The sequence below is a fragment of the Jaculus jaculus genome, unplaced genomic scaffold (genome assembly GCF_020740685.1).
Source record: "Jaculus jaculus isolate mJacJac1 unplaced genomic scaffold, mJacJac1.mat.Y.cur mat_scaffold_34_1_3701052_arrow_ctg1, whole genome shotgun sequence".
NCBI lineage: Eukaryota > Metazoa > Chordata > Mammalia > Rodentia > Dipodidae > Jaculus > Jaculus jaculus.
This window is the reverse complement of record NW_025423490.1, coordinates 2,251,921-2,396,099: the sequence shown is the minus strand read 5'-3', so window position 1 is coordinate 2,396,099 and position 144,179 is coordinate 2,251,921. Positions and strand designations below refer to the sequence as shown.

Genomic DNA, 144,179 nt, shown 5'->3' with positions numbered 1-144,179 from the left:
GCCATTTCCAAAACACAAGACTGCACAGCAACTCCATGACCCTCTCTTTCTTGCATTTCTTTTTTTTTCAGGTAATTATAAAATTTTATTTGTAACTGGGTTCTACTTTGACTGGAAGGTACCATTATGTGTGTAGAAACAGTTAAGAGAAAATGAGGACATCCAAAAGCAGTTATCCAGATTAAAGAAGTATCTCAACATCAAACAGACATCCACATTCCTTGAGTCTCTGTAGAACAGCCAGTGTTTTCTGTTGATATGGGTCAACTATGTTACTCAAGGGCAGGCAGTTTTTTAGTGTAAATATTCGGTGTTGATTTACATGTACTTGAAACTCCTTGTATGTAGACACCTAGTTACTCAGTGCCATTTATCCTGCCATCCAACAGACATTAACTGATAATACTATGTACCAGTAACTATTGTAAGATCTAAGAATAAGTGACTCAAATAGCCTGGAAACCTTTTAGAGAGACATTTGTGGGTTTTTTTTTTTTCTTTTTTAAATATTTTTAATTTTTTTAGATAAGAGTTTCACTCAAGCCCAGGCTGACCTGGAAATCAACTCTGTAGCTCCAGGCTGGCCTTGGACTCATGTTGACCATCCTCAATAACCTTTTTTATTTGCAAGCAGACAGAGAAGAGAGACACAGAATGGGCATGCCAGGGCTTCCAGCCCTGCAAATGAACTCTAAATACATGCGCCACTGTGCATCTGGCTTTATGTGGGTGTACTGGACAAACCCAGGTCGTTAGGAGGCATTGCAGGCAAGCTCCTTAACCAATGAGCCATCTCTCCAGCCCTGTTTTGACCTTCTTTTGTGGGGGGAGGAGGGTTCAAGGTAGGTCTCACTCTAGCCCAGGCTCACCTGGAATCCACTCAGGGTGGCCTTGAACTCACAGCAACCCTCCTCCCTCAGCTTGCCAAGTGCTGGGATTAGGTGTACACCACCAAGCCCAGCTTGTTTTGATTTTTTAAAGACATGGTCTGATTCTGTAGCCTAGGCTGGCCTCCACCTTCCAAGTATTATGATTATAGATGTGCAACACCATGCCCCTGAATCCTTCCTTGATTCTTTTACTGTCCTTTCCTTGCCTCTGGCTTGCTACCACCACCATTTTTCCCCCTTTTCATTTTTTTTTTCCTTTTCCTATAAAAATAGTATTTTGGGGTAGTGAGAATCCAGTTACAATTGGTCAGCTAAAAGTTTAAGGTTCCATAATATTAAGAAAGCCAGATCTCTGGAAAGCTAAAAGGGACTATCTAGACAACATAACTTCAGATAGGGCTTGAATCATCTCAGATATCATGTAGAAGGAATTTCATCAAAGGTATATAAATGTATTCTATGCCACTAAGTCACTTAGTGACTTAATGATAAAAGTTTCAGATTTCTATGGTCTGAAATTAAAGTCCAAGCTCTGCCAGTCTTCCCAGTTCACAAATTAGTAAAGAACAGCCCCAAAGAGAAAGAAAGTAGGAACTTTGTCAGATGCAGATGAAAAATGTGAAGAGTGGACACTTGAAGTAATGTATCTCATGTTGAAACTCCTGGTCTTTTAGAATCCTATGACATGTACCCCAAGGATGGTGGATTCATGTAGATCTTGGAATACTCAGGAGGGTTGCAAATGCATATGAAGAACTGAGTTTCTTCCCACTGCATCCTCCTAGGCTGTGCTTCTGTGTTTGCTGGATTTATTCCCTGTCCTGGAGAAAGGCCAGCATTGGAGCGGAGATGCAGCTCGAGCCAGTATGCACTGTCATGAGGTGTTCCAGCTGGTCCTCACCCACATGGAGCCAGAGCACCGCCTTCTGTTATGGAGGACATATGCCAGACACTTACCAGCTTTTGTAAAAAGGTGAGTTCATAGGCTGCTGCTCTTAGCATATACCCCAACTTCAACTTCTTGGCTTCAATTTCTTTTATTTTTAGGTTGGGAATCTTAGCCGTTTGGCACTTGAAGAGGCTGGAGCGAGTTATTGTTGATTATCAGGAGGTTTATGATGGACCAGAAGAGGAGGCTAGATTGAAAATACTGGAAACCCTAAAACTTCTCATACAGCATACATGGCCCAGGTATAGCATCTAAGACCATAGGATACACATTTGAGCCACACTTCATGAGCTTGTCTGGATTCTCTATCCAGCATCATTTCTGCATTGTTGCATGTTCTTTATCTTGTAAATGTGTTTCCTAAGTGGCTTAAACGGATGTTAGGAAGACTATCCACCCAGGTACTTTTTGATACCCGACGGGGGAAGGGATTTTGTATTTAGAGAACTGGGAAACCTTATGCATCTTTCCAGATTTATAATTAGAATTTTATTAGATTATTAAAGGCTGTTTAGGATTGGTGATGTAAATTAGTGTTAAGCCCTTTTAACTCTAGTTCTGCTAACTGCCTTTCTACCTACCCCCTCCCCCCAAAAAAAGCCAGGGTATTTAGGGTGCTGTAAAAATAGACATGCTTAACTGTCTTCATCCTAAAGATCCTAAAGAGTGCTTCATTTAACATATGCAGAGAAGTTACCAGACAAAGCATTCTATAAAGTAAATAATGTGTCAGGAATAAACTGGAACCCAAACTGTTTAGTCAGAAAAGGCTTTCTTGCATGAATTGAAAGTTGAGTTCAGTAGAAAATCCAGTGCTCCAGCATCTTTTATTTCTTCTGGAATTCATTCTCTTGCTCATGAATATATAGGGAATTAAGCAACTTCCTCCAGGACCATAAATTACATTTGTAACTAGATTTATTTATCATTTATTATCTTTGCTAGTAGTAAATTCCAGAATAGAAGACCACATCTTACATCTAAAGTACTCAGTACATGTTATTAGGTGTATATTTAGAGAATGGACTGAAATATAATGATTAGATGGGTAAATGAAAGTGAATTATATACACATATAATATATATAATACATGTATATATATATAATCCATGGGCTGGGGAGATGGCTTAGTGATTAAGCACTTGCCTGTGAAGCCTAAGGACCCTGGTTTGAGGCTCCATTCCCCAGGTCCCACGTTAGCCAGATGCACAAGGGGGTGCATGCATCTGGAGTTCCTTTGCAGTGGCTGGAGACCCTGGCACATCCATTCTCTCTCTCTCTCTGCTTCTTCCTCTGTCGCTCTCAAATAAAAATAAGTATTAAAAAAAGAATAAAATCTATGCTTCTAAGTAGAAGGGAGGTAAGGAAATGTGGGGATAGAAAACTATCTGAGGAGGCCAAGCCTGGGAGGTGGTAATAGAGCATGTACTGAATGTTAAGAGGCATAGACCAAAGAAGCATACTGGCTGAAGATTTCTATGGTGAAAACTTTTTTCTCCCAGCCACATTTCTGTCCAAAAACATGGTTTATTATATGTTTTCAGACTGTAAGTTAAATCATTTTCCACCTTTCATTTAAAAAAAAATACATAGAACTAGCCATATTAAAATATACAACTCAGTCATACTAATTACAATGTTAACTACCATTCCTGCCCATTTCTAGAGCTTTTTTCCAGTTATGAAGGTGATACTTAGAGTAAGTCGGGCTATAAATGCCTAAAAATTCAAAATTGACACAAGTACCAGAGATCAACTATATTTCCTTTTTACATATATGTAACATATTATGATCACATCTGCCTCCCATTACCTTCCCACTCGGCCCCGTCTTCTTAGGGCTTGTAAAGACTGGATCTTGCTATGTAGATCCTCCTGCCTCTGCATCCTGAGTTCTGAGACCTGTCCCACCACGTGCAGCTTCTGTGATTGTGGGACCAGAACAGAACCAAGTTTTTAGTTTTGAGCAGAATAGACTTGGTGTGCTTAAATGTGCATATAAGCAGTCCATTGTAGAAATAATAGGAAATCTAAGGTGGAGAAAACTTGTCTGGTCTTTTATATCCTTTGACTTGTTTCTTCATTTTTGAAATAAGGATTTCCAGACAGCCTTTAAAGTTCTAACTTTAATGTCCCAGATACAGTTTCTCTTCTTGGTTCCAGAATTTCATGCAGACTGGTACTCCTACTAAAGGCTCTCTTGAAACTACTGTGTGATATAGCAGGGGACACTAGCCTGACACCTGAGTCCACTAAGAAAGCCCTGCTGCAGGAGGCCACACATTGCCTGATTCTCCTGGACCACTGCTCACAAGGACAGGTAAAGGTAAGGCAGTTTCAGTCAGGCTTCATTGTCCTGAGATACTTTTTAATATAAAAATATATTATTTACTCCTGTTGTGCTTGGCCAAGCTTCGAAGTGGACACAGAGTTCCGAGTTTCCTTCTCTGCCTACTAGTCTTCCATAGCATGTATTATACTACTCATCTAACCCCTAACTCTCAAAGCTAGTTAGAACAGTAAAATAGAACCAGATTATATGTTATTGGAGGTAGGGACAAAAATGAGCAAAATCCCTATGATGAAGTTTGGTAAATTTCTGTTCTAGTCTTTTGGATTAAAAACAAAGTGCAGAGAATTAATGAGCTAGCTGTAAACTACCAAGGAATAACAATGTAATTGAAATTAAAAGAAATGTTCCCAAAGGGTTATCTCCATGTTTGCCCATATGGGAGTTCTTCCTTTGGTTTCATACTCCATGTTAAGGCAGCAGTTCTAAGAGCTGTGTGTACAATCACAAGTATAAAACGAGTCTCACTTTTTTTTTTTTGTTTTTCCCCAAGGTAGGGTTTCACTCTAGCCCAGGCTGACCTGGAATTGACTATGTAGTTTCAGAGTGGCCTCAAAAGTTGATCTGCCTCCCAAGTGCTGGGTTTAAAGGCATGTGCCACCATGCCCGGCCCAGTCTCACTTCTTACCCCACTTAGAAATCTTTAGCTGAAAGACTGAAGGAGCATGAGAAGAAATTCATATCCTAAAATATTTTAGTGTGTGGATTGTTGTTTTGAAGTTTATTCAAACAATTTAATTTTAGCCCTTTAAGCTCAGGGTTGCAGCCCTAAACTCAACGTGATTCATCTTGGCTAGAATTATGGTACTGCTTCTGAGCTACTAGGACTGACAAGCATTGCCAACAATTTTTAGGTAACATCTCTTCTGTCAGGATTCTCTCCTTTTAGTGTATGAAAAATTAAAGGGGGAAATATAACAGATTTTACAAAAAACAGTGTCTGTTTTCTTATTTTAGGGTCTTCTGGCCAAAATTGTTCTAACACGCGAAGACAGCACGGTAGTGAGCTGTACCAGACAAGTGCAGCAGGGTTCTACAGCTGCTCTGTGCCATGTCACATGAGATTAATTTTCCAAGAGCTAAATTTCATTCCTGTGCCAGATTGTATGGATAGTTATAAAAGGTATTTTCATATGAAACATTGTCATTTGGAGCTGCTTTTTCCTTGGCTCATTCATTTCTCCCAGAATACAGAAAAGAGAATAAGAAAAATGTGAGGTTCTGCCATTTCTAAAAGGAATTGGGGTAGGAGGTGTAGCTCTTAAAACTTAATTAGAGGGCTGGAGAGATGGCTTAGCGGTTAAGTGCTTGTTTGTGAAGCCTAAGGACCCTGGTTCAAGGCTTGATTCCCCAGGACCCACATTAGCCAGATGCACAAGGGGGCACACGCGTCCGGAGTTCCTTTGCAGTGGCTGGAGGCCCTGGCGCGCCCATTCTCTCTCTCTCTCTGCCTCTTTCTCTCCCTGTGTGTCACTCTCAAATAAATAAAAATGAACAAAAAAAATTTAAAAAAAAAACTTAATTAGAAATATTTTTGCCCATATTATTCCACCTTCAGAACTCACCTGTTAAATTTCTTGGGCTTGTATTAAATGTGCACAGTGAGACCTTGTCTCAAAAAACAAAACTAGATCTGGTCATGGTGGCACATGCCTTTAATCCCAGCACTCTGGAGGCCAAGGTAGTATTGCCATGGGTTTGAGAACAGCCTGAGACTACATAAGGAATTCCAAGTTGGCCTGGGTGAGAGCAAGACCCTACTTGGAAAACAAAACAAAAACCTAGAAAGTTATATGGTGCCAGGTGTGGTGATACAAGCCTGTAATCCTGTACTAGTAGATGGAAGCAAGAGGATCAAAAGTTCAGAGTTAGTGGGGCGTGGTGTCACATGCCTTTAACCCCAGCACTTGGGAAAGGTAGGAGGCTTGCTGTGAATTCAAGGCCATCCTGAGACTAGTGAATTCCAGGTCAGACTAGGCTAGAGAGAGACCCTACCTCACAAAAACAAGAGGGCTGGAGAGATGGCTTAGTGCCACTTGCCTGCAAAGCAAAAGGACCCAGATTCAATTCCCCAGGACCTACCTAAGAGATGCACAAGGGGGTGCATGCATCTGGGGTTTGTTTGCACCAGCTGGAGACACTGGCACACCCATTCTCTGACTTTTCTCTCTCTCAAATAAAAATGAAACAAAATCCAAAGTCATCTTTGACTATGTAGTAAGTTTGAGGCCAGTCTGGACTAAATGTCTCAGAAAACAACAAACAAACAATATACAAGTAAATTTCTTGGGCATAAACTGTTGCTTGAACATGTAAGCTACAAAAAATATTCCACAAATTAAGGCTTTCTTCCACTTACTTCAGATTTCTTGCTCTACTGAAATAACGAATATGAGCAAGACATAAGAGCAAAGATTGGAGGTGTGACTGTGTTTAAGGTAGAAATTCTCAATGTCCACTACTATGTCTGAAGGGTGATCACGTGGCTTTGGTTTTGCCTATGGGCTCTGTCTCCTGCTCGTACTCAATTTCTACATAGGCTCATTTTCTCTGCTGTGGTCCTTTCAAGGGTGCTTTGCCTTTGTGTTTTGTATTAAGAGCCTGTTCCTCTTCACTGGAGGACTTGTCTTCCTGGTCTTCATCACTGCTGGCATCCAAATTATCCATATCCTCAAAACCACTTAGGTCACTTTCATCTACCTCATCATCTTCCACAAATTCTCTTTTTCCCACATTCTCTTCATCCTCTGAAGAGTCACTTTCTGCCTCCTGTTGCTCCAGGGCCTTGTGGAAGGCATGGATAGGGAAGTTGTAGATGTCGCCATACGTATCCTGTTTCAGTCTCTCCAGTAACTCCTTCTCAATAGCATTGTCCAGCTGAGCAGCTATCAGTGCTTTTTCCTCTCTCCTTTTCTCCCTTCTTTCAACCTTCTTACTCAAAGGAACAAGTTTCCTCCGTCGTTTACTGTAAGCTTTCTAATTCGAATTAGATACTGTGTTATCTTGGTAAATCTCTGCTTACATTTGTGTTGAATAAAGCGGGGCCAATAAATTAAATTTTCATCTGTTTGTTCCAGTGCTTTCTCATAGGTTTTATTAAGTTGCACCCGTTCCCAGAGATGCCTAGGAAAAGCTGCTCGTTCTATGACCTTCATGTACAGGTAATATTGTCCTTTCTCTTCTTTGATTGTGGCATACTGACTGTTTGCCAGGGGACAGGATGACCGATTACACAGGCCAGTCAGGCTGTATTCATTCCTGCAAAAGCCCTGAGTCTTGGTTCTTATTTTGAAGGAACAGAATTGCTTGTTTCCTAGCGTATTCCAGATAACATCATCTGACTGCATGGTGCCCAGCTCTTTCTTGCATTTCTTATAGTTCACCATACCAGGTAGGGTGCCAATTTGTTAATCCCAGGGGGAATAAAGAAGAACAGGACAGTCTTTTTGCATTCAAGCCCCTTAAAAAGTTTCTACATTCCTCCGGTTTCCCCAATGCCAGTCAGCTGACCCAATCTCAAAGGTTGACATCTCATAATTTCAGGTGAGTGGGGAGAAGTTTCAGCTCAAACATTTCATTTCTGTGCTATATCCCTCTGATCATACCAGTTCATCGCTATTCAAAGCAACCCTGTGGAAATTCTCAGGACAGGGGCATAACAGCAAACCTCTCATACGAAGTGCTTCTACCCAGTCCAAGCAAAGCTAGTTCTCACCCACATAAACCAAACCTCACAGTCCATAGTTCTTCCTGCATTCAGGACTAAGTTTTACCTGACTAGTCCATCAAGGTGTATTTACAGCACTGCAAGGCATTGCTTAAGCCAAGGTTTTAAATTCTCCCACATTCCTCTTGATAATCAGCTTCAAAATGCCAAAGCTACACAGTGAGGTATCTAGTAGCAAATGACACCTGTCCTCAGTACCTACTTTACTGTTGTAGTCTGGTTCATGATGCTGGGAGAAATCACTCAACCAAGAAAAGCTTTTGGGAAAATCTGGCTTACTTTGACTTTTAGATTCGAGTAAAATCTCCATGCTGGCAGGGGAAAATGATGGCATGATCAGAAGGTTGACATCACTCCCAGGCCACATAAGGTGGACCATAGCAACAGGAGAATGTGCCAAACATTGGCAAGGGAAAACTGTCTATAACACCCATAAGCCTGGCCCTAACAATACACTGCCTCTAAGAGGCATTACTTTCCAAACCTCCACAAATTGAGAACGTTGCATTGCATTCCGAACACGTAAGTTTATGGGGTACACCCCAATCAAACAACCACTCATGCTCAACTCTCCCTGCCTCACCTAAATGACACACACCAAGTGAGATCAGCGTAAAAGATTGCACATGCATACAAAGTGGCACATGTGTCCAGAGTTTGATTATAGTGGCTAGAGCCCATGGTGTTCCAACTCTGTCTCTCTCTTTCTGTCTTATTAAAATAATCCATTACATTTATAGTATGTTATTATATAGCATTACAAATAGAAGGCTTTATAAAAGAAAGTTCCCAGTCTCAATTCTAACCCCAGTACCCAGTTTGCCCCTGACTTTCATAGGTAACTATTTTCATCAGTTTTTGATTAATCCTTTCTTCTTTTTATATTTTTATATTTATTTATTTATAGTTTATTGAGGTAGGGTCTTACTCTAGCCCAGGCTGACCTGAAATTGATGGAAATCATGGCAATACTCCTACTTTTGCCTCCAAAGTGCTGGAATTAAAGGTGTGTGACACCACACCTGGCTTCATTGTTTCTTATTTAAAAAAAAAAAAAGAAGATCATATGTATATAATGTATACATATACTTTATGTTACATAAAATAGTATTATTTATAAAATATTTTATACTTGAAAACATTTTACTTATTTGACAAAGAAAGTGAGAAAGAGAGAAAGTGGCAGACAGAAAGAGACAGAGACAGGCAGAAAGAGACAGTGACTTGAGAATGGGAACATCAGAACCTCCATCCAGGGGAAACATAACAGTCATGCATGCAACCATTGCACCAGTGGTACATCCTACCTGGCAAATAAATTTCATAGCATGCAGGGTCCACAGCTGAGTAAGTCTATTGATGCCTTCTCCCCACCTCCCCACCATCCTATGTATTACCTTTGAGCCAAGTGAAAGCTTGCCAGCAGGAAAGAAGCTTCCAGATCATTTCCAACTTGATATCTCTGTCCTACAACCAATGTATGCTGTGGGTTCCGCAATAGGGATACATGCCATATAATTTTTGTGGGAGACTAAGAAAAATGTCAATAGTCTGTATTGTGGAGGGGCTTTGGTGCTCCATTGGCCAACAACTCATCTAGAAGTATCCTAATTCTGAGATGGAGACATGACTTAGCAGTCATGTACTTGCCTATAAAGCCAAAGGACCCAGTTTTGATTCCACAGGATCCAGGTAAGCCAGATGAACAAAGTGGTACATACATCTGGAGTTCATTTGCAGTGGTTGATGGCCCTGGCATGGCATGCCCATTCTCTTTCTCTCCCTCTCTCTCTCATAAATAAATAAATAGATAAATAAAATTAATAAATATCCTACTTCTGGCACTGTAACTTTCATTTAATAAATGCTGCTTTCTGGGGCAGCTTTATCCACCCCTTCAGGGTACCTCCATTCAAACTTTTTCCTAGTTGTTCTAGTAGACCAGTGGGGCTGGTGATCCTCTGTTCTCTTCCCCCCCCAAAAAAAAATTGAATTTATAGGCATGTGTGGACATGCTGGGATTTTACATTAGCTCTATAGATTAAACACATTCATTTTCCAGCCCTTGTGCTTGCATGATGTGGTGGTTTGGACATAAATATTCCCCTAGTTTCATGTGCTTGTGATTAAGCATCCTAGTTAGTGTTCAGATGTTGGAGCATTTGGAAGATCGAGCTGTGGTAGAGTCATGTTTCTGGAGCCATACATTGGAGTTGAATAGTCTAGCCCTATTTTGTGCTCAGTTAGTTCAATGCTTGCTCTTCTCTCTTTTTCTGATGTATGATGAAGTGAGCTGGCTTCTTCTACCATGATGAATCTTCCCCTGGACAGTGTAAGACTGAAATAAACTTTTTCCTTCAATAATCTGCTTCCCAAGAATAAGAGAGCAACTGCCACACATGGCAAGCAGTCTTACACACTGAGCCCTTTCCCCAGCTCCTCAAACTATATATAATGACTTTTTAAGTTAAAATCTTGCTCTAGACTAGGCTGACCTGGATTTCACTATCTAGTCTTATGATGGCCTCAATCTCACAATAATTCTCCCATGTCTACCTCCCAAGCAGTGGAATTAAAGGTGTGCACTACTGTGTCTGAAAAATTATATCTTAATTCACTTACAAAGCAGTAGGCTTATGGCTTGTTATACAACTGTGGTTTTGGTTAGCTCTTCCCCATTCCCTCTTTCAGTTACATAATTTTCATTGAGTAGATACACTGTAGTTTTTTTCCCTGCATCACTATTGGTGGACATACGGATTAGTTTTGATTTTTTGTTCTTTTTTATGATGCAGTGAATAACACAGTCCATGCATTCTTTTATAGCTCTACAAGCTTAACGTTTTCCTTTTTAAAATGCTTTGTAGAAAGCTCAGGGCTTCATGTATGCATGGCAGTTTGAATGGATGTCACAAAACACACTCAATTTACTGAAGTCTGTAATTTGGATATATAGCCACCTGTTTTGTGTTAGTTCTGTGGTGTCTTTGTGCTGTGGTCTATAAATAACATAACTTGAAATCAAGTATAAAATACCTCCAGCATCATTACTTTTGCTCACTATTAATTTTAGCTACTTGAGGGTTTCTTTTTTATATCTTCATGTGGTCTCTAGAATTTGTTTTCTATTTCTATGAAGAGTATAATTGGAATTTTGATTTGGATTGGAATGAATATGTAATTTGATTTTGGCAGATTTTATTTTCATGATAGTCATTCTAATCCATATGCATTAGAGGTCTTTTCATATTGTGTCTTCAATTTCTTACCTCAGTATTTTAAAGTTATCATTGTAGAAATCTTTGACTTCATTGGTTAAGATCAGTCAAAAAGTGTTTTCTATCTGTCTGTCTGTCTATTTATCTATCTATCTAACTCCCTACCTATAATCTACCTATCATTAATCTGTCTATCTATCTTTCATTATCTATCGAAGGCAATTATATTTATTTATTTATTTGCAACAAGAGAGTGTGAGAGAAAGACAGAATGGGCACACTTGGGCCTCTCATCACTACCCAAGTACTGTATATGCATGTTCTACTTTGTGCATTAGGCTTTATGTGGGTACTAGGAATTGAACCCAGATTTTTAGGCTTTGCAGGCAAGTGTGTTAACTGCTTAGCCATTACTCCACCCCACTGATTTTGTTACCACCTTATTTGTTATGGGAATATAAGCACTTTTGTTTTATACTGCTTTCTTTTCTTTTGTGACAGTGTCTCATTGTAGCCCAGGCTGTTGAAGAAGTCACTCTGTAGCTCTGGATGGCCTCTAACTCTATGCAGTCTTCCTACCTAGCCTTCAGAGTGCTGGGATTAAACACCCATGCCACCATGTTTTTGGATGTTAATTTTGTATCCTGCCACTTTTCTGAAAGTACTTATCAGATCTAATTGTTTTTTTGAGGGAGAGTTTCTTGTCTCTCATCTATGAAACAATATTATTTGCTAATTGTACTTTAACTTCTTCATATCCTGATTGTATCACTTTATTTTCTAATCTTCTCTTATTAGTATATCTTATTACCTTCAAGTACTACATTGAATATATGTGAAGAAATTGGACACTGTTGTCTTCTTCCTAATTTATTAGAAATATTTCTGGTGTTTCCCAATTTAGCATAATATTTGGTAAGGTTTCATACATACATACAACATTCATAGCCTTTGTTATGTTTCACTTTGTTTCTCCTATTCCTGATATCTTTAAGGCTTTTATCATGAACAGATATTGGGTTTCTATCAAAAAAAAATTTGCATCTATGGAGATGTTACTTATGTTATTGAGTCCATTCATGTGGTGTATAAGAAATTATTTTGCATATGTTGAGTCTTCTGTATGTGTCTAAAATTAAGCCACCTTGATCATATTGAGTGGTCTTTTTTTTTTTAAATTTTTATTAACATTTTCCATGATTATAAAATATATCCCATGGTAATTCCCTCCCTCCCCACCCCCACACTTTCCCGTTTGAAATTCCATTCTCAATCATATTACCTCCCCATTACAATCATTTTAATTACATATATACAATATCAACCTATTAAGTATCCTCCTCCCTTCCTTTCTCCACCCTTTATGTCTCCTTTTCAACTTACTGGCCTCTGCTACTAAGTATTTTCATTCTCACACAGAAGCCCAGTCATCTGTAGCTAGGATCCCCATATGAGGGAGAACATGTGGCGCTTGGCTTTCTGGGCCTGGGTTACCTGACTTAGTATAATACTTTCCAGGTCCATCCATTTTTCTGCAAATTTCATAACTTCATTTTTCTTTACCGCTGAGTAGAACTCCATTGTATAAATGTACCACATCTTCATTATCCACTCATCTGTTGAGGGACATCTAGGCTGGTTCCATTTCCCAGCTATTATAAATTGAGCAGCAATAAACATGGTTGAGCATGTACTTCTAAGGAAATGAGATGAGTCCTTTGGATATATGCCTAGGAGTGCTATAGCTGGGTCATATGGTAGATCAATCTCTAGCTGCTTTAGGAACCTCCACACTGTTTTCCACAATGGCTGGACCAGATTGCATTCCCACCAGCAGTGTAGAAGGGTTCCTTTTTTTCCACATCCCCGCCAACATTTATGATCATTTGTTTTCATGATGGTGGCCAATCTGACAGGAGTGAGATGGAATCTCAATGTAGTTTTAATCTGCATTTCCCTGATGACTAGTGACGTAGAACATTTTTTTAGGTGCTTATATGCCATTCGTATTTCTTCCTTTGAGAACTCTCTATTTAGCTCCTTAGCCCATTTTTTGATTGGCTTGTTTGATTCCTTATTAGTTAACTTTTTGAGTTCTTTGTATATCCTAGATATTAATCTTCTATCAGATATATAGCTGGCGAAGATTTTTTCCCATTCTGTAGGTTGCCTCTTTGCTTTTTTCACTGTGTCCTTTGCGGTGCAAAATCTTTGTAATTTCATTAGGTCCCAGTGGTTAATCTGTGGTTTTATTGCCTGAGCAATTGGGGTTGTATTCAGAAAGTCTTTGCCAAGACCAATATGTTGAAGGGTTTCCCCTACTTTTTCCTCTAGCAGTTTCAAAGTTTCCGGTCTGATGTTAAGGTCTTTAATCCATTTGGACTTAATTCTTGTGCATGGCGAGAGAGAAGAATCTATTTTCATCCTTCTGCAGATATTTATGCAGTTTTCAAAACAACATTTGCTGAAGAGGCTGTCTCTTCTCCAATGAGTATTTTTGGCATTTTTATCGAATATCAGGTGGCTATAGCTACTTGAGCTTACATCTGGGTCCTCTATTCTGTTCCACTGATCTACATGTCTGTTTTTGTGCCAGTACCATGCTGTTTTTGTTACTATGGCTCTGTAGTATAGGTTAAAATCAGGTATGGTGATACCACCAGCCTCTTTTTTGTTGCTCAGTATTATTTTAGATATTCGAGGTTTTTTATGATTCCAAATGAATTTTTGGATTGTTTTTTCTATTTCCATGAAGAAAGCCTTTGGAATTTTGATAGGGATTGCATTAAATGTGTAGATTGCTTTAGGTAAGATTGCCATTTTCAATATATTGATTCTTCCAAGCCAGGAACAAGGGATGTTTCTCCACTTTGTAGTATCTTCTGCAATTTCTCGCTTGAGAGTCTTAAAGTTCTCATTGTATAGATTCTTTACTTCCTTAGTTAGGTTTATTCCAAGGTATTTTATTTTTTTTGATGCAATTGTGAATGGGAGTGATTCTCTGATTTCATCCTCTGTGTGTTTGTTGTTAGCATATATGAAGGCTACTGATTTCTGTGTATTTATTTTGTATCCTGCTACATTGCTGTAGGTTTTGATCAGCTCTAACAGCTTGCTAGTAGAGTCTTTAGGGTCCTTTATGTATAGAATCATGTCATCTGCAAATAATGATAACTTGATTTCGTCCTTTCCAATTTGTATCCCTTTTATGTGTGTCTCTTGCCTTATTGCTATGGCTAAGACTTCCAAAACTATATTAAATAGAAGTGGAGACAGTGGACACCCTTGTCTTGTTCCTGATTTTAGTGGAAAAGCTTCCAGTTTTTCCCCATTTAGTAATATGTTGGCTGTAGGCTTGTCATAAATAGCCTTTATTATATTGAGATATGTTCCTTCTATTCCCAGTCTCTGTAGGACTTTTATCATGAAGGGATGTTGGATTTTGTCAAATGCTTTCTCTGCATCTAATGAGATGATCATGTGATTTTTGTCCTTCAACCCATTTATGTAATGTATTACATTTATAGATTTGCGTATGTTGAACCATCCCTGCATCTCTGGGATAAAGCCTACTTGGTCAGGGTGAATGATCTTTTTGATATACTCTTGTATTCTGTTTGCCAATATTTTGTTGAGAATTTTTGCATCTATGTTCATGAGGGAGATTGGTCTGTAATTTTCTTTTTTTGTTCTATCTTTGCCTGGTTTTGGTATCAGGGTGATGCTGGCCTCATAGAAGGAGTTTGGTATGATTCCTTCTTTTTCTATTTCCTGGAAAAGCGTAAGAAGCAATGGTGTTAGCTCTTCCTTAAAAGTCTGGTAAAATTCAGCAGTGAATCCATCCGGGCCTGGGCTTTTTTTAGTTGGGAGATTATTGATAACTGCTCGGATCTCCATGTTTGTTATAGGTCTATTTAAGTGATTAATCTCATTTTGATTTAATTTAGGTAGGTCATATAGATCAAGGAAATCATCCATTTCTTTCAGATTTTCATACTTTGTGGAGTATATGCTTTTATAGTATGTCCCTATAATTTTTTGAATTTCTCTGGAATCTGTTGTGATGCTACCTTGTTCATCTCTGATTTTATTAATTTGTGTCTCTTCTCTCTTTCTTTTGGTCAGATTTGCTAAGGGTTTATCAATCTTGTTTATCCTTTCAAAGAACCAACTCTTTGTTTCATTAATTCTTTGGATTGTTCTTTTTGTTTCTATTTCATTAATTTCTGCCCTAATCTTTATTATTTCTTCCCGTCTACTACTTTTTGGTTTGCCTTGTTCTTCTTTTTCCAAGGCTTTAAGGCGAAGCATTAGGTCGTTTACTTGCGACCTTTCTAATTTCTTAATATAGGCACTTAAGGCTATAAATTTACCTCTTAGAACTGCCTTCATTGTGTCCCAGAGATTTTGGTATGTTGTGTTCTCATTATCATTTGTCTCTATAAATTTTTTGATTTCCTTTTTGATTTCTTCATTGACCCACTCATCATTTAGTAGTGTATTGTTTAGTTTCCATGATTTTGTGTATGCTCTATAGCCTTTCTTGCTACTGATTTGTAGTTTAATTCCATTGTGGTCAGATAGAATGCAAGGAATTATTTCAATTTTCCTGAATTTGTTAAGATTTGCTTTGTGTCCTAATATATGGTCTATTTTAGAGAATGTTCCATGTGCTGCTGAAAAGAATGTATATTCTGCAGCCTTTGGATGAAATGTCCTGTATATATCTGTTAGGTCCATTCCTTCTATGACCTCATTTAGTCCAGATGCCTCTCTGTTTATTCTTTCCCGGGATGACCTGTCAATTGATGAGAGTGGGGTGTTAAAGTCACCCACCACCACCGTGTTTGGTGTTATCTGTGACCTTAGTTCTAATAGTGTTTGTTTGACGAATTTGGGAGCCCCCATGTTAGGTGCATATATGTTTAGGATTGTAATGTCCTCCTGTTGTAGTGTGCCCTTAATCAATATAAAGTGACCGTCCTTATCTTTTTTGACTAACTTCGGACTAAAGTCCACCCTGTCTGATATTAGGATAGCAACCCCTGCTTGTTTTCTAGGCCCATTTGCTTGAAACACCGTCTTCCAACCTTTCACCCTAAGTTAATGTCTATCCTTTGTAGAAAGGTGAGTTTCTTGGAGACAACAAATTGTAGGATCCTGCTTTTTAACCCAGTCTGCAAATCTATGTCTTTTCTTTGGGGCATTGAGACCATTGATATTAAGAGATATTATTGAAAGGTGTGTATGTATGTTTGCCATTTGTGTGTGTGTGTGTGTGTTACTTGTTCTACCTGTGCTCTCTCTGTTAACTGGTATTTGAGTATGGCTGGTTTTTTCTAGGTTCCTTATATGTGTGCTTTTCCTTTTGTTCAGCATGGAGGATTCTATCAAGTATTTTCTGTAGAGCTGGTTTTGTCTTCAGATATTCCTTTAACCTGCTTTTGTCATGGAATGTCTTTATTTCTCCATCTATTTGGATGGATAACTTTGCAGGATAAAGTAACCTTGGTTGACAGTTGTTATCTTTCAGAACTTGGAATATATCACTCCAGGCCCTTCTGGCTTTAAAAGTTTGTGTTGAATAATCTGCTGTAATCCTGATGGGCTTGCTTTTGTAGGTAACTTGATTTTTCTCTCTAACTGCTTTCAATATTTTTTCTTTGGTTTGTGTGTTTGGAAGTTTGAGTATACTGTAGCGAGGAGAGTTTCTTTCTGGGTTTTGTCTGGCTGGGGTTCTAAAGGCTTCCTGTATCTGTATTGGCACCTCTTTCCCAATTTGGGGAAAATTTTCCTCTATGATTTTGTTGAAGATGCCTACTATGCCTCTGGAGTGGAGTTCTTCTCCTTCTACTATGCCCTGAATTCTTATATTGGATCTTTTCATAGTGTCCCGAATATCTTGAAATTCCCACTCATACTTTTCTATAAGTTTGTCTTTCTCTTTGTTGGACTGCATTAGGTCTGCCACCTGATCTTCTAGCTTAGATATTCTGTCCTCTCCCTCATCCATCCTACTGGTGAGATTTTCTACAGAGTTTTTTATTTCATTAACTGTGTTCTTCATTGCTAGTAATTCTGACTGGTTTTTCTTTATTATTTCTATTTCTCTATTTATGTCTTGTATTGCCTTCTTTATTTCATTAAATTGGTGTCCTGCCTCTTCTTTGATTCCTTTGATTTCCTCTTTGATTTCCTCTTTGATTTCTTCTTTGATTGTTTTCATGTGTTCTTTGACCTCTTTGAACATATTTATAATTATTCTTTTGAACTCTTTCTCAGGCATTTCCTCTAACTCTTTCTCACTGGAGGACATTTCTGATGCATTAATACTTTTAGGTGGATTTATATCGTCTTGCTTTTTAGTGTTTCTTCTGTTATAATGTATATATTTTTGCATCTTGGTTTAAGTTAATGCTTGGATTTTCTAGCTAGCTGTGTATTCTTAGCTGTATCAATTGATTTGATGTAATATATTTTCAGGGTAGGACCTTAAGGTATTAGGTGTGGCTCTTAAGACTCTCAGAGTATCTACAAAGATGTTCTTAGGGGTTGAGTTTCCCTGCTATAGGAGTATTCAAGCAGGCTGAGTGGAATAATATACTGGTAGATTCTAAAATTTAACTAAACACTGTACCCATTCCATCAAAAACAGCCCCGAGTATGTATGCAAGAGTAGTTATTATAATGACCAGATCCTCTATCAACAAAGAGGTTTAGATTTCTGGTCTGTTGAGGTATCCAAGTCAGCTTGTGACCAAGTGAGACCCTTCCCTGGTGCAATCCCAGTTACCTTGGGTGATTGTGGTCTCAGTCAAGTTGCTGCCTGGGTCGTCGGGCTGCTGTTCTGATTTCTGGAGCTGGGCACTTGCTTTTCCTACGGGGCAAACTGAGCCGCTGCTGCCGCCTCTACAGCTGTTGTAGCTGCCACCCCCGGAGCCACCACCGCTGCTGAAGCTGCCGTTGCCGTGTCCACCGCTGCTGCTCACCCCGAAGCCGCTGCTGCGGGATCTGCCACCGCTGCCGCTCCTGGGTCCACTGCTGCTGGGGCCCCTGGTACCGATGCTGGAGCCGCTGAAGTTGCTGCCGAATTCTGCTCCTGCTTGGGTCCCGCCGTCAGCCCAAGTTGGCGTGGCCGGGTCCCGGGCCGCTGCTGTGTTCGCTGGAGCTGGGTTCAGGCGGCGGGGGAGGGGAGGGAGCCGCGGCTGCTCTGGTTGTATCGCTTCTCCACGTGTGCTTTTACCTCGCGGTCTGCTCCTCCCTCCGTTGCTCGCTGCCGTTCTCCCCTCATGTTTCCCGAGTTGCGGAGAGCGCGGTGTGAGGGGAAAATCCCGCACCTGGCTTGTCCTGCGGCTCGAGCCGAGAGTCCGGCGGTTTTCTGCCGCTCCGCGGCTGCGGCGGGTAGCCGAGCCGCCCCGGAGCCGCTGTTCCCGCCTGTGCAGGCTCTGGATACTCTATAACTCTTCCACTTCTCCGCTGCCACCTCAACTTCCTATACACCTCACTTTTTAGTAAAAGTGTGTATTTTGCTGAGTTTATTTTTGGTCTTTCCCCCCCCCAGGCTGCTTTGGCGTGGTACCTACGCCGCCATCTTAACCGGAAGTCTCTTGAGTGGTCTTTTGATGTGTTTTTGAAGTTGGTTTGCAAGTAATTTAATGAGAATCTGTATCTATATTCAAAGGAAGATCGGTCTAGATTTTAAAAGGTATCTTTAAAAAATTTAATTTTTTAGAGAGAGTTAAACAGGGGGAGAGGTAGAGAGGAGAGAAACAATGGGAGGTCCAGGGCCTCTAGCCAATGTGAACAAACTACAGACACACACCACAATGAATGCATGACCTGGTGCATCTGGCTTACAAGACACTGGGGAATCAAACTTGGATCCTTAGGCTTTGCAGGCAAATGCCCTGTTAAGCCAACCCTCCAGTCTAAAATGCATCTTTATCTTTCTTTGGTATTGGAAATTTTTGGTTTCATAAAGTGTGTGGTAGTGTTTCTTCCTTTCCTACTTTAGGAGTCCATGATACCTTGAGCAGCATCCCTGTCTTTGAAAGTTTAAGAAATTAGCTGTTAATCTGCAAGGAATTTCTTGGTGTTTCTCTCTTGTAGCTTTCAAGATATATTCTGTTGTATTTAATGCTTTAACTATAGTGTGGTTGCAGGATATTCTTCTCTGGTCCAGTCTATGGGTTTTTGAAATATTTCTTGTTCCTGGTTGACAATTCTTTCTGTATATTTGGGAAACTTTTGCTATGATTTTATTGAAAATGTTTTGTACCTTTAATGTAAAGGTTTCTTTTGGCTTGTGATTCGCAGATTTGTACTTTTTATAGTGTATCATACATCTCGAATGTTATTTACATTTTCTTAACATTTTTGTCCTTTTCATTGTCTGAATGTTCCAATTCCTCTTCTTTCTCTTTAAATTCTGTTATATTTTCCTCTCCTTGTTCCATTTTACTGTGGAGGCTTTATTTTCCATTGAACTTTTATATTGGAGTTAATTAACTTTGCTTTTCTGTTACTTTAGTTTTGTTTTCCTTTAGTATTTCCATTTCTTTACTGAATTGTGTTTTTATTTATCCTATATTGGATTTTCTGTTTCATTTGGTTGGTTGTTTGCATTCTCTTAGCATACATTCAGTTTATTTGAGTTCTCTTTGGTGTTTTAAAAACTACTTATAGAGCCAGGTGTGATGGCAAACACCTTTAATCCCACTACTTGGGAGGCAGAGGTAGGAGGATCGCCATGATTTTGAGGCCACCCTGAGACTACAATGTGAATTCCAGTCAGCCTGAGCTAGAGCGAGACCCTGCATCAAGAAAAACAAACAAACTACTTATAAACTGTGCCTGTGTGACATCTACCATCTTCTGAAAGCTTCAGGTCTTCCTGTTTATCTTGTAGTAGACTTTGTTACTGTGAGAATGTGTAAGTAGTGATTTCTAAATTTTAAATCACGTACTAGAGTTATTGTAGCCTATTTTTCACATGTTCAATATATTTTGAATTATATTAGAATGATTTGTAAACAAACCATATGCATATATAATTATCTATGCTTATTTACTTCCATTGTTTAAATTCTAGAATTACTTCCTTTTAAATTTTAGCCAATTATTATCTAAATAAAATACATAAATTTGTTTTTTTATTGGTTTGGAAATATTTTTAAAGGACATGGATAGAGGAAACTATTTTGGCCAGTATCAAAACAGAAAAGTGGTTGCTTTTTGTGTCAGTTGCCTTTTGACTTGACACACCTTCCTGCTCCCTTTTCTTTTTTTTTTGTGGGGGGGGGAGTTCGAGGTAGGGTCTCACTCTAGCCCAGGCTGACCTGCAATTCACTATGGAGTCTCAGGGTGGCCTCAAACTCATGGCAATCCTCCTACCTCTGCCTCCCGAGTGCTGGGATTAAAGGCATGCGCCACCACACCCGGCTCATGCTCCCTTTTCTTAAGGTAAGGTCTTACCCTAGCCATGGCTGACCCTGGATCCCATTCCATAGTCCCAGGCTGGCCAAAAAACCCACAGCAATCTTTTTTACCTCTCCCACCCAAGTACTGAAATTAAAGGCATGTGCCAACAGACCCTGCTTTTGACCTGATTGTGTTAAGGAAATTGAAACAAACAGGGACAAATGTATAACATATAACATCAGTATGAATGAGAAAATTAATTATAAATCTAGGAGAAAATTATTAAGCATATAGCTGCTATAGTGTTAAGTTTGCCATGTCTTGTTTCAGGATTTACATAGACAGTTTTCATTCCTGAATGATGGCAGTGCTTGCCGAGTACTAACCTGGTAGAAGTACATGTCACTCACTGATGATAGCCAGATTCCAGCTGCTCTTCCATTAATAGAATATACACTCCAGCATGATAACTAAGTAAATTCTTTTGGTGTAGAAGTTCATATTATATATTTCAGTTTCTTTCTTAAGAATCAATGGTGTTAACTGTTCCTTAAAGGTCTGGTAAAATTCAGCAGTGAATCCATCTGGGCCTGGGCTTTTTTTAGTTGGGAGATTATTGATAACTGTTCGTATCTCCATGTTTGTTATAGGTCTATTTAGGTGATTAATCTCATTTTGATTTAATTTAGGTAGGTCATATAAATCAAGGAAATCATCCATTTCTTTCAGATTTTCATACTTTGTGGAGTATATGCTTTTATAGTATGTCCCTATGATTTTTTGAATTTCTCTGGCATCTGTTGTGATGTTACCTTGTTCATCTCTGATTTTATTAATTTGTGTCTCTTCTCTCTTTCTTTTGGTCAGATTTGCTAACGGTTTATCAATCTTGTTTATCCTTTCAAAGAACCAACTCTTTGTTTCATTAATTCTTTGGATGGTTTATTTTGTTTCTATTTCATTAATTTCTGCCCTAATCTTTATTATTTCTTCCCGTCTACTGATTTTTGGTTTGCCTTGTTCTTCTTTTTCCAAGGCATTAAGGGGAAGCATTAGGTCGTTTACCTGTGACATTTCTAATTTCTTAATATAGGCACTTCAGGCTATAAATTTACCTCTTAGAACTGCCATCATTGTGTCCCAGAGATTTTGATATGTTGTGTTCTCAATATCATTTGACTCTATGAATTTTTTGATTTCCTTCTTGATTTCTTCATTGACCCATTCATCATTTAGTAGTGTATTGTTTATTTTCCATGATTTTGTGTATGCTCTATAGCCTTTCTTGCTATTGATTTGTAGTTTAATTCCATTGTGGTCTGATAGAATGCAAGGAATTATTTCAATTTTCCTGAATTTGTTAAGATTTGCTTTGTGTCCTAATATATGGTCTATTTTAGAGAATGTTCCATGTGCTGCTGAAAAGAATGTATATTCTGCAGCCTTTGGATGAAATGTCCTGTATATATCTGTTAAGTTCATTCCTTCTATGACCTCATTTAGTCCAGATGCCACTCTGTTTATCTTTTTCCCGGATGATCTGTCAATTGATGAGAGTGGGATGTTAAAGTCACCCACTACCACTGTGTTTGGTGTTATCTGTGACCTTAGTTCTAATAGTGTTTGTTTGATGAATTTGGGAGCCCCCATGTTAGGTGCATATATGTTTAGGATTGTAATGTCCTCCTATTGGAGTGTGCCCTTAATCAATATAAAGTGACCTCCCTGATCTTTCTTGACTAACGTTGGACTGAAGTCTACCTTGTCAGATATTAGGATAGCAACCCCTGCTTGTTTTCTAGGCCCATTTGCTTGAAACACCATCTTCCAACCTTTCACCCTAAGATAATGTCTATCCTTTGTAGAAAGGTGAGTTTCTTGGAGACAACAAATTGTAGGATCCTGCTTTTTAACCCAGTCTGCAAACCTATGTCTTTTTGTTGGGGCATTGAGGCCGTTGATATTAAGAGATATTTTTGAAAGGTGTGTATTTTTGTTTGCCATTTGTGTGTGTGTGTGTGTGTGTGTGTTTCTGGTTCTACCTGCGCTCTCTTCTGTTAACTAGTATTTGAGTATTGCTTGTTTTTTCTAGGTTCCTTATATGTGTGCTTTTCCTTTTCTTCAGCATGGAGGATTCTGTCAAGTATGTTCTGTAGAGCTGGTTTTGTCTTCAAATACTCCTTTAACCTGCTTTTGTCATGGAATGTCCTTATTTCTCTATTTGAATGGATAACTTTGCAGGATAAAGTAACCTTGGTTGACAGTTGTTATCTTTCAGAACTTGGAATATATCACTCCAAGCCCTTCTGGCTTTAAAAGTTTGTGTTGAATAATCTGCTGTAATCCTGATGGGCTTACTTTTGTAGGTAACTTGATTTTTCTAACTGCTTTCAATATTTTTTCTTTGGTGTGTGTATTTGGAAGTTTGATTATAATATGGCGAGGGGAGGTTCTTTCCAGGTTTTGTCTGGTTGCAGTTCTAAAGGCTTCCTGTATCTGTATTGGCATCCCTTTCCCAATTTGGGGAAAATTTTCTTCTATGATTTTGTTGAAGACACCTACTATGCCTTTGGAGTGGAATTCTTCTCCTTCTACTATGCCCTGAATTCTAATATTTGATCTTTTCATAGTATCCCGAATATCTTGAAATTCCCACTCATACTTTTCTATAAGTTTGTCTTTCTCTTTGTTGGCCTGTATTAGATCTGCCACCTGGACTTCTAGCTTAGATATTCTATCCTCTCCTTCATCCATTCTACTGGTGAGATTTTTCTACAGAGTTTTTTATTTCATTAACTGTGTTCTTCATTGCTAGTACTTCTGACTGGTTTTTCTTTATTATTTCTATTTCCTTATTTATGTCTTGTATTGCCTTCTTTATTTCATGACATTGGTGTCTTGCATCTTCTTTGATTCCTTTGATTTCCTCTTTAAGTTCCTCTTTGACCCCTTTGATTTGTTCTCTGACTTCTTTGAACATATTTACAATCATTCTTTTAAAATCTTTCTCAGGCATTTCCTCTACCTCGTTCTTAATGGATGTCATTTCTGATGCATTAATACTTTTGGGTGGATTTATATCGTCTTGCTTTTTAGTGTTTCTTGTGTTATAATGTATATATTTTTGCATCTTGGATTAAGTTAATGCTTGGATTTTCTAGCTAGTTAGGTATTCTTAGCTGTATCAATTGATTTGATGTTATATATTTTCAGGGTATGAGCTTAAGGTGTTTGGTATGGCTCTTAAGACCCTCAGAGTATCTACAAAGGTGTTCCTAGGGGTTGAATTTCCCTGCTATGGGAGTATTCAAGCAGGCTGAGTGGAATAAAATACAGGTAGATTCTAAAAGTTAACTAAACACTGTACACATTCAATCAAAAACAGCCCCAGGTATGTATGCAAGAGTAGTTATTCTAACGACCAGATCCTCTGTCAACAAAGAGGTTAAGATTTCTGGTCTGTTGAGGCATCCAAGTCAGCTTGTGACCAAGTGAGACCCTTCCCTGGTGTAATCCCTGTTATCTTGTTTGATTTTGGTATCAGTCCAGTTGCTGCCTGTGTTGTCTGGCTACTGTTCTGATTCGTGGATCTGGGCAGTGGCTTTTCCTGTGGGGCAAGCCAAGCCTGGCAACTGTGGCCCTGCAGATCATCTCCCCCACTGGGTCTGTCAGCAGCTGAAGCTTCTGCTGCTGGGTCAGCTGTTGTTGCCGCTCCTGGGCTGCTGCTTGGGCCGCTGTTACTGGTGCTGGAGCCACTGATGTTGCTTCAGAACTCTGCTCCTGCTTGGGTCCCGCTGTCAGCTCAGGTTGGTGTGGCCGGGTCCCGGGACGCTGCTCTGTTCGCTGGAGCTGGGCTCAGGCGGTGGGGGAGGGGAGGGAGCCACAGCTGCTCCTGTTCTCTCACTGCTCCATGTGTTCTTCTACCTCACGGTCTGCTCCTCCGTTGCTCACTGCTGCTCTCCCTTCACGTTTCCTGAGTTGTGGAGAGCGCAGTGTGAGTGGAAAATCCCGCACCTGGCTTTTCTTGTGGCTGGAGCCAAACTTGGCGGCTTTCTCTTGTGCCGCCGCTGCCGCTGTGGTTGGCCGAGCTGCCGGAGCTGCTTTTGCCAGCCCCTGCGGACTCTGGATGCTCTGGATTTCTCCTACTTCTCCGCTGCTGCTTCAATTTCGTATACACCTCACTTTTTAGTGAAAGTGTTTATTTAGCTGAGTTTTTTTGGTCTTTTTTCCCCCCTGGCTGCTTTGGCTTGGTAACTACGCCGCCATCTTAACCGGAAGTCTCAGTTTCTTTTGTTATTGGGCCATGGTCTTATGTAGTCTAGACTGCCCTGAAACTCATTATGTAACTGAAGATGTTCAAGAACCCCTGATCCTTCTGTCTCTAACACCTGAGTGTTGAACTTAAAGTTGTTTGTCAACACAATCTCATTTTATGTGGTGCTTAGTATTAAACTCAGGGTTTTGTCATGGTAGGCAGTCACTTTGCTCATAGAACCATATCCCAAGACTATATCATACATTTCAAAAAATAATTTTATACTAGAAAATTTTTATAGCTTTAAGTTACTGCTATTTGGTCAGAGTTCCTGTTATAACTGTCATGTATAATATGAAAATCCTTAAAGAATTGTCCTTGTGTTTATGTGGGTCTAGAAAAACTTTAGGCAGCTGTCTAAAGCTGAAGTGAGAGAGTGGTGGTTTGATCCAATGCATATGGGCATGCTTGGTCTTACTCCCAGTTGTCCACTAACAGGTATTGCTCCTGTTTTTGCTCTGTGTGATAGGCAGAAGATCCTTAGTTCTCACAGATCATTTGATAATAAAGACATAGACAGTAGATAAAGGCAGTTCAGGTGTGATGAGTGCATCATTTCAGTGCCTCGGCAGATGCTTCCTTCATATCACAATTACAGTGTTCAACATCTCAATTGTAACAGAATGTATCCAAACACACATTCATTTGAGGTGTTTTCTAACCTTTTAAGATGACTTAACTGTCAGCTGATGGACTTACTCACTTTACACCACTTTCATAGTTTCTTTTGACAACCTCTTAACTTCATATTCTTAAAACTTAGCAAAAATTAATTATTTTCATACTTAATTTGTTATATTTTTAAAAAGAAGTTGATATCTTTTTTGTTGTGTTAATTAAGTTTTGATTTTGTCTATTTTTTATGTATTTGTTTGTGAGTGACAGACAAAGAGGGGGAAGGGAGGGAATGAGTGAGGGAGGAAGAGAGGGAGAGAATGGGCACATCAGGGCATTCAGCCACTGAAAACATACTCCAGATGTGTGTGCACCTTGTGCTTCTGTCTTACATGGGTTCTGGGTTATGAAGCCTTGAACTTGGGCCCTTAGGCTTCACAGACCAGCCCTTAACCACTCCAACCATGTTGTGTTAGTTATTAAATACATCCCCAGTACTATACCTTATTTTTTGGAAAAAAAATTATTTTTGCATGTGTGTACTTGTGTATATATGTGTTTGTGCATACATGCACTGCAAATTAAAGACAGACACAGATGCCACTTTTTGGGTTCAGCTTTATATAGGTGCTGAGAAATCAAAGATTTTGCAATAAACTTTACAAGCAAGCACTTTTAATCACTTTATTTTTTAATTAGTTTTGTACTCAGTGAATACAGTCCAGTTGGTACCATTGTTAGGCTCATCATGTCCTACCCCTCCCCCCTGACTCCTCCTTTTTGAGGTATGTGAGTCATGCATTTTGGAGTTTGCCCACAGTTATGGGTAGGAGAAATGTCTCTGCATATTATGACCCAACATGGGACTCTGACATTGTTTCCAACCCCTCTTCCACAAAATTTCCCTGAGCCACGTTGGTTTCATTTTTGGTCTGCTTCAGTGATGAGTCTAATATATGGTCTATTATAGACAATGTTCCATGTACTGCTGAAAAGAATGTGTATTCTGTAGCATTTTAGTGAAATGTTCTGTAGATACCTATTAGGTCTATTTGTTAATCAAGATGTATCTCTGCTTTTTTTTTTTTTTTTTGTCAGGATGAACTGTCAATTGAGTGGGGTATTGAAGTCACCCACTATAACTGTGTTTGGTGTTATCTATGAACTTAGTTCTAGGAGTGTTTGATGAAATTGGGAGCCCCCATGTTAGGTGCATATATGTTTAGGATTATAATATACTCCTGTTGAAGTGTTCCTTTAATCAATATAAAGTGACTTTCCTTACGAATATTGAAGGTCTGAAGTCTACCCTATCAGATATTAGGATAGGGACACCTGGTTGTTTTCTAATCCCATTTTCTTGAAATTCTGTTTTCCAACCTTTCACCCTAAGATAGTGACCATCTTTTATGGAAATGTGAGTCTCTTTGAGTCAACAGAAGCATCCTACTTGTTTACCAAGTCTGCAAACCTGTCTTTTGTTTGGGGTATTGAGGCTGTTGATTTAATATTTATCATTGAAAGGTGTGTATTTATTCTTGCCATTTTTCTTATTTTGTTGTTCTTCTACTTACACCTTTGCTCTCTTGTTAACTAGTACTTGAGTATTTTTTAATTCCAAGTTCCTTATGTGTGTGCTTTTTTTCTCTTCAGAGTGGAGGATCCTTTCAAATATTTTGTGTAGAACTGGTTTAGTCTTCTTTAGCCTGCGTTTGCTGTGAAATGCCTTATTTTCTCATCTATTTGAATGGACAGCTTAGCAGGATAAATAATCTTGGTTGATGGTTTTTATCTTTCAGAATATGGAATACATCATTCCAAGCCCTTCTGTCTATTACAGTTAGTGTTGCGAGACCTGTTGTTACCATGCCTTTGTTTGTGACTTGATTTTTCTAAGTGCTTTCAATATATTTTCTTTGGTTTGTGTGATCTGTAATATGATGGTGGGAGGTTCTTTCCTGATTTTGCCATTTGGCATTCTATAGGCTTCAGGTGTCTGTATTGGTATCACCCTAGGTGGGGGAAGTTTTCTTCTATGATTTTGTTGAAAATACATGTCATATCACTGGAGTAAAATTCTTCTCCATCTACTATGCCCTGAATTCTTATCTTTAATCTTGTCATAGTGTCCTAATTGTTTTGAAATTCTTATTAATGCCTCCCCATTAGTTTGTCTTTCTCTTTGTTGGAGTATATTAGATCTGCCACCTGGTCTTCTAGCTTAGATATTCTGTCCTCCCTGAACCATCCATCTGGTGAGATTTTGTATGGATTTTTTAAAACTTACTCTGTTTTACATTTCTAGTATTTGTGATTGGTATTTTTTAAATGATTTTTATTTCATTACTCATGTCTTGTAATGATCTCCTTATTTTACAAAGTTGGTTTACTGTGCTGTTTCAGGAGTTTGTTTCCTTCTTTGCTTTCTTTGCCTATAGATCTGTTTTTTTTTTTTTTTTAAGTTTTTGTCAGGGATTTCATGAAAAGAGTATCACTGGGGGTCATTTCTTATAGATTTATACCTCTGCCTCCTGAGTGCTGGGGTTAAAGCCCATGCCACTATGCCCAGTACAAAATATAATTATTAGAGGGCTAAATAGCCATAAGGTTGAAATCTGCTTACCCAATATTTTTTATTAGTCAGGTAAGGCTATAATTAGTGCAGATACCAACTTTATATAGTCACCAATTTTGTTTGCCTTCATAACAGCATTCATTTAAGTAGTCTTAAATTTTTATTGACAACTTTCATAATTATGGACAATAACCCAGGGTAATTCCCTACTCCACCATCACTTTCCCCTTTTACACTTTTGTGTCTGTAAGTTTTATTTGATGGGGAGCTCTCTAGCTCATACAGAAGAGAGGGACAAGAAGAAACAAAGGACTCTGGTTACTTCAGGATGGTAGGGACTATTTGGAGGTTGGGATGAGTGGGAAGAAGGTAAGGGTGGAATAAGGAAATGAATGGAGTGATTAATTGGCTCAAAACTAAATACAACCTATGCAATATCTTAAGAACCACCAAATTACTTTCACACCATTTGCAGATTATTGTATAGACATTAATTTATTTGCAGGAGATAATTAATTAATTCAGCAAAGACCATTGTTTCTTTATCCATTATTCATTGAGAAGGAAATTAAGGAGGATCATGGGTACAGATTAGAGTTGCCCAGCTATACTGAGAGATACTAAAGTGGTGTGATTTTATAAGGCTGGGAGAGACACAGGAAGATCAGGAGTTGTGTTTGGTTCTTGGACCTCTGGAAGTGAAGTTATTATATGTTTATGTTCCAGCTCCTGCTATACCATGGCATGAAGTTGGGTATTTATGCTCCTTTGATTTTTTTTAAATAGGCAAATAAATAAATACAGGCATGTAAATAGATCTGAATGTGATTACATCTAGCATCTGAAGCTGAAATCTGTCAAAATGTGACCTTTGAAAATGAACTGTCTTTTCAATCGACCTTGGCAGAGATTAAGGGAAGCTCTTCCACTCATTGAAGAAATGCCACATCATGTACATTCTTGTACTGCAACTGCTTTAATGGCTGTTGGCCATGGAAGGAAAGAATCTATCTGGTAACATAAATTCACAGGACAATTTTTGTTCGAGGCATGGATTCGTAGAATGATAAGCTCCAAGAACCTGTTAAGAATGATGCACATTTTCTATAATTGTTAGAGATATGATGAGCTCTAGTCTTCCACCATCTGCCTATCTCTAACATAGACCTGTCTTCCTTGGAGTGTCATGGCACCATAGCAACCAATTTTATTAGAGTCATGTGGATGTACTGATCCACTTCCTACTTAACCTAGACCCCTGGTTTAGTTGACTTCAAAAGATTCTGATGAGATAAGAAGACATGGATGTGGGTTTAGTGGTTCCTGAAACTAAGGAGTCTGAAGCAAAATGATGAGTTTGAAGACCCCCTTAGGCTACATGAAACACTGTCTCTAAAAAGCTAAAACCAAACAAGATGGGGATTAGATAAAAGATAGAGCAGAGGGGAAGGAAAGGGAGGAGAAAGAAAGAAATTCAATTTCATAAAAAATTTCTACTCAGGAAAAGATCTATTTTTATCCCAAGTCCTAAAATTGGGTTTTCATGAGGCAGTAAAGAATTTTTTTTCTTTGGCTAAAATGATATTATAAGATGTATGTATGTATGGATGGATGGATGGATGGATGGCTTGATTGATGCCTCTTTCTTCTGTTGTGTTCATAAGGAAGAATCTTGTAATAGGGAACTAATTAGAAGTAAGAATGGAGTGGCCTATGGTCAATGTTAGTGAAAAATGCCTTTGATATACCTGCAGTTTCCACAATCTGTGCATCTGTGTTTGTAACCCAATCATACACCAGTATACCAATCTGATTCATATTTAAGTAGAATACCATTACCCTATCCCTACAAGGACAAATACTTGCTTCCTCCTTTTTAGAATAAAGTGTCTCCCCAGCATGGGTAGACAACAAAGGAAACAAGCCAAAGAAAGTCAGAAAAAAAGAGATCTGCACCGTGGATGCCTAGTTCCATAATGGAAAGCTGCAACAAAATCAAAGAGAAATCCACAGAAATTCAATCCCAAAAGGGAAACACAACAACCAATGAGACCCTGATCAAAAGAATTACTGAACAGGAAGCAAACCATCAAAAAACCAACAATTGTATCAATGAAATTGAACAGCATCATCTCTTAGAGTGTTCATCTTTTGACAGCAGGTTTAACTTGATTGAAGGAAACATTAGAAACCTCAAAATGAATTGAAGGTGACTCAAGAAATGGAAGATATCTGATTGATTAAGCTGAATGAAGACTTGATAATGTAAGGATGAATTCCAGAATCCTGTAGTTTTGGTTCATGCCTTTAATCCCAGCACTCAGGAGGCAGAGGTAGGAGGATCACGATGTGTGCCACTCTGAGACTACATCATGAATCCCAGGTCAGCCTGAGATACAGTGATATTCTACCTCAAAAAAAAAAAGTATGAATTTCAGGAAGCATAGAGAAAATTAGAACTTGAACTGAAATCATACCTCAAAAAAAAAAAAAAAGATTTATACCATGCAAAATAACACAAGAGGAAAAAAAATCATATAGAACATATAAAATCCTCTCTTGAACCCCTCACTAAGAGTTACTCATACAGAAAACAGAAGCTCTGACCAGTGAATAAGTCAGAAGAAATCAATTGGTAGGCCATGAACTTTGCTAAGTTAAAAAAATGAAGAGAACAGAATATGATGGAACTGTGGGATACCCTGAAACAACCAAATATCTGGATCATGGGTATACCACAGGAAAGGAAATCCCTACCAGAGGCATAAAGAACATAGTCAACAAAATTATTGAAGAAAACTTTTCTAATCCTTCCAAGGGAGGCTGATTCAGATACAAGAAGTTCACAGAATAGCAAACAGGGCAAAAGAAGAAACTAGCCAAGGTACATTTTAGTTAAAACTCTTAACAGTGAAAAGAAAGAAAGAATTCTAAAAGCAGCAAGAGAGAAACAACTCACTACATACAAAGGCAATGCCATCAAAATTACCTCAGATTTCAAAATGGAAATCCTGAAAGCCAGAGCCTGGAATGGAACACTTCAAGGTCTAAATAACTATGAATTCCAACACAAATTACTCTATCTGGCAAAAGTATCCCTCACAATAGATGGTGAAAGAAAAAACATCATGAAAAAGTCAACTCTATGATTAGATAAACACAAGGCCAAACCTACAGAGAAAACTTCAGGGAATACTCAACACAGAAGAGTAAAACAACGAATCTCAAGCAGCAACAAGAAGATGATCACAATAAACAAATTAGGCTCAAAACAGTACAAAACACAAGGAAGCACCACACCCCATAAAGCACTTCATCAAGGCAGGGATAATATAATAATGGACATAACTCACTCAACAAAAGACACAGGTTATCAGGGTCAATCAAAAAATTGGACCCTTTTGTGTGATGCCTTCAAGAAACCCACCTCACCAATGAAGATAGGCACCACCTCATGGTGAAAGGATGGAAAGGGAAATAAAAAACAATCAGGTGTTACTAAGTTAATATCTGATAAAACAGACTTTAAACAAAAAGTTATCCAAAGGGACAAAGAAGGCCCCTTCTTATTCATCAAGGGAGGGATCCAACATGAAAATATTATAATCATAAACTCTATGTACCAAACTCAGGTCCACCACAGTATATAAGTCAAACCTACTTGACAACAAACAGAAATAAAAATTAACATCATCATAGTTGGAGACTTCAGTATTACACTATCTTCCATAACAAATCATCCAAGCACACTATCAACAGGGATATAATAGAGCTCAACAATACCATAGATTAACGAGATCTACTGAATATCTACAGAACTTTGCACTGCAACTCTACAGAATACAAATTCTTCTCAGCAGCCCACAGAGCTTTTTCCAAATTAGCCCATATATTAGGCCATAAGTATGCCTCCAAAAGTTCAGGAAAGTTGAATTAACTTCCTGTACCATATTAGATCACAATGCGTTAAACTAGAAATTAACAAGAAACTCATCAAGAAATATGCCAGCTACTGGATACTAAACAACACATTTTAAACATTGAGTGGGTTGTGGAAGAAATTTAAAAAAGAAATTTAAAAATTCCTACAACTGAATGATAATTAAAATAAACCTACCAAATCTTGTAGGACACAATGAAGGCATTCTTAAGGAGAAAATTTATAGGGGTAAATACCATCATATCAAAGACACAGAGATCCCAAACTAATAACCTGTCCCCCTAAATACACTGGAAAAATAAGAAGGATCCACCTGTAAGAGCTCCAGATTGAAAAAAAAACAACAACAAAAACAAAATCTAGATCAAAGTAGAAAGTAATGAAGTGTTAACCAAGAAAAAAATTTAAATATCAATGAAACACAGCTGGTTCTTTGAAAAAAAAATAAGACTTCTGGTTAAGATGGCAGCGTAGGTACCAGCCAAAGCAGCCTAGGGGGGAAAAAAGACCAAAAAAACTCAGCAAAATACACACTTTTACTAAAAAGTGAGGTGTATAGGAAATTGAAGCGGCAGCAGAGAAGTAGAAGAGTTCCAGAGCATCCAGGGTCTGCACAGGCGGGAAAAGCGGATCCGGCAGCTCAGCCACCACCGCGACCGCGGTGCACCAAAAAGCTGCCAGACTCGGCTCGAGCCACAGGAAAAGCCAGGTGCCAGAGCTTTCCCTCACACCGGCGCTCTCCGCAACTTGGGAAACGTGAGGGGAGAGCGGCAGCGAGCAACAGAGGAGCAGACTGCGAGGTAGAAGAACGCTTGGAGCAGCGAGAGAACCAAGGCAGCTGCGGCTCCCTCCCCTCCCCCACCGCCTGAGCCCAGCTCTGGCGAACAGAGAAGCGGCCCGGGACCCAGCCACTCCAACTTGGGCCAACAGCGGGACCCAAGCAGGAGCAGAGTTCGGCAGCAACATCAGCGGCTCCAGCACCGGTAAGAGGGGCGCCAGTAGCAGCAGACCCAGCAGGGGCAGCAGCGGCAGACTCGGCAGCAGGAGCTTCAGGGGGAGCAGCTTCAGCAGCAGTGGTGGCTCCAGCAGTGGCAGCTACAGCAGCAGCAGAGGCAGCAGCAGCGGTGGGTCCAGCAGCAACACCTTCAGCAGCAGTGGCTACAGTCCCAGCAGGGGCAGCTTGGGCAGCAGCAGTTACAGCAGCAGGGGTGCTGACCTGCAGGGCCACACTTGCCAGGCTCGGTTTGCCCCGCAGGAATACCAAGTGCCCAGCTCCAGAAATCAGAACAGCAGCCCAACGGCCCAGGCAGCAACTTGACTGAGACCAAAATCATCCAAGGTAACTGGGATTGCACCAGGGAAGGGTCTCACTTGGTCACAAGCTGACTTGGATCCCTCAACAGACCAGAAATCTTAACCTCTTTATTGATAGAGGATCTGGTCGTTAGAATAACTACTCTTGCATACATACTTGGGGCTGTTTTTGATTGAATGTGTACAGTGTTTAGTTAAATTTTAGAATCTACCTGTATTTTACTCCACTCAGCCTGCTTGAATACTCCTACAACAGAGAAACTCAACCCCTAAGAACATCTTTGTAGATACTCTGAGAGTCTTAAGAGCAACATCTAACACCTTAAGGTCCTACCCTGAAAATATATTACATCAAATCAATTGATACAGCTAAGAATACACAGCTAGCTAGAAAATCCAAGCATTAACTTAATCCAAGATTCAAAAATATATATATCATAACACAAGAAACACTAAAAAGCAAGACAATATAAACCCACCTAAAAGTATTAATGCATCAGAAATGTCCTCCAGTGAAAAAGAGTTAGAGGAAATGCCTGAGAAAGAGTTCAAAAGAATGATTGTAAATATGTTCAAAGAAGCCAGAGAACAAATCAAAGGAGTCAAAGAGGAACTTAAAGAGGAAATCAAAGGAATCAAAGAAGATGCAGGACACCAATTTCATGAAATAAAGAAGGCAATACAAGACATAAATAAGGAAATAGAAATAATAAAGAAAAACCGGGCTGGAGAGATGGCTTAGCGGTTAAGCGCTTGCCTGTGAAGCCTAAGGACCCCGTTCGAGGCTCAGTTCCCCAGGTCTCACGTTAGCCAGATGCACAAGGGGGCACACGCGTCTGGAGTTCGTCTGCAGAGGCTGGAAGCCCTGGCGCGCCCATTCTCTCTCTCCCTCTATCTGTCTTTCTCTCTCTGTCTGTCGCTCTCAAATAAAAAAAAAAAGAAAAAGAAAAACCAGTCAGAATTACTAGCAATGAAGAACACAGTTAATGAACTAAAAAACTCTGTAGGATGGAAGAGGGAGAGGACAGAATATCTAAGCTAGAAGACCAGGTGGCAGACCAAATGCAGTCCAACAAAGAGAAAAACAAACTTATAGAAAAGTATGAGTGGGAATTTCAAGATATTCGGGACACTATGAAAAGATCCAATATAAGAATTCAGGGTATAGTAGAAGGAGAAGACTCCACTCCAGAGGCATAGTAGGCATCTTCAACAAAATCATAGAAGAAAATTTCCCTCAAATTGGGAAAGAGGTGCCAATGCAGATACAGGAAGCCTTTAGAACCCCAGCCAGACAAAACCTGGAAAGAACCTCTCCTCGCCATATTATACTCAAACTTCCAAACACACACACCAAAGGAAAAATATTTAAAGCAGTTAGAGAGAAAAATCAAGTTACCTACAAAAGCAAGCCCATCAGGATTATAGCAGATTATTCAACACAAACTTTTAAAGCCAGAAGGGCTTGGAGTGATATATTCCAAGTTCTGAAAGATAACAACTGTCAACCAAGGTTACTTTATCCTGCAAAGTTATCCATTCAAATAGATGGAGAAATAAAGACATTCTATGACAAAAGCAGGTTAAAGGAGTATTTGAAGACAAAACCAGCTCTATAGAAAATACTTGACAGAATCCTCCATGCTGAAGAAAAGGAAAAGTACACATATAAGGAACCTAGAAAAAACAAGCAATACTCAAATACTAGTTAACAGAAGAGATCGCAGGTAGAACCAGAAACACACACACACACAAATGGCAAACAAAAATACACACCTTTCAAAAATATCTCTTAATATCAACGGCCTCAATGCCCCAACGAAAAGACATAGATTTGCAGACTGGGTTAACAAGCAGGATCCTACAATTTGCTGTCTCCAAGAAATTCACCTTTCTACAAAGGATAGACATTATCTTAGGGTGAAAGGTTGGAAGATGGTGTTTCAAGCAAATGGGCCTAGAAAACAAGCAGGGGTTGCTATCCTAATATCAGACAGGGTAGACTTTAGTCCGACGTTAGTCAAGAAAGATAAGGAAGGTCACTTTATATTGATTAAGGGCACACTCCAACAAGAGGACATTACAATCCTAAACATATATGCACCTAACATGGGGGCTCCCAAATTTGTCAAACAAACACTATTAGAACTAAGGTCACAGATAACACCAAACACAGTGCTGGTAGGTGACTTTAACAACCCACTCTCATCAATTGACAGGTCATCCCGGGAAAGAATAAACAGAGAGGCATCTGGACTAACTGAGGTCATAGAAGGAATGGACTTAACAGATATATATAGGACATTTCATCCAAAGGCTGCAGAATATACATTCTTTTCAGCAGCACATGGAACATTCTCTAAAATAGACCATATATTAGGACACAAATCAAATCTTAACAAATTCAGGAAAACTGAAATAATTCCTTGCATTTTATCTGACCACAATGGAATTAAACTACAAATCAATAGCAAGAAAGGCTATAGAGCATACACAAAATCATGGAAAATAAACAATACACTACTAAATGATGAATGGGTCAATGAAGAAATCAAAAAGGAAATCAAAAAACTTATAGAGTCAAATGATAATGACAACACACCATACCAAAATCTCTGGGACACAATGAAGGCAGTTCTAAGAGGTAAATTTATAGCCTTGAGTGCCTATATTAAGAAATTAGAAAGAGCCGGGCGTGGTGGCACACACCTTTAATCCCAGCAATTGGAAAGCAGAGGTAGGAGGATCGCCATGAGTTCAAGGCCACCCTGAGACTACAGACTTAATTTCAGGTCAGCCTGGACCAGAGTGAGACCCTACCTTGAAAAATCAAAAAAAAAAAGAAATTAGAAAGGTCGCAAGTAACCGACCTAATGCTTCGCCTTAAAGCCTTGGAAAAAGAAGAACAAGCAAAGCAAAAATCAGTAGACGGGAAGAAATAATAAAGATTAGGGCAGAAATTAATGAAATAGAAACAATAAGAACAATCCAAAGAATTAATGAAACAAAGAGTTGGTTCTTTGAAAGGATAAACAAGATTGATAAACCCTTAGCAAATCCGACCAAAAAAAAGAGAGAAGAAACACAAATTAATAAAATCAGACATGAACAAGTTAACATCACAACAGATTCCAGAGAAATTGAAAAAATCATAGGAACATACTATAAAAGCATATACTCCACAAAGTATGAAAATCTGAAAGAAATGGATGCTTTCCTTGATCTATATGACCTACCTAAATTAAATCAAAATGAGATTAATCACTTAAATTGACCTAAAACAAACATGGAGATCCGAACAGTTATCAATAATCTCCCAACTAAAAAAAGCCCAGGCCTGGACGTATTCACTGCTGAATTTTACCAGACTTTTAAGGAACAGCTAACACCATTGCTTCTTAAGCTTTTCTAGGATATAGAAAAAGAAGGAATTCTACCAAACTCCTTCTATGAGGCCAGCATCACCCTGACACCAAAACCAGGCAAAGATAGAACAAAAAAAGAAAATTACAGACCAATCTCCCTCATGAACATAGATGCAAAAATTCTCAACAAAATATTGGCAAACAGAATACAAGAGTATATCAAAAAGATCATTCACCCTGACCAAGTAGGCTTTATCCCAGAGATGCAGGGATGGTTCAACATACGCAGATCTATAAATGTAATACATTACATAAACGGGTTGAAGGACAAAAATCACATGATCATCTCATTAGATGCAGAGAAAGCATTTTACAAAATCCAACATCCCTTCATGATAAAAGTCCTACAGAGACTGGGAATAGAAGGAACATATCTCAATATAATAAAGGCTATTTATGATAAGCCTACAGCCAACATATTACTAAATGGGGAAAAACTGGAAGCTTTTCCACTATAATCAGGAACAGGACAGGGTGTCCACTGTCCCCACCTTTATTTAATATAGTTTTGGAAGTCTTAGCCATAGCAATAAGGCAAGAGACACACATAAAAGGGATACAAATTGGAAAGGAAGAAATCAAGTTATCATTATTTGCAGATGACATGATTCTATACATAAAGGACCCTAAAGACTCTACTAGCAAGCCGTTAGAGCTGATCAAAACCTACAGCCATGTAGCAGGATACAAAATAAATACACAGAAATCAGTAGCCTTCATATATGCTAAAAACAAACACACAGAGGATGAAATCAGAAAATCACTCCCATTCACAATTGCATCATCAAAAAAAAAAAGTACCTTGGAATAAACCTAACGAAGGAAGTAAAGAATCTCTACAATGAGAACTTTAAAACACTCAAGCGAGAAATTGCAGAAGACACTAGAAAGTGGAGAAACTTCCCTTGTTACTGGATTGGAAGAATCAATATTGTGAAAATGGCAAACTTACCTAAAGCAATCTACACATTTAATGCAATCCCTATCAAAATTCCAAAAGCATTCTTCATGGAAATAGAAAAAATGATCCAAAAATTCATTTGGAATCACAAAAAACCTCAAATATCTCAGATAATACTAAGCAACAAAAAAGAGTCTGGTGGTATCACCATACCTGATTTTAACCTATTCTACAGAGCCATAGTAACAAGAACAGCATGGTACTGGCACAAAAACAGACATGTAGATCAGTGGAACAGAATAGAGGACCCAGATGTAAGCCCAAGTAGCTATAGCCACCTGATATTCGATAAAAATGCCAAAAATACTCATTGGAGAAGAGACAGCCTCTTCAGCAAATGGTGTTTTGTAAACTGGATATATATCTGCAGAAGGATGAAAATAGATTCTTCTCTCTCGCCATGCACAAGAATTAAGTCCAAATGGATTAAAGACCTTAACATCAGACTGGAAACTCTGAAACTGCTAGAGGAAAAAGTAGGGGAATCCCTTCAACATATTGGTCTTGGCAAAGACTTTCTGAATACAACCCCAATTGCTCAGGCAATAAAACCACAGATTAACCACTGAGACCTCATGAAATTACAAAGATTTTGCACCACAAAGGACACAGTGAAAAAAGCAAAGAGGCAACCTACAGAATGGGAAAAAATCTTCGCCAGCTATATATCTGATAGAGGATTAATATCTAGGATATAGAAAGAACTCAAAAAGTTAAATAATAAGGAATCAAACAAGCCAATCAAAAAATGGGCTATGGAGCTAAACAGAGAGTTCTCAAAGGAAGAAATACGAATGGCATATAAGCATCTAAAAAAATGTTCTATGTCACTAGTCATCAGGGAAATGCAGATTAAAACTACATTGAGATTCCATCTCACTCCTGTCAGATTGGCCACCATCATGAAAACAAATGATCATAAATGTTGGCGGGGATGTGGAAAAAAAGGAACCCTTCTGCACTGCTGGTGGGAATGCAATCTGGTCCAGCCATTGTGGAAAACAGTGTGGAGGTTCCTAAAACAGCTAGAGATTGATCTACCATATGACCCAGCTATAGCACTCCTAGGCATATATCCAAAAGACTCATCACATTTCCTTAGAAGTACGTGCTCAACCATGTTTATTGCTACTCAGTTTATAATAGCTGGGAAATGGAACCAGCGTAGATGTCCATCAACAGATGAGTGGATAATGAAGATGAGGCACATTTATACAATGGAGTTCTACTCAGCGGTAAAGAAAAATGAAGTTATGAAATTTGCAGAAAAATGGATGGACCTGGAAAGTATTATACTAAGTCAGGTAACCCAGGCCCAGAAAGCCCAGCGCCACATGTTCTCTCTCATATGTGGATCCTAGGTACAGATGACTGGGCTTCTGTGTGAGAATGAAAATACTTAGTAGCAGAGGGCAGTAAGTTAAAAAGGAGACATAAAGGGTAGAGAAAGGAAGGGAGGAGGGTACTTAATAGGTTGATATTGTATATATGTGATTACAATGATTGTAATGGGGAGGTAATATGATGGAGAATGGAATTTCAAATGATTAAGTGTTGGTGTGGGGAGGGAGGGAATTACCATGGGATATATTTTATAATCATGGAAAATGTTAATAAAAATTTAAAAATTTTAAAAAAATAAAAATAAAAATAAAATAAACAAGGCTGGGAGAGGCTAGCAGAGCCTGCCCCAGGCCTGCAAAATAAAAAAGAAAAAAGAAAAATGAAAAAAGAAAAAAGAAAAAAAAATAACAAGATTGATAAAGCCCTAGCCAATTTAACGAAGCAAAAAAGAGAAGTCTCAAATTAGCAAATTCAGAAATGAAGAAGGAGAACTTACAACAGACCTCAATGAAATTGGAAAATCATCTGGGAATACTTCCATAATCTCTATGCCACAAAATTGGATAATCTGGAAGAAATATATGAATTCCTAGATACGTACCAACTACCAAACTACCCTCATAGCACCTTAGTCTCTTAATCAAACTTTTCACATCCATGGCGTTTGAATAAGTAATTAATGACATCCCCTAAAAGAACAGTCCAACACTGGATGGCTTTTCAGCCAAATACTATCAAACCTTTATTGAAGAATGGAAACAAAATTTTTTTCTCATGCTATTTTGAATATTCTAAGACCAGGAAATCTTCTCCACATCCTTTTATGAAGCCAGTATCATGCTAAAACAAAAACCAAACAGAAATGCACCAAGAAAAGAAAACTATGGGCCAATCTCCTTAATGAATTTAAATGCAATGACCTTGAACAAAATCCTCACAAATCCAATTCAACAACACATCAAAAGCATTATCTACCTTGATCAAGAAGGTTTCATATCAAGTATGCATGGCTGGTTCAATATATGGAAATTGGTCAATGTAAAACACCACATAAATAAGCTTAACTATAAGAGCCACATGATCATTTCATTTGATGCAGAGAAGGCATTTAATGAAATACAACACCACTTGAGGATCAAAACATTGGAAAAAGTAGGCATAGAGGGTGTATATCTCAACACAATCACAGCTATATGGAATGCCCCGAAAGCCCAAATAATACTTAATGGGGGAAAATGCAAGGAGTTACCACTGACATCTGGAAAAAGACAGGGGTGTTCTAAGCACTGCTCTTCAACATAGAACTAGAGGTACCAGCCTAAGAAATAAAACAGGATAAGGAAACAAAGGAGACTGAAATTAGAAATAAAGAAGTCAAGTTAGCCCTATTTACAGACGGACATGATCCTATATATAAGTGGCCCAAAAGTCTTCATCTCAAAACTTCTTTCAATAAACTGGTAGGACACAAAATCAACTCAGAAAAGTCAGTAGCCTTTCTATATGCAAAGAACAAATATACAGATACAGAAATAAATGAGGCTGTCCCATTTTCAACAGCAACAAAAAAATTAAATACCTTGGAACAACACTAACCAAGGATGTGAAAGACCTATATAATGAAACCATAAAAATATCTCCAGAAAGAAACTGAGGGGGACTTGAGAAGATGGAAAGACCTCCCATGTTCTGGGAACAGTGGAATTAAAATTGGGAAAATTACAATTCTACAAAATGCAATATACAGATTTAAGCAATACCAATAAAAGTACTAGCATCATTCTTCACAGAGATTGAAAAAAATGATCTTAAAATTCATATGGAAGGCTGGAGAGATGGCTTAGTAGTTAAGTGCTTGCCTGTGAAGCCTAAGGACCCCGGTTTGAGGCTTGATTCCCCAGAACCCACATTACCAGATTCACAAGGGGCCGCACACGTCTGGAATTCGTTTTCAGTGGCTGGAGGCCTTGGCACGCCCATTCTTCCTCTCTCTCTCTCTCTCCCTCTTTCTCTGTTTGTCTGTCGCTCTCAAATAAAGAAATAAAAATGAACAAAAAATTCATATGGAATGTCAGTAGGCTTCAGGTATCCAAACATGTCCTCGTGTGTGTGGGAGGACTTCTGGAAGTATCCCTGTACCCAATAAAGATATATTATCAAACCTTGGTAACAAAAACAGCATGTTATTGACATAACAACAGAAACAAGTAAACAACAAACATCTGCAGTGAAAATGTGATATAACCAGTAACTGACAGTCTCTGAAGTTCCCAATTCTGCACCTTTGAATGTGCTGAATAGACAGGGAAAAGTTCCATCCTGACCCAATAGTGCTCTATGACATCCCTTGCATAACCCTGGTATATCTGAAACATCTGGTCTCAATGTAAACCAAAGTCTATCTTCTAATGGATTCTCTAGCATCTTCATTAGGGTCATCACACACTGCCTTTATGCCACGTCTCAGCAGCAGCTCCTAGAGCAATATGCACATCAGGACTTGCCCCATTTTTTCTCATGCATTCTAAACCAATACCATGTGTGCTGGATACAGCATTCTTGATTCATGAATGAAATAAATCTTAACCTCTAAGTATAGGTTCCTTCATTTTAGATTTCTTTTCAAAAGATTTTGCATTTGCACTATTTACTATTTAGTCTTTCTGGGATGGCCTAGCCTCAGACCTTCTCTCCCATTGTTTTACTATACACCAGGTCAATCATCTTCCTTAAGTTTGCTAATGTGTTTAATAGCAAACACATTAGCAATCAGTTTCATTACCAGTAATTACCAATTTGCTTGAGATTTTACAACTTTAAAGTTTTTCACCTTCAGGTATTTTTAAAGCAGTTTACAAGCTGTTATAAAATTTTTAGTTTTTAGAGAGATGGAATAAGGAGAGTGAGAGAATTGACAAAACAAAGCTTCAGCAACTGCAATCAAACTCCAGCTGCTTATAACACCTAGTGGGCATGTGCAACCTTGAGTTTGCCTCACCTTTGTGAGACTGGCTACTTGTAATCTGGAGAGTCTAACATGGGAAATTAGGCTTCAAAGGCCTTCAGTACTAAGCCATCTCTGCAGCCCTCAGCATCATATCTTTAGTCATGCACATTACTCTCTTATAAATCTAACCTGGATCAAACTGTAGTCATGTTCTACAGAACACAACCAGCCCTTGTGCCCGTAGCCCAGCTCTAGCAAAATTTTCTGAAGTCTTTCCTTTCCCTTAGTTTATAAGCAAAGACTTCAAATACAATTCTCTCCACATTTTGTATATCCAAATTCTCCACAAATTAGTTCATTAACCTTGATTTACCATTCTTGAAGACATCTTCACTTGCAAGTACCAAATCCATGTCCATTATTCCAAAATAAAAGTTTCAAAACATCAAAATACCATTGTTACATTCACTCAGCAACTCTTCCTCACTCCTCATGACCCATTCTGTCAGTAAACGTAACACTACTGAAAGAAACTTCAAAAGCAAGCACAATTTATATACAGCTTATAGGTAGAGGACAATTTCCATAATGGGGAAAGAAGCTGGCCCTTTTCACAAGTCCTTGCAGAGAAAGAAGAAACCACCATCACCATAAGCAAGCACATTCCAGTAATACAGGCAGAGTTCCAGCACACTGCATATATTTTTTGGTTAGATCCATCACCAAAAACACTCTAGGGCTGGACCCTAGGAATCACAAACAGTAACATCAAGTTATCAGCTTAAATAATATTCTTGAATCTATTGAGGGATATTTGTACAAGCTACCACACTTTATGAATCATCCCTTTAACTCTGGAATATAGCCATCCTGCTAACATAAGTGATATTTTGGATGTATTCCTACATCTGTTTGCAAAGATTTTATTTAAAAATTTTCCTTCCATGTTTAATAAATTGGTTTTAAAATGCCAGGCTTATTTGGCAGGTACTGACCTGGTGCAATCTCAGTTACCTTTTGGGATGGCTTTGGTCTCAATTATGTTGTGTGCCCACATGGTTCCCTTTTTGCTGTGCTGTGGGCTCAGGTAGGCTGGGTGGGTCAGGGGGTCACTGCTCTGATCACCTGTTCTGGGTGCTGTATAGGTGAGCTCCTGTCCCCAGGTCTCTGGTGCTTGCTTGTGCTGACACTGGGGGAGGGGAGGCTGTGGATGGTGGCTAAAGTTCTCCCACTGGTCCTCGTGATCTTCTCCCTTATGAGCTGCTCCTCTGTTAGTCCCTGCCATACTCCATTCATACTTCTTGAGTTTGTGAGGAGGCTGGTGTGACTGGAAAATCCCCTCACCTGGACTTTCCTGCAACTCAGCCTGAGTCTGGCCAACACTGTTGGCACTGCTTCTGCCGGCTTCCTGCTTCTGTAGTCTCTGGATATGGTGGGTCTCTCCCACTATTCTGCTGTGGTTGATAATTTATTATATACCTTCCCTTTAAGTAGAAGAGTTTATTTTGCCTTTTTCTGCCTTAGGATGCTTTGTCATGGCTCCTATCCCACCATTTAACTGGAAGTCAAACTTAAATTATTACTGTTTGTTATTTATCTGTTTAAATTATTAACAAAATCCAAGGTTCATACATTTGGATGTTAGATGTATCTATACCAAGTGTTTTTCTGATGTCAGAGCTCATCAATTCAGCTAGACAAACTGAATTGTCAGATTTGGGATTCCTTGTGTCTTTCCTATGGCTGGAATTACACACATGACAACCACAACCAGTATTTCTAAATATTTATTTATTAATTTTTTGGAAGGGGAGAGAGAGAGCAAAAGTGAGCAAGCGAGTGAGAGAGAATACTAAGGCCTCTACCTGCTGCAAACAAACTCCAGATACATGTGAAACTCTGCATCTAGCTTTATATAGGTACTGGGGAATTAAACATAAGTCCCTGGCCTGTGCAGGCACTGAGAAATTTTCCCAATCCCAAAACAACATTCTTACATGGGAAATAGGGATCCAAAGTCATGTGCTCATGTTTGCATGGTCTGAAATTTACCCAAGTAGCCATCTCCAAAGTCATTTAAGAAATTTTTCATAGTCATTTTTCATATATTATTTTATATTCATTACATATTATATCAGTTACACACATTACTAATTAAATTACAGCTGGGCAAATGCCTTTAATTACAGAACTCAGAACGCAGAGGTAGATAGATCCCAGTGAGTCAGGGGGCAGCCTGAGATTACATAGTGAATTCCAGGCCATGCTGAGTTGAAGAAAAATATGAGGCGAGGGGGGAAACATGGCATTCAAACTTCCAAATTTTGCCCCTGACCCACATAAACTCAAGCCTATTTTATGACTACATATGTATTCAGTCTGATATACAAGTTTACATAGGATTTACAACTATAATACAACTCAGACTCAAACATCTGAACTGAGATGCCAGGAAGTCTATGAACTTATTATCTTTATTAACTCAAAGTACAGTTGCTTATTTCCAAAACATAATGACTTAGAATAAATATTTCCATTGCACAAAAGTGTAGAAAGGAAATACTGAAACAATATAATTGGGGAAATAAGGGAAATTTCAAATTTTGCAGCTTTACCTGGGGAACATGAGCAAATTTAATCCCTCTACCCCTGAATGCTAGATTTATGGGAAATCAAACTACCAGCAGCATTCATTGGTGACAATTCCAAGAAAATCCAAGCAATTACACTGAAATTTTTTTCCTCTTCACAGCTCCATTTTTGATCTGATAGGGTTTCCCTTCAAGAATCTTAAGTCTTCCTTTAGCTTCAAACTGTCAATCTTAAGGCTTTGGGTAAGTCCTGACCCCTCTGTCCTGCCTTTGTTCTATTTCTCAAAGCAATATAAGGTGAGTGACCAAAACAGAACAGTAGTATTCTTTAGTATTGTTATTACAGTCCTATCCTATTTTAAGACAAGCATTCTCATAGTGTTCTTTACATGTTCAAATATAGAAATCTTTTCATGAGTTGTAGTTGTAGCCAAAGATGCTTCTATGTCTTGAAATTCAAAACTACTCAAAATTCTTCTTCCAGACAAGAACAGATGATTCCTTTTAAATTCAACAGATGACCATTTACCAAGAACTGTACATAACACAGTAAGTTGTCAACACATAAAATACTGTCAAAATTTCAAACATCAGCCATTAAGCTTTGGTTACATCATTGTGTGGATCTTCAAATGAAAATTCTTAAATCAACTCATATATTTCCCACAAGCCAGTTAAAATAAAAAGATAATCTATAGATTTTCAAAAATTCATTAAGCTTTGACTTAATGAATTAAGTATATGTTTTTTTTTTCAGATTGATGGATATTATCTGCAGGTTTTTAACATTCATTATACTAATATGGTTTCTAAGTTACATAAATCCTCTCATACATAGTAGGCTGTGAGTGAAAGGGGGAAAGAAGTTTACACATTCATTACATTCATAAGGTCTCTGACCTGTATGAGTTTTCTGATGCACAGTGACCTGTGACTGGGAGATAAGGTATTTCCATATTTTCATTCCTATGGTTTTTCTCCTATGTGAATTTGCTAATGCAGAATTTGGTTTGACTTCTACAATAAACCATTCTCAAATTTATTTAACTGGCTTTTCAGCTTTGTGAGTTCTCTTATTTGTTGTGACTTACAACTTCACTAAAAAAGTTTTTCACTTAATCCACATTCATTAAATTCACATGGCTTCTCACTTGTATGAATTCTCTTATGATTATCAAGATCTGACATGGTAGGACAAGCTATCCTGCATTCAGTACACACATGGTTTTGCATTTATGTGAGTTTTTTGATGCAGAGTGAGATGTGTCTTGCAGATGAAGCTTTTAGCACATTTAGGGCATTCATATTGCTTCTTACCTGTATGAATTCTTTGATGCTTCCTACGATTTGACTTTGAAATGAATGCTTTCCCACATTCATTGCACTGATATGGTTTGTCACCTGTGTGAATTCTCTGATGAATAGTGAGATATGACTTGCATCTAAAGGCTTTCCCACATTCAGTACATTCATATAGCTTGTTGCCTGTGTGAATTCTCTGATGGGTAGTAAGAGTTGACTTGGACATGAAGGCTTTCTCACATTCAGTACATTTGTATGGCTTCTCACCTGTGTGAGTTCTCTGATGGGTAGTGAGAGTTGACTTGGACATGAAGGCTTTCCCACATTCAGTACATTCATATGGTTTCTCACCTGTGTGCGTTCTCTGATGCACACTGAGCTGTGCCTTGAAGGTAAAGGCTTTCCCACAAGCAGTACATTCATACAGCCTCTCACCTGTGTGAGTTCTCTTATGAATAGTGACATATGACTTGGAACTGAAGGATTTCCCACACTCAGTACATTCATATGGCTTTTCACCTGTATGAGTTCTCTGATGCACAGTGAGTTGTGGCTTGAAGGTAAAGGTTTTCCCACAGTCAATACACTCATACAGTCTCTCACCAGCGTGAATTCTCTGATGCAAAGTAACATATGACTTGGTCATGAAGGCTTTCCCACATTCACTACATTGATATGGCTTCTGTCCTGTGTGGGTTCTCCGATGGATAGTGAGATTTGACTTGGAGATGAAGGCTTTCCCACATTCACTACATTTATATGGCTTCTCCCCTGTATGAATTCTCTGATGTACTGTGAGGTGTGACTTTAAGGTAAAGGCTTTCCCACAATCAGTACAATCATACAGCTTCTCGCCTGTGTGTATTTTCTGATGCATAGTGAGATATGACTTGGACATGAAGGCTTTCCCACATTCACTACATTCACACAGCTTCTCACCTGTGTGAGTTCTCTGGTGGACAGTAAGCTGTGCCTTGGATATGAAAGCTTTTCTACATTTTCTACATTCATAAGGCTTATCACCTGTGTGAGTTCGATGATGCACAGTGAGATTTGACTGGGTGGTATAAGCTTTTCCACATTCATTGCATTCATAAAGTTTCTCACCTGTGTGAGTTCTCTGATGGATAGTGAGATGTGACTTGGAGATGAAAGCTTTTCCACATTTTCTACATTCGTAAGGTGTATCACCTGTGTAAGTTCGATGATGCACAGTGAGATTTGACTGGCTGGTGTATGCTTTTCCACATTCATTACATTCATAAGGTTTCTCACCTGTGTGAGTTCTCTGATGGATAGTGAGATGTGACTTGGAGATGAAAGCTTTTCCACATTTTCTACATACGTAAGGCATATCATCTGTGTGAGTTTGATGATGTGTAGTGAGAAGTGACTGTATGCTGCAAACTATTCCACATTCATAAGGTTTCTCACCTGTGTTTGTTCCTTGACAACAAGTGTGACGTAACCTGTGGTAAACTGCATTCTGGCATTGCTTAATATCATCACTCTTTGTGCACGGCATTTTCTGCTGATTTTTGAATTCTGAGAAATACCAAAAAAATTATTACATTCCAAATAGTAAACAATAATTTGGCTAACATTGGCTTCCTAGCATTTGGTCAGATATTAGATCACAAAAATTATATTAAAACTACTTTCAATTGACCTCTTTACTATTCTCTATGGTAGGTTACTTGACTGGAGGGATGTCTTACATAATAAAGGGTAAATTCAGGAAATACTTTCTAATATTCAGAGAATATATTAGAGACCTTTAAGTGAGACTACTTTTCACTGTTTGGTCTTCTTGTTGACTCAAAAGAACTTGCCTAATTTTTCTGAAAATAGCAATCCTCACTTAGATTAGATTTATTAAAGAATTTATGTTTCCTTAGTTTTCCACTTGTACTTCCTTGCTTAAGTAGCTACATATCATTTTACCACATGTTGACTGGAAATTCTGAAGTACACATGTTTGTTTAATTACAAAGACTAATGCAGATTTCTTCTACAATAACATAGGATGTATTTTGTTTTTGTTTCTAATCTCTCCACTACCTCCTTTATCCATATTATATAGGTGTTTTTTTTCTTATACATTTATATGTGCATATGTGTTTGTGAATTTAGAAATGTGTGTTACCAAATGCATGACTGCTAATAAAAGTCCAAGTTTGGGAACCAGACCTTGCCTTTAACCTGATTTAAAATTGCCTCCTGTTGTAAAGTACTGTGTATGCAATGATTCTGGCCTATGAAATTTGAGGGATTAGTGTTCTTTTTGTCTCTGGGGATTTTGACTCATGATGATGCAAAAAAATGCATATTAACCCATTGAGTGATCTAAACAACCAATGTTGGGTTTCATGACTGGACATGATGGTTTTATATTTCTCCATTGCTGATATCTTATGATAATAGTAGATGAACTTTGGTTTCAGTAATGGTTATTTTTTGTGAAGGAGAAAAGGAGAAGACAGATGATAAAGAAAAAAAAAGCTGCATGAGAAAGAACAAAAACAAATCACATTAGACTAAGAGAGCAACATAATAGCAATAAAAAATAAAGATGAGATTAAAGTAGGAAGAGGAAAAGTATCACAATATGCAATAAAGTGAAAAAAAAAGCTACCAATGCAAAAGAATAGTTGAAAAATAAAGACAAAAGAACAAATTGGAGATCTAAATTCTTTCTCCAAGTGGTTGTTGGCTGAAGTAACATTGTTTCCTCCATAAACAATGTAGTCCATCTTTGTTTACTGTTGGATTTGGTGGTGTATGTGCACTGATGGATGGACCCATAAGCAAGGTCAGTGGCATGTCTTCACCCAAATACAACTGTATTTTCATACAAAAGCCACTAGAAACTATTGAGATTGCTATAACAGGCAGAGTTGCACATTTATTGCACATACAGGCAAAAATAGAATATATCTCCATTGTGTATCAGACAGTGAAATACCACAAAAGAGGATCTTACCTCAATTCCAAGATTTAAGTACCCAAGCAAGAATCAACTAAATGTGGTAGGAAGTATCCACCCATATTATTGAACTGGGCTCATACTTCTCAGAACTATGTTACAATTAAATGTGTGATACTATAATGAATGCTTAAAGTCCAAATAAAATGACCAAGATAGGCTTCACATTCGCTATAATTTGAACATCAATAAGCAATATGGATGACTCATCACCATGAAGGGTGAGACCATGAAAACTTCCATCCTTGTGCTGCCTAATACAAAACTTGACCAGCAATTCTCCATTTGGCCCTGCCAGCTTGGGTATTTCTTCTTGTGTGCAACTCCCATGAATAAACATTTAATGTGTCTAGGCGCCCTGAATTATCCATGTTTTTAGGTTCCAAAAAAATTCAAATGTTTACTTCTAGCACTTCTCAAATGTGAGTCTATTGTTACAGACTGAGTGATAGCCGAACTGATGTCAATCTCTAGAATAAACCCTTGCAAGAGACATGCTTTAGTAACAGTACAGATACCACTGTTTTGGCACTAGAGCTCTTTCTACAGACTGGGTTTATGTTGTACCTGTGGCTGTACATTATAGTTTCATCTAGAACATGAGGCGGGACTATTTTTTACTAATTTCCTTTGCGCTATCATTCAGATTTTCTTTCCTTCAAAGTCCCAAATGTACTTGTTTTTTTTTTTTTTTTTGGTTTATTTTAATTTATTTATTTGAGAGCAACAGACAGAGAACGAGGCAGAGAGAGAGAGAGAGAATGGGCGTGCCAGGGCTACCAGCCACTGCGAACGAACTCCAGACACGTGCGCCCCCTTGTGCATCTGACTAACGTGGGACCTGGGGAACTGAGCCTCGAACCGGGGTCCCTAGGCTTCACAGGCAAGCGCTTAACAGCTAAGCCATCTCTCCAGCCCCCAAATGTTCTTTTTAAATCCATTTTACACTTCCTATATTTCACAAATCTAATATACTTTTGTCACCAACATTCTTCTCATGTACACTGTACAAAAGGGTTTCTAACCCCTTGTGGTGGTTTGATTCAAGTGTTCCTTATAAACCTAGGTTGCCAGCTGATGGAGATTTAGGAATTAACGCCTCCTAGAGGCAGTGTTACTATTGGGGGTAGGCTTATTGGTGTTATAGCCCATTTCCCCTTGACAGTGTTTGGCACACTCTCCTGTTGCTATTGTCCACCTGTTGTTGGCTAGGATGTGACGTCAACCTTCTGCTCATGCTGTCCTTTTCCATGCCATCATGGATCTTCCCTCTTGACTCTATAAGCCAAAATAAAACTTTTTCCCCCCTGGCAAGCTGCTCCTGGCTTGGTGAAATATAAAAGCAATGCAAACCTGACTGTAACACCCCTTATCATGGAATCTCTGATTCTCTTTTCTCAATTACTTCTAACTTTCATAGGTGATTGTAAATATAATTATGTTAAATAGTTTCATTGTGTCAGCATTGTAAGCAGAAACACAATTACAGAACTGTATACTTGAATAAATATTTTTGTTCAGTAAGGTGTTTCTTGTAAGCATTTTGTCACAGCAGTGAAAGTGGCTAAGGGCACTGTTACACTGAAACATACAAAAAATTATCAAGTGAGAATTTAATACAATATCTAATACATAATATTTTCTAAGATCACCTATACAGGAAATTAAATCTTGGAACACATAAGAAAATATTCAATGCAAGAAACAGAATAGAGCCCTTTCCATTTCAAAAGAGGTGTTAGATTCATGGTAATGCCATTTATTTTGACAATTGTGATGAGTTCTCATCTCACTGATATATGTTATAAAGTATGCATTTACTTGCCTGGAAGCCTCTGAATTGAGCCTTCTACTACACTCCATGGTGCAAATCCTTGCTCCAACTTGAAGATCAAATCTGGTTTGGTCATACAGTTGCCTGTAGTTGGGAAACAATGTTCAAATTGTGTCAATATGTTGTATCAGGTGGACTTCTGTGAGATAACAGCTGCATTTCTACAAATGATCTTTATTACATGAACCACAAAGTTAGCGTGGAGAAAGTTTATACTCCTGGTGTTCACTAACTGGAGTATTTCCCTGAAGTAAAACTGAAAGTACTTCCTTCAAATGACTTTGAACAGCATGATATATAATGTTTTTGTTTTTGTTGTTGTTTGTTTGTTTTGTCATTTTACAAGACATGGACTCACACCAGCCAAGGTAGAGCAAGAAAAGATGCTGTAGCCCAAGTACTTCTATGCCAAGCTTACATGTTCTGCGACAAAAAGTGTAAACAATGATACATTAAATGAATGGAGCATAATGGAAGGGGAAAATAATGAAACTAAAAAGACAATAACTCACATTACTGATAGGTCAAACAGAGAGTAGTCATAAGAAGAACAATAGAGAAAGATTGTGGGAAAAGAGTTCAACTAAAGAAATGAATAAAAAAGGTAAAAGGGGGCTGGAGAGATGGCTTAGTGGTTAAGGAACTTGTCTGAAAAGCCAAAAGAACTAGTTTGGATTACCCAGTAGCAACATAAACCAGATGTTTAAGGTGGTACATGCCTAATTGCACATATTTCCTCTCTCTATGTACATATGCCTCTCTCTCTTTCTCTCAAATAAATAAAAATCTTTAAAAAGCAAACCAGAAAAGAGGATTCACAACTAAATTACTAAATCAGACCCAAAAATTGCATTCCTATTTTTAAAAACCTAAGGCAAATTAAGAAAGGGCAAAAAATATAAGGAATGTCTTCTAGATTTATAAGAATTGCCCTTAAGCATATAATAGCAAGTTGTAGAGTAAAACAAATGAAATAAAATAATAATCCTATATAACAGATGGTCTCAATATTAATGACTGGGCAACACTTATGTAATTTTCTCTTAAAAAAAGAAACAATGACGTACTTATTCATCATTCTACAATACACCATTGACTTGTTAGTGAAGAAAAATACCTTGGTGTAGAACATTTTTCTAGAATGCATGGAATTCAATTCAAAACATAAAGAAAAAAGATACAGTCTTAACCTAGGATATATGGTAAGGGCAATAAATCCATACAAATCACAAGGGAAACTAGAAAAAAATGTCCTTCTTTGTATGTCAAATGGCTATGTAGAGAAAAAGGACTCTAAGGAGAAATGTAGCCAGGTGTAGTGGCACACTCCTTTAACACAAACAAGCGGGTACCTGAGTAGGAAAATCACTAAGACTTTGAGGACTGCCTTGGCTATACTGTGAACTCCAGGATAACCTAAGGTAGAGTGAGATCCAGTCTACAGATGAAAAGAAAACATTAAGAACTGTGTTATGAACATAAGTGTAAGGCATTATGTGAAGTAATACAGCTATTTCTGCTGGTTCCAAAAAAATTGTCATTATTTTAAAACAAGGCAGCTCTGCTGACTACCAGGTGACTTTTAATACAGTAATACCAATAAAATTAAAAAAAAAAATGCTGCAATGTTCACATAGGTCTGTGATAATGGAAATACACTATCAACACTCAACAACCTGAAGTAAATGCCATAAATTTCTCACTTGATATTCCATTTGGGAATGTGTAGATAAGAGATAAAAATAGTTTAGTGTTTTGATTTTTTTTTTTTTTAAATTTTGAGGTACAGTTTCACTCTAGCCCAAGCTGATGTGGAATTTACTATGTACTCACTGGCTGGCCTCAAACTCACTGTGATCCTCCTACCTCTCCCTTCTGAGTGCTGGGATTAAAGGTATGTGCCACCACACTGGCTTTAGGGTTTTGATTTTTTGGCAGTACAAATGTGTCTAACAGAAGCGTCTGATTCCTAAGATACCAAATAAATACATTCACCAAGGTGGAATTCATGTTTTTTCCCTTGCGCTATTAAATCCCTCTATAATTGATGTAAATATATTTTATTTAACTTCTTCTCAGAAAACTCATGGGTTGTAAATGAAATAGGACAAACCCAAAAACCAAAATTTTGCATGTTCTCATACTTACAGATCCAAGCTTACATAATAAAGGTAAAAAATAAAACAAGTAATTAGAATATGGAAAATGTGTAGAAGATAAGGGATAGAATAAGCATGGTTAGAATTAACTGCATACATTTGGAAGAATCACTTCTTTTGTTTGTTTCTTCAAGGTAGGGTCTCACTCTAGCTCAAGCTGACCTGGATATTCACTATGTAGTTTCAGGCTGGCCTCGAATTCATGGTGATCCTCCTACCTCTGCCTCCCGGGTGCTGAGATTAAAGTTGTGCTCCATCGCGCCTGGCCAGAAACCACTTCTTATGTAGTATAGCACAGTACTAAGTTAATATGCATCTCGCAACATTTACATTAGTATTTCAAAATAGCAACAAGAATTTTTAAGTGTTCCCCATACAAGTAATGCCTGATCTGACAGACTTTTGTCATTATATATGCATGTACTATAAAGCCATTTTGTTCTACATAATAGGCTCCTTTGAGAATGTCAGTTTAATAGTACAATATCAAAACAATACTAAAAATTAGTAATGATAACTATCTTTATCCACCAAAAAGAAAGGAATTGCTACTCAGACTCACGGGAGTTTAATTTGCCCAGGAACTTCAGGCTGCTGTAATTTTCCAGCATCACATCTCTGTAAAGGTTTTGCTGAACAGTATCCAGGTGCTGCCACTCTTGCCAGGTAAAGTCCACAGCTATGTCTTCAAAAGATACCAACTCCTATAATGAAATATTTCTGAGGGGCTTATTCAATAAGCACAAAGTTTTTATGCTGTATTCTGAAAGACAAGACTCAAGACAAATATAGTACCTGTATCTTGCTATCTTGATTCAAGAATATAAGATTCACCTTTTTTTTTTTTTTAATGAAAATACAAGAAAATGGAATAGGGTTTGTGGCATAACATTGTGGTGCACTGCCTAGCCAGAAGATACAAGGCCATGGCTTCAATTCCTACCACTAATACAGGAATATAGGCTCTGAATAAAGTTGTGGATTTTTACTCCATATGGAATCTGATCATCAATGTTGGGGTCATAAGAAGTATGGCAAACCTGAAAAGATTCCGAGCAAATAATAATAAAATATTAATTCAGAATCAAATATATTATAAACGATGAATTCAAGGAGTTTTAGCACCAATATATCATGTTGCAGCAGTCAACTTCACTGCAGCTTATGGTTGGGAACCCATACAAGGCACTGTGTGTGCCACTGTACCATGCAACTCCAAGGCAAGGAACACACACAATATGAAATATCTTGGCTGAAATGTATGTTACAAATATCAGTGCTAATAAAAGTAACTCCTTTTTCTCTTCTCTTGATTCATAAGAGTTTGAGCAGAAATACCTTATAGACATAGATATTGTTGTACCCAGAAGCAATACATAGTTATTAGAAAAAACTCAGTGCTAGGGTGGGTTGTCTTCCACTGAGTGTTAGCTATAAAGTCCACCAATGCCACAGAATACTTCAGGCATTGCCAAGACCCTTGGTTATCCATCAAGAACCAGATTGTAAGACCCTATCACTAAAGACTTCCTCCACATACATAAGATGCAGGATACTGAGAAACCAATCTGAAGCAAAGCTGGAAGCTTCCTCCCAGATAACTGGCAATCAATGTATTACAAAGAGCTATGTAACCTGTTGGGAGAGAAAAATAATTAATGGTGTTAACCTGTAGTGAACCATGCAAGTTTTACCAATGGTCAACCAGGTCAGATGTGTTACCTGGTATAATAGTGCTATGCCTATTATGGGGGAAACCAAATGCTCTCTTATTAGACTTGAAGCCTGCTCCATAAAAGGGAATTTCTGCCTGGAATTGAATATATACTCAAAAGTTGATAACTGGGGAGGTGCTGTTGTCTGTTTGGCATTGCTGGCAGAAAACAGCAGACGAAGAGCAACTTATGGGGGGGGAAAAGTGTTTATTTTAGCTTACAGACTCGAGAGAAAGCTCCAAGAAGGCAGGGGAAAATGATGTAATGAGCAGAGGATGGACATCACCTCCTGGCCAACATCAGATGAAAAATAACAATAGGAGAGTCCGCCAAAAACTAGCAAGGGGAAAGTGGCCACAGTGCCTTCAGGAAGGTTCCAAGTTGTCAAATTGCCACCAGCTGGGGACACAAGCATTCAGAGCCCATAAATTTATTGGAAACACTTGAAACAAACCACCACAGCAGGTCATAAGCGTTGGGGGAGAACTACTTCTCTTGTATTGTTAATTCAACATATTATTCCCACCAAACTGCCCTCTAAATATGTTCATGCCCACATATTACTGGTATGCTCACTTTTGGCTAGAGAAGCCTCCTTTTAGAATAGTGGTTATCACTGGGTAGATACAAAACACATCAAATTGTTAAGAATTCACATAGCCCAATGCTCAGGGATCATTGTGGAAGAGGTGAATAAATGATTCTGAGAGCTGGACATGGTTGTACATGCTTTTAATCCCAATACTCTAGAGGAGAAGGTAGGATGATTATCATGAGTTTGAGGGCACCTTGAGACTACATAGTGAATTCCAAGTCCTCCTGGGATAGAGTGAGATCCAATGTCTAAAATCTAAAACAAATAAAGAATTGGAAGTGACAAAATTCCAGACAAAAATCGCCCTTCACATTAATGATCACACAGTGGCAGATGCTATCTACACAAAAACTGCATGATAGGTGGGAAATAAACAACATCAAAATAGAAGAGAGACTAATGGGGAAGACAAAAGGACTCAAGGTAGATTGGACTTTGGAGGAAGAAAATAGAGCGTACAGGGAGAGGATTTTTATCATGATACAGTGGATATATCTGGGGGAGTTAAAAATAAAGAACTGGTTTTTAATCTTATGTATTTTATTTCTTTGAGAGAGTGAGAGGGAAAGGGGCAGACAGAGACAGAGACAGAGAATGGGCATGCCAGGGCATCCAGCTTCTGCAAACAAACTCTAGTTGTATGAGCCATATGGGTCTCGCGGAATCCAAAGGAGGCCTTTTGGCTTTGCAGGCAAATGCTTTAACTGCTAAGCCACCTTTCAAGCCCCAAAGAAGTTTTTTTCTTTTAATATTTAAAATTTTATTTGCATTTCCCATGATTATAAAAAAAAATCGCATGGTAATTCCCTCCCTCCCCAATCCCCACACTTTCCCCTTTGAAATTCCATTCTCCAGCATATTACCTCCCCATCACAATCATTGTACTTACATATATACAATATCAACCTATTAAGTACCCTCCTCCCTTCCTTTCTCTTCCCTTTATGTCTACTTTTTAACTTACTGGCCTCTGCTACTATTTTCCTTCTCACGCAGATGCCCAATCATCTGTAGCTAGTATCCACATATGAGAGAGAACATGTGGCACTTGGCTTTCTGGGCCGGGGTTACCTCACTTAGTATAATCATTTCCAGGTCCATCCATTTTTCTGCAAATTTCATAACTTCATTTTTCTTTACCGCTGAGTAGAACTCCATTGTATAAATATGCCACACCTTCATTATCCACTGATCAGTTGAGGGACATTTAGGCTGGCTCCATTTCCCACCTATTATAAATTGAGCAGCAATAAACATGGATGAGCATGTATTTCTAAGGAAATGAGATGAGTCCTTTGGATATAGGCCTAGGAGTGCTATAGCTGGATCATATGGTCGATCAATCTTTACCTGTTTTAGGAACCTCCACCCTGATTTCCACAATGGCTGGACCAGATTGCATTCCCACCAGCAGTGTATAAGGGTTCCTCTTTTTCTACATCACCGCCAACATTTATGATCATTTGTTTTCATGATGGTGGCCAATCTGACAGGAGTGAGATGGTATCTCAATGTAGTTTTAATCTGCATTTCCCTGATGTCTAGTGTCATAGAACATGTTATAGATGCTTATATGCCATTTGTATTTCTTTTTTTTTAATTTTTATTAACATTTTCCATGATTATAAAATATATCCCATGGTAATTCCCTCCCTCCCCACCCCCACACTTTCCCATTTGAAATTCCATTCTCCATCATATTACCTCCCCATTACAATCATTGTAATTACATATATACAATATCAACCTATTAAGTACCCTCCTCCCTTCCTTTCTCTACCCTTTAGGTCTCCTTTTCAACTTACTGGCCTCTGCTACTAAGTATTTTCATTCACACGCAGAAGCCCAGTCATCTGTAGCTAGGATCCACATATGAGAGAGAACATGGGGCGCTGGGCTTTCTGGGTATGGGATACCTAACTTAGTATAATCCTTTCCACGTCCATCCATTTTTCTGCAAATTTCATAACTCCATTTTTCTTTACTGCTGAGTAGAACTCCAGTGTATAAATGTGCCACATCTTCATTATCCACTCATCTATTGAGGGACATCTAGGCTGGTTCCATTTCCCAGCTATTATAAATTGAGCAGCAATAAACATGGTTGAGCACGTACTTCTAAGCAAATGAGATGAGTCCTTTGGATATATGCCTAGGAGTGCTATAGCTGGGTCATATGTAGATCTAGCGCTAGCTGTTTTAGGAACTTCCACACTGTTTTCCACAATGGCTGGACCAGATTGCATTCCCACCAGCAGTGCAGAAGGGTTCCTTTTTTTCCACATCCCCGCCAACATTTACGATCATTTGTTTTCATGATGGTGGCCAATCTGACAGGAGTGAGATGGAATGTCAATGTAGTTTTAATCTGCATTTCACTGATGACTAGTGACATAGAACATTTCTTTAGATGCTTATATGCCATTCGTATTTCTTCCTTTGAGAACTCTCTATTTAGCTCCATAGCGCATTTTTTGATTGGCTTGTTTGATTCCTTATTATTTAACTTTTTGAGTTCTTTGTATATCCTAGATATTAATCCTCTATCAGATATATGGCTGGTGACGACTTTTTCCCATTCTGTAGGTTGCCTCTTTGCTTTTTTCACTGTGTCCTTTGCAGAGCAAAATCTTTGTAATTTCATGAGGTCCCAGTGGTTAATCTGTGGTTTTATTGCCTGAGCAATTGGGGTTGTATTCAGAAAGTCTTTGCCAAGACAAATATGTTGAAGGGTTTGCCCTACTTTTTCCTCTAGCAGTTTCAGCGTTTCATTCAGATGTTAAGGTCTTTAATCCATATGGACTTTAATTCTTGTGCATGGCGAGAGAGAAGAATCTATTTTCATCCTTCTGCAGATATATATCCAGTTTTCAAAACACCATTTGCTGAAGAGGCTGTCTCTTCTCCAATGAGTATTTTTGGCATTTTTATCGAATATCAGGTGGATATAGCTACTTGGGCTTACATCTGGGTCCTCTATTCTGTTCCACTGATCTACATGTCTGTTTTTGTGCCAGTACCACACTGTTTTTGTTACTATGGCTCTGTAGTATAGGTTAAAGTCAGGTATGGTGATACCACCAGCCTTATTTTTGTTGCTCAGTATTATTTTAGATATTCGAGGTTTTTGTGATTCCAAATGAATTTTTGGATCATTTTTTCTATTTCCATGAAGAATGCTTTTGGAATTTTGATAGGGATTGCATTAAATGTGTAGATTGCTTTTGGTAAGATTGCCATTTTCACAATATTGATTCTTCCAATCCAGGAACAGGGGATGTTTTTCCACTTTCTAGTGTCTTCTGCAATTTCACGCTTGAGTGTTTTAAAGTTCTCATTGTAGAGATTCTTTACTTTTTTGGTTAGGTTTATTCCAAAGTACTTTATTTTTTGTTTTTTTTTTTTTAATGCAATTGTGACTGGGAGTGATTCTCTGATTTCATCCTCTGTGTGTTTGTTGTTAGCATATATGAAGGCTACTGATTTCTGTGTATTTATTTTGTATCCTGCTACATGGCTGTAGGTTTGGATCAGCTCTAACAGTTTGCTAGTAGAGTTTTTAGGGTCCTTTATGTATAGAATCATGTCATCTACAAATAGTGATAACTTGAGACAAGAGAAAGAAACACAAGTGACATAAATTGGTAAGGAAGAACTCAAATTAGCCCTATTTGCAGATGAAATGATTTTATACATAAGTTATCCAGAAACTCCACAGAAAAAACTTCAAGCAGTGATAAATCCTTTAAGAAAAGTGGCAGGACACAAAATCTATACAAAAATCATTAGTCTTTCTATATGCAAAAGATGAATATATGGAGAAAGAGATAAGCAATACTATCCCATTTTCAATAGTGACAAAAATTAATACCTTGGAATATTACTAACCAAGGATGCAAAAACCTATACAAAAATACTATAAAAACTCTGTAGAATGAAGTTGAAGAGGTAATGAAAAGATACAAAAATCTTCCATACTCATGGATGGGAAAAATTAGTATGGTGAAAATGGTTATCCTACCAAAAGTATTTTACAGATTCAATGCAATTTCAGTAAAATTTTCAGGATTCTTCTTCACAGAGAAAGAAAAATAGTATCAAAATTCATATGGAAGAACAGAAGGCCTTTGTATCCAAAAATATCATCAACAAAAGATGTATGGAGGTATCACTACAGCTAATTTCATGACACACAAAAAGCCATAGTAATGAAAAGAGCATGGCACTAGCAAAATAACAGACACACAGATCAATAGACTAAAGGACCTATCTCTAAGTTCAAACACCTACAGCTAACTAACAATGGTTAAAAGTGCACACTACAGAAAAGACAGCATCTTTAACAAACTGTGCTGGATAAATTGGAAAACCGCATGTAGAAAAATAAAGTAATTCCACTTCACACAAATTGCAAAATATCAACTCTAAATGGAGTGAAGACCTGAACAATTAAAACAACAGGCAGGAAAAGCAGGGAGAACACTCCATGATATAGGTGAGAGGAAGGACTTCCTGAGTAAGACTTCAGTACCACAGAAAGGTTAATCAAATCTTAATCACTGGGACCTCATGAAACTTAATAGCTATTGTGCAAACAAGCTATCAACAGAGCAACTGTACCACTAAAATGTGAGAAACTTTTCACCCAGCTACATATCTGACATCTAAGCAATAACGACAAAATAAAATCAAACAGTACAATCAAAAATGGGGTAGAAAACTGACAAGAGAATTCTCAAAGAAAGAAATACAAATGGTCATTACCACTTAATGAGATGTTCAACATCTTTAGTCACCAAAAATAAGAAAATCAAAATAACTCTAAGACTTAATTTCACTCCAGTTAGGATGGCATTCTTCAAAAAAAGAAAAAAAAAATCAATGGCATCAAATGCTGGTGAGGCTGCAACCTTATCCACTACTGGTGGCTTTGAAAATCTATGGAAAACACTATGAAAATTAGTATGGAAACTCCTGAAAAAAACAAAACTGTGTCTATCATATGATTGCACTACACAACTTCTGTGCATATACCGTATACACTCAACTACAGAAATACATGTTGATCAATATTTGTTTCTGTTCCTAGTAACTGGAATCAGGCCAAATTCCCATCAACACATGAAAATATGGCATATATACACAATGGGATTATACTAAGCAGTACAGAAAAATGAAATAATGAATCTGTAGAAAAATGAAAGAGGAAGGAAAAATTCCTCTATGTTAGTTCTTTCTTGCACAGAAAGACAAACACCACATGTACTTTCTCATCTGAAATTCTTAACTGGAATCTTTTGGAGATGAGTGCAAACACAAGCTCCAGGAATATGAAAAAGAAACTAGAATGTGGACTGGAAAGACAGCTCAGCATGGCAATGAGGCACTTGCCTGAAAAACTGAAAGACTGAAGTTCAATTCCCCAGTACCCATGTAAAGTCACAGGCACAGGGTAGAGCATACTTCATTTGTAGTGATCAGAGGCCCTGGCATGTCCATTCTTTGTCTCTGTGTATCTGACTCTTTCTCTCAATCTCTTGTAAATTAATTAATTAATAAACAAACAAACATCAACTAGAATGAGCCCAGGAGGGGGAAGAACTACGGAGAGGAAATAAGGAATTGTTGACTGGTTAAGGGAGGGAAAGATTACTGGGGATGGGAGAGGCTTGCAGGGTAGGAGCTAGAGAGGGTTGGGAAAATCCAATTTAAACCACCACATTATTTATATTCATGCTATGAGACAAAAGATCTCTCACTCAATCCCTTTACTCATATCATTGGCCATTGTCTCAAAGAAACCCAAACTCTTCACTGGTTAATAGGTGGTAGCTCCCTAAAACTAACCCCCAAGCATCAGGATTCCATCATCCAGGGCCACCACAAATCCCCTAAAACTGGCACCATTATTGAAGCCAAACTTTTGACCCCAGGCTGAAATAACAGCCCCTACTCAAGACCTAAGTCTAGTTAAAGATCTTTCCATTAACATTTATACAGATTCAAAATATGTTTATAATATCCACTCAAATATTCTAATTTGGAGGAAAAGAGGCTTCCTTGCCCAAAAGGGTACTACCAATTATTGCCTCTATATTCTCTACCCACCAGATATGGGGCCTTCTTCCAGCCATGGATTGGCAAGTAGACTTACCCATATGGCTCATAGTAAATGATACAATTATCTTTTAGTCATTGTGGATATCTTTTCTGGATGGGTAGAAGACTTCTGCACCACAAAAAGAGAGCTAACACAGTCATTCAGATATTAACTAGATTTGGCTTGCCATCCTCAATATAGTCAGACAATGGCCCAGAGTACATCTCCTCCGTCTCCCAAAGCATTACCAGTCACTGACAGATCTGTTAAGTTTCACATTTCCTACCATCCTCAATCCTCTGGCAAGGTTGAAAAAACTGATCATACCATCAAAGAAATATTCACAAAGGTAACTCTGGAACTAAAATGGGATTGTATTAAACTTTTACCTGTAGAGTAAGTTAAACTTAGAGCCTGAACTAAAAAGATTTCCATGGCCAGAATCTTTGAACTCAAGTATTGGAGCACTATGATCCCCCAACTCTCTCATGATACTACTCCCTCCCTCCTTATGTACTAGTCTCCTCTTCCTCAGACAGAGCCATGGAGAGACGGCTTAGAGTTTTAAAGTGCTTGCCTACGAAACCTAAGGACCCACGTTTGATTCTCCAGGTCCTACTTAAACCACATGCACATAGTGGCATATTAATTTGCAGTTTGTTTGCAGTGGCTAGAGGCCCTGTCATGCACATTCTCACACTCTTTCTCTCCCCCACCCCTCTGTCTGTAATAAATAAAAATAAATCTTATAAAAAAAAAAAAAGAAAAGAACTGTGGAGAAACACTAATGCCATCCTCCCCTCTCCCTATCCAGAGGTTCCTCTTCAAAACTTAGAGATAGGAGACATGGTTTATATCTCTGATCCCACCCACCAATCTGTCTCCAAAATGGCAAAGGCACCACAGGAAATCCTACTAATCCCCTGGCAGCCAAACTCCAGCACTCCCAATCCTGGGTCCATCATCCCTTCCTCCCTCTTTTGTGGTGACATTCATTAGACCCAGCCAATCTAAACAGTTGACGAACTTGTGGATGCTATAGAAGAACTGTGGTTACAAGGAAACTCCATTCCCTTCATGTGAGAACAGATATGGTGCTTTACCATTGTCCTATACTTCCTCCTTTTCCCCTAGGAGCCTAGGGGATGTCCTGCTACCCCTTCTTGTTACAGTACTATTCTCTTGTCAACAGAACTGATAATTGATAATTGTTCTCATACCAAAAACCCTTCTTAATGCTCCCACTCTGGGTACACTTCCTTACGGCAATTTTGCAAGATGTCATCTGTTCTTTAACTCCTCTTAAACATGAAACATAACAGACTTAGAGCCCCTCTTCCAATTAGCATATCCCTAAAAACACTCATCATCACTCATGTTTATTCTACACCAGACACATGTCTCACCTCTGTGGCACAAGTAGGACCTGGCAACACAGGCTCTCCCCTAATACTAAACCATACCATTTTATACTCTGACATTATAATTTAGCCTATTCAACAGTATAAAATAATTTTTAAAAAAAACATTCCTTCAGGGATTCACACAGAGATCATGGAAAAATCGCACAGGCCAGCATAAAAGAGATCATATAAAGTTTTGTATAAGACTCCAGCCTACTATCAAGATTCAGAACAATACTCTTGTCCCAAACTTTAAAAATGAGGCCCTATGCATACTGTCTATTCAAATGCTATCTTGAACATAAGCATCTCTACATGCTCTCTGGAATATTTAAACACTCAAAACTTGTAGGTTCAAATGGCTATTGATCCCATAAACAAACATTCTTTTTTTATAAAACGGAAAACTCGGTCCACCAATTATCAGCTAATAATCTCACGGGTCTATCTGTTAAGTATAATGAATATGTATGTTAATGTCACTGGAGATAGAGTTACCAAACAAGGTCACCTTGGGCTCCATAAAGAAAGCACCCCTTGTCACAGTAGTTGTCCAACAACATGGCCTATGTGTCAACTGTACTCATCCTTGGCCACATCTTAAACCCCCTTGACTGACTCCTAACTGTTCTACTGAATAAAACATCTCTCTGCCACTGCCAAATGGTTATCCATAGCATGGGTCTTCCTCTGCAATAAAATGGCTCTCCAAGCCCTGCATGTAACTTCTTTGGGATGTGCTCCAACAGAGGGATCCTCCCCTTACTGCCATTCCTAACCCCTCCTCGCTTTCTGCCCTCTAACTGTGAGGATAATGCAATCCTCCCAGATCCTAAACAGATAGTTACAGCAGCCTTTATCCTGCCTGTTCCAGGCATTGTGGTAGGGGTACAAAATGAAGTATCTAAGTTAGACTGCATCTTTAGCAAAACTGCTAATATCACAACATGAGTTCTTGCAGAAACTGACCAAGAAAGGAAATAACTTCAAACCACAATATCTATTATAAAATAGAGCTATGACTGATTTTGTATTAGTGAAGCATCATATAAGCTATCAGAACTTCCCTGGAATGTGTTTTTTCAATATTACAGAGAATTCCAATCATATTGAACTACAGATAAACAAAAGAGGTTAAAAAAATCCATGAGAGCTACTTTTGGTCAGGTTTGGCAAAATGGTTTCCATGGTTAAGCTCTTTATAGGGTAGGTTCTTTGACCAGTATTCTTCTCATCCTAATTGTAGCTCCTTATCTGCTCAACTGTCTACTGCAACTCATCAAACAAGAAATCAAATCTGTAAAAATGATATACTTCAATACTCTTGGCATGCCATGCACACAACAAATCACCCATTATAACCTGCTTCTTCCCTCCAGTAATTCTCTCAGGGATGACGTAGAAAAAAGGGGGAATGGGCAGAGTAACAAGACACCAGATAGCCAGAGCATTCCAAACTCAAAGGAGAACTCCCCCTAAATTCAGAACCAGTAGACAAGACTGCCAGATCTAAATTTGTCCTATTGGTCAATAGGAATATGTCAGAGACTTAAATTGACCTTGCTCCCATTTTATTGTCTCCAGAGTCTGGAATGAAGGATTTATGAATCACAGACTTCACTGAAAAGTTCTTTTGGTCCATAAATCTGACAAATTTAAAGAGGGTTACTCCGGAAGTTATCAGGCCACTGTAAGAAACAGCCCTAATCCTCTCAGTGGGTTGTTAGTAAACAAATGAAGAGGCTCTGTCTTCCCATTGTTCACTCCCAAAGAAAAGGAAACAACAAATACAGACAACCGTTTTTTTAACACTACCTCCAACGCCTCCATTACAGGCTGTCCCAAAGCCTAACTTGTTAAATCCCCAATGCCCAATCAATGGAGCCACCATTCTCACTGAATGAGAATACATCATACCATAACTTATAGGATACAATGAAGACAGTCCTTAGGGGAAAATTCATAGCACTAAATGCATTCATAACAAAGACAAAAGAGATACCAAAACAATCATTTCATAATCAATCTAAAGGCATTAGAAAAAAAACAAGAATCCAATCCATAAAGCTCCTGGAAGAAATGGACAAATTATTGAAAACATATCACCTACCAAAAATAAACTCAGAGCAGATTAATGTCCTAACTAAAACTACCATACCCATTGAGATGAAAAAGATAATCAAAAACCTCCCCACAAAGAAGAGTCCTGGACCAGATGGCTTCTCAGCAGAATTCTATCAAGCCATCATGGAAGAACTGAAATCAAGGATGGATTAGCAGTTAAGGTAGCTATAACCACCTGATATTTGACAAAAATGCCAAATATACTCATTGGAGAAAAGACAGCCCCTTCAGCAAATGGTGCTGGGAAAACTGGATATTTATATGTAGAAAGATGAAAATAGATTCTTCTCTCTCTCCATGCATGAGAAATAAGTCCAAATGGATTAAAGACCTTAACATCAAACCTGCAACTCTGAAACTGCTGGAGGAACAAGCAGGGGAAACCCTTCAACATATTGGTCTTGGCAAAGACTTTCTGAATATAAACCCAATTGCTCAGGCAATAAAACCATAGATTAACTACTGGAACCTCATGAAATTACAAAGATTTTGTACAGCAAAGGACACCGTGAATAAAGCAAAGAGGGAAGATACAGAATGGGAAAAAAATCTTTGCCACCTATACATCTGACAGAGGATATACAAAGAACTCAAAAAATTAATCAGAAATCAAACAAGCCAATTAAAATTGAGCTATGGAACTAAATAGAGAGTTCTCAAAAGAAGAAATACGGATGGCATACAAGCACCTAAAAAAATGTTCTACATTCCTAGTCATCAGAGAAATGCAAATTAAAAATAGGTTGAGATTCCATCTCACATCGGTCAGATTGGCTACCATTGCTACGTCCACGGCGACCTCGCCTGTGTAGCAAAGATGCCTCTACACTGGAAGAGAGCTGAGGACAGAGGGCCAGCACTCCTTGGAGGGATGCCCCCAGTGACCCCTTGGCAGTCAGTTACTGTAATGGTTCCTGCTGCCCATGAAGTCATGAAGACCCGATTGCTGGCGCCAATGAGCTGTTTTCTGCGCTCTGTTTCTTTCCTGCTTCCTTCTAGTTGTTTGTCTAAGAACAGCTAATTCAATGCTTACTAGTAATCATGCACACAACCAGAGTACAAGGAACAATCTGAGCATTGAATGTGCCCCTCCTATAATTAGGGCAATGAGAGAATGTATAACTCTATTAAGAATAAAAAATTAACTTTAGGATAATTTTTTGATGGTGTAGAGCAAAAACAGCTTATGATGTTTGAGAACGATACTGAGCCTGAGAAAATGAAAGTAGAAATGTTGATCGGTAATGTTCATAAGAAGCATGACAGTTCTGCAGAAAAGGAGTTGCAAAACTTAGGCATTCCCACCAGGAAACTTCCTGGGGGATATGTTCAGTACTTGATCAAGGGCAGATGGTGGACACCACCGAAGTAGACTCCTAGAGCTGGAAACTAGTTAGATCCACTTCCCTATGAGGGAGGATATGATGAATTCGGTAATAGATGGATGAATTATGAAGGAAAAAGGAGGCTATGGCATTCTCTTCCATTTATGGAACACTTAGCAAGGAAGCGTAAGCCTTGGTGTTTATACAATAAACAAGAAAGAAGGGAATTTCTGGAAAGTATTACACCAGCCTTAAAATATTGATGGTCTTTTGGATGAAAACACTTTTATAATGAATATGAGGATTATATAAATGATTTAATAAGTGGAAAAGAGATGGTTTGGGACAGTCCTTGGGGCATGACAGTCCTTGGGGTATAAGAAATAAGTAACCTGTTATTCACCTTGCACCTTTTGCCCTAGTTTCTGTTCATATAATGTTGTGGTCAATGGTACAAGACGTGCTTCTCAGAAAATGGGTACATTTCCTGCCTGATAAACACTGCATGTATGCTTACAGTAGAAAATACTTAAGATTGTTTAGATTAATAATTCTTGAGATCACTTGTTCAATCTGTATAAAACCTTGATGGAAACTTCAGTAAATCGCAGCAGCATATTCAACTTAGAGTGTGTCTGTCTGTCATTTCCTCGCCAAATCCCGAGTTCTCCTTGAGCCTTCGCCCTTGTTCTCCCTCGGTCCTGATCTCCCCGAGAGTCAGTCCGTGGCATACCATCATGAACACAAATGACTATAAATGCTGATAAGGATGTGGAAAAAGAGGAACCCTTATACACTATTGGTGAGAATGCAATCTGGTCCAGCTATTGTGGAAATCAGTGAGAAGGTTCCTAAGACAGCTAAAAATTGATATACCATATGGCCCAGCTATAACACTCCTAGGCATATATCCTAAGGACTCATCTCATTACCTTAGAAACACTTGCTCAACCATGTTTACTGCCACTCAATTCACAATAGCTGGGAAATGGAACCAAACTAGATTTCCTTCAACTGATGAGTGGATAATGAAGACATGGCACATTTCAAACAATGGAGATTTACTCAGCAGTAAAGAAAAATGAAGTTAGGAAATTTGCAGGAAAATGGATGGATCTGGAAAGGATTATACTAAGTGAGGTAAACTAGGCCCAGAAAGACCAAATGAACCAATGGTGCAATTGTGGCATGTCCATCATGGTGGAAACCAAGTGCCCTCTAACTGGACTGGAGGCCCACTCCATAGGAGGGAATACACCTCTGATACTGAAAACTTAAAACAGGGGTAGTCATGAGCCCTAGGGGTGAAGCATCTGTTTTCTGGCTAAATGTATACACTATGCTCATCATACTGGCCAGTAAGCTCTTCTGTTAATGTTTATTCCTTTATATTTATCTACTCTCACTTTTGGTAGAGAACCTTCTCTTTTCAGATGGCAGTGACCCTGAGACGACTCAGAAGGTATCATGGTGCTGGAAGTGACCACAGTGCTCAGTACTGCAATACCTCTATCACAACTTCCAAGGCTCAGGGTCTAATGTGGAATAGGTGGTGGAAAGAATGTAACAGCCAAAGAAAGGGTAGGACTCCATACAACGTGCTCCCTCCAGACACAAAATGGCCTGGAGATCCATAGCCTCACAGTGCCTGACACAACCTGCACAAGACCATCATAAGAGGAGGAACAGATCATGACATCAAAACTAAAAGATTTTAGTCTTTGTCCATGGGTCAGTGCGGCCTTGGGTCCACATGGCGCCCAAGTAGGAGAGACCAAACTGCATGTGAAGTTTTATTGAAGCCAGAAGATAGTGTGGAAGGTGGAGAAAGAAGTGAAAAGGAATCCTGTCTGGAAGAAGCTTGAGAAAATGAGTACATCAAGTGATATCAAGATCTGGGAGGTTATCAACCAAGGAAAAGAGTATTGAATCCACACTCCTCAGAACAAACTTCATTTCTTGAAAGGCAAAAACCTTTTTGAAGCTTTGAGCTTGAAATACAGTTTGCATGTAAGCAGGAAAGAAGTTGTTTGAGAAAAAAAAAAATCATCAGTTTTATATAGTTTGAAAACCCTCTGCCATAGCTTACTCCTGAAATAAGAAACAGGGTGGGAATACCTTCCTTTTGTAAAATGTGTACACTCCATCTGATAGCAGAGTACTCCCATTGGAGAAAAAGCTTATGAACCTACCAAATGTGGGGAAACATTTTATCACATGTCTCCTCTCACTGAACATAGAAGTCATGCTGAGAAGCCCTGTGCTCCTGAGGAATGTTGAAAAGCCTGTTGCTAGATGACAGATCTCAGAGCATCTGAAAGCTTACTCTGGAGAGAAACCAGTGTATGTAGCAAAGAATAGTGAATATTAGAAAACCTACTAGAAAAGTTTGCACTGATATAGTTATGTAATCATTCAAACCCTGCATTTGAGTGAGAGGTCAGACACAGAAGCCTTAGAACTTAAGAATGTGGAAATATCCTCAGCTCAGAGGAAATCCTTATTTCTCAAATATTTCATGTTGGAGACTAACCTTGTGAATGTGGAAAAACTTCCATTCAGATGTCACAACTCAGTCAGAGAATTTACAGTGGGGGAAACCCCTTTGCCTGTAAAGTATGTGGGAAAATCTTCAGCCACAAATCAAATCTCATAGAACATGAGAATTTTCATAATAGAGAGAAACCCTTTGAATGTAATGAATGTGGAAAAGCCTTTAGCCAAAAGCAATATGTGATTAAGCATCAGAACACTCATACTGGAGAGAAGCTTTTTGAATGCAGTGATTGTGGAAAATGCTTTAGCCCGAAGGAAAACCTTCTTACCCATCAGAAAATTCACACTGGAGAGAAACCTTTTGAATGCAAAGATTGTGGTAAAGCTTTCATTCAGAAGTCCAACCTCATTAGGCAGCAGAGAACTCACACAGATGAGAAACCTATCATATGTAAAGAGTGCGGAAAAACCTTCAGTGGCAAATCAAACCTTACTGAGCATGAGAAAATTCACATTGGAGAGAAACCCTTTAAATGTAGTGAATGTGGAACAGCTTTTGGCCAGAAAAAGTACCTCATAAAGTACCAAAACATTCACACTGGTGAGAAATCCTATGAATGTGGAAAAGCCTTTTCTCAATGAACATCACTTATTGTGCATGTGAGAATTCATTCAGGTGATAAACCTTATGAATGCAATGTATGCGGCAAAGCCTTTTGTCAGAGTTCATCTCTCACAGTGCATGTGAGGAGCCATACAGGTGAGAAGCCCTATGGTTGTAATGAATGTGGAAAAGCGTTTTCTCAGTTCTCCACCCTCGCTCTGCATTTGAGGTAAGAAGCCTTCCCAGAGCAGTGAGTGTGGGAAGGCTTTCAGCCAGAAGTCACACTATATCAGACACCTGAAAATCCATACTCATTAAAAAAGTTAAAAATGGGGCTGGAGAGATGGCTTAGCAGTTAAGTGCTTGCCTGTGAAGCCTAAGGACCCCGGTTCGAGGCTCGGTTCCCCAGGTCCCACGTTAGCCAGATGCACAAGGGGGCGCACGCATCTGGAGTTCGTTTGCAGAGGCTGGAAGCCCTGGCGCGCCCATTCTCTCTCTCTCTCCCTCTACCTGTCTTTCTCTCTGTGTCTGTCGCTCTCAAATAAATAAATAAAAATTAAAAAAAAAACATTTAAAAAAAACTTAAAAATGTTTACTACGGGGAAGTGTTCATTAATAATTTATACCTCACAGTGGATCATTCACTCCTTCTGAGACAAAATACCAAAAATTAGATGAACTTTAACAAATGGTAAAAATCATGGATAACAGAGTATATAGTGAAGATAAAGATATTTGTGTGATTACAAGCATGTGACCAACGAGAAAAACCCACAGCAAACCGAAAAACCCATAGTGAAAATTCTGACACATGCTTCCTCTCAAATCAGGATCAGACAATAGCTGTTAATTGCTTCCAGCATAGATCTGGAGAGCTTTACCCTTGTAGGAAGTAACTTGTTTTAAGAGACAAATATATGGCCACCAAAAAAATATCAAACTTTAAAAAAAATTTTTTTTTACTTATTTATTTGAGCGCGACAGACACAGAAAGACGGATAGAGGGGGAGAGAGAGAATGGGTGCGCCAGGGCTTCCAGCCTCTGCAAACGAACTCCAGATGCGTGCGCCCCCTTGTGCATCTGGCTAACGTGGGACCTGGGGAACTGAGCCTCGAACCGGGGTCCTTAGGCTTCACAGGCAAGCGCTTAACCACTAAGCCATCTCTCCGCCCTCAAACTTTTATTGATTGAAGAAAATTGAGAGATTCCACAATGTGACCTATGCATTTACTACAATTTAGAATATGTGAGCAAAGGCATCAGGAGGGAATACCAAGACAATGTTTGGAAATAAACTTGTTCTGAGGAGGAATGTGTACATTTTTTTATTTTTTTATTTTTTTTGGTTTTTCGAGGTAGGGTCTCACTCTGGCTCAGGCTGACCTGGAATTCACTATGTAGTCTCAGGGTGGCCTTGAACTCTCGGAGATCCTCCTACCTCTGCCTCCCAAGTGCTGGGATTAAAGGCGTGTGCCACCACGCCCGGCTCGAAAGTGTACATCTTGAACTAAAAATTACTCTATGGAGATTGAAAACAGAATATGAAAATGGTATAATCATGACCTTGGGAGCAAGGAAACATTCTTTGAACCATTTAAAAGTACTTAGCAGTTCTTATGAGCCCAGGAATTAGATACCAGGAAATTTACAGTGGCTTGATCTAGAGTAGTCAAATATTTGAGAAGAACTGAAATTCCTGGCAGGAACAGAATGGAAAATTTGCAAGGTGGAATTATATGCATATATCTGTAAAAATGCAACCAGTGAGATCAACATGTAGAAAGCTACTAGAAATGATGGGGAAGGAGACTCAAGTTGCAGAATATAGTACAGTGACTTTCCATAAAATTTAATTTTTCTTAATATAACTCTGTACTTTATATTGGTAATGGATATACATATGAATATAAATGATTTTGAGATGAGTCATAAGGATACAGTCCAAACTCCTTTCAATGGTGGCCTGTGAAGATTGGAGAAGGTAGTGGGATAAATGAGGGAGGTGGGTGGGAAGGGGGCTTCAGCTTTTTATATAAACATCCATTTCTCATAAAGACTGCAAGTAAATATATAAAGATACTGGCTAATGCTCAGTTGTGGTATATGGATATCTTGTCTTATTTTTTGTACTTTTCTGTATTTTTCAAGTTTATCAAAATAATATTGGGGGTAATGTTGGGGTCTCTGGACCTGTAGAAATGTTATGGTTTAGTTTTCAGTCAAATACTTCAATTTTATAGAAAATATTTTTAAAACTTTATTAATAATGAGTGGATAGACTTGGCACTCAATGTAATATGAAATTATCTATTTTGTTAAAATTAAAAATGACTGCATACTCCAAATCTTTCAACTTTATCTTAAGATATTATGGTGTTTACTATATTGTTTCTGATCTTATAATTCTAAAAATTTCCAAGATATTTCAGCTTAAATTAAATGAGGATATTTGTAAAGGCAAAAAAATTACAAGACAGACTGATTGGGGGGGGGGGATTTGATGGAGAAGGGAGTTTCAAAGGGAAAGTGGGGGGAGGGAGGGTATTACCATGTGGTATTTTTTATAACCATGAAAGTTGTTAATAAAAATTTGAAAAAGAAAGTTGTCCCATAAAGAAAAAAAAATAAGGAAAATAAACCCTTATTGTTGAGCATGTTGGTACTGTGTGCTTTATTTATTTATTTATTTTCTTTAGGGGACATAAGAAGCAAGTTATTCTTTTTCTGTACCTTTTTTTCTCTCTCTCTCTCCCTCTACCTGCTTTTTTTTTTAATGGCTCTATAAAAGGGCTTGTATACACCCCCATTTAAAAAATAAACAAACAAACAAACAAGGACTTCTGGTTAAGATGGTGGCAAAGGTACCATGTCAAAGCAGCCTACAGGGGAAAAAGACCAAAAAAAACTCAGCAAAATACACACTTTTACTAAAAAATGAGATTGAAATGGCAGGGGAGAAGTAGAAGAGATCCAGAGCATCCAGAGTCCACACAGGCTGGCAAAAGTGACCCTGGCAGGTCCACCAACCACGGTGGCGGCAGTGCAACAGAAAGCCGCCAGGCTCAGCTTGACCCACAGGAAAAGCCAGGTGCGGGGAGCTTCCACTCACACCAGAGCTCACAGCAGTGAACAACAGAGGAACGTATCACAAGGTAGAAGAACACGTGGAACAGTGAGAGAACGAGATCAGCTGCTCCCTGCCCTCCCCCACTGCCTGAGCCCAGCTCCAGTGAACAGAGCAGCAGTCCCGGGACCTGGCCACGCCAACTTGTGCCGACAGCGGGACCCAAGCAGGAGCAGAGTCCGGCAGCAACATCAGTGGCGGGGGCTTCAGAGGCAGCAGCAGCAGCTTCAGAGGCAGCAGCGACAGATCCAGTAGCAGCAGCTTCAAAGGCAGCAGCCGCAGATTCAGAAGTGGAAGCTTCAGAGGCAGCAGTGGCGGAACCAGCAGTGGCAGCTACAGCTACAGCAGCAGCAGCAGCTTCAACAGCAGTGGCAACACACCCAGCAGCGGCAGCTTTAGCAGCAGTGGCGACAAACCCAGCAGCGGCAGCTTTAGCAGCAGTGGCGACAGATCCATTAGCAGCAGCTTCAGCAGCAGCAGTAGCAATTCCAGCAGTGGGGGTGCCAATCTGCAGGGCCATGGTTTCCAGCCTTGGTTTGCCCCACAGGAAAAGACAGTGCCCAGCTCCAGAAATCAGGACAGCAACCCAACAATCCAGCCAGCAATTGACTGAGACCAAAATCATCCAAGAAGGTAACTGGGATTCATTGCACCACAGAAGGGTCTCACTTGGTCACAAGCTGACTTGGATCTCTAAACAGACCAGAAATCTTAACCTCTTTGTTGCTAGAGGATCTGGTTGTTATAATAACTACTCTTGCATAAAACAACTAAAGATTGATCTTCCATATGACCCAGCAATAGCACTCCTAGGCATATATCCTAAGGACTCATCTCATTTCTTTAGAAGTACGTGCTCAACCATGTTTATCGCTGCTCAATTTACAATAGCTGAGAAATGGAACCAGCCTAGATGTTCCTCAACTGATGAGTGGATAATGAAGATGTGGCATATTTATACAATGGAGTTCTACTCAGAGGTAAAGATAAATGAAGTTATGAAATTTGCAGAAAAATGCATGGATCTGGAAAGGATTATACGAAGTGAGGTAACCCCGGCCCAGAAAGCCAAGTGCCACATGTTCTCCCTCATATGTAGATCCAAGCTGCAGATGATTGGGCTTCACGTGAGAATGAAAATACTTAGTAGCAGAGGCCAGTAAGTTAAAAAGGAGACATAAAGGGAACAAAAAGGCAGGGAGGAGGGTACTTAATAGGTTGGTATTGTATATATGTAAGTACAATGATTGAGATGGGGAGGTAATATGATGGAGAATGGAATTTCAAAGGGGAAAGCATGTGGCGGGAGGTATTACCATGGGTTATTTTTTATAATTATGGAAAATGTTAATAAAAATTGTGAAAATAAAAAATAAATAAATAAATAAAAAGTAAACAGAAAAAGAAAAACAGGATAGGATTTAAAACCTAAATCACAAGTTACATCTGACAGTAACATCCATAAGAGAAATTTGCAGGAAAATGGCTAGAGTCTCACTGAGGCACTTGCAACCTGTGATCTGCGCTCTGCATCTGCCAGGTGTGACACCATGCCAGGCATGCGAGGCAGTAGCAGCAGCAGCAGCAGAAACCAAGCAACAGAATTTTTCAACTTCATCAGCCTTCCTGTAAAGTTAAGAAATCTGAAGGAAAAACAGATGAGATCAACTGAAGAGGTACTGAAAGTGTGAGTAACTCCAGAAGAATGAACTCTCCCATCCCCCACCATCAGAACCACCAACCTCCAGCATTGAGGCCCCAGTGGAACAGCCAGCAGAGCGGGTCAGAGGTACAGCTGCACAGCACAACAAAGAGGGATAAAGGCAGACACTCAGCATTGGTGAGACTGAAAGCCACCCAAAAGGTAATGAGACTCTCAGACACAAAAGAAAGAAACGCAGAAATAAAAAAAGTAGACAGACCTGCACTACAAGAGCTAATCTCTCTTTCCTTGTCAGGGCAGGTTATATATTTGGTTGGCTTTACTATTTTCAAATAGACTGTATTTGGGGGTTTTGTACAGTTGCCTTTGATGCTTTCATATATGTAGGGCCTTTGTTTTGGCTTTGGTCATTATTGTGGGCAGGGTCTGATCCAGATCGAGGTTGACCTGGAATCCAATTAAGAACAGAAATCTCTACCTCCCAGCTGACAAGATTAAGGGTGCAGAACAACACAGACCCTTAGGGATTTTGGCTTTATATGACTCTGTTTTAATCCCCACAATTGCATACTTTGTGCTGGTTTTTATTCATTGTGTACATTACTTGGTTGAAGTTTAGAATTTTCCAGTAAATTATGCTACACAGTCCACTAGAATACTTTCTTAGCAAGCAAACTCAACACCTAGGATTACTTCTGTGACTTGACTAAGGGACAAGAGCTACACCTGGCACCTTGAACTCATATCCTGAGGGTATATAGAGGTGGATTGCCACATCTGGGAACACTGCAGATAAGTAGAAAACCAAAGCATCAAACCAATTCAGGATGTAAAAGTCACTACAATATAATACAAGAAACTCAAAGAATCAACACAATACGATCCCTCCCAAAACTATAAATTCATCAGAAATGATCAACAATGAGACTGTTTTTGATGAAATGCTTGATAAAGATTTCAAGAAAATTATGGTATCTATGCTCAAAGAAATCAGAGAAGCAATGGAGGGCATCAATGAAGAAAACAAAGCAATTAAAGGAGAAAGCAAACTTCTGAAAGAGAACACAGGAAACCAGCTTAAAGAAATAAAAGAGGTCACTAAAAGATATGAGTAAGGTAATAAAAATACTGAAGAAAAGCCGGGTGTGGTGGTGCACGCCTTTAATCCCAGCACTTGGGAGGCAGAGGTAGGAGGATCGCCGTGAGTTCAAGGCCACCCTGAGACTCCATAGTGAACTCCAGGTCAGCCTGGACTAGAGTGAGACCCTACCTCAAAACAGACAAACAAACAAACAAAAAAAAAAAATACTGAAGACAAACTAGAATGAAATCCTAGCCTTGAAGAATACAGTCAATTGAATAAAATAAATAAATAAATAAAAAAGCATTGTGGAAAGTCTCACCAGTAGAATGGAGGAAGGAGAAAACAGTGTATTTAAACTAGAAGACCAGATGGCAGATCTAATGCAATCCAACAAAGAGAAAGACAAGCTAATACCAAGAAATAAAGAAAATTTCAAGAAATGCAGGACACTATGAAAAGATCAAACATAAAAATTTAGGGTATAACAGAAGGAGAATAATTTCAATCCAGAGGCTTAGTAGGAGTTTTCAACAAAATCATAGAAGAAAAACGTCCCCAAATTGGAAAAGAAATGCCAATGCAGATACAAAAAGCTGTTAGGACACCAAACAGACAAAACCTGGAAAGAACCTCTCCTCACCATGTTATAATTAAACTACTAAATGCAGAAACCAAAGAAAATATATTGAATGCAGTTAGAAAGTAAAAGCAAGTCACTGACAAAGGCAATCCCATCAGAATAACTGCACACAAAGTTTGAAAGCCAGAAGGGGTTGGAATGATGTATTCAATGTTCTGAAGGATAACAACTGTCGACCAAGATTACTTTATCCTGCAACACTATCCAAATTGATGGAGAAATAAGGACATTCCACAACAAAATCAGGCTAAAGGAATTTATGACAACTAAACCAGCTCTACAGAAAATACTTGAAGAGTTTCCTAATGCCAAAGAGAAAACAAAACATACACAGGAGGAAACAGGATAAAATAAACCACACTCAAATAACAGTTAAAACAAATGAGTAAAGGGAAAACAGGAAACAGTTAAAAAAGAAGAAGAAGAAGAAGGAGGAGGAGGAGGAGGAGGAGGAGGAGGAGGAGGAGGAGGAGGAGGAGGAGGAGGAGGAGGAGGAGAAGAAGAGGAGGAAGAAGAAGAAGGAGAAGGAAGAGAAGAATAGCAAGAATAAATGTATGCCTTTCAATAATAACTCTTCATATCAATGACCTCAATGCACCCTTCAAAGGACACAGGCCTGCAGACTGGATTACAAAGCAGGATCTTGCCATTTGTTGCCTCCAGGAAACTCATCTCTCAATAAAAGATAGATACTGCCTTAGACTGAAAGGATAGAAAATGGTATTTCAAGCAAACAGGCCTAGGAATCAAACAGGGCTTCCTATCATAATATCTGACAGGATAGGCTTCAAACCAACATTAGGGAGGAAAGATAAAGAAGGTCATTTTATACTGATTAAAAGAACACTCCAGCAGGAAGATATTACAATCTTAAACATATATGCACCTAACATGGGGCTCACAGTTTCATCAAACACTATTAGACCTTAAGGTCACAGACAACATCAAACACAATTAAGTGGGAGAGTTCATTACCTTACTATCATCAATTGACAGGCCATCCTGGCAAAAATAAATAAATAGAGAGACATCTGAATTAAATGATATCATGGAACAAATGGGCCTAACAGATAAGTACAGAACATTCCGTTCAAATGCTACAGATTATACATTTTTTCTCAGCAGCACATGGAACATTTTCTAAAACAGAGCATATATTAGGACAAAAAACAAATCTCTACAAATATAGGAAAATTTAAATAATCCCTTGTACTCTTATCTTACTACAATGGGATTAAACTGCAAATCAGCAGCAAGAAAAGCTAGACAGCATACAGAAAAACATGGAGACTAAACAGTATACTATTGAATGATCAATGTGTCATTGAAGAAATCAAAAAGGAACTCAATGAATTCATACAATCAAATGATGATGATAATACAACGTACTAAAACCTTTGGGACACAATGGAGGTAGTCCTAAGATGGAAATTTAAGAGAGAGATACAGAGAAAGAAAGAGAAAGGAAGGAAGAGACAGACAGACAGAAGGAAAAGAAGGAAGGAAGAAAATGACAAACCAATCTCCTCCATGAACATAGTTGCAAATATTCTGAACAAAATATTAGCAAACATAATACAAGACTATATCAAAAAGATTATTCACTGCAACCAAGTTGGCTAAAACCCAGAGATACAGAAATGGTTCAACATATGCAAATTAATTAATGCAATACATCATATAAATGGTCTAAAGGAAAAAAAATCACATGATCAGATAATAGATGACAAAAAGGCATTCAACAAAATCCAACATCCTTTCATGGTAAAAGTATTATAATAACTTGAAATAGAAGGAACATAACTCAACATAATAAAAGCTAGTTTTGACAAATCTACAGCCAAAATAATACTATATGGTGAAAAACTCAAAGCTTTTCCACTAAATTCAGGAACAAAACCAGAGTATCCACTGTCCCCACTATTATTTAACCTAATGCTGGAAGTCTTGGCTATAGCAATAAGGTAAGAGACACTCATAAAAGGGATACAGATTGGAAAGGAAGAGATCAAATTATCATTATTTGCAGATTATATGATTCTATACATAAAGGACCCTAAAAACTCTGCCACCAAATTGTTAGAGGTGGTAAAAATTTTAGCAACTTAGCAGGACAAAATAAATATCCAGAAACCAGTAGTTTTCCTATATACTAACAAGAAACCTGCCGAGAATGAAAAGAAATCATGGAATCTCTCCCATTCATAATTGCCTAAAATAATCATCATCATCATCATAATAATCAATATAGTACCTTAGAATAAACTTAATTAAGGAAGTGAAGGATTTCCTCAATGAGAATTTTAAAACACTCAAGCGAGAAGTTGCAGAAGATACAAGGAAACGGAAACACATCCCATGTTCTTGGATTGGAAAAATCAATATTACAAAACTGTCAACTGTACCAAAAGCATTCTATGTATTTAATGCAATCCCCTTTAAAATTCCAATGGCATTCTTCACAGGAATAGAAAAAACAATCCTAAAATTAATTTAGAAGTACAAGAAACCTAGAGTAGCCAAAACAATTTTGAGCAACAAAAATAAGGTTGGTGGTATCACCATACCCAATTATAAGCTATATTACAAAGCCATAGTAATAAAAAGAAAGCATGGTATTGGCACAAAGACAGACATGTAGATCAATGGAAAAGAATATTGGACCTAGATGTTAATCCAGGCAGCCACAGCCATCTGGTTTTTGACAAAAATGCCAAAAATATTCACTGGTGAAAATACAGCCTCGACAACAAGTGGTGCTGGGAAAACTGGATATCTGTATGTAGAAAAATGGTCATAGATCCTTGTCTTTCTCCAGGCACAAGAATCAAATTAAAGTGGATCAAGGAGCTTAGTATCAGACATGAAACTCTGAAATTAAGGAAAAGGTACAGGAAACCATTCAACATATTGGCATATATAGTAACTTCTTAATATAACCCCAATTGCTCAGAAAATAAAACCACTAATCAACTACTAGGATCTCATTAAATTACAATGCTTTTGTTCAGCAAAGGACACTGTGAATAGAGCAAAGAGACAACATACAGAATGGGAGAAAGTCTTTATCAGCTGCACATGTGACAGAAAATTAATATTCAGAATCTACAAAAAAACTTGAAAAACAAAAATGATAAATCAAACACACCAATAAAAAAAATGGGCTATGGGACTAAAAATAGAGAGATCTCATCAGAAGAAATACAGATGGCATATAAACATCTAAAAGTGTTCTACATCCTTATCCATCAGGGAAATGCAAATTAAAACTACCTTGAGATTCCATCTCTCTCTTCTCAAGTAAACAAATAATAAGCAAATAAGTGTTGACAAGGATGTGGTAAAAGGTGAACCCTTCTGCACTGCTGGTGGGAATGTAATCTGGTACAGACATTGTGCAAATCAGTGTGGGGGTTCTTGAGAGAGCTAAAATTACATTTGCCATATGATACAGCTATAGCACTCCTAGGCATATATCCTAATGACTATTTGCACTACCGTAGAGATACTTGCACAACCATGTTTACTGCTGCTCTATTCACAATAGCTAGGAAATGGAACCAGCCTAGATGTCCATCTACAGAGGAATGGTAATAAAGATGTGGTACATCTACACAATGGAGTTCTATTCAGTGGTAAAGAAAAATGAAATTTGCAGGGAAATGGATAGATCTAGAAAGGATTACACTAAATGAGGTAACCCAGGCCCAGAAAACCAAATGTTGCATGCTCTCTGTTGGATGGGGATCCTAGCTACAAATGTATAGACTTGTGTGTGATCTGGAACCAAGAATCAGTAGCAGAGGCCTATAAGCAAGAAAAAAAGGCTACAAGGGAGGCAGGAGAGGGAAGGTCTTATGGGGATGGTATTGTATATATGTAAGTAGAAGAACAGATTACAGGGAGGGTAAAGGCCTAAGCAAGGTCAGGGAAAAGATAGTATAAAGGAAAGGTATGGGGAGGACAGGTCAATCAAAATTCAAGATATTCTGAATAAGAGATACGAAAATCTTTTCTCAAATAATGGCACATCCAGAAGCCATACATTATTACTAGAAAACTTTCAGTGCCAGGGATGGGATACCTTCCAGTAAGTTGCTGGCCAGGGAGGTCCCTCTTGACTCCAAATCATCATAGGCTCTTGCCAAGGCCCTTGGTTTCCCAGGAGAAAGAGATGGTAATATCTTATTGCTGAAGACTTCACATGCCTGAGCAGCAAAGTCACTGAGTGTTGGGCTCTGAAAGGCCCAGGCGTAAGGCCTAGTGGAACTTCCTGAGCCTAGCTAAAGTTTGGCGACCTGTCTCCGGCCAGCTAGGATTCAGCAAGACATCTCATGGCTTCTGGCCTACCACTTCTGTGTGGCAATTGTAATAACCATTTCAATAGTTACAGTTTTCTATTGGACCTTACCTCTCCCCCTCCCCCCATCCTAAAATCCCCGCCTTTGTCCCCAACATTATATAGGCAACTGCTCATAGCAATAAAGCGAGAATTTTCTGTGAGTTCCTGCTTTGAAAAGACTCCCAACTCAGTGTGGTTTTTCTCCGGTGGCCAGGAGAGGTTTCTGAGTCATCATACGTTCATCTTCCTCCTTCAACCCCTTGGGAGGAACCAGCAGGCCAGGTCCTTCCACAGCACTACCTACCTGCCTGTGAAGGAGCCCGTCATCTGGCGCCCAACATGGGGCTCTGGGCATCCAGCAGACTCATGCCCCCGTGAGAGGAAGTCATTGAGGAGGCAATTGGTGTACATGTGTGGGTGTGCATAGACTCATAAGTTATAAGGCAATCTTCATATTTAATGCGCAAAACTTTGCTTCTATAACCTGCACTAGATTGTCAACAACACTTCATTCCCTTTCTCTTTCCCTTCACCTTCGGTTTGCCAGCAACACTGGTATTTCTGAACGGGGCCAAAAAAGCTGCATCTGCGGCTTTTATGTTTCTAAAGGCTGGTGCTTCTTTCCCTCTCTCATTCTCTCTCTCTCTCTCTCTCTCTCTCTCTCTCTCTCTCTTTCCTTGGGCCTGTGAAGGCAGACCAGCTTTTTCTGCCATTTGAAACTTCCCCTGGATCTGTAAGCTTCAATAAATATTCCTTCCTCCATAACTGTGCCTATTCTGGAAGTTTATTTCAGAGAACCTAAAGCTGTCTGATGAGCTGAGATGAACCTGACCATGTGGATGTTAATCTTTTGAAACCTTTGTTTTGGAGGAATAGGCATGGACTTGGTGCTTACAACTGAAGGTGTCTTCTGGAGTAGTAAGCCAAATTTTATGGACTATTCAGATAAAAATTTAAAAATACTAAGTGCAGACAGCATTAAACTTCGAGGCTCAGCTCATAAGCTTTCTAAGAGGAAAGAAAGACTACAGAGGACTTCATTGGAACTGGACTACTGGCATAAGGGCTGTGTCCTGCTGCCCAGGCCCAGAGAGTTTAATCACGGTTAAATTTGTAATAGACTGATATGCTTAGCTAGAGATATTGGATTAAGAGATTTACGATTTTTTGTTTGTTTGTTTTGGTTTCTCAAGGTAGGGTTTCACTCTAGCCCAGGCTGACCTGGAATTCCCTATAGAGCCTCAGGGTGGCGTAAAACTCATGATAATCCTCCTACTTCCATTTCCCAAGTGCTGAGATTAAAGGTGTACACCACCACGCCTGGCTGAGACTTAAGATTTTAAGCTAAAAAACCTCAAGCAAGTAAAATTACAGACACTAAGACTAATTTTAAGTTATGGTGGTTCAGTTTACATTGTTTTAGTCTCTCCTTGCTATGCCTTATACCAGTTAAAAATATTTATTCTGTGCCTTTATATGTTAGAAGTTTTTAACTTGTTTAATTTTACAGATCTTAATACCTTAAACTGGTCAAGACTATGGGGACCTTTAAAATTAAACTAAATACAACTTATAATATATAATGGTTATAAATCTATTGGGAGCCAGAGGTGGAATTTGGTAATTCAAATAGATGGCCCCCCTCCTGGAAACTTGTGCCCGACCCTCCCCTACTGAAAGTTGGCGGGTAGTCTCCCTCCTGGGAGACTGCCACGTGGCCCCCTTAAACTGACCCAGGTGGGGAAAGGGGAGAAGTCCGCCCTCTCGTGGTGACTGGGATCATTGACCTTTTCCCATGCCTACTGGGCATTGGCACATGCTGGGGAAAAATCTAAACATGCCATTAGTCATATGCTTCAATGTTTTGCCACTCTTGGGCTGCCTGATCAAATTAAAACAGATAATGACCCCTACTTCTTAAGCAAGGCCTTTGTAGAATTTCTCCAGACATGGAAAATCTCACATTCCACAGGAATTCCATACAACCCTTGGGGCCAGGCTACCGTTAAAAGATATAATCAAACTCTCAAGTCTCAATTACAAAAACAAAAGGGGGAATCCTTTCCCCCACATGACCAACTAAAAAAGCCATTATTTACCCTAAATATTCTAAATTTTTCTAATAATTTATAATGTGTGATAGTTAAAAATCTATTGGGAGCCAGGGGCGAAATGTGGTAATTTAAATAAATGGCCCTCAATATATTCAATTGTTTATCTTAAGGTGTGACAGTGGGTTTCATCTAAAGATATACAAAGTGTGCCTAATAGGAGTTCCTAAAGTGTGCTGTGATATTCAGCTTTAGGCTTGTACTTTTAATGTCTAAGTATCCTTCATACAGCTTTAAAGTAGCTCCTGAGAAAGTTCAAACTGTACCTCCCTTTAAGATCTTGGGCTCAATCCTTACCCTACATACAGTTTCACCTGTTAAATGCTCTATATACTAGGGTTAAAAGTTAAAACTTGTTTGAAGTGTCATGTGTATTTTCAATGGATTTATGTTACTTCTAAAAAATATAATAAAAGTCAACAATGTTGGGAAAATTCATTTAAGAGATATTTGACACAATGATAATATTTCCTTGGATCTGATTCAGTTACATTCAGAGATTTTGTCTTTGCAAAATAATCATCTTATTTTTAATGCATCTAAAGCTACTGATGACTTAACATCTGCTTTTAAGTCTGCGTTGCCTAGATGGAATTCTCTCACTTCTTATATAGGAAGCTTTGCTACTACAGGTGTTTGTCTTTTTCTCATTCTGTGTCTGCTGCCCATACTCGTTAAATGCCTTTTAAGATCCATTATAGATATCCATACAAATGCACATGGAATACAGCTACGGACCCGACCATGGCTTCCTGAGACATTATCTTAAAGCCCCTGCAGAGGCTGGTAGTCAAAGATGGGTAAGATTCTCTCATTGGTCAACCTAACACAGGACATGAATGATAGAATTCATTTACCGATGATGGGTAAGGCCTAAATATCATACAGAACAACCTAAGACAGACACAGTCTTTCTACACAAAGGCCTGGAGGGGCCCAGTTCATAAAAAAATAATATATAAAAAACGGGGAATTGTCTCAAACCATTTGGCTGGCCTTGTATCCATAGCTCTGGGCCATTTGACAGGAAGACTTTAGCACCTACATGTAAGCAAGATTACACACATTCAGTGTAACTGATAAGAGCTGGCCATTCTTTTATATATGTTTGTGTTGCTGGGATCAAAGGGTTTGTTTGTTTTCCAACCTTGGGATAATCTTTTGTACTAAAAAGTGACTGAAGTACAAAAACTCTGTAACAGAATAGAGTTTTTTGATAGAAACTTATGTAAAGCTCATGGAATTTGTCCATGGAAAAACTTTGTAAAAAGAACCATTTGGGTACCAGCGAGAGACCTAAAATATGTGTCCCAACAAGGGGACACTAACAATCACTTCTCTAGGGAGTGTCCCATCCCTGAGGACTGTTCCTAAAATGGTCCTTCACCCTGCTAAACTAAATAACTCCCTCCCTTGCGGAGGATTGCTGGCTTTGCCTCCAATCTGGGCATCTTTGGCTGCTTGCAGTACCGTTGCCCATATGACCTTAAAAAATTACTCAGCCACCTTCCCCATCCCTGTCCAGCTTTTCCCAATGTTTCCTCTGGGCATTTGGGCCCCACCTTCCCCTAATAATTCCAGTATAGATGTGGGATACATTGATCCTTCCTTCTGTACTTTTAACACAACTGAGCCCAGTGCTCAACGCTGCCTGCCTTCTAAAATGGCTTATGTTTGTGGAGGTGGGATGGCCTATGACTTTCTGCCCAGTAATTGGATGGGCTTTTGTGCCCAAGCCACCTTAATCACAGATGTAAATATCATTTCTGGAAGCTAGGTTCCCTGGCTGAGGTAGTCCTACAAAACAGGAGGGGACTAGACCTACTAAGGGCCGAAAAGGGAGGGGTATGTTTGTTTTTACAGGAAAAATGCCGCTTTTACGTCAATAAATCCAAATCGTCCAGGACAAGGTTAACAGGCTCCAGGGAGACTTGGAGAGGAGGTGATGGGACCTCCCAGACAACCCACTGCGGACTGTCTTATATGACTTCTTACCCTACCTTCTCCCTCTACCTGGACCCCTCCCCCTCCTTATCCTCAATGTCGGGCCTTGTGTAATTAACAGAATTACACAATTTATTCACCAGTGGCTAGAGGCAATAAAACCTCATCAGGTCGATATACATTACCACAGGCTAGCAACTCAGGAATTAAGTTCCTCAGATGACCCACTGCCACCTCGCCTGCCCTCCATGTGACCAATGACGGGTAAGATCCCCAGAGGGGGACAACCTAAGACAGGAGCCACAGTGATGAATGCTCTTACAAAAACAAAAGGGGGAGATGTTGGACTCTGAGAGGCCCAGGTGTGAGGCCTAGTGGAACTTCCTGAGCCTAGCTAAAGTTTGGCGACCTGTCTCTGGCCAGCTAGGACTCAGCAAGATGCCTAATGGCTTCTGGCCTGCCACTTCCACGTGGCAATTGTAATTATCATTTCAATAGTTACAGTTTAGTATTGGCCCTTACCTCCTCCCCCCAACCCGTCCTAAAATCCTTGCCTTCATCCCCAACATGATATAGGCAACTGCTCATAGCAATAAAGCAAGTTTTTTCCTGTGAGTTCCTGCTTCGAAAAGACACCCGACTCAGTGTGGTTTTTCTCCAGTGGCCAGGAAAGGTTTCTGAGTCGTTGTACGTTCATCTTCCTCCTTCAACCCCTTGGGAATAACCAGCAGGCCTGGTCCTTCCACAGCATTACCTACCTGCCCAGTAAGGAGCCCAGCAACTGAGAAATCAAGCAGGTGCTTAGCAGAAATCTTCTCCCTGTAGCCCAGCCAACTAAAAGCCGGGAAAAGCTGCACTGTATGCAGTCTTATGGGAGACAGAAGTCATCAGCAGTGAAAACAGTGGACAACAGAAACCTCAAGATTGGCCAGACAGGCAAAATGACTGAACGAGTACATTAGTGGCATACCTGCTCTGGGGGAAGCCAACTGCTCTCTAGTTGGACTGAAGCCCCACTCTAAGGGAGAGGATATGTGGCTGGTACTGAAAACATCATGAGAAGCCTATGGGAGGCAAGGTCATGAGCCTTAGGGATATAAAGCCTGATCTTGTCTGGATAAATGCATATATTACTCTCACCAAATTGTACTGAAAGCATTACACTTAATGTTCATACTCATATATCAATGATGACTTCACTTCAGGTTAGAAAAGCTTCTCTTTTCAAATGGCAAGGACCAGTGGGATGATGCAAAAGGCAACATAGTGCTGAGAAGAAAGGAGGGAGGAGTGTTAAGCACTGAAACATCTCACACCCTCCAAGGCTCAGGATCCATTGCAGAAGAGAAGGCAAAAAGAATGTAAGACCCAATGGAAGGGTACCACTCCTTACATACAACTGTCTGAGGGACAGAATTTGGCCTCGATATCCAAGACTTTGCAATGCCTAGGCACACCCACACAACACCTTCAGAATAGGAGAAAAAGATGATGATATCAAATTAAAAGACAGTAATGGAGAAAGGGTGGGGATATGACAGTGATCAGAGTTATGAAGGGAAAAGTGTGGCAGGGGAGGGAAATACCATGGTTTCTTTCTGTAAGTATTGATGTTTTCTCTATCTATCTATCTACCTACCTACCTACCTACCTATCTATCTATCTATCTAACAATGTTTAAAAAAAGATCTTGGACTATGGGGATGTTTGAACATCATTGCAACTGATAAAATCTATGAGGACTTTTAAAGTTAGATGAATGCATTGAATTTTACATCATGTATGGATGGGGGCCAGAGGCAGAATGTGGCAGTTTTAGTCAGGTATACCCCATAAACTTAGGTGTTCTGGATAGTATGTTACTCAGCGGATGGAAACTGGAAATTAACACTTCTAGGAGACAGAGTATTGTTGGGGGTGGGCTTATGGGTGTTCTACCCAGTTTCCCAATGCCAGTGTTTGGCACACTCTCCTATTGCTATGATCCACCTTATGTTGGCCAGAGGATGATGTCCACTCTCTGTTCATGTCATCATTTTCCCTTGAGCCTGTAAGCCAAAATAACCCCCCTCTCCAAATAATAATAATCATAATGACAAATTGTAAGTGTTTATTAGGACATGGGTATGGCCAAGGAGGAACACTATTACTCTTGTTGAGAGTGTAAACTTGGTGCTAGGAAATAGTTGTGTGGTTGAAGACACACCTGCTTCAAGTCTGCCAGCTCATCTTCAATTATGCAACCACACATGTAAGGCTGTATGCAAAGTGGCTGATGTATCTATTATTCCAATACACCTACATGAGAGGTGAAGCCAGTGGAATTCAAAGGTCTTGACCTACCTTGTGTGACGTTTCTTGGCAGTAGCAAGGGACCCTTTTGGAAAGAAGGAGCACAGCCATCTCAACATGACCTGCACATGTGCACTGTGACACATGTGCATGCTTACACAGGGAAACACACACACAAATTTAAGATTATAAAATTCTGATTGAACAAAGACTTCTAGACAAGATGGCATCCATCTAACTGCGTCGCATCTCCTGGGAAGGAGAGGCAAGGAATTAAGGGGTCACTGGGTCTTTTAGAGGAGAAGAATCTCTAATAGATTGGCAGTGAGAGGGTGTGGAGGGGCAAAAATAGGAATCAGCTGATTCCAAGGCTCTCAGGCAACCCACCTGTCTCCAAATCACAAATAGCTGTCCTAACTTGCATCCCAGCCTCAGGCTACTCTCAGTAACTGCAGGTAAGGAGACTCAGGCAGTACTTCCAACTGTGCCACCAGGTAAAGGCAACTGCCTGGATCCACACCCCTCCACCAGGTTACAGATTCCCCCCACAAACCTCTTCAGACACCCCTCACATCCTCACTCCTGTCCCTTTCCACCCAGCCCCCACCCTCCCTGACTTTGAAATTGCTCCACTCTGCCCTGCTACCCCTCAACTTCCACCCACTCTGCTTGGCCTCCACCTGACCTGAAACTTCAGATCAACCTGCTCAACCCTGCCCCATGTGAATTCTGACCCTATCTGCTCTGCTCCAGCGCACTTCTTCTGGAGCAAGCCACTTTTCCAGCCTGTGATTTCAGATCTGCTCTGCTCAGCTCTGCTCTGGCCCCACCCCTGAAAATTCAAACCTACTCTGCTCCACCCCACCCCGGCCCCTGGCTAATCTTGATCCTCCCCACTCTGTCCTGACATGACACACTCCCACACTCCAACCCCACCAACTGCCAGTTCACTCCACCCTACCACATCACCTCCCAGACTTCCACCCACCCACCCTGCCCTTGTCTTCCTTCCAGCCACTGTGCTTGGCCCCACCCCCATGATATCAGATCCAACCCCTAGGTCCCAACACTCCTGGAAACTTAACAACACACTTTTCAACAATAAATGGGTAATGGATGAAGTAAAAAATGAAATAGAGAAATTTTCTAGAAAAGAATGACAATGAGAGTGCATTGTGCCAAAACTTATGGGATACAATGAAAGCGATCCTCCGGGGAAAATTCATAGCACTAAATGCCTTCATAAGACAGAGAGAAATCCCAAAGCTCCAGATGGAAAGAGATAATTAAGATCACAGCAGAAATTAATGAATTGGAAACTAAGAAAAGAATTAAGAAATTGATGAAATAAAAAGTTGGTTCTTTGAAAAAATAAACAAGATTGACAAACCTTGGCCAATTTGATCAGGCAAAAAATTAGTAATACTAAGGTGCTTCAAATTAACAAAATTAGAAATGAAAAAGTAGAGATCACAACAGACATTAGTGAAATTGGGAGAATCATCAGGTCTTACTTCAAAAACCTCTACTCTACAAAATTGGAAAATATAGTGGAAATGGATAAATTCCTAGACACATACCATCTACCACAGCTAAACACAGAGCAGATTAATCTCCTAAATAAACCTATCACACCCATTGAAATTGAAATGGTGTTTTTAAAAAAAAAAAAAAAAACTTCCCCCAAATAAGAGTCCAGAACCAGATGGCTTCTCAGCTGAATTCTATCAAACCTTCATAGAACTGAAACCAGTCTTTCTCAAGTTCTCAAGTTCATCAACCCTAATCATCAGGGAAATGCAAATTAAAACTACTATGAGATTCCATCTTTACCCAGTAAGGATAGTAATCATCAAAAATCCAATGAAAATAAATGCTAGTGAGGATGTGGACGAATAGGAACCCTCATCCACTGTTGGTGGGAATGTAATATGATACAATCACTTTGGGAAGCAATATGGAGGCTACTAAAAAAATGACTATAGAGTTACCAACAGACCCACTTATTCACTTACTGGGCATATACCCTAAAAGCTCCACGCCTGAGCTCAGAGATTTTCTCAACCATGTTTATAGCTGCTCAATTCATAATAGCCAAGAGCTAGAATCAACACAGATGTCCATCACTTGATGAATGGATAACTAAGATGTGGTATATCTACACGATGGAATTTTACACAGCAGTAAGGAAAAATGACACAATGAAATTTGAAAAAAAAAAATGGTCGAGCCTAGAACAGCTTATTCTCAGTGAACTCACCCAATCACATAAAGACAATCACCACATATTTTTACTCATCTACAACTCCTAACCTGAATCTATCTAAGTCACTGACATACCTACCAAGCATCTTGAGGACTGGACAATAGGGAGGGTGGGGAGGGAGGAGAGGGTAAGGAATGGAGGGGGGTACACAATATTGGACCCAAAAGGCAACATTACCATAAAACTATACATCCTAAAACACAGACCAAATGGCTGAACTTCCACCAGGAGCTTAGAGGGAACACCAGATTCACAAGGCCCTGGAGTGGGGACAACAAAAACTGTTCCTTATCTCCTCCTATTTCTCTCTCACTCTCTCTCTCCCACCCTCCCGCCCTCTTCTCTCTCATCTCTCTACCTCTTTTATATCACTTATCTGCATCTGTCTTTTCTTCTTGGTTGCTGACCTGTAACTCCTTGTACCACCAAGTGGTAATCATCCACAATGAGCTTTTAATCACAGAGACCTACAAGGTTTCCCAAAAGAAGACAGATTTATGTCAGAGTGCTTGAGGACCCACCATAGGTTAGTGGTAAGTTCCTACTGCTGAAGACACCATACACTGTTGCTATGTAGCATGGAGAGACATGGCTGGAAGCTACTAGAGAGTTAGTCCGAAGTTAGCGTGTCTAGTGGAAGAAGGTGCTACATGAGTGACTGGGGGATAAAGACCAATATCTGCCCAAGCAACACATGGTCTAACTTAGCAGCAAGCAACCTGTCGTGATGCTCATACAAGTGCAATAGTGGCACATAGCCATGGTGGGAAACAAACTGCTTTCAATTTGGACAACTGATCTGCTCAGTGGAACAGACCCATAGCTGGAGCTGGGAAACAAGTGAGAACCATATCCAAAAATGAACCCACTTTCCACTAAACTATCTGTAAAAAAAAAAAAAAAAAAAAAAAAAAAAAAAAAAAAAAAAAAAAAAGGTTACCACATCTGTTTGGTGCTAACTTTACTCTCCATTGGAATATCTCCTTCTCTTTTTCAGATAGATGCAGATCCTAAGAAGAGAACCACCCCTTCATGCCTCAAAAGGGCCCCAGCTGAAACTAAGAATAATTGCAGAAACATGCAAGAATGCTGTTTTCTTAGCAAACCTGGAACCAGCACAATGGTGAAGGAGATAGACACAGAGAACAATCAACCCCTACCAAAGCAGATATCCAAAGATACAGATGGCACCCAAGATCTCAACATGGAAGCAGACCTAATATGAACCCAACATGGCTCAGGAAAATTTGCGGAAGAGGGAGTAGAAAGAATGTCCGAGCCACACACTGGGTCATGACACACAGAGACATTCCCTCCTACCCCAAACTAAAGGCTAACCCCACGATGAACAATCCATATGCCCCAACAAAGAGAGTCCTGGTGGAGGGGGGATGACAGGAAAGAGGCTAACAATGGTACGCTGAATGTATTCACTGACTACAAAAATAAAAAGAAAAATTCTGATTGAACAGAATTAGTTTGAATATATGAATCATAGTTTCTTTATCCATTCATCTACTGATAGCCATCTAGGCTGATTCCATTTTTAATTTCTTTTTTGACATTTTGAATGAAGCAGAATTATGTAAGCATGAGCAAGTACACCTACAGCAGTGAATAGAGAAAGTCGGAAAAATGCCCAAGAGTATAATTAGAACAGATATTGTACAAAACAATATTCCAGTAAGCCGCTACATGTCACACAGAACTGCAGTGATTCATAATTATTACTCCTGGGATATATCTTAAGGAACAGAAACTCAAAGGACAAAAATTAGTGCATTCCTATGTTTGCTGTAACATTATTCAGTCAAAAACCAGATATGGAGACAATTGAGGTGCTTCTTAGATGAGGTAACAGAACATTCTCCCCAACTGCAAAGTGACTTGGTGCTGCACTAAGAGGCTACACTCCACATGAGGCTGCTCTTGAGGTAATAACCTAAAGGGTGACATTCACTACACACTCCAGGAAACCAGAGACATGCCTGCTGTGCACATATACTACTCAGCACTCCTGAAACCAAGGCCATGAAGATAGAAATTGAGGTGAACCGGGTGTGATGGTGCACGCCTTTAATGCCAGCACCCAGAAGGCAGAGGTAGGAGGATCACTGTGAGCTCAAGGCCACCCTGAGATTACATAGTGAATTCCAGGTCAACATGGGCTAGAGTGAGACCCTACCTCAAAAAAAAGAAAGAAAGAAAGACAAGAACAGGAAGAGAAAGGAAAAAAAAATAAGAAAGAAAAGAAAAGAAATTGAGGTGACAAGACACTATGGAAAGTTTGGAAAGAATAATCTCAACTCAAAGACATTCATTCCAATTAGGTGTCTGTATGTAAGGAAAACAGGAGTAGCAAAAGATGTTTAAATGGACTTAAGACAATCATCATAGCTTTCCTCCCATGTGTTATGTTCACAAACAGAAAGTTCAGGGCTGCAGAGATGGCGATTAATGCACTTGCTTGCAAAGGCCAAGAACTCTAGTTCAATTCTCCAGGTCCCACATGAGCCAGATGCACAAGGTAGCACTTCATTTGCAGTGGCATGCCCATTATCTCTTTTTTTTTTAATGTATTTTTATTTATTTGAGCAAGAGAGACTATAGGTGTGCTAGAGCCTCCTGCCACAACAAACAAACTCTAGACACATGTGCCACTTTGTGCATCTGGCTTTACATGGGTACTGGGGAATCGAACCTGGGCTGTCAGGCTTTATAAGAAAGCAACTTAACTCCTGAGTCATCACTCCAGCCACCATTATCTCTCTTTCTTGCTGTCTCTCTTTCACTCTCCCTGTCTCAAATAAATAAATAAAATTTTAAAAGTACTTCAAAAAGCCCATTGTTCCAATCCCAAGATAAAAAATGAACAAGAGCCTGCTTGTTTGACAAATACTTCATTGTAAAGAAATACTTGCAGTAATGTGGAATATTAGGAACATGATAATAAACCTAAAAGGAGCTGGGGCTGCTGCTCAGGGTTCTGGATTTGAAACACTACTTCTTGTACATTTGGAAAACTCAGGGGGAAAACCTGACCCACCGTGAGGAAAGGTAGCATAGAAAGTCAGGGAGAATTAAAGCTTATGAGATGAAAAAAAATAAAATCCTTACTTTATCATCTACCTTGGTGACCCAAACACAACTGATAAAATTATCCAAAGACTTAACAACTTGTTTTCCTAATGACACCCCTAGAAGTAGAAAGTTTAAAAAAAATGTATGTTCACTCAGGGTTACAATGTCTGCAACCTTAAGCTTAATCATATCAAAACTATCTAAATGATAAATATAAATGGTATGTTCATAATTTCACCTAAAAATTTCATAAACAAACATAAAAGTTTTAAGATAAGAATGCAAGGTCTGGGGAGATGGCTCAGCAGTTAAGGCACTTCCTGCAAAGCCAAAGAACCAGGTTTTGATTTGCCAGTATCCACATAGAGCCATAGAGAGAAGGTGGTACATGCATCTAGTGTTTGTTTACAGAGGTTAGAGCCCCTAGTGTGCACATTCCCTCTCTCTCTCTTTTTCACACCATGTAAATAAATAAATAAATAAATATCTCTATATTAGCACATAAATTTTCTGACAAAGAGATGTCAAATAGTTTAGTACTTTTTTAATTTTTATTAATATTTTCAATGATTATAAACTATATCCCATGGTATTTCCCTCCCTCCCCACCCCCACACTTTCCCATTTGAAATTCCATTCTCCATCATATTACCTCCCCATTACAATCATTGTAATTACATATACACAATATCAATCTATTAAGTATCCTCCTCCGTTCCTTTCTCTACCCTTTATGTCTCCTTTATACCTTACTGGCCTCTGCTACTAAGTATTTTCATTCTCACGCAGAAGCCCAATCATCTGTAGCTAGAATCCACATTATGAGAGAGAACATGTGGCACTTGGCTTTCTGGGCCTGGGTTACCTCACTTAGTATAATACTTTCCAGGTCCATCCATTTTTCTGCAACTTTCATAACTTCATTTTTCTTTACCGCTGAGTAGAACTCCATTGTATAAATGTGCCACATCTTCATTATCCACTCATCTGTTGAGGGACATCTAGGCTGGTTCCATTTCCCAGCTATTATAAATTGAGCAGCAATAAACATGGTTGAGCATGTACTTCTAAGGAAATGAGATGAGTCCTTAGGATATATGCCTAGGAGTGCTATAGCTGGGTCATATGGTAGATCAATCTTTAGCTGTTTTAGGAACCTCCACACTGTTTTCCACAATGGCTGGACCAGATTGCATTCCCACCAGCAGTGCAGAAGGGTTCCTTTTTTCCACATCCCCGCCAACATTTAGGATCATTTGTTTTCATGATGGTGGCCAATCTGACAGGAGTGAGATGGAATCTCAATGTACTTGTAATCTGCATTTCCCTCATGACTAGTGACATAGAACATTTTTTTAGATGCTTATATGTCATTCATATTTCTTCCTTTGAGAACTCTCTATTTAGCTCCATAGCCCATTTTTTGATTGGCTTGTTTGATTCCTTATTAGTTAACTTTTTGAGTTCTTTGTATATGCTAGATATTAATCCGCTATCAGATATATAGCTGGTGAAGTCTTTTCCCATTCTGTAGGTTGCCTCTTTGTTTTTTTCACTGTGTCCTTTGCAGTGCAATATCTTTGTAATTTCATGAGGTCCCAGTGATTAATCTCTGGTTTTATTGCCTGAGCAATTGGGGGTTGTATTCAGAAATTCTTTGCCAAGACCAATATGTTGAAGGGTTTCCCCTACATTTTCCTCTAGCAGTTTCAGAGTTTCAGGTCTGATGTTAAGGTTTTTAATCCATTTGGACTTAATTCTTGTGCATGGCGAGAGAGAAGTGTCTATTTTCATCCTTCTGCAGATATATATCCAGTTTTCAAAACACCAATTGCTGAAGAGGCTGTCTCTTCTCCAATGAGTATTTTTGACATTTTTATCGAATATCAGGTGGCTATAGCTACTTGGCCTTACATCTGGGTCCTCTGTTCTGTTCCACTGATCTACATGTCTGTTTTTGTGCCACTACCATGCTGTTTTTGTTACTATGGCTCTGTAGTATAGGTTAAAATCAGGTATGGTGATACCACCAGTGTCATTGTTGTTGCTCAGTATTATTTTAGATAGTCGAGGTTTTTTGTGATTCCAAATGAATTTTTGGATTCTTTTCTATTTCCATGAAGAAAGTCTTTGGAATTTTGATAGGGATAACATTAAATGTGTAGATTGCTTTAGGTAAGATTGCCATTTTCACAATATTGATTCTTCCAATCTGGGAACCAGGGATGTTTCTCCACTTTCTAGTGTCTTCTGCAATTTCTTGCTTGAGTGTTTTAAAGTTCTCATTGTAGACATTCTTTACTTCCTTGGTTAGGTTTATTCCAAGGTACTTTATTTTTTTTTTTGATGCAATTGTGAACGGCAGTGATTCTCTGATTTCATCCTCTGTGTGCTTGTTGTTAGCATATATGAAGGCTACTGATTTCTGTGTATTTATTTTGTATCCTGCTACATGGCTGTATGTTATGATCAGCTCTAACAGTTTGCTAGTACAGTCTTTAGGGTCCTTTATGTATAGAATCATGTCATCTACAAATAATGATAACTTCATCTCTTCCTTTCCAATTTGTATCCCTTTTATGTGTCTTTTGCCTTATTGCCATGGCTAAGACTTCCAAAACTATATTAAATAAAAGTGGGGACAGTGGACACCCTTGTCTTGTTCCTGATTTTAGTGGGAAAGCTTCCTGTTTTTCCCCATTTAGTAATATGTTAGCTGTAGGCTTGTCATAAATAGCCTTTATTATATTGAGATATGCTCCTTCTATTCCCAGTCTCTGTAGGACTTTTATCATGAAGGGATGTTGGATTTTGTCAAATGCTTTCTCTGCATCTAATGAGATGATCATGTGATTTTTGTCCTTCAACCCGTTTATGTAATGTATTACATTTATAGATTTGTGTATATTTAACCATCCCTGCATCTCTGGGATAAAGCCTACTCGGTCAGGGTGAAAGATCTTTTTGATATACTCTTGTATTCTGTTTGCCAATATTTTGTTGAAAATTTTTGCATCTATGTTCATGAGGGAGATTGGTCTGTAATTTTCTTTTTTTGCTCTATCTTTGCCTGGTTTTGGTATCAGGGTGATGCTGGCCTCATAGAAGGAGTTTGGTAGAATTCCTTCTTTTTCTATTTCCTGGAAAAGCTTAAGAAGCAATGGTGTTAGCTCTTCCTTAAAAGTCTCGTAAAATTCAGCAGTGAATCCATCTGCACCTGGGCTTTTTTTAGTTAGGAGATTATTGATAACTGTTTGGATCTCCATTTTTGTTATAGGTCTATTTAAGTGATTAATCTCATTTTGATTTAATTTAGGTAGGTCATATAGATCAAGGAAATCATCCATTTCTTTCAGATGTTCAAACTTTGTGGAGTATATGCTTTCATAGTATGTCCCTATGATTTTTGAATTTCTCTGGAATCTGTTGTGATGTTACCTTGTTCATCTCTGATTTTACTAATTTGTGTCTCTTCTCTATTTCTTTTGGTCAGGTTTGCTAAGGGTTTATCAATCTTGTTTATCCTTTCAAAGAACCAACTCTTTGTTTCATTAATTCTTTGGATTGTTCTTTTTGTTTCTATTTCATTAATTTCTGCCCTAATCTTTATTATTTCTTCCCGTCTACTGATTTTTGGTTTGCCTTGTTCTTCTTTTTCCAAGGCTTTAAGGCGAAGCATTAGGTCGTTTACTTGCGACCTTTCTAATTTCTTAATATAGGCACTTAAAGCTATAAATTTACCTCTTAAACTGCCTTCATTGTGTCCCAGAGATTTTGTTATGTTGTGTTCTCATTATCGTTTGACTCTATAAATTTTCTGATTTCCTTTTTGATCTCTTCATTGACCCATTCATCATTTAGTAGTGTATTGTTTAGTTTCCATGATTTTGTGTATACTCTATAGCCTTTCTTGCTACTGATTTGTAGTTTAATTCCATTGTGGTCAGATAGAATGCAAGGAATTATTTCAATTTTCCTGAATTTGTTAAGATTTGCTTTGTGTCCTAATATATGGTCTATTTTAGAGAATGTTCCATGTGCTGCTGAAAAGATTGTATATTCTGTAGCTTTTGGATGAAATGTCCTGTATATATCTGAGCTCAAGTACCTCTGATGGGAAAGGTCACCCAGGGATCTATGAGCAGGCAGAACTATCAGAATACCTTCACTATTATCATTTAGTAGTGTTACAGAAAATGCCTGCAATGACACAGCTATCAACTACTGGTGGCTGCCTTCATGTTGTGCAAAACCATTGATGAATCATGTCATCATTACATCATCTTTAGTCTCCAATCCTAGGACATGCCTCATGATACTATAGTTGTATGCTGAGAAGTCATTGGAACGGAAGTAGGAAGCACAGGCATTTGGGTAACTTGTTTGCTGCTTCATACACAGTGCATGTACCTGAATTAAATGGGTACCCCTATGGTACCCAATGCAGTCACTGGGGCAGGATGCACTATTCTGCATTGGCTGGAGAATACCAGATATTCTGCTCTGTATCTCCTATGTCAGGCCTTACTGGAGCCAGAGGCTCTTGATGATCCCAGAGTTTGCTTTGTTTATGAAGAGTTTGGTGATTCTTGTCTCTGCTCCTTTATGGGACTGGGGTTACAGACATGTGTGGTCCTGCCTTATTGGCAATATTGGCCCTGGGAATTTAACTCTTAGTATTCTGTCAGGCCTCCTCAGGCCCTTGAGCTGGAACATCTCCCTGCCAAGCAACTTTTTCATGTGACTTACTTAGAACTTGACAGAATCCCCACATTAGTTCTATGGCCAGTTGAGTGAGGGATATTATAGTTGCAAAAGCCAAATGAAGGCCATTAGAGCCCACATTCTGTTGAACTATAAGTTTATCTTTCTGAACTATGTTTTAAGAGATTGGGGATATTACTGCAGTGTGCTTTTGGAGATTGACTAAAACCACCACTGGCTAAAAGACAAAAAAATCTGTAGAGTGCTGGGCTTCCACAAGTGCCTATTTGATGTTGCGGTCTCCTCAAATTCAAGTGAACTCAAAGACATAAAGAATTTGAGCATGCCCTTTGCCCCAACATACAGCTTCACTACTAGAGGCTATGGCCCCTTTGGGAAACAATGGAAGAAAGATTAATATAAACACTTTCCACAATTGGAGCATGGTCCTTCCTCAAGAGAACTTGGACTGCCCTTCATTAGAGGGTTTCTGGGTATGAAAACTGGCTCAAGTATGGTAATTGGTTAGCTTGTTGTGATTCTCTATTGCTATGATTCAAAGTCGACTTTTGTTCAGTTTGCCTTGGAACTTTTCTGCTTATATAGATAAAGCAGCAACTTAGTGACTTTGAATTTATTTTAGTTTGAAAGCTTGGGATTTAAAGGGCAAACAAACTCTAGTATTTCAAGTGTTGAGTCTTATAATCCATTCATCAACATTAAGTTTAAGGATCTCAAGATATCAGGCAGCTCCAAGTCATACAAAGTAGGCCATCTTTTGAGCCAATACACTCTTGACAACTATTTCTAACTGGGAGAGCTGCATTAGTAAGCATAGAATCTTTTAATCAATTGACTCATGTCAATAATTGCAGCCTGGAGCTGGAGAAATGGTACAGTGGTTAAAAGCTCATGCTTGCAAAGCCTGATGGTCTGTGTTCAATTTCAAATTACTGCTTGATTCTCTAAGCCTTCTGCTTCCCCACCACCACCAGCAAGGGATGAGGACTCAACTCCACAAAGACAAAGGGGTGGGACACATTCACAACTATATTCAGTGTGTCACAGAAAGTCAATGGTTTTGTGAAATCTTGCAGTGGTCCTGTCCTCAGACCAATCTAAGACAGCCCCTTGCCTCAGGACCAATCCCAAGAATTAGGATAGAGACTGAAGGATATAGCCTCAGCCTAATATTCCCAGCTTCTGAGCCATGTCTCTGAGTGAACCTGGCATGTTCTCTACATAGCAGACCAAAGAAAGACAGTACTCTGGGAGTTACAGTCTGGAGCTGACAGAAGTAGAGGAGCAGATGGAGTCCACCCCTCGCTGCACACAATGACTGGTATTGGGGTCTACCTGTAGTCTGCACGTGTATCCAATGTGTCACATTATCCACGTCTCACCAGCTCTGTGAGTCTCTCTCTTGCTCTCACTCTCTCTCACAAACACACACACAAACACAAACACTAGGAATTCCTCATTTGTGCTCTGGGACTCTAGATGCATGCAAGGACCCTAAAATGGGAATTGAGCAATTCTGTCCATGCTCCCAAGATCTGTCACTAAGAGGAACATGCTGGAGGGGCACGGTGGAGTAAGGAAGCACAGTTGTAGCTAGTTCTTTGGCTCATGCCAAGTACCAGCCCCAGACCTGAGCTTGTCAGTTCACTTCCACAAAGGCTCCAGAGCTTGCACTGATAGTACAGGACTATAAATCACGGTACTTGAAGTTCAGACTGGGCTACAGAATGAAACCCTATCTGACAAAAAGAAGTTTAAGAAATAATAACACGGAAGTGTTGCTTAAGGCAAACTGGCTGCATAATATGCAAAAATACCAGGTTTCCCCAGTATCCTTGACACACACACACAGGGAATGGGTGAGAAAGACAAGTGCCTGTCAAGGTGTGAACTAAAGTCTCCAGAAAAACACTGAATTAACTACACCTAACTCCAGTGAAGTTGAATGGACTGATCAAACTCTTATTATCACAGAGAGATGAAATGTTATAAGTCAGAGCCAAATTACCTGGGGCTACCTTTAGCCATTTATTGCTCACCTCTGCATCTGAACTAACATCTTGGTACTATCAGTTGATCAGGTGTATTCCTTTTGGGAACGCAAGAACAGATGCCAGCTTCCATCAACCTAAGGGCTAAGAATGTCATCAGATAGCAACTGAGGCCTAAGGTGGAGACTTCCCCCTTTACTGTAACCCACCTACCTGATGGTCAATGTGGCTCAGAAGCTGGCAAGATTAGGCTGAGGCTACATCCTTCAGTCTCAAGTACTTCGATTTTTGACTTTCTTTTGTTGTGTTACTATAAAACCTTCATGAAGTTGTTCACACATTGGAACAAGGAATTTGAACTGATGTAAATCTGTGTTCTTGGGCCATGGTCACTCATATTTGGCTCTAGAATAACTTATCTCTTATCCCCATTGAGGTGAGATCTCTGTGTTCTGTATCAACAAAGGTCACCCCAAAAAGAAGTATAAATCAGTTCCCAACAATATGCCTTATGGAAAAGAAGTGGTGAAAGACATTAAGGAAGCTGACCCAGTGACATCAGAGACAAAGGGGTGGGACACATTCACAACTATATTCAGTGTATCACAGAAAGTCAGATTTAGGGACAGAAATATTGCAGATTCAGATATAGACAGTCAGATATACAAACCCCAGAGGCACATCTAGGCTGCAGAGGCTTGAGCTTCCTGGGTACATAGTGTCACAGATACAGGAAACTAATGGCCACCTATATATTTTCCCTGCCCTCTGCATTCAGCTCTTTTTTGGACTATAATTCTTTTTTTTTTTTTTTCTGTCTCTACTTTCCCCTTTAGAATTCAATCATCTTAAATTCCTCTTAGTATTTATTTTTTCTGCAAATATTTTGTACACTCACCATGAAACTGTATAATTACTATATTTCTGCCTTTCACATCTTTTCTTTAGTTTCTAATCTTTGAAAACCCCAAAATTAACTTCTCCATTTTCTTTTCTTTCCCTGTCTCTCCCTCTTTTCTTTGCATTCTTCCTGTCTTACTTCCTTTGCAGAGAGAGAGAGTGTGTGTGTGTGTTTGTGAGTGCCAGGGCCTCTTGCTTCCAGAAACTCTACATACATGCACCACTTTGTGCATCTGGCTTTACATTGGTACTATGAAATTGAACCTGGATTAGCAGACTGTGGAAGAATGTACATTGAGCAATCGCTCCAGAAACCATGTCCTTGTTTTTATTTTAATTACTATAACTTCATTTTTTCAAATTTTATTTATCAGAGAGGGAGAGACAAGAGTACCAGACCTTTTCTCACTGAAAATGAACTCCAAAACATGGGCTAACTTTTGCCCTCACTGTGTTAACAAACCACAAGGGCTGGGTAGATGCATCAGTATTATAAAGCATATAGGCCCAGGTTTGATTCCCCAGCACCCAAATAAAGCTGAATGCAAATTGGCTTGGGCTGCTAGTATCTCAGTGGGCCTTGGCCAATGGGAAGCAGAGCCAGGAGAATTCAAAGTCCTTGAGGAAGTCTCTCAGAGTGGAACACAGCTAATTTGAGGTTGTCTTCTGGCCCACACAATACACCCACACACAATTAAATGCATATATTTTTATCTTACCTAATTTGTGTATTTATTTGAGAGAGAGAAGCAGATAGAGAGAAAATGGGTGTGTCAGTGAATGGAGCCATTACAAACAAACACTCTGTATGGATTGATGCTGACTTTCCTTCTCTCTTGTAATCCTGACACTGCTCTAATCAATCCCGAATCCCAACAAATGGTGCTGAAGGTTTCAGTCGGCCAGACTTTGTAGATATTGGCAGCTTACTGGTGGAAACTGAGGGCTTTCTGGAGAAGGCTACTACCTGGCAAATATTCAAAACCCCTTGAGAGCTGAGCCAGACCCCTGACAGCCCTTTTCAGGGTAGACCGCATGATCAAACTCTCCTTTACTTTTTCCTTTTCCTCATTTTCCACTTTTCATATTGTATCCCTTTGAGAGTTAGAATGTCCTCCTTGCTTAGTACTAAAGACTAAACAGCTGCCAGGATGTGACCTGAAGCCTCTGGCTTTTGCAGTCTTTGTCTCTGCAAGTGCCTACTGTTCTGGGAAGTGCAAGCCCTGTTCTGGGAACATTACTGACGCTTCAAGGAAATTCCATTTCCAGTCTTTTGCTCACTCATTTCCCCTTTTATTCATGTTCCAATTCCTCCCTACCTCGAGCTCAGACATCTCTTCCCATCTGATCCTCCCATTCAGCTAATACCTCACCGAATGCCATTAAGGTGGGGCTCAAATGCAGTCTGCAGTTGCCCTAGATTATCATTTCCCTGGACCCCAGGAGTCCTCTGGATCTCTTATCTCCAGCTTTTGCGTCCCAGTGGGTAGAAACTTGGGACACTCATCTCCACTCCTGTGATCTCTGTTTGCAGTAGAAAGCCTCAGGTCACTGAGCTGAACTTCCATTCCAGGCACAGTTATGGAGGAATGGATATTTATTGAAGCTTACAGATCCAGGGGACATTCCATAATGGCAGAAGAAGTTGGCCCCCTCTTGCAGGACCAAGCAGACAAAGAGAGAGAGAAAAGCCACAAGCCCAAAACCCAGAAGCCACACCACCACTATATACAAGCACACTTAAGATAACCAGGCAAAACTCAGGCAGTCTGCATATATTTGGACTGGAATTCCAAATCTACTATCACATCTTAGACCTGAACACTAAGATCCACCTACTAACCCTCTTTGAATCAGGTGGCTGCAGATCTAAATTACAACCTTAAATAAACTCCTGATTATATTGGGGGCCAGCCATTCAAACTAATATAATCTGTGTCTTCCATAATGGCTCTGATTATCATCATTCTCCTGAAGCTGCCTTCATTCAGCATCATCTAGAAGACTCTAAAAGGTCGCATGGCCATGGGAGACCCCAGCCTGACATGTACATGATTTATTTCAAGTGGCATTGGGCCAACTGGTCTGAACTCCCTTCTGAGATACCAGCCAGGTACCTACCTGGCTCTCCTGGGGTTACATAGACTTCAAACCAGTGGCCCAACAGCACCACTACATCTTTGCCCTTCACCCACCATAAGACTGGCCAAATGAAAAAGCCACACTAAAAATGCCAGGCTGTTCAACAAACATCAACCTAACCTGGACTTCTGCTGACTCTGGACTCTGGGGAGAGACCTCACCACACTTATCTTTAGGGTCTGGAAGGAAAGGTTAATGAACCACTGACCTCAAATCATGGTCCTCAGTAGACCATGAAACTTAAATGGGACATAGCATAATAAGGGACACGTGTTGCAAAGCAAGCTCATAACTCAAAGACTGGCCAGGCTGGACTTCAAGAACTATCAGGCCACCTGAGCAATGGCCCTAATCAGATCTTAGCAGGTGATTAGTCAACAAAAGAAACAACAAAAATTCTTTTCATTCTACCCCCATCCCTGACCCTTTAAGTCTCAAATCCCTCACACTCAAGGGTGGTTTCAGTTCTCACTCCTGTGGGAAAGAATGGCTGCAGCCCCTCAGTATTGGGAATAAAGAATAGTCTGTGCTGTTGAAGCTGGCTTTCCTTCCTTCTTGTATTCCTGACACTGCTCTAGTCAATCCCAAATTCCAACAGAGTGCAATGAGGAACAGCAGACTTTACTGCAAGCAGAAAGCTCTCTATGAGATGGGAAGGGCCCAAAAGCTGGGGATGGGGGTATCTGAATGGCTTCTAGGATAGGGTTCTTATTGACTCCAGGCAACATTACATCATTGCCCCATACGTAAATGAGGGATGAATGTACAGCTTTTCTCATTTGTGCACTGGCATATATAGAACTTCTGTCCTTTTAAGGACACTGTAAAGAATACCCTTCTTTGGTTATTGTTAGTGGTTAACATTTTTGTGTGGCCCCACTTGTCACCACTGGCTCATAATCAGATTATTCCTACAGAAACTGGCAGCATGACAGCAGGAACGCCCTGATCTGACCAAAGCAGTGCCCTGTAGTGTAACCTGCCTGGGTGCCCTGATGACAGCCTGTCCTACCCCTGGCCCCACCACAAAAGCAAGGTGGAAGGTGTCTGGGTGGAAGAGCAATCAACAGTTCCAGAGGCATCCCTGCCATCTCAACACTTACCCTATCTGCCTGTGTCTTACTAGCTCTTATAATTAATAAAGGCCATTCTGACCACAGCAACATGGGAAATCAATGAAGGTTTGGGCTGCATTTCTGTGATGGATAAGCATGCTATTTCCTTATCCGCAAATTTGGTGGACTAGAGGGGCCCAATGTTTGTAGTTGGACAGTACCTTATTTTCAAGGGGCTTATCAATCAGTTGTGTTCGATTCTTTCAACAGGATGGGAAATTGTGCCTGGTACCCTAGGCATGTGGCTGAAGGCTTATTTACTGAGCTGTTCCCAATTTATCTAGGAGGGACAAACTATACACCTCTATGCAACTTCCACATTGTTCCACGTGAACTTAGCAAGTAACCGAGGTAAATTAAAATAAATGAAGACCTAATCCCAGATGCAGAAGTCCTAAGAGAAATGTGAGAAAACATAAAAATACAAGGCAACTTGTTTTGAAATGAAGTCATACTGTATTCTCAGGCTGACCTGAAACTCATGGCTCATATGATCCTGTGCCTCGGTCTCCAGAGTATGTGGGATTAAAGGTATGTGTCACCACAGCCTGGCTCCATATTTAAAACTTATATGACATGATAGTAGTTTAGATTAGTTTAATTTGCAAACTAGATTTTTGTGTTAATTTGTTGGCATGGAGGCATTGAAGTGGATGGAAATTCAAACATTGCTTGCCTTCCAGGGTGACTTTAAATATTTTCTTCTCATGGGCTGTGTAAAGGAAGATGTGGTCTGAGATTTCACCAAGAAAGATGCAATGAAGGCTGTATTGCAGTGGCAAGAATAAGAGAGGGAGTAGGGGAAGTTGGGGGCTGGCATGTGTATTTCCAGTTCTGTCAAAAGTTTAAGTAAGTTTTTTGTTGTTGTTGTTCTTTTTTATTTATTTGCAAGCAGAGATAAAAGAGAGACAGAGAGAATGGGCATATGCAGGGTATGCAGCCACTGTAAGCAGAGTTCAGAGGCACGCACCATGGTGCATCTGGCTTCATGTAGGTATTGGGGAATCAAACCCAGGTGGTTGGGCAATGCAGGCAAGTGCCTTAACTCTGGGCCATCTCTCCAAGTCCTGTCAAAAGTTTAAGAGGGGAGTGAGCCTGATCCACAGAAGTGTGCTGACGATCAACATAGGGACACTGTTGGGGCATCTGTATCCCACAATAGCTATGCTTTGGAAATGCAGACACTTCAGACCAGATAGAGTAAGCTGTGCTCACTGAATAATACCAGTGTGCTGGTTTAAATATAGTATGTCCCTCATTGCCATAATTATGCGTTTGTGATTAAGCATCCTACTTAATCTTCAGCTGGGAATACTTTTTCAGAATTGGAGCCTTGCTGGAGGACATGCATCACTGGGGTTGGTGTGGAGATTTATTTCTTCACAATGTCTCTCCTTCTATCCCTACTCATGTGTGAAGATGTAACATTAAGTTGTCTGATCCTGTTATGTTTTCATCATCAAATTGAAACTTCCCCTCAAAATTGTGAGCCAAAATAAAGCATTTCCTTCTATAAACAGCATTACATTAACTGTGTTGTCCAGCATTGATAAGACACCTGCTTTAGGCAGGAGGTAGACCCTAGGAGTCAGAGCTATCTATGACCACTTCTCTGCCCCTGAAAAGACCTCTGTGGTCCTGGTAGGTTACCTCTGCTTCAGTTCTGTTGAGACATTTATATGAACTGTCTAGCCCTGTTGACCCTAATACCTCAGGAAACAAGTGTACTTGGGTGAGGGTGGCCAGCCTCGGAACAGTGAGAGGAAGGACTACTGGAGCCAAATGGGAGGCTGAGCTGTGCCTGGCACTGCAAACCTCTCCCCACTTCTGAACCATTGGAAAGTTGCTCCAGTATGAACTGCTTCATGCATGTGATCCTTCCTAGTGAGATGGTATAAACTGATTATGAAGAGTTTTAAACAAGGAGAATGCACTAAGAGCACCATGAACCCGGCTGAGGAGCTCCAATGGGTAGAGAGATGAGAACTGTTCCAGCTTTCATGGGCTCCCCCACCTCCCCAGAGTGTGAACACTTGAGTTGCATAGCAACATCTGGATGGTGAGCTTTAGGCTTTATGAGTTACACAATTTCAGCCTTCCTTTAGCTTCTCCAAATCTAGGTTTGGCAGACTTAGGAAGTGCAGACCATGCAGGCTCTGCTGAAAGCCCTCAGCTCAGTCACAGCAACACTAACACGGCCACTGACAAGAGAATTCCACAGTCATGGCTGTGTTCTGACAAAGACCTACTCTGATCCACTACTCTGCCCCACAATATTCCATTGGTTATTTATGTATCAATGTTAAATAACATGGAAAACAAAACAAACTGGGAGCTGGGTGTGTGGCAAAGCTGTATAACCCCATCTATTCAGGAAGATGAAATGAGAGAATGGAGAGTTTGATGTGAGCCTTGGCTATCTAGAGAGACCTTGGTGCACAAAACAAATAAAAACAAGGAACAACCATGGAAAGTGCCATTTGGCATTCCTTTAGTGCACTGCAAAGAGCTTAGTGGTCTACAATTCACTGACTTAAAAAAATTCTTCTTTGTGTGTTTGCTCGTTGAGCCAAGTGCTGAGATTATGAACATAAGTCATCATTCTCAACTTAAAAGAACAAATTTGGACTAGGGTCAGGAAGACAGAGGAAAATGTTCCAGGGCTTCTGCTTGAGCCTGCCCTGCCTGGTCAGCCCTGCTTCATGGGCTGGAAACTTGCAGAAGGCAGCAGCAGCACACAGCAGAAAACCAACCATGCTACCAACCATCAAACCTCCTCAGCCCCCACGGTCACCATGGGTGCTTACGTCACCCTCTACTCTATGTTCCTTGTCAGCCAGCGGTCTGTCATCTCTCACTCTATAACTTAATAATTATCCCTCTCGGTTTGGTTTGCCCAATTGTTTAATTAAACACAAACACAAACTCAGGGTTTGGAGTTCAATGACATTCCTGAATTTTCACCACACTCAGTAACATCCTGGCATGGTTCCTACCCCACCTGGGTCCTTCCTGAGTTCTACCTTGGTGACCTACTGATCTCTCCCACCATTTTTGTTTGGTGATTTTTTTCCAGTGGCACTGACTTCCCTGGATTGTCTAGGAAATCTTCTAGAACCTGTGAAAGAGCTGCCCAAAGCCTGAAGGTTTGCACAGGTGAGGCTTGTACATGGAAGGGAGGGGCATTGAGCCTCTCTGAAATTCTTCACAGCATGGAGAAGCAGGCCCCAGCCCAAGCAGAAGGCAACCAGATCAGTGGAGACATGGCCCCTTGATGTTTGGGTGGGAATACTGGAAGGCAGTAGGGAGCCCCTCTGTGGGCCTCTGGGCCAGAAAACCTTCACCTCTGTGCATGAAAGACTCAGACACAAGATTAACACTTCAGAGCAGCTGACCCTTCCATCTGAGTAGCCTGAAGTGTGTGTGGATCTGAGCGTCTCTGGGTCAAATACAAACCCTGTCCTGTCACTGGCTCCTGCTCTAGTCTCAAAAAACCTTTGTCAAACTGTCAGACTGCTTCCTGAGGACTCCACCTCCCTCTGGAACTTTCTTTCTCCTCTTGTGTTTTGGTTGCTTGTTGTTTTTTATTTGTTTTGCTTTTTTCCTGTGAGATTAAGATATGATTGTTTTTTGTTTTTTTTTTTTTTAAGACAGGGTATGATACTACCACAAGCTGGCCTGGAACTCACTAGGGAGCCAAGCCCAACCTTGAACTGGTGGCAGTACTACTTCCTCAGCCTCCAGAGTTCAGGGATTACAAATTGAGCCATCATGCAAGCGATTTGTAAAGTTCACACTAGGCTACAGAGTGAAATCCTTTCTAAAAAGAAATTTAATGACACTTCAATGTGGCATGAGGCAAGTTCACTAGTAATATGCAAAACTTCCCAGGTTCCATCCTGAGTCCCCACACACATGGGGAATGGGGGAGAAAGGACAAGTGCCTGATCAAAGTCACCCAACAGGTACAAATCAGGTTCCCAACCCAATGCCTCCTGGGGAAGAAGTGGTGAGAAACACTAGGAAAAGATGACATAGTGACATCAGAGACAAAGTGCAGAGGTAAAATTCTCACCTAATTTCAGTCAAAGAAAGTTACAAATTTGGAGACAGAGATCAGGGAGATTTAGATATAGAGAACCAGAGTCACAAACCTGGAGGCCCACCCAGAGCTGTGGCACATGGTGACAGAAGCCCAGGAGACTACTGAGCACCTGCATGTTTCCTCTCCCTCTGGGTTCAGCTCTTTTTTTTTTTTTTTTTTCCATCTACCTTTCAGTTTTGTTTTGTTTGGTTTTGTTTTAATTTTGTACAGGTATGGTCTCACTCTAGCTTAGGCTGACCTGGGAGTCACTATGTAGTCTCAAGGTGGCCTAGAACTCACAGTGATCCTCCTACCTTTGCCTCCCCATTAAAGGTGTGTGCCACCACACCTGGCTATATTTATTTATTTTCCTACTGTCCCCTTTAAGATATAATCATCCTAAATTTTTTGGTTTATTTTTATTTATTTGAGAGCAACAGACACAGAGAGAAAGGGAGAGAGAGAGAGAATGACCACGCCAGGGCATCCAGCAACTGCAAATGTACTCCTAATGCGTGTGCCCCCTTGTGCATCTGGCTAACCTGGGTCCTGGAGAATCAAACCTCGAACCAGAGTCCTTAGGCTTCACAGGCAAGCGCTTAACCACTAAGCCATCTCTCCAGCCCAGATATAATCATTGTATACTCCTCTAAGGCTGTTTTAATTTTTCTTCAAATAATTTTTAGACTTTCTATCGAACTAGGTGATTCCTATGGATCTGTCTTTCAGAACTTTTTTGTTTTATAATTCTAATTCTGGAAAAACACAAAATTAACTTTTCCATTTTCTTTTCATTCTTTCTTCCTTTTTATCTATCTTTGCATAGGCAGAAGGTATGCAAGAGAGAGGGAGGGAAGGAGTATGGGAATGCCAGATCGTCTTGTTCCTGCAAACTCCAGATACATGCACCATTTTATGAATCTGCCTTTACATGAGTACTATGGTTTAAACCTGGGACACAGTATTTGCAAACAAGCACCTGTAATTACTAAGTAATCTCCCCAGGGCCAATCTTCTTATGATTTCTTATGATTCTATTTGAATTTTTATAACTTCAATTTATTTTATGGTATTTTATTTACTTTTATGAAAGATAATGAGAATGTGTGCTCTGAGCATGCCAAATACTCAAGAAAAGGAGATTGCAGACAGGGGCCCAGGGATTGTGGGTCATATTAGCTGACAGAGAAAGCAACAGGATCAGACCATGAGCACACTAGCTAGGACACTACAGGAGGGGCAGGTAGACATCAGCTCCACTCTTTCCCCTATTACCTTCAGAGGAGAATGCGCCAGGGGCACTGAGAACATGAACCAATGCTCAGTAGCAGGAGTGGAATGGCAGAGGGTCACTTCTCTTGTCCCACCATGTGGTGCTCCCACAACCCCCAATTGCAGTATTTTCCAGGGCTTTAGCTTGGTCACTGAGGGAAATGAGAGAGTGGAAGGCTTTAGGGATAATGGGCAGAAAATTAGGGATTGTACTCCAAACCTGCTACAGGATACAGTCTGCTTGTTTTTTCAATGGCTCTCCCTATATGTCTGCAAATCTGATCCTCCATCTCTTAACTCCTAATTCTTCATCCTGTTTGTTTGTTTTGTTATTTGACTTTGCAGAGAAATCTCAATCTTTATAGCTCAGCCTGGTTTTTTTTTTTTTTTGGTTTTTGTTTTTTGTTGTTGTTATTGTTCTTTTTTTTTTCAAGGTAGGGTCTCACTCTAGCTCAGGCTGACCTGGAATCCACTATGTTACCTCAGGGTGGCCTTGAATTTATGGCAATCATCCTACCTCTGCCTCCCAAGTGCTGGATTAAAGGTGTGTGCCACCACGCTTGGCTCCCAGGCTGTTCTTAAATTTATTACAATCTTCCTACCTCAGCCTCTTAAATACTGGAATTTACAGCCATGAACTACAAACTCTCTCATGCGTATAAATGCCAGAACTTTTGGACTCAGTGTCTCTGTGTCCTCAGTGGTATGAAGATGTGGCATGGGACATTAGTAGCTCCCTTACCCCATGTGTATAGGTAAGTCAGCACACAGCTGTGTTGCTGAGTGAGAACATTGAAGACCCTGCCCATCTGGACCTCACTATTCCATTTTCTTCAGTTAGTAGTTTGTTTGCTCTGGCTGAAGCTCTTGCTTGTTCTATGGACATATTGAACTACATTCCTTCCAGATGCAATGTGAGTCTCTTTCTGTCAGATCACTTCTTCATGATGAAGGTCGCAGCAAACCCTACATCAGAGTGAAAGCTGTTCTACTATAACCCAGAAGAAGCTCATGAATCCATGACTCCACACCTCCCTGCCTCAGCTTCCCCATACAAACCATTCCTTTTCAAGGAGACAGAAGTAGAGCTAGTTTGTAGCCACTGGATACATACGTTAGTCTACTTGTTGGAAACAGGATGCTGGAGCCAAATCTGCCTGCTTCTTCTTCTTAGCCAAGTGTTCAGAGACACAAGTTCTAATGAAAATTTGAATTGAATTTTTATACAAGGTTGGGAAGTGATTATATGGTCCAATTCCTAGATGGAACTTGTCCCATAGCTTAGGGTCCTATCTTGTCTCACTTGAGTGCTTTACAAAGGCTATAAGAAGTCATAAACTGATAGCTAAAATGAGGCTAAGATGAGCAATGAAGCTAGGATCCATGTATGTAATCCCAGCACTCGGGAGGCTGAGACAGGAGGACTGCCATGAGCCAGTAGATATTACACAGGGAATTCCATTCCAGCCCTGGAGCAAACACAAAAACAAAAACCTGAAAAGGTAGCACAGCCTTTAATCACAGCTACTAGGAGGCCATAGCTGCATTACTACTTGCATATTAAAAAAAAAAAAGTCGGGCGTGGTGGTGCACGCCTTTAATCCCAGCACTTGGGAGGCAGAGGTAGGAGGATCGCCATGAGTTCATGGCCACCCTGAGACTCCATAGTGATTTCCAGGTCAGCCTGGGCTACAGTGAGACCCTACCTCAACCCCCCCCCAAAAAAAAGCCTTTAGAACATCATGGTGGGATCTGTGATCCTACTTCTTCCTTCACTCCTAAAACTGGAGAGGAGGTTACTGAGGGAGCTGGGGGCGTATAACAGCTGCAGAGCATGTAACATCTCACCTCACTTCCCTACCTGACGAGTTCCCTACTCCAGGTGCCTCTGTTGAACTTTCAGACACTGCTTTTTTGTTCTCCACTGTTCCTTCTCTCAAGTTTACATCTGGAAAAAGATATATATGTATATATAGGTCATACTCCAAGTTATACACACATAGCCATTAAGCATTGTTCTTTAAAATATCTTTTTCATTATTTTTATTTCATGTTGCTTTCTTTTCTAGGGCAGCTCTAACTGTAGCCCAGGCTAACCTGGAACATACTCTGTATCGCAAGCTGGCCTCAAACTCAGAGTGATTGTCGTACCTCAGCTTCCTGACTGCTGGGATTAAAGGCATGGGCCACAACTTCTGTCTCAGTTCATTGCTTTTTTAACAATCTTATTTGAAATCACTCTTTATAAAAGGAGTATTTTCTCCATGTAGGAAGGCTTCAAAACACATTTTGCTAATTGCTTTGTAATTTGCATGTCTAACAGGTGAGTAATACCAAGATTCAACATTGAGGAGACCCATCCCCTTGTCATGTCCCCCTAAATGTTTTCATCATTCTATTCTGCCTCATTCATTGTAGGCCATACCTCGGCATTCAGACCTCCACTTATTTAGTGTCAACACTGCCCTCCTCCATCAAACCCATCCTCCTAACTCAGTCCCCCTCTAAATTTCCCCTCCACCCAAAACCCTATTTCTCCAAACTGCCTCCTGTCTCAGAAATGCTTACCACATGTAGTCCTCATTTTGCTGCACACTGTGTCCTCTGTCAGATCTCACCTCCACCTGGAGATCATTGCCAGCAGGAAGCACTCAGGGTCTCTGTCAAACTGCTACCAGCGCCGCCCTCAGGACTCCTCCATGTCTCCTCTCACAAGGCTTTGCCCTACTCAGTCCTCAGGTTTCTTCAGACTGGGGCTCCCTCAGGCCCTCACTTCCCATAGACCCCATCCTCAGACCTGCAACTCCTCTGTTAGGCCATCACCTCTTCCCTCACACCGGTCTTCTTACCGCACATCTCTCAGGCCCCTCGTTCTCCCACAGATCCTCCTCCCTCACAGATAAGTCCCTTCTCCAACTGAAAGTCTGAGGAAAATACTTTGTCTACTAGACTATTAAGGACAAAGCCACTGCCCCGCCTTCCCCAGGGTGGCAGTCACTGGGAGACTCACCATGTAAGCCTCACTCTTTGCCTTCTGCTTCCATTCTGCACAGTGGATAGAGCTCTGCATCACAATCCGCTCTTAGGTGTGAGCATCTGACAAGGGAGGACTCTTGGGATGTAAAACAGCCTCAGGCTTATCCAAGCAATTCTTTACTCTAGTCCACCACACTGGCTGGCAAAGTACATGGCACCACTTTCCAGAACAACCAAGTGCAAATAGGAAATCGGAGTCTCTGATATCCTACTGGGACAGTGCTATAAGAAGTGGAAACCAGGACCAAGAGAATGCCAACCAAGTCCTCCACCACTGAACAATACTGTGTTCTCTTACTGTATTGGGGGTTTAAGACTTCAATTTTGTTTTTGCTTTTTTAATTAAAGGCATGGTTTCATTCACTGTTACCCAGGATGACCTGGAACTCAACATTTATGCACAGACCTACATCAAACTCACAGCAACCCTCCTTTCTCATCCTTCTGAGTACTGAGCCCAAAGATGTGTGTCAACAAACTCACCTTAAACTTTCTTTTATTTATTTGTATGTATGTGTGTATTGGTGCACCAATATGTCTTACAGCTGCAAACATACACTTGACATATGTGCCACATTTTTCACATCCAGCTTTATGTGAGTAATAGGGAACTGAATTTTCCCATCAGGTTTTGCAAACAAGTGCCTTTAAATACTGAGCCATCTCCCATAGTGGAATTTGGGATGCCTGTTTAGAGGAAGAACCTCAGTATATTGCCCAGATAGGCTCTGAACTGACCTTTGGCTCTGAATTCTCTGGAATATTTCAAAAAGGCTGTTTCACTGCCCACAAGTGGGATGTACAGGCCTATGCCATTGTGATTGAGTTGAAGGTGAAATTTGAACTCAGGTCTAGTCACTGCACCTATTTCACCTTCACAGGGCACCAAGACAGAGACTAATGGAGACCAGAAACAGTGCAGCCTCTAAATATGCTGCACCAGAGAACCCTGGATCCAATTTAACCTCTTATCTGGCTTGAGGACAGCCAAAGTCCCTTCCTTTACCAAGTCTTCACATTTCTCACCATCAGAGAAACGTAATGGAGAACACAAAGATACAGATAAGTTGACACAAGCACCAAGAGACTGGAGAGATGGCTCAGAGTGCTTCTGTTGCCTGGATGAGGGAACGAGGGGGCCTGAGGTTGCTCTAGTTCAATTACCCAGCACCCACATAAACACCTGGGCATGGTCACACGTCTATATCCTTAGTCCTCTGGCAAGCAGAGATGGGAGAATCACTGGGGCTTGCAGGAAAAAAGCGAGCTCTAGAATCTATAAGACTCCATGTTAAGGAAAAACAAACACCACAACCCCACACACATGCTCAACTCATGATACATACAGCATAAACACACACACTCATGGAGAGAGAGAGAGAGAAATAGACTCCCTAAAAGAGTGATAAAAGTGCACACATAGTTAGGGTTTGGGACTGACACCTATAAACCCAGCATTTACACTGATGAAGGAGGATGGTAAGTTTGAGGTCAGTGTAGGTTACAGAGTGAAAACTCATCTGAAAAATAAGACAACACAGAAGAAAGCACAGTGGAGAGATAAGAGGGGAAGAGAAAGAGAGACAGGTATGTAGAGACGCACTGAGAGAAAGAACAGGGGAATGTTGCATGGTCATCCATGGTTGGGATGCAGTGTCTACTTCCATACTCTATGACTCTCTAAAGTATCCACTGTGTGTCCTGTGATTCAGGACGGACCCCAAGGTTTGGCAGATGCTGCAATGTTGTTGCATAGCCACTAGGCCCAGGTTTGATTCCCCAGCACCCACATGAAGCTGGATTCAATGTGGCTTGTGCTTCTGTGATCCCAGTGGGACTAGGCCAATGTGAAGCAGAGCCAGGAGAACCCAAAGCTCTTGAAGAAGAGCCTGACTCACTGTGAGTGAAACATAGATAACTTGAGGCTTTCGTCGGACTTCCACATGCATAAATACACACACACACACACACACACACACACACACACACACACACACACACAATTAAATAAGTACATATTTTTAAAAGATGCAATTTAGGGACAACCCAGAAATCCTGGTGTTGTGGGACCCCAACTAAAGGTGAAGACAAGAAGAGGACACCTCTGCCCTTCCTCTCTAACAAAGCTGATGGCATGTTACCTTCCAAAGGCAGCAGAGACCTGAGGGAGCAGGAGGAGGAAACCTGAACCTCCTCTTGGCGTCCCTGGAGCTTTGTGCTCTACCCATGGTCTGCTGGTCTGTCTGCGCTTCTTCTTATCTGTTTTCCTCTGTCTCTCCTCCTCTGCACCTCCTTCTCCCATACTCTGGCTGTACGCACGTGGGATTTCCTACTAAGCCAAATCTCCAGAGCTTTTTTTTAAAATTTTTACTTTTTTTTGGTGTTTTGAGGGAGAGTTTCACTCTACCCAAGGCTGTCCTGGAATGCATCATGTAGTCTCAGGGTGGCTTCACACTCAGTGATCTTCCTACCTCTGCCTTCCAAGTGTTGGGATTAAAGGCATGTGCCACAGTGCCCTGCTTTCTTTTTATTTTTAACATCAAAAGAAACATTTTAGTCAGGCATAGTGACACACACCCTTAAGCCCAGCTCTATGGAGGCAGAGGTAGGAGGACTGTCATGATGTGTGAAGCCACCCTGAGACTACACAGTGAATTTGAGGTCAGCCTGAGCTAGAGTGAGGCTCTACCTTGAAAAACCAAAAATAAAAAAATAAAGTAAGCCAGGTGTGGTGGCACACGCCTTTAATCCCAGCACTCGGGAGGCAGAGGTAGGAGGATTGCCGTGAGTTCAAAGCCAGCCTGAGACTCCACAGTGAATTCCAGGTCAGTCTGGACTAGAGTAAGACCCTACCTCAAAAACCAAAAAAAATAAATAAATAAATTAAAATAAAATAATCTTTAAAAAAAAAAAAAGAGATTAGACTTATCAGGAAAAAAAGTATTTCAAAAATCAATTCCAGGCTGGAAAGATGGCTTAGCACTTAGGCTCTTTTCTGTGAAGCCTAGGGACCCAGGATCAATATGACATTATTGATGTGACCCACATCAGTGGTGCATGCATCTGGGGTTGTCTAGTTGGTTTGCACTGGTTGGTGGCCCTGATGTACCCATTCTCTACCTGCGTCTTCTCAAATAAATAAATGAAATATAATTTAAAAGGTTTTAAAACATCAATTTCACTTCTGTTTCCAAAAAAATAAATACAAATTCTGTCTATTCCTTTTGTACTTATACATTGTTATGATTTCAAATATAAACAAAACCAAATTATAGTATTTGAAAAATCTATGAAAACAAGCAACATTAATTTAGGCTTAGTGTCCATGAGGTAATTATTTTCATCTTGTAGCAACTTAGCTATAAAAGGAGTACATCTAGACCTTTTTCTTTGACTTTTGCCACACAAGGCTGTTTTCTGACATTTATAACTAAAATACCACAAAGGGCTAACCACATAGTGCACATGGCTATTGTATACCATTCAACACCCCAGACCCTGGAACATATGGCAAAACTGTTACTGGAAACTGGGTCACACAGACATGGCACCAGAGATAGAGAGGAGAACAGAAAATTTATTCCTATAAATATGGACTCAGGAGAATAACTTCCAAAAACTGAGTATTGAGCTGTGACGTCCCAAGGGTTTATAGACAGTATGGTAAACAGTCTGACATCAGTATGAATTCTTTACAGTAATGGTGGGTTACAAGTTTCCAAGGTTACATGATTTGGAGGGATAAACAGAATATTCCTTAGTAATAATTCAGTGTTAAAAGTGCAAATATAGAACAGAAAGCTGTTTGATCAGGGGTGTTTGCACCTATGGCTACACCAACCAGATAATATACAAGCAGGGTGCAGCTACACGGATAGTGAAGAGACTTGGGGTCACACTGTCTCTATGGTGTAAGTTTGGATAATAAAAACTTGTATTCTATAGTGTCATCTGGGTCTGGTTTCCCTGTTAAATTTCTTCTACCACAGAATCGCTGGCTATATATTAGACTTTCATAGAAAGACATTCTGTGTTCCTTGGGAGCCTATGTCTTCACCACGTACGATGACTATGACCACTTCTTTGAAGACACGTACACACTCATGGCTGCGGTGGTGATCACAGCTGTGGGAGCTCTGCTTTTCATTACTGGACTCACTGGCTGCTGAGCAACAATGCAGGAAAGTCGCTGTGGACCTGCCATGCTTGTCATCATCCTGCTCGTGGTTTTTGTCACAGAAGTTGTCGTAGTTTTGGGATACGTTTATAGAGCAAAGGTGGAAAATGAGGTTGACCGCAGCATTCAGAAAGTGTCTAAGAGCAACCGTGGAAACAACTGTGATGCTGCCAGCCGAGCCATCGACTACGTACAGAGACAGCTTCACTGTTGTGGAATTCATAACTATTCAGACTGGGAAAACACAGATGGGTTCAAAGAAACCACAAGCTGTAGTGTCCCACTTGGCTGCTGCAGAAAGCACGCCAGCAGCTGTAAGGGCAGCCTGACTAACCCCTCCGACTTCTATCCTGAAGGGGCTCTAGTTGTAAAGAAGCTTCCAGATATCATGATGCATGTTTTCTGGGCAGCATTGGCCTTTGTGGCCATCCAGCTGCTGGGTATGGTGTGCGCCTGCATCGAGTCGTGCAGAAGGAGTCAAGATCCTGCTTCTGAGCTCATCACTAGTGACACCTACACATAATAGAGGCCACTGAAGCCTGAGATAACCTCAGTCTCCTTGTTCTGATTTGGAAGGTAAGTTGAGCAGATTTGCTCCAGTTGGCAGCTTTGAAACATTACTATCTGCAAGTAGCATCTTAAATTCATACAATATAGTTTGCTGCTGTGTTGCAGGATTTCATTTTTACATATGATTCCTAACTACCATCATTAGCTCAACTCAACATCAGCTCAATTTGTTCTTGATTGAACACAGTCCTGCAAGTGCCCTATATGTTGGGAACTACAAAGTGTTACTTTGCAAAACTGGCTTGTTTTACAGAGAAACTGAGCCTATAGTAAACATTTTTCTGTATTCTTATACTTTATTTGTCATACTTTCCTATTCCTAGCATTTTTCATGTATTCAATGTATTATTACATCATGAACCTGTATATTTGAGGGTGGGAAGAAATATGAACATATGCCTCATTTGTCATTAAGTCCACAATTTACATTAGGGATCACTCTTCACTGCAAATACTTGGGCAGCTTTTGACAAATAAATGTCATGTATCTGGCACCCCACTATTAAGTAGAAAAGTGTCGCTGCCCAAAAATTTATCTGTCATCTGCCTATTGATGACACTTTCCTTTCTATACACACTGCAAATACACACCTTGGCAACCACTGATTATTAAATGTCTCTGCACAGCATCTTTTTTTTTTTTCCACAATCTTATATCTTTGGAACAATACTTCCATGTTGGATGCCCTTCTTCTCTTTGGGAGTGCTAGTTCTGATATGAGAATCTCTCAGTCTCTCACAATCCTGCCCTCCCTCCTCATTGTTTTGAAGCGGCATCTCACTGTACAACCCTTTGAAATCACTTTGAAATCACTATAATTCCCATCATCATCCTCCCAAGTGCTGGGACGAGAGGCATGAGCAACTCTAAGTCACCTCCCACCCATTTCCTCTCCCTTTCCACCACTCTATTTACCTTCCTTGTCATTTTGTCCTCTTTCCCCACCTTTGGTTTTCCTAGATAGTGTCTCATTCTAGGCCAGGCTGACCTGGAATTCACTATGTAGTCTCAGGGTAACTTTGAACTCATGGCAATCCTACTTATGCCTCCCAAGTGCTAGGATTAGAGGCATCAACCACCACGTGTTTCTCTTTTTATTTCCTCAATCACCTCATGATTTCTTACATGTAGCACAGGCTGGCCTCAAACTAACAACCCTCCTGCCTCAGCCTGCAAAGTGCTGAGATTGGAGGTGTGTTCCATTACCTTCCCGGAACTTTTATGAGGGAGGGAGTGAAAGACTACCACTTTCCGTGCAGTTCAGGCTGGTTTGGTACACTATAGCTAACACTGTCCTCAAACTCACAAAAGCAATACCACTGCCTCAGTAATGAAAAGAGAGAGGTGTGTCAGCATGCCTTCATAGTCCCTTATTATTGCCCCTTCTCGCTCTACACTGGGTGACTGAATGACATGGTCATTGGCATCCTTTGTCCACTTTCCAGGTGAATCCTACAGGCAGGACCATCTATGACAACACAGCATGTTTCCCAGCTTGGGATTTCCCTTAAACAATCCATCTCTGAACCTCCTGAGACCAAAAGTGCTCACTGTGGAGAAAGTTCTTGTTTTCCTTTCACTTCAAAGGCACCATGAAACCACGTGCCTACTGTGTTCCCAGGAGGAGTGTGCTAAGTTCCCTGGGGGATTTCTGTACTAGACCTCAGTATTCTACATTCAGGAAGAAAATGAGCGCATAGGGCAAGACAGGGGACTTGGAGGTCACACCACCATAACCGTATGTAGCAGGGAAAAGAAATAGCAGGTGGATATTAAAATAACCTAGTCTCCAAGGCAATTCCATAAACTTGCCTTCCTGTGACCTCAATACCCTGTTAGGCAGCAGGTGACTGCATCCCATTGTTTAGCACAACCTGAGTTTTAAAAGTGGAGATTGGCTCGTCTATGACAGCATGGAGAAAAGGTGATTGGGAATGAAACCCAAAGCCTGTGAATGCCAGGCAAATACTACTGAACTGTACCCCTTGGCGTTTTTGAGAGAAGATCACTAAGTTGCCCAGCTTTATCTGGAAGATGTTTGGTATTATAGGCTGCTCTACAGTTTGCCTGGTTTCTCCTGCATATGCCTCCTCATCAACAAGGTATACAGGCCTTCACTGGCTCTGTTTGAGGGGAGATTTGTACCAAGTGATAGGTTCTCTTACCACCAGCTGGACACCAAAGAGGACATACAGGTATAGGCAGAAGGAGATGGGAAGAGGCAAAGCCTCTACATGCAGCTGTTCCTGCAATCCTGCACCCTCTGCTAATTATCCCAGATGGACAGTCCACTCTCTACACTTCTCAGACCAAGACCACACAGAGACACATGCCTAAATGGCTGAGAGGGAAATTGCCATGACCTAGTGACCCCAGTATCTGAAGGAAAAGGTTCATAAAGAACATGTACTGAGAGACACAGAAACTACAGACAGATGGGCCAAGAACAGTACAATGTGGGGTCACATTCACATGCATAGATTAGGACAGAAAGAGAGAAGAGTCACAGGGATTCAGAGAAAGAAAGATTATAGTGTCAGAGGTAACAACCTAAGATACAAACTCAGAAGCAAACACAGAGCTTCACAGGTGAGCTTGATCCTTGACTCTGGTGCCTGTGGGGCTGAGAGAGTTTTCAGGAAAGACAGGGAAAGAATGACTGCCCTGGGCAAGTGGGTGGCCATGATCGCACAGGATGACATAAGTCTCTTCTGTTCAGCTGCCGCCAGGGTACCTGGTGAAACAAACTTTTCAAACAATTCTCACACTAGTGCTGCAGAATCCTTCACCAACAAACAATGACCAGATACCCTGTCCTTGCCCCCACACCATGGACATGGGGCCCATGTTCTTTCCATATAGATCAATAGTATCAGTTTCTAACATGGTACCGCCACTTTAATCCCTCCTAGACCGCTGCCTGGTGGCTAAAATATGTCCATGGACACGTGACAACCTCACTATAGTAGTGTGAGTAGCTTCCTGATGGTCAGGAGTAGGTGAGGGTCACCTAAGATCACCAGAACCAAGAGACAAAGTTTAGGTCACAAAGGATAGGGTTTTGAGCAGCTGGGTGATAGGATGGAACCTGATGACTCAGAAACAAAGATGATGTAGGTGTTCAGTCATACCAATACCAGGTTGCAATAGCCTTGAAATCAGATACTCATGTTCCAGGAGGTGAGGGGGCCTAGAAATCCTGATCTCTCACCTCAAAGAACCCAGGAACCAGATGACATGGACAATGAGAAGCCAGTGAACAGGGTTACATGGCCATATGGTATTAAAATTTCCTTCCTGTGGCCTAGGATGCCAGCCCCAAACTCACCATGTCTAAATTCTGAGGAATAAATTGTCCTCATTTGATTCCACTAAAGAAACGTTTCCCAGAGAATTCTGGAAAATATCAAGTTTCCCTCTGGAGAATTATACAGTCAAGAATCAAGGTCATACATGATTAGGAATTAAGTATAAATCACTATTACTATTACATAATTAATTTAACTCCATAGAAGGAATATTCTCTGTATGTAGGTAACCACCACCAATAATGTTGCTAACTGTGCTACAATTCTTGACTCTCAGCTCACAAGAGAACTTAAACAGACCACAGAGTGAGGGGCTCCTTTCCCTTCATTTTCCCCATTTCTACTCTCCTCACTCTCCATAGGCCATGAATTCACCCTTCAAATCTCCTTAAACCTCACTCCTTCATGAGACTTGGCCTCCAGTCTTAAATTCCATCCAAGTTTCATCTTCCCTCTGAACTCTTTCCAGAACTCTTTCTCTTGGCATGCTGCAGCCACACCACGCTGGACAGCAGCAACATTTTTCCATGTTGGAGGAAAAAAGCACTGAGTCAAGGACAGCAATTGGCCTCTCTGAGGGCCAACTGACAGGTGGACAGAATGAATTTAAGGCTCAGGATGTGCCAGGCTCACTACCTCCCTTAGCCCAAAACTTTTCACATACCTATAAGGCCTGTCTTACTCACAAAGACCCTCCTTCCATAAATCAGTTAGTTTCTCAACCATCCTCAGAAACTGGGGGCCCCAGGGACCCTGTGGGCTTATTGGACCCACAGCCTCCTGGAATCTCTGATAATCAAACCACTGTCCTATTAGTCTTTGGTTGGCATGCAATGAGAGGCTCACCCACCAAAATACCAATCTCTGGCATCATCTCCCCTTACTCTACAGTAAGCTAGGCTCATAATCCCACTGTTCTTTTAGGTTTTGCGGTCCCATATGGAGGACTGGGGTGATGGTAATGCATGCCTTGCCTCCTCAAAATAATTTCTTGCCATGCTAAACCCACACTACAGTGCACAGCAAGGAGCAAAACTACTCCATGTTGGAGAAGAAAAACACAAAGGGGACAAATTGGCTTCTCTGAAGTACAGGCAGGTGATATGGAATGAGCTTAAGCACAGAACATGCCAGGTGCATGCTCCATCGCTGAAAATTATACACTTGGTTTTGGTTTATTTAACACAGGGTTTCAGTAGGTACTCAATTTTGCCTTCAAATATCTCTGTAGATCAGACTGATCTGCAAGTTGTGGTCCTCTCTCATGCCTTGGGCTTCTGAGTATCTGTAATTACAAATCTGCAGATACCTATTTGGAAGAAAGATTGAACCCAGGTCTTGGCACCCCCCCCCATTTCTCCTTAACAAGGAATTTATGGGGGAGCATCCAGAGAGAGAAGGGAGGAGGCAGGAAGGGGCAAGACCTCTGAGCATGACTGCGACTGGTATCATGCATCCAGTGTAAACCCTTCACCTGGCTGAGGTCTCAACAAGAAACAATATCCCCCAAACCAGGGGTACACAGTGGGGTTCTCGTTGTTTTACAGGTACACCACAGGCACCAGAGAGACTGAGACAGATGAGGAAAAAAAGGGGCAGGTGGCTGGAGGTTGGTGGCTCATGTGTATACATCCCAGTGCTTAAATGTCAGAGGTCAGAGGATTGCTGCAAGCGTCAGGCAAGCCTGAGCTATACAGTGGGCTCCAGCTCCATCTTGACAATAGAATGAGGCACTGCCTGAAAAAAATAAAGAAAACGAAAACAGAAAAAGGAAGCAGAGATAAATATTAGGACACAGGGAGAGCCCCAGAAGCAGGGACGCTCACGTGCCTCCTGAGTAGGACTGGGGTCCATGCCTCACTCTTCTATACCTCAGTATCCAAAGCCTTCCTCTCTAACCTCTGAAACCAAGGGAGAAGGACTCAACCCCAGCAGCAGTCCCATCCACAGGGGAAACCAGGAAAGCCTCAAGGTTTAGGCCTCTATGTCAGGAAGAAGATGGAAGAGACTACTTATGTCCCAAGCCAGCTGGACCTGCACCAGCCAGGCTCCAGTGCTGATTTCACAGGAACCTCCTTGCAATTTGAAAGCTCTAGTGGGATGGACATATTCAGCACATACCATTGCCTGGCCAGATCAAAGTGAGTCACAAGGTAATATACATAAGGACTTGGCTGAGAGGGGATGTGCCTAAACAATGTCACCCAGTAAGGAAGAACATGGTACCTGGAAACAATCCATGTCTGAGTGACCCCAGTGCCTAAAAGAAATGCAGTCTGGGGAAAGGGTGGTGGTGGGAAACATGATCCAATGATAACAGAAACTCTAGCAGAGACTTCGCTGCTTAGAAAACTCCTACTTGGGCTGGAGAGATGGCTTAGCGGTTAAGCGATTGCCTGTGAAGCCTAAGGACCCCGGTTCGAGGCTCGGTTCCCCAGGTCCCACGTTAGCCAGATGCACAAGGGGGCGCACGCGTCTGGAGTTCGTTTGCAGAGGCTGGAAGCCCTGGCGCGCCCATTCTCTCTCTCTCCCTCTATCTGTCTTTCTCTCTGTGTCTGTCGCTCTCAAATTAAAAAAAAAAAAAAAAGAAAACTCCTACTTGAAGTTTCCATGAATGTACTTAAAATGCCTTAGATTTATACCATTCTTGTTCTATTACTATAAGTATTCCATGAGTCATGTAGGATGCTCCACATTTTTTATTAACAGCATAAAAAAAAAAAAAGGATAAAGAAAGAAACTCCCATAGAGCAGATTCAGGACTCCTGGGGTGTGAGGAGGCCTCACGAGACAAGGTGACTTCTGGCCTCAAGATCCCACAGGCCCACTGTGTGTGCCTGACAACGCTGTGGTCAACCCACACGGACTGACTGCACTCAGGCCTGGGTTCTGCAGCCCTGCCCTGCTTCCCTTGCTCGTCCGTCCTTCCTTTTTTCCTCCCTTTTTGTCTTCCATTTCTCTTTTTGCTCCCTTCCTTCTCTCCCACTATCCCTTCCTCCTCCCTCCCTTCCTTGTTTTCCTCCCTCACTCCCTCCTTCCTTCTTTCCATTCTTCTCCCTTTACCTCTTTTTCCTTTCTTCCTACTATTCTCCCCCCTTTCCCCCTCTTTTTCCTTTATTCCTTCCTTCAACTCTTCTCTCTTTCCCCTTTTTTCCTTTCTTCCTTCCTTCTTGCCTTCCCTCTCCTTTCCCTCTTCTTTTACCTTCTCACCTTCATTTTTCCCATTCTTCACCTATTACCTCTTTTTTCCCTTTCTCCTTTCCCCCTTTTCTTTCTTCTTCCCTTTCTGCCTCTTTTCTCTGTCTGTCTTCCGTCCTTTCCTCCCTTTATCTTCCCCTCTCCTTTCATTTCTGCTCCTGCGTTTTCAGAGAGGGTCATTTATAAAGTCCAGACCTGCCCTCAACCCTTGAAGCTGCTGCCTCGCCTCCCGCTGGGATTACAGGAGTGCACCGCACCCAGTTTCGTCTAGTTTTGTTTGGGGGAGGGCGTGTGTGTGGATGGATTCACGTCCGAGCGCGGGGCTCGGGAGCTGGGGTGGGCCGCCGCCGGCCCGCGCCTGGGCTCCTCGCAGCGCCGCCCGGGTCCCCGCGGCCCAGCGCACCCCTACCTGCTGCGGGGCGCCGCCGCCCGCGCGCTGGCCCGCCATGGCCGCCGCCGCCGCCGCCGCCGCGGGACAGCCTCCGGAGAGCGAGCCCCGCGCTTCCTCCGCGCCTCGCGCTGCCCTTTCAGCTCGCGATTGGCGGAGCGGCTTCCCAGGCGCAGAGCCGCCCCTGGCGCCTCCGCTCGCCGCCGAGCTGCTGCGGGAGAGCGGCTCGGGACGCAGGCCCAGCTCCCGCCGCGGCGACGTCAGCCCTCCCGGAGGAGGCCCGCGAGCCGCGGCATTGTGACGTCACGGGCAGTTCCACCGGCCTACGGCACGGGGGAGGCTGGACCCATCCACCGGTCAGGAGGGGAGGAAGCTGGCCGAAGGTAAGGGGGCTGCAGCTGCATGGGAGCAGGAACTTTGCAGCTAATAGAGCTTGTGCGCCCCCCAAACACTCAGAGAGCAGATGCAGGGGCTCCTGAGACCTGAGGTGCAGCTGTGTGGAAGTAGGTGCTTTGAGCCCAAAAATGCTCCTGTGTCCCTCACATACCCAGAGAGCAGATGAAGGGGTTCCTGCGGTGCATGTGTGTTGAAGCAGGAACTTTGTAGTTCACACACTCTGTGTGCCCACCTACCCACAGTGCAGATGAAGGGGTTCCTGGTACATGGGGTGCAGCTGTGCTGGAGCAAGAACATTGCAGCTCATAAAGCTTGTGTCCCACCCTGCACATATCCAGAGAGCAGATGCAGGGGGTCCTGAGATCTGAGGTGCAGCTGTGTGGAAGTAAGTGCTTTGAGCCCAAAAATGCTCCTGTGTCCATCACATACCCAGAGTGCAGATGAAGGGGTTCCTGGGATGCATGTGTGTTGAGGCAGGAACTTTGTAGTTCACACAGTCTGTGTGCCCACCTACCCACAGTGCAGATGAAGGGGCTCCTGGTACATGGGTGCAGCTGTACTGGAGCAAGGACTTTGCAGCTCATAAAGCTTGTGTCCCACCCTGCACATATCCAGAGAGCAGATGCAGGGGTTCCTGGTAGTGGGGTGCAGCTGAACTGAAGCAGCTTTGCAGTTCACAGAGCTTGTGCTCCGCCCCTGCCCCCACTTACCCAGAGAACACGTGCTGGGACTCCTGAGGAGGCCTAGTGTGATGCAGTGACTCCTGGGGCCAGAAGACCACCCAAGGCCCTCTGTGTGTGCCTGACAACACTTGTCAGCCCACAGGGATGGACTGTTCTAGGCAGGGTCCTGCAACGCTGCCCTGATTCCCTTGTTCTTCCTTCTTTCCTTCCTTCCATTCTTCTTGCTTCCCCCCCCCTTCTCCCATTCTTTCTCGTCCTCCCTACTCACTCCTTCCTTCCTTTTCATTCTTTTATTCACCTTCCCCCTCCTTTTTCACCCTTTCTTTCTACCACTGTAAGACCCCCAAAACGAGGACCCCACGCTCTGCCCGGATATGGCGACACCCCAAATCACTCAGAGAAGCGGTCTTGATGCAAACTGCAAGAGGATTTTATTCCGAGCGTGCTGGGGCCCACAGTTGTACACCTCACAGGGGTAGAGGACTGCAGAGCCCCAAATGCAGGAACGGGACAGTTTTTATAGGGTTTCTAACAAAGCCTGTGCATTAGACCAATCATTTTTTTAATATCAGGAGCCCACGGGGTGTGAGCCAGTCAGTTTGTGCCACTCCATAGTTTCTAAGCCAATTAGTTTAATTTGTTCAAGCCCCTCATGGTCTCTTATGACCTTGGAGGTCAGCATTTGTGCAGGTCCTTGGGTGGGGGTAGCAGAGTGTGGTATCAGTCTCCTATGACCTTGGTGGTCTGAGGCAGGCTGCTACAGTTTATGGTGCAGGCTACTAAGGCTTACAGTGTGGGCTATTAAGGCTTATGGTGCAGGCTATTTACAGAAACCAAATAAGTGGTTTACTTCATTACTCATTTCCCATCCTTGAGGGCTATCTCATGCCCTTTTTACCTAGTTTTATATTAGGAGCAGGCTCTGATATAATGAGAAGAGGGATTCTTTACTTGCTTTCAACAGAGAGTAAAGCCTGGAGTTTGAGGTATTCAGGGGCCAGCTTAAGCTCCCTTTGGAGCGTGATAGTATTTCTGGGCTTCTGAATTCTTGGGCCTTTCACCACCCATCACTCTTTCCCCTCTTTTTCTCCCTTTTTTCCTATTCTTCTCCTTTCCCACTCTTTTTCCTTCCTTCCCTTCTTCTGTTCCCATTTCCCCTTTTCTCCTTTTTTCCTTTTCTCTTTTCTTCCCTTCCTCTCTTTATCTCTGGCTTTCTGCGAGCTCAGAGGCCTAGTGAGAACTCCATCCTATGGGCAGTCCAGATCAAAGTATTGCCTTCCTCTCTTGCACAGTTCTGGCAAATAGTAGGCAAGAGATAGACATAAAAAGCTGGGATGGAGAAGCATATGGAGATTGATATTGTGTGTGTGTGTGTGTTGGGAGTGATGAGATGGAAAGCAGTCCTGAAAAGAAGTAGAATATCTCACCAACAGTAGTGATCTTTTTTTTTTTATTAATCAGTGGGAAATGTGTATGTAATTACCAAAGATGAACCCCACAAGGAGTTCCTATCTTCATGATTTCTGAAGGGATTTATAAATAGTAGAGAGGCTGGGCTGGAGAGATGGCTTAGTGGTTAAGCGCTTGCCTGTGAAGCCTAAGGACCCTGGTTCGAGGCTCAGTTCCCCAGGTCCCACGTTAGCCAGATGCACAAGGGAGCACACGCATCTGGAGTTCGTTTGCAGAGGCTGGAAGCCCTGGCGCGCCCATTCTCTCTGTCTCCCTCTATCTGTCTTTCTCTCTGTGTCTGTTGCTCTCAAATAAATAAATAAAAAATTAAAAAAAAATAGTAGAGAAGCTTTAACAGCATCCTTATGCCCTCAGGCCATGGCCACTTTGCCAGCCCCCTTTCAACGGAAGCAGAGGCAAAGCACCCAATAAAGGCTAATTACAAGTAGCTGGGTGTTGCTGCTCCTGCCAGGCCCAGGAGTCTGAGGGAAGTGAAGGGGAGGAGAAGGACTGGGAAGAGCATACAGGTGCTTTGGTGCAGCTGAGGAATTTGGGGAATCCCCTAATGAGAAACTAGACCAAGCTTGGCCAGGGAGGGTGTTGCTGGCTGGGATGAGGGCGCGGGTCCCAGATATTCCTCTCTCACTGTTTAAGGTTGTGGGCTGGCATGATGATCTCTTGAGAAATGTCCCTCAGTGACTCTAGAGACAATGTACTTGGTGAGTGCCCAGTGCGGGCACGAAAGTGGCTCTTGGACAGCAGGATATTATGTAAGAAACATCTAGAAGCAGGACGTCAGGCTAGAGATATGAGAGGCATAGCTTCATGTGTGGTGCAGGTGAAACCTGGATTCTGAGCAGCTGTTAAGTACAGGCAGAATGGTTCTTGCTCTTGAGGTCTCTAAATATGGAGGCAGACATGTGGAGGAAAGACAGGCAGTGGGGTATGGGCAATGACAGTGATGGTCAAAAAAATGTGAAATGGCCTGGGATCCAGAAAGACTTCCTGGAGGAGGGCACTGAGAAGCTGAGGATGGGAACAGTGATACTTACCTGTAATCCCAGCACTCATGAAGCAGAGGCAGGAGGATCATGAGTTTAAATCAGCCTGGTATAGTAAGACATGGTCTCAAAAAATATTCTTGGGAACTAGGGTGATAGCTCATTGGGTTGTCTTCCCCATGTAAGCCTAAGAACCTGTGTTTGATTCCCAGAACCCATATAATAGAGCCAAGTGCGGGGCTCCAGGCTTGTTCTCCTAGCACTGGGGAGGTGAGATAGGAGAGTCCCTGGGGCTGAGTGGCCAGCCAGTCTAGCCTATTTGGTGAGTCCCAGGCCAGTAAGAGTACCTGACTACAAAAATGTGGATGACATTCCTGGGAATAACACAGAAAATTCCCTTTTATACCCACTGTCTGTGTACACACATTTGTATACACACATGAATTGCACACACATGAACATAGAAATATACATCCACACACATATCACATTTTTATTTTAAAAATATTTTTATTTATTCGCAAGCAGAGAGAGGTGAGACAGACACATAGGATGAGCACTCCGGGCCTCCATCCACTACTAATGAACTGCAAACACTTTGTGCATCTGGCTTTAGGTGGGTGTGAGGGAATCAAACTTGGGTTGTTAGGTTTTACAGGCAAGCACCTTAGCCAGTAAGCCATCTCTCCAGTCCATATGTCACATGTTCAACAAAAAAGCATCTTTGGGTGAGAGGAGCAGGTGTTGGAAGAGATATCTGGTTAGAGCAGATGTAAGGTGAGTAGGAGACCCAGGCAGGCTGCAAGAGTAGCCCTGAGATCCTGTCCATGGACAGATCCCATAGAACAAAAAGCCCAAAGATTATGCTGAGGACAATCTGGAAACTTTTAGCAGCTGAACAGGCCAGATTCCAGCTGAGCAGAGGGTGGCAGAAGTACTGACAAGAAACACCCCATGGAGGCTAAGGTCAGAAATGAGGCCATCTGGGCCACAGAGAAAAGTGGCCTAGACTGGGGTGAAATGACTGGGCCTGCAGCAGGTGCCCAGCCCTGCATGCCGGACACTTGGCAGACTTCCTGCCTGGGTTGAGACGTGTCCTAATTTCCCTGGCTTTGCTATGGGTAGTAGGAGGGTAGGGCAATCAGCCAGTATTGTGATGCTTTGGGACTTGAGTCCTGGCTCTGGTGCCAGCTGACCTCTTGATAAAGTGGCATCTGATCCCCTACGGGTAATGGCCAGAGCCTACAAGGGAGCTAAAAATGCAACCAGCTCCAGTGTCTTCTCAATATTCAATCAGACTCAGAACCAGGACTTTAAAGAGGTTGAGAGGACCTTTGAAGGGATTAAGAGAACACATGAAAATTATTCAAGGAGGCCTGGACAGATGGCTCGACAGTGAAGGTGCTTGCTTGCAAAGCCTGATGGCCTGGGTTCAACTCCCCAGTATCCACATAAAGCCAGATGCACAAAATGCCTTGTGTGTCTGGAGTTCATTTGTAGTGGCAACAGGCCCTGTTGCACACTGGTACACCCATGTCTGCTCTCCTTTGCAAATAAATGAGCAAAACTATTTAAAAAGAAAATTATCCAAAGAGACCTCAGTGACTGCACATGTTGACATTGTTCTCCCTGGCTGACATGGAATGTCACCTTGCCTGGAGATGTGACTGGATTTCCCCTCTATCTATTCCTGAGTGTAGGTGTGTGACCTCAGGCAAGGCCTTGCCCTTGCTAAGATTCAGCTTTCATCTCTGGGTTGGTATGGTCATGAAATGAGGAAGAGAGTGTGGAGCCTCATAGCATGCCAAATTACAGTAAACACTCAGGGATAGTGGACCACAGAACTGGGGGTTTGAGGAGCCCCAAACAGGGTTCATTTGGCAGCAGATGTCAGGAGAACATGCTTCAGGAAGGGATTGCAGCCATCTGGACTGGGTAGATCACGGCTACTCAGGGATCATGCCTCTGTCAGGCATTCACCATCATGGACTAGAAATGGGATGGCTTCATTGACAAGGAGGACCTGAAGGACACATTTGTTCCCCTGGCTGGATCATGTAGTAATGGGGAACTTGGAGCTGGGAGTGGGGGCTGTTTCTCTGTGCAGGCCACAGTCAGGAACAAGTGACTGGGTCATGCCAAGGTGAGGACACTGATTGATGGGCCTGCGAGCTGAGTGTTCTTCTGTGCCCATCATGCTCCTGCCGCACTTCCCTCCTCCAGGTTGCATCAGTGTCGAAAATGAGGAGTTGCATATCATGATGAAGGGCCAAGGGCCCATCAACTTCAGAGTCTTTCTGACCATGTTTAGGGAGCAACTTTGGGTGAGTGAGGCTCTCAGGAGGCTGGGGAGGAGTTAGGAATAAGTAGTAGACCTGTCTTCCTATGTGGCCTGATGTTCACATAAGCACAGCTGAAAGCATGCTGTGCCCCTCCCCGGACACTGTCCCCTGGATGCACCTGCCATCACAGGCTCTGCATCAGTTTCCAACTATGCTCATTCCTACAATCAACAGAGCACCTTCCACTTCCTTCCTATTACCATTCCCCTATACTTTTTTGAGGTAGGGTCTCACTCTAGCTCAGGCTGACCTGGAATTCATTGCGTAGTCTCAGGCAGGCCTTGATATCACAGTAATCTTCTTACCACAGGCTCCTGAGTGCTGGGATTAATGGAATGCACTATCATGCCCAGTTTATTTCCCTCATCTACCTGCCTCTTTGCCCCTGTTGATGGTGAGTGACAGGCAGAGAAGTGCTGTGGGGGAAGGAGATCTGTAAACAACTGTGGCTGACTGAGTCCATTGCCAGACAAGTAACTCACCTTGTCCAATCATGTAGTCTCCACAGTCCCAGGGAAAGGATCAGAGAATTGTGTTCACCAATAAGAAGTCTCATCATGCTCAGAGAGGCCATGATACTTGTTCCAGGTGCCTGAGGAAAACAGTAACTGTAATGGAGTCAGTATACTCTCCTGGGACTCAATATCTTGTCTGGGGCTAAAAATTGGGGTCAAGGGGATCATCTTTGTTCCCTTTCACCCCTAATATTGGGACATCCTCTGCATAGTTAGAGGTTTCTATGATGGAAAGGAGGGGTCATACTGGACTGTGGCTGTACAGGGAGGGAGGTAGTGTGGTCACCCTACTCTCAGGCTGCCCCTGACTGGCCCTGGAGAGCAAGGCCTGGACCTCCAACACTGCATGGTGATCTTGGGTGGTCTGAGTTGCTGGTTACACCTTAATGTTTTTTTCTTCATTTTATTATTTTTAAATATTTGTTCATTCATTTGAGAGAGATGAACAAAGAGAGCAAGAGCTAACTGGCACACCAGGGATTTCAGCAACTGCAAATAACCTCCACATGCACGTGCCACTTTGTGCATCTGGCTTATGTAATTCCTAGGGAATCAATCCTGGGTCCTTAGGCTTCACAGGCAAGAGTCTTAACTACTAAGCCATCTCTCCAACACTTATACCGTAATATTTCTGAAGAGTGCTTGTCTAGAATCTCCCAGAACGGAGCTGGGACATGGCTCAGCAGGGAAACACTTGACTACAATCACTCAGTAAGGGGCTGGGTATGTGTCTCAGTGGTAGAGCACATGCTTAGAATCCCCCCAGTGTGGAGCTGGGGTGTGGCTCAGCAGTACAGCACTTGCCTAAGTTCCCCCTGTAAGGGGCTGAGGTCTGGCTCACTTACTGATCTCCTGCCTAGAAAACCCCACTGTGGGGGGCATTGTGTCAAAGCACTAGCCTTGCCACCTCTACTGAGGGGCTGGGGTGTGGCTCAGTGGAAGAGTTCCTGCTTAGAATCCCCTACTGAGAGCTGTTAGCATAGCAAGACCCCATCTTCTCTAATGTGAGTTATGTACTAGGATGAGCAGGAGTTTAGTTGGGACCCTTTGGGGTGCTGACAGGAAGGGGAGAGTACCTTTTATCTCTGAAGGCCCTGAGCCTGTTTTGTACATGGGGAAATAGAAGCTTAAGGCTCATGATGCTCCTGTCAGTCTTTGGCTAGGCTGGAGTAGGGACCCAGGGCCTTGGTGGGGACTACAGTACTGCAGCCTTCCCCTAGTTTTTCGGCGATACACAACCTAGGAATCCAGATGAGCTTGTCATGAAAACTTGGTCAGGTTATGTGATATGCTGGATGGAGAGGCTAGCAGACAAGACAGCAGACTGGGGTTGGCACTGTCTTGCCCACTGTTTGGGATAAGGAAATTTTGCCATAAAATGCCCCAAAATGGCAAGCAGACAGTATGCAGGCTATTTTATGAGAATTACAGGGCTCAGAGCAGAGGCAGGAGGCAGGGTGCCACTGGATGAAATGAGCGTCCCAGAGCTGGGCCAGAGCTAGAGACCAGTGCCTGGTCCTCAGAAAGCTGGGGGGTGGGGGGGCTGGGCACAGTTGTAAGGTCTCTTCAGAGACTGGATTTGTCATATAGTTGATGAAAAGAGGGATGTTTGTTGCTTTGGAGGCAGAGACCCCACTCAGTCCCAATTAGGACCCTTGCACCACTCCAGCTTCACTGGCTTAGAGCCCTTGACTCTGCTCCTTGGTCTACCTGGGGGCGGGGGGGCGCCTGGAGCCCTGGCCCAAGTTCTTCTGGCCTGAGCTGCTGTGCTGAGGACATCAGCTTCCTAACACCTGCTCAAAGAAGGCAGGCACTGCTGTGTTTTCCAGGGGCTCCAAGTCTGATGGGAGAGACACTGAGGGCCCTTGTAATGAGGGAGACACAGAAGAAACCTACCCAATCTGGTGAGGGAGGCATAAAGAGCTCTGACCGAGTCTGGTGGAGAAGACAGGGACAGTCTTAGCTCCATCACATGTGAGGATCTGGACACCCTGTGGATGTTTGTTCTTCTTTCTCTTATTAATAGTACCTCAGGCAAGAAATGGGAACTGTGATAAGTTGAAGTATCGTATCTAGTACCTGGGTACACTGAGTCTGAATCGGACTGCGTTGGAACAATGCCAATATGGAGATGGACACTCAGATAGGTTCAGAGTCCTGATGCATTAATGTTGGTCAAATCCTAATGATTAAGCCAGGCATAGTGGCTCATGTATGTAATCTTATAATCTGGAAGTAAATGGAGAATTCAAGGTCATTCTCAGCTACATGTTGAGCTTAATGTCAGCTGGGGCTACGTGAGACCCTGTCTTAATCAAACCAAACAAAGAAACAACCCCCCCACCCAGCCATTAGAGGCCATCAGCCAGTAGGTCCTATATTGTGGGGGAAATCACACCTCTGACGCCATGACTTGGTGGGGCTTCCCAGGTCCACAGTGAGTGGGTGAGGAGCAGCATGAGAAGATAAGGGGTCTGAATCAGAGTTGGTATGTCACCTGCTGTCATCACAGAGCTCCGAAAAGTTTGGACAAGCCCCTTTCCTCTCTCTGGGCCTCGGTTTCCAGAATAATACCATGAAGATCTTGGGTATTATGATTCATAGTGGATATTGCAGTCAGGTTCACATTGTGGTAGAAATCACCCAACCAAGAGCAGCTTGTGGGAAGAAGAGGTTTCTTTTGGCTTACAGTCTTGAGGGAGAAGCTCCATGACGGCAGGAAAAATGACGACATGAGCAGATGATGGACATCACCCCCTTGCCAACATCAGGCAGACAACAGCAATGAGAGAGTGTGCCAAACACTGGCAAGGGGACACTGACTATAACACCCATAAGCACACCCCCAGCAATAACACTGCTTCCAGTAGGCATTCTCAACTCTCCATCAACTGGGAACCTAGCATACAGAACACATAAGTGTATGGAGGAAACCTGAATCAACCCACCACATTCCAACCCTGGACCCTATAAACTGATATCCATACATGGTGTAAAGTACAATGCACTCAGTCCAACTTTAAAAGTCCCCATAGTTTTTTTTTTTTTTTTTCATTTTAAACAAGAAGTTTATTTAAACAAGGCGCTTGACTTGAAGGGAAAACTATCTAGGATTCATTTTTAGAGTAACTTATCCCTACTTAAAGACAGATTGCCCTACATGTAACAGCTACGTACAAAAAAGTTATAAAATTGTCCTTGGTTTTACAATGATAAATGAAAAACATTAAAATTCTCCAATCAAACAAGGTAATGATTTTTTTTATGTTGTTGGTTTTTGTTGTTGTTGTTAAAACAATGAGAGCAAAATAACTTACTGTAATGTAAAGGTAAGAGCTGAATGAGCATGCCACGAATGGAGAGAGGGGTTATTTTCACAGAACCAGTACTTTTCCCCATGTCATCTCCATCTGATGTCAACCAAAACATTGGCCATTTAGTTTAAAAAGAAAAAGAAAAGTGCAATATTCTTGTGCACATACACCAGTTACTTTATGTACAATAAAGCAATAGGGAAGGGGATAATGAAAGAATAGAGAAAACTATACTGTAGTAGTCAGGATATGGTGGAACCAAATTGCAGTGTTCTAATTGAGAATGTATTCTTGGTCTATAACAAAATCCTGGAGTAAAGTAGCAGGTTCCCTTTTTAGTAGACACCTCCTGTCTGTTGCTGGAACACATCAATAGTATCTTCATCTTCCATTTCCAATTGTGCAGGTGTGTCTGTTTCATTGATTGGCTGCCCGGCAAATCGGAATCTGATCTACCTCATTGACAAACCCTGTCATTCACAATAGGCTTTCATTAGTTTACTAAGTGGTGTATGCCTCTTAATCTTAAACTGCACCACAGAACCATCCTGCCCCACAACCTTCAAATTAATATGATTGTTCTTCTCAGTCTTGACTCCTTCCTTGGGTTTCTCGTCGGCCATGGCGAGCACCGGTGTCTCCTCAGCAGTTGCTTCACAAAAGAGATACCAGGTCTGCACCGAAGGAACACACAAGCAGCACCAGGAGCGGCAAAAGAGTCCCCATAGTTTTCATTAGTTCCAGTGATGATCATACACTCACATAGTCCAAGGTCTTTTAACTGAGCCACATTACCAAAAACTCCCCCAAAATCTGTAACGGCACAGAATAAACATTCATACTGCAAAAGATGGCCTTGGGCATAGCAAAGAAATATTCAACCACTACAACATTTAAAACAACCAGGAAAAACATCAAACTCTGTAGCTCCAAGTCCAACAATTCAAGACAGTGACAAATCTCCAAGTCTGATAATTCCAACCAGCAACAAGTCTCTGGAGTTCCAATTCTGCCCCTCCAGCTAGGCTACTCACAGTCCTGGAAATTTTCACTGGGGCTGACAGCTTCCCTTAGCAGCCATCTTGTGGTCCTGGCATCTCTACTGGGCCTCCATTGCAATTCCTGGTTCATCCTCATGGCTCCATGGTGTCTCCATGCAGACATCCAGCAAACCTGCTTCACACTGCCCATGGCTATTTCCAAAACACAAGACCATGTTGAAAACTCAATGACCCTGCCTTTCCTGCATTTCTTATGTACCACAATACCAGGTAGGGTGCTATTTTTTTAAACCGGGGGGAATAAAGCAGACATTGAAGAACAGGACACTCCTTGAGCACTCAGTCCCCTTCAAAAGAGTCTACATTCTTCCTGTTGCCCCAGTGCAGATTAGCTGTCCCAGTCTTAATGGTTGTAATCTCTCAAACAATTGGCAGGTGAACAGACAGAATCTTCAGCCCAAAAATTTAACTTTTTCTGTGCCATATCCCTCTGCTCACACCAGTCCATTTCTAAGCAGTGCTACCTTGCACAGCTTCTCAGGACAAGGCTATAACAACACGCCTCTCAAACTGTTTTTTTTTTTTAAATTTTTATTAACATTTTCCATGATTATAAAATATATCCCATGGTAATTCCCTCCCTCCCCACCCCACACTTTCCCATTTGAAATTCCATTCTCCATCATATTACCTCCCCATTACAATCATTGTAATTACATATATACAATATAAACCTATTAAGTACCCTCCTCCCTTTAGTTCAGTCCAAGTAAAGCTCCTTCTCACCCTCATAAGCCAACCCTCACAGTCCATAGTTCTTATTGCATTCATGCCTTTCAACTCTGACCAGAATAGTCCATTAAGCCGTACTTACAGCACTGCAAGTCATCTCTTAGGCCAAGGTTTCAAATCCCTTCACATTCCTCTTGAAAATCAGCTCCAAACAGCCAAAGCCACCCAATCAGGTGTCTAGCAGCAATGCCACTCATTGGTACCTCTTTACTGTTGCAGTCAGGTTCGCACCCAACCCAGAGCAGCTTGTGGGAAAAAGAGGTTTCTTTTGGCTTACAGTCTCAGGCAGGAAGCTTCATGATGGCAGGGAGAATGACATGAGCAGAGAGTAAACATCACTCCCTCGCCAGCATCCAGTGGACAACAGCAATAGGAGTGTGCCAAACACAGGCAAGAGGACACTGACTATAATATCCATAACCCCCCCCCAAATAACACTGCCTCCAGGAGGTGTTAATTCACAAATCTCCATCAGCTGGGAACCTATCATTCAGAATACCTAAGTTTATGGGGGACATCTGAATTAAACCATGCCAGTGGACATCGAAATCTTCTCTTCTTTCTCATTCTCCTTTGTTCCTCATGTTCTTGTGTTGAGCATAGAACCCAGTGTCTTGCACAAATAGTCAAATACTCTACCATGCCCCAGTTCCTCACTGGGCTTTTCTAAGCAGGCTGAGACATACCCTCAGCTCCTCACTGATAGATTCTAAGCAAGCTCACTACTGCTTATCCATGACCACAATGTTGCACTGGCACATGATAGGCAGGTTCTATATTACTGAGTCACCCTCAGCTCCTTACTGGAGGATTCTAGCAAACACTCTAGAAAAATTTGGATCAAGAGAGGCAAACTGAAAGGAAGACAGGTGGAGGAGAGGAAGGCTACAGTATCCAGGAGGCCCATGGGTCTACAGATGGAGAAGGGCTAACAGGTCAGCCTAGATCCTGATGGGAGCCATGATGAAGGGAGAGAACAGAGCCAGTTGTTAGTGGGTTATATGGAGGCAGTGCTGGGGACAGGAATGACCAGCTAGGCTTGGCTTGTTTGAATGGAATAATGTCATAGCTAACTGGACTGCAGGCCCTTGAACTGATATGGATGTGGGGTTCTGTGGCAGTGGTCTATAGTAGGTGTACATGGGGGACTGTTCCAATGGAGCAAAGAGGCAAAGAGCCCAGTGGAAGCCTGCTTTGGTCCCTAGATGTTGGGTCAACATCTAATCTATACTCAAGTCATCCCTTCCAAGCCTCACAGGACTTTTGGTGACCCTGAGTGATGAGATGCTTCCTCCCCATCCAGGGACAGACTGGTGACCAAGGACAGTGGTGTTTCTGTTCAGGTTTTCAGGATGGGCCCCCAGCCTGTCTGTGATTCCACATATGGGAGTGTGGGAGAAGGCAGGTGGAGTTTGGTGGAGGTGTGTCTATTTCCTCTTCTATAATGTTATTGAAGGCTATGAGATAGACTTCTGGGCCTCCAGAGGATTTCCAAGAGCACCTCAATCTAGAATCACCCAATCAGTATGTGAGCTTCCCACCTGCATATTTGGAACCTGGACAACCACTTGACAATGGCCTAAACCAACTCATTTCTCAGCATCATGAGACAAAAGTAAGAAGAAAATCCATCCATAGGGGCTCTCCTGGGTAGGGATTTTTTGCCCCCAGTAGACTTCAGAGGAACATGCCCATATGCATGCCTTCAGGACTGTCCTTCCTGCAAGACATGATTAGTTCTCTCCACAAACAACATCAAAGAGAAGTTCATGGTCAATACCAACTTTTTCTGTGAAGAAGAGGTAAGTGTGGGTTTGAGGAGGGGGCTATCTGGGATCCCCCACTTTGATCTGAAAAACTGTCAACCCTAAGCTGGGTGTGATGGCACACACCTTTAATCCCAGCACTTGGGAGGCAGAGGTAGGAGGATCACTGTGGGTTTGAGGCCATCCTGAAACTACATAGTGAGTTCCAGGTCAGTCAGGGCTAGTGTGAAACCCTACTACTACAAAAAGCCAAACAAACAAACAAAAAAAAAAAACCTATCAACCCTGTTCCAGCACATCTCCATGCCCACTCTCCCAGGTCAAGCAAATGATTGTGGTGTTTCCATCTGATGTCTATGGAAGCTTGGAATATAGGAACCTGTGCTATGTCATCACACATGATGAGCAGAACGACAAAGAGATATAGATTCCCTCACATTCAGAGTCAGTGAAGGTTGGCTGGACTGGGGGACTCCTGTGACTCATGTGTACAAAAGAAATAACCTTCATTGTTCTATGTGTTTGAGGGCTGAAATAAAAATTAAAAAAAAAAAAAAACATGTGACTTTGGGAGATGGGAGATAGGAAGTTTTCCTCTCCATGTTGATTTTTCCATAACTCTTGTTTCCCTGGTTTTGTTCAGTGATTCCTGATGAGATGGTGTGTAGAACTAATAGTCAGGCTTAATACTCACCAGGTGGACCCCAAATCCTTCATTTAATGGGGGGGGGAGTTATTGAGCAACTAGCACATGTAGGAGCTCGTGCCAGTCTCAGGGATACCAAGATGGGACAGGACTGTTCATGGGCAGGAGGGGTCATGTGGACTACAAGGAAGGAAGAAGGCCAGAGGGAGCAGAAGGCACGGGAGAAGATCAGTGGGGAGGAAGGTGGAGTAAATCAGGAGAAACCAGTCACAGGCAGCTGGAGAGGGACAGGGTTGGTAAGGAGGACAGAGGACTTCAAGGGACATTTAAAAGGTAAGCTTTCTTAACCAGCACATGCAAGGCTTCTAATATCCAATACATAAGGCTAAATTGGACTTTATCATAATTAAAACTGTCCATCAAAATACACAATTGAGACTGTGGAAAGACCAGACTTGGGATAGGAGAAAATATGAGAAGCACACAGATTTTTGTCCAAGCTGTTAATCCAGAAATATATATTTCTGCATGTCAATAAGGTGGAATGTGTTAGTCACTTTTTTGCCACTGAAACAAGCTGGAAAAGCTATTTTTGGGAACAAGTATTCTTTTTATGAGAGAGAGAGGCAGAAAAAGAGAGAGAGAGTGGGTGTGCCAGGGTATTTCAGCTGCTGTGAAGGAACTTCAGACACATGTGCCCCTTTCTGGGCATGTGTGATATTGCACTTTCATCTCGCTGGGTCTGGATATTTTTGGGATTTGAAGAATTTGAACAGGAGTTCTTAGGCTTTGCAGGAAGCACCTTAACTGCTGAGCCATCTCTCCAGCCCAGAAAGATTTATTTTACTTGTGGTTCAGTTTCACAGACTTGCACTTCATAGTCGGCTGACTCCATTGCTTTGGGCCTGTGGAGAAGCAGAGCATCATGGTGGCAAAACACAGGACAGAGCAAAGCTGCTCACTTCTTGCCAGCCAAGAAGCAGGAAGTCAGAAAGAGAAAGAGGTGGAGGCAAGATATCCTTTCAAAGGCAAGATTCCATAGAGCACCTTTCTAAAATCTGGTCCTAACTTCCAGGGTTTCTAACATGAGGCCTAGACTACATAGTTTGATCCTGTTGAAAAAAAAAAAACCAGGCTGGGCATGGTTGCACACGCCTTTAATCCAAGAATTCAAGAGACAGGGGGAAGAGGATCACCTTGAGTTTGAGGACAGCCTGAGACAACATAGTGAATTCCATACTAGCTGGGCTAGAGAGAGATCCTTCATCAAAAATCAAATCAGGGCTGGAGAGATGGCTTAGCGGTTAAGCTCTTGCCTGTGAAGCCTAAAGACCCTGGTTCGAGGCTCGGTTCCCCAGGTCCCACGTTAGCCAGATGCACAAGGGGGCGCACATGTCTGGAGTTCGTTTGCAGAGGCTGGAAGCCCTGGCGCGCCCATTCTCTCCCTGTCCCTCTGTCTTTCTTTCTGTGTCTGTCGCTCTCAAATAAATAAATAAAAAATGAACAAAAAAATATTTTTTAAAAAATCAAATCAAAATAAAACAAAATGGGGACTTTGGAGCTATCTCAGTAGTTACAGACACTTGTTTGTAAAATCTTCCAGCCTGGTTCAACTTCCCAGCACCCAGATAAAGCCAGGTAGACTTTCATCTGCAGTACCAGGAGACACTGGTGAGCCCCTATACACAAAAACATGTAAATAAATAAATACAACACTAAAATTAAAAAAATTAAAGTCCTAAATAAGAGAAAAATGAAGGAAGGAAAGGAGCAATAGAGAAAGGGCAGATAGGAAAGTGGATGGAGGGAAACTATGAAGGAGGGAGGAGAAGAAGGACACATTTGTAGGTGCAGTGAACTTGGTACTCTTGGCCCACAGGGAAGACAGAGCAAGGCATTTTGGTCAGGTCAGATGAGAATAGAGTCATGCATAGCAGAAGAGGCCAAGGATTCTAGAACTCTCCCTTCACTGCCGGCATTGCTTTCTCTTGCTCTATGACTGCCCTTCCTAGAAACACTGAGTTGAGCTGAGTCCTGTATACAAATGTGAGAACTTACTAGATCAGTTTGTGTCCACAGAACCAGGCAGGGCCAAGACAACACAGGCCATGGCCACCTGCTTGCCTGAGGTTCCCAGCTTCATGATAGCTGGGCCTGCCAACCCACGGGGGTCTGACTCCTCTGAAAACATAAAATTGAGGGTGCTGGGGATGCAGCTCAGTGATAGAACACTTGCTCGAACTCAGCCAGTGAGAGGATGAGTGTGTGACTCAACAGTGGAGCACTAGCCTAAAATCTCCAGTGAGGGGCTGGGGGCATGGCTGTTTGATGGAGCACTTGCCTAGCACACTTGAGGTCCTGGGTTTCACCCCTAGCACTGAAAAATAAATAAGTAAACTTCATGCTCTCCTCTCACTGTCGCCTTGTCTGCCCAGGGGCCTTTTCATGCTATTCCCTCTGTCTGGAATACTTTTCCACCACAGTACCCTGATCTGGACTTCTAGTCTCAGCTCAGTGACACAGGCTATTCCCAGACACCTAGGCTAGGCTGAGTCCCCTTTGGATTACTATCAGAGTACCAAATAATTTTCTAGGAGAGTTGTGAGCTGGTTCCATATGCCCTGAGAATGAGAATCATATGGAATGGGACTTTTGCCCACTATGATACCCAGTGAGAAAATACCAGTCCACCTCCATGAGGCCCCGTGAGCTGGTAGCACCCCCACCCTGACTCTTACAAAGGCAGGTCCAAGTCTCTGGGCCTCCAGGAGGCCAAGGGTGGCATTATAGCCAGTTCCACAGCCACATCCCCCCCCCCACAGGAATCCACAGAACCTCCACTTCCAATCTACTCTTCATTTTTACCATAAGTGGAATGGACCACCACCACCATCCCTGTGGCCCTTGGGGTCTTACTGACCTCCAGTTCCCCAGAGTAGCAATAGTCTGAAGGCTGTGGACATTCTTGGGCCTCTCTGGTCAAACTGGATCTTTTAGAACTCTTGTTGATGCTTGAGTGGGCCCATTAGGCAATGTGTAACAAGACAAGGAGGGCCTTTGGGGCTCCAGGCAGCTGGCATAGGAACTAGGCCCTGCCCTTGTCCCCAATGGCTCCTACAGTCATCAGCTGTGCCTCACTGAGTATAACTGACCTAGTCAAACATCTGCTTTTTTAAAAAAAATATTTTTGTTTATTATTTTTATTTATTTATTTATTTGATAGTGACAGACAGAAAGAGACAGACAGACAGAAAGAGAGAGGGAGGGAGAGAGATTGGGTGCACCAGGGCCTCCAACCAATGCAAACAAACTCCAGATGTGTGCGCTCTCTTGTGCATCTGGCTAACGTGGGTCCTGGGGAATGGAGCCTTGAACCGGGATCCTTAGGCTTCACAGGCAAGTGCTTAACCACTAAGCCATCTCTTCAGCCCAGACATCTGGTTATTGGACTCTCATTTTCCACTCAGGATCCACAGCTGAAGCCAGTGGGCAGTGGCCGCTCATATAAATCAAGAGGGTATCACTTTTAAGATAACTGACAGATTATTTCCACTCCATGGCTGGATAAATTACCTCTGAGAGCAGATTACATCCTGGTGTCCTATCAAGAATGGCCTCAGTCTTTGAAGGTCAACCCAGGATATAGTTCAGGGGCTTGAAACCAGATAGGTGGGCAGGAATATCCCCAGAATCCTCTGCTCTCCACAGGAAGGTGGGGCCCACCAGGGACAGCAGTGGGAGAGACCCTGTCTCAGACTCTGGGTGGAATCATTGCAACCTTGAGAGAGATGAAAACTTCTTTTTCAGTTGATGGTACTGGGAATGAAACCCACAGCTCTGTGCATGCTAGAATCAGGCCATGCCCTGTGGTACCTCACTAGGTGAATCTAGGCACACACTGTCCCCACATATCCCCACTAGGAAGTTCTATACAGGAGCTGTGCTACAGAAATATATTGACAGCTATTTTTTTGTTTGCTTATTTATTTAGTCATTCATTTAATATTGTGCTTAGGTTATGTAATGGAAACCTTTCTCAAAACAAATAAAATTTAAAATAACTAAGGAGGACTTGAGCGTAGCTTAATAGTAAACACTCATCTAAGCATGCACAAAGTTCCTTGGTCTGATTCCCCAGAACTTCAACAGTAAATAAATAAAAATGCAATGAAACAAATGTGCCTACAGGTTGATTCCAGGAAAAGTTATGGATGTAAAAACAAGATGCAAAAATACTAAAGTTTTGGAAAAAGTGAGTTCTAAAGTTCTAGGAGAAAATCTAAATGTGATTCTTCTAGAACTTTCTGGAAAAGTGGTTCCAGAACTGGACTACCTTCTCTGCTCATCCAACTTTTTATTTCTGAACCAGAATCTCCTTGCACAAGATAGGTACTTGATCTTGAACCTCACCAAGGCAGAGTGGGGCCAAGGAGGTGTAATTGATCATAAGACAGACAGACAGACTTCTAGATTTGCAGTTTGTAGCCTGGTAACAATGTAAGCTCAGAATGGTGAACAGGAAGCAGACAGTGATCAGAGTTGATCTTCCTGAAACCAAACTTCCTGGTGACATTGGCACTTTCTCAGGAATGTGGAAGGGAACATTTGTTCATGACCCCTGGTTTCCCTTTCAAGACTACTGAGGCCGCACCCAACACTAATGCCTCATGCCCTTTCCCAGCATGCCATGTTTGAGCTCCCTCACAAGCATGCTGGCTGAGTCAGGGGGCTCCACTTTGGCTTTCTTCCTTTTTCTACAGTTGATGTCACTCACTTACATTTGACCCATGCAGAACCCACCGGCACTGGAACACTTAATCTCTCTCCTTGGAGTCACAGATGTTGACTATACTTTCTAGAGGACAGAGACAAACAGAGGCAAGCCCAAGGAAAAGAGGCCTGTGTGGGAAATGAGGAGGGGGCCAAGTTCTGCATCCTGGGAGAAATGTGGGTAAAGTTGGGGCACACCCTTTCTTACACCTCTGACCTGAGCAAGAGTAATACTGGGTACCTGAAAAGGTAGGGCTGCATAGATGCTTGGGAGCAGTAGGGACCCAGCCATTGGACAGCTCTTTGGAAGGACTTTCTGCTATTTTGAACCATCATAAAGACAAACACCTGGTTACAGAGTGAGCTTCCTGTCACTGGAGGTATGCAATCTTGGCTGGTGTCTGTGTGGCAGGAATGGAACAAGCTGGCAATCCTCAAGCAAGAAGATAGAATTTCACATGTAAAGCACCAGCTCATAATGTTAACACACAGTGGGGGCTCCATCTCACACCTTACTGGCATTCCTGTGGAATAGCTGGGATCACAGAGTCCCATGACAGGTGGGCTAGAAGGTCTCTCATAGTCACTTGGAGAAAAGCTCCCATGAACACATGAGGGGGATGACTTCAGAAGGGAGCTTACTTTATAGAAGCCAACCTCCCATGTCTGATTTGTACCCCTTGACATTTCCACACCCTTGGAAAACTCAAAAACACACTTCTAACTAAGAATGGTCATTGTGGTGCTGAGAACTAATTGTGATGGGAGGGGCACTGGAATCCAGACCTTTTTGTGCCACTGGATGACAGAGGAACCTGGATTAGAGTGATTTGGGAGCATGGGCTGGCAGTGAGGTGGGAGGCAAGGGACAGAGTGGTGTCACGCTAATCTGGGGCTTAGTTTCAAAGTTGATGCCTTCACTTTCATCACAGTGTCCACCTATGAGGGCAGAGGGAAGGCCCATCTGTTTCTCATCAGATGCCAGTAAATAACTGTGAGATTAGGAACGTCAAAGGATATTTGTGGTTGCATTTAGCCCCCAGTCTTGCCTCTTAGGCTGTGTGACCTCCTCTCTGGGTCCTATATTGGGAGAGACAGTTAGGATTAGTGCTATCTCTATTGCTACAAACATGTCCCCGCAGCTCTGGCGACCTCAGTCTGAGAAGCCATGTGTATCAAAGCAGCCCTAAGGGCTTTGTGGCCCCACAGCGCCATCTACTGACCTCTGAGCACCTGCCCAGGTCCAGCTTCTTCCAGGTCTCCATGCCTCCAGAGAGCCATGGGAAGGTGAACAGGCCAAAAGTGTAACTTTGAGGCCAAAAAGACTAAGTGAGAGTCGTGTCTCCCCTGATTAGTGCGAATAACAGGGAAGTTTTGTTTACCATAAAAATAAAAATAAAGGTGAGCGATGGCTCAGCAGGAAATAGTGTGGTTCCCACAGAAACACAAAGACTTTCGTGGGCCTGAGATTGGTGAGTTTCACTCCCCAGCACCCATGTAAATGTTGGGAATGGCCACATACATCTATAACCCCAGTCCTGTGGAGAGCAGAGACCAGAGAATTGCTGGGACTCAGGAAAACAGCAAGTTCCACAATCAGTGAGATAGTATTGCAAATAAACACATGCATATATTATACAAACCAACACACACACACACACAAATGAGCATGCACATGTATATGCTTGAGGTCTGGGGAAATGGCTCAGTCAGCAAAGCATTTTCCTTATCAGTATGAGAACCCAAGTTTGAATCTTATAACCCATGTAAAAGCTGGGGAAAATAAGGGAACTATGCCATCCAAGGCCCAGGGAACATTGAAGAAGAGAAGTCAAAAATAATATAAGAATCACAACATGGGAAGGTGCTTCAGATATGAACTTATTAGTGCATCCCTGTCCTTATGGTGGTTGTCATTTATTACTCTCACAAGACCTGAACAATATTGAGCTCAATAAAATTTTCACATAGATGATGGAGGACAAAAAGAATGAGGCACTGGAACTGAAGAATGAGTAATTTGAAAGAGGAGGCGAGTTAGTGGAATGGGGATGGGGGATAAAAGTGAGCGATGGGATGTGACTATGATCAAATTATAGTATGTTTGTGTATTAAAATTCTCAATAAATAATAAGATTGAGGACTGGAGTGATGGCTTACCAGTTAAGGCATTTGCCTTTCAAGCCTAAGTATTGAGGTTCAATTCCCTATGTAAGACCACGTAAGACAGTGGTGCATGTGTCTGGAGTTCATTTGCAGGGGCTGGAGGCCCTGGCTTGCCCACTCATATTCATTCTCTCTGTGTGTCTTCTTTCAAATAAATTAAAAAAAAAATAAGATGGAGGGCAGTTGAAGACATCCGATGTCAATATTGGCCTTCTCATGTACTTGCACACTTGCACACACCTGGACACACACACACCATACACCAATTGTCTGATAAACTTACAGCAGAGCCCCTAAGCACTCTGTTCTGTATATTCATGTAAAACTGTCAGCAACCATGTGGCAAGGATTCTACTGCTCCTCCACTTTGGGAATAAGAGAACAAAGAGCATTTATAGACGCTGTATTAGACATGATAAATGTACAGGACTGACAAAACCTACCAGATGTTCACTTCCTTACATATTTGTCTGCCATATATTCTCTGTGGGCCTCCAAGGGCCTCATATGGCCTGATCCAACTTTCCACACTATAGGTCAGATTAGTCCCTCATGCCAAGCATGGAGGTGGCCCAGGTAAAAACAATGTGGGCACACACACTCAGAGCTGTCAGTGAACTATATCCAGGAGAGGACAGCAGAGCAGAAAAACTCACAT

The 144,179-nt window shown here is 41.1% G+C and overlaps 3 protein-coding genes and 3 pseudogenes across 3 annotated transcripts in view; 3 read left to right on the top strand and 3 right to left on the bottom strand.

Moving 5' to 3' along the window:
- The window catches only part of LOC101615757 (TELO2-interacting protein 2), a 13,742-nt gene extending 8,490 nt beyond the window's left edge, over window positions 1-5,252 (top strand). Inside the window, exons 3-6 of the mRNA XM_045141228.1 lie at window positions 1,676-1,863; window positions 1,938-2,081; window positions 4,004-4,166; window positions 5,148-5,252. Coding sequence (XP_044997163.1) covers window positions 1,676-1,863; window positions 1,938-2,081; window positions 4,004-4,166; window positions 5,148-5,252 — 600 coding nt within the window. The remainder of the gene's footprint in view (window positions 1-1,675; window positions 1,864-1,937; window positions 2,082-4,003; window positions 4,167-5,147) is intronic.
- Window positions 5,253-6,668: 1,416 nt separating this feature from the next.
- Window positions 6,669-7,539, bottom strand: LOC101608204 (annotated as a pseudogene).
- Window positions 7,540-44,446: 36,907 nt separating this feature from the next.
- LOC101608783 (zinc finger protein 420-like) lies at window positions 44,447-122,740 on the bottom strand. Its single transcript, XM_045141242.1, has 4 exons — window positions 122,702-122,740; window positions 53,426-53,567; window positions 50,696-50,788; window positions 44,447-47,429 (listed from the first exon to the last, which is right to left on the bottom strand). The coding sequence occupies exons 1-4, from the start codon at window positions 122,738-122,740 to the stop codon at window positions 45,793-45,795; spliced, it is 1,911 nt and encodes a 636-aa protein (XP_044997177.1). The 3' UTR covers window positions 44,447-45,792.
- Window positions 68,493-69,543, top strand: LOC101600370 (zinc finger protein OZF). The gene is given in 2 exon segments (XM_004664649.3): window positions 68,493-69,451; window positions 69,453-69,543. Coding segments are annotated over 2 exon segments (855 nt in total). The 5' UTR covers window positions 68,493-68,687.
- Window positions 106,569-115,738, top strand: LOC101608492 (annotated as a pseudogene).
- Window positions 122,741-132,352: 9,612 nt separating the features above from the next.
- On the bottom strand, window positions 132,353-133,003 carry LOC101595222 (annotated as a pseudogene).
- Between the last annotated feature and the right edge of the window lie 11,176 nt (window positions 133,004-144,179).

Bases quoted from the DNA above. Each gene is read 5' to 3' on its own strand.
- LOC101608783 (XM_045141242.1), bottom strand. From the start codon at position 122,740: ATGGCGGGCCAGCGCGCGGGCGGCGGCGCCCCGCAGCAG. The intron at 53,568-122,701 runs GTAGGGGTGCGC...ATTTCATTATAG, and splicing joins GCGGCGGCGCCCCGCAGCAG to GAGTTGGTATCTTTTGAAGA. The intron at 50,789-53,425 runs GTGAGTCTGAGT...TCCCAACTACAG, and splicing joins CCTGGGCAAATTAAACTCCC to GCAACTGTATGACCAAACCA.